Source organism: Lontra canadensis, unplaced genomic scaffold (genome assembly GCF_010015895.1).
Source record: "Lontra canadensis isolate GAN:19392208 unplaced genomic scaffold, GSC_riverotter_1.0 scaffold11, whole genome shotgun sequence".
Taxonomy (NCBI): domain Eukaryota; kingdom Metazoa; phylum Chordata; class Mammalia; order Carnivora; family Mustelidae; genus Lontra; species Lontra canadensis.
Genome location: NW_022631005.1, coordinates 17,400,964 through 17,527,189, shown reverse-complemented (window position 1 = coordinate 17,527,189; position 126,226 = coordinate 17,400,964). Strand labels below are relative to the sequence as shown.

The 126,226-nt window shown below is 35.4% G+C and overlaps 1 long non-coding RNA gene across 2 annotated transcripts; it reads right to left on the bottom strand.

The window, feature by feature from the left end:
• Positions 1 to 4,704: 4,704 nt before the first annotated feature.
• LOC116866942 lies at positions 4,705 to 72,267 on the bottom strand. 2 transcript variants are annotated; one of them, XR_004382516.1, is made up of 3 exons: positions 72,175 to 72,267; positions 14,648 to 14,719; positions 4,705 to 4,743 (listed from the first exon to the last, which is right to left on the bottom strand). It is a non-coding gene; the product is annotated as an uncharacterized LOC116866942 (long non-coding RNA). The 2 variants fall into 2 exon arrangements; XR_004382515.1 differs by lacking the exon at positions 4,705 to 4,743 and adding an exon at positions 5,786 to 5,900.
• Positions 72,268 to 126,226: the final 53,959 nt, after the last annotated feature.

Sequence of the window (126,226 nt, the reverse complement as noted above, 5' to 3'; positions counted from 1 at the left end):
AAAAGAAACAAATAAAAAAAGAAAACCAATAATGAAAAAATATAAAAAGGAAAAAATATATATATATATTAGATAAACTAGTTAAAAAACGTTAAAAAAGAAAAGGGTAAAAGTTAAAAAATCATATAGCAGAAGAAGAGAAATAAAAATTGAAAAAGAAAAAAATTAAATTAACTGCAAGGCTAAAGAATCATGGGGAGAAAGCCATGAGTTCCGTGCTTTGCTCTCTCCTCCTCTGGAATTCCGGTCCTCTCCTTGGTATTGAAACTGCACTCCTTGGTAGGTGAACTTGGTCCTGGCTGGATTTCTTGTTGATCTTCTGGGGGAGGGGCCTTTTGTAGTGATTCTCAAGTGTCTTTGCCCCAGGCGGAATTGTACAACCCTTAACAGGGGCCGGGCTGAGTAATCCACTCAGGTTTGCTTTCAGGAGCCTTTGTTCCCTGAGCGCTTTCTGTAGAGTTCCAGAGGATGGGAATGAAGATGGCGGCCTCCCAGTCTCTGGCCCGGAGGAGCCGAGAGCCCGGGGCCCCACTCCTCAGTGCGCCCTCAGAGAACAGCGCCCAATTACTCCCATCACCCTGGCCTCCGGCCACGCTCTGAGCTCACCGAGCCTGCAACCGGTTCAAGGTAACCCTGAGTTTAGAGCTCACTCCTCGGCTCTGTCTCTGTAGCCGGCTTCCCCCTTCTAATACCTGTAAGCTCTGCGACACTCAGACACCCCCGATCCTTCTGTGACCCTGCGGGACCTGAGGCCACGCTGACCCCGCGTGGGCTTCACCCCGGTTAAGCCTCTGGAGCGATGTCCCTCAGTGGAACAGACTTTTAAAAGTCCTGATTTTGTGCTCCGTTGCTCTGCCGCTTGCCGGGAGCCGGCCCTTCCCGCCGCGGTCTATCTTCCCGTTGCTTTGGATTCACTTCTCCGCCAGTCCTACCTTTCAGAAAGTGGTTGATTTTCTGTTTCTAGAATTGCTGTTCTTCTTCTCTTTGATCTCCCGTTGGATTTGTAGGTGTTTGCAATCTTTAGATAAACTATCTAGCTGATCTCCTGCTACCTGAAGTAGTCTCAGTCTGCTACTTCTCCGCCATCTGACTCCTCCCCTGCAATAGCCTTTTTTTTTTTTTAAACAACTATAATTTCTTATTGGTTCATACATGCATATCGGCAGTACAATAAGACACACTTTTTAAATGAGTAATAATTGTTTTGCAATATAAAGACTTTGATTAATCAAGGAAAGCATGCATTATCTTGAGTTTGCTCTGAGAGATTAACCAAGTAAGTGTTTCCTTTTTAAAATACATTTGTTCAGGGGCACCTGGGTAGCTCAGTGGGTTAAGCCTCTGCCTTCAGCTCTGGTCTTGATCTCAGGGTCCTAGGATCGAGCCCCACATTGGGCTCTCTGCTCAGTGGAGAGCCTGCTTCCCCCTCTCTCTCTGCCTGCCCCTCTGCCTACTTGTGATCTGTCTGTCTGTCAAATAAATAAATAAAATCTTAAAAAATAAATAAAATACATTTGTTCAACTATTGATTTATTCATTAGCCCTTTTTGAGACATCTATTCTGTGTGCATTGCAAAAGATTTTTTTTCCTAAGTGGTTAGACAGCTAAACCAGGTAACTGAATAAAAATATTTAATTATCCAAGGGAAAGCTCTTATTCTGTTGTTGTTATCTACATCACTATAAGCAAAGAGAATTTTTAGAATTCTGAATAAAAAGTTGCTTGTGTTTAATATGGAATACTTCATGTAAATTATTTTTTATGATGTTTGCATTATAGAGAACACTAATGAAGAACTTGTTGGCAAGATGGGAAGCAAAAGGGCAGTTCAGAGACTGTCAATTATTGGAAATGAAACCCAGTAGTGTTGTTTACACGTTAAAGATAATCTTACCATAAAAGGAAGCAAAAAAAAATTTTTTGAGAAGACATCCAATCATCTGTTAAACTCTAAAAAAAATAGAAATTCACAAACGACTTCTTGAGTCTAGCTTTCTGGTTTTACTGTCCACCTTTCTCCCATTCTGATGTTTATTAATCTGCTCTAGTATCAGTTCCATCTCTATTCATACACTGTACTTAACCTGGTTCTTTAGCAATCTCAAAAGCATATTTATATATTTAAAAATATACAATTAAAAGAACTTATTCTTATAAGTCTTAGGATCAGGCAGTTGGCTATACCTTACTACCTTTTCTTCTTTTACATATTATGCAAATTTTTGTAGCCTTCTTTAGGTAAAAGAATTTAATTTTCTCCTTTACCACAGTAATGTGTGAATCTTAAATTACACTCAATAACAGTATTTCTTCAAACTATAAATATTTGAATTTTTAATTAGGCAAGAATGATATAAAGTATAAAGACAAGAGATTGAAGACACTGAGAAATATTGAGGTAAAAGGAAATTTCTAAATCTTTGACTTGCAGTCTGTTCTACTAAAAAATTTTGACTCTTGTGAAGGGTGCCTAGGTGGCTCAGTTGGTTAAGCATCTGCCTTTGGCTCAGGTCATGATCTCAGGGTTCTGGGATTGGGGCCTCTCTGCTCAGCAGCGAAACTGCCTCTCTCTCTCTCTCTGTCTCCCTCCCCCACTACCCCTCCCCATGTTTTCTCTTCCTCTCGCGCACGCAAATAAATAAAACCTTCAAAAAATATTTTGACTTTTGTGTATTTCATTCACAAAAATAAGAAAGGGACTGTAGCCTATGAGAAATCTGAACAAGATTGTGGTTTGACAGCCAATTGATTATGACTGATCAGTGACTTCGTCATTAGCAATTTGATCACTGTTTTCCAGTTCCCACAATCTGCTCATCCAGCTGTCCAAGGAATGCTGTTGAAGTAGGCTGTCTCTATTCTCTCTCCCATCTGCTGTTTTTATTTTTACACTTTAATTATGAAATTTGGTCCAGAAAAATGGAAAATTTTGCAATATTTTACAACTACAGTAAATTTTTCATAATCTTAGGAAAGAGTGGACAGTGATGTGGTATAAGAACACTGGACAAGATCTCACATGACCAGAGTTCTTACTCCTCTTTTACCACCAACTAGCTGAATAGCACTGGTCAAGTATTGTATAACTCTCCTTTTCTGTGATTCCATTACTTGAAAGGACTAGGTTGTTGCAGATTATGGACAGAGCAAAATATTAATATTAAATCTTAAGAAATTACTCCCAAATAGATCTATTGCTACAAAAACAGATTTAAAAAATCTGTCTTAGGGCACCTGGGTGACTCAGTGGTTTGAGTGGCTGACTCTTGACTTGGCTCAGGTCATGGTCTCAGGGTCCTGGAATCAAGCTCTGCATCAGCTTCCACACTCAGCGGGGAGTCTGTTTCAGGATTCCCTCTCTCCCTCTCTCCTCCAACCACCTCAAATAAATAAATAAATAAATATTAAAATTAAAAAATCTGCCTAGGTTTAGATCTGGCATAATGGGGCCCCTGGGTGGCTCAGTCAGTTGAGTAGCTGCATTTGGCTTGGGTCATGATCCTGGGGTCCTGGGATCAAGCCCAGTGTCAGGTTCCCTGCTCATTGAAGAATTGCTTCTCCCTCTGCCCCCTTCACCCTGCTCGTGCTCTCTCTCTTTCAAATAAATAAGTAAAAATCTTAAAAAAAAAAAATCCAACTCAAAATAGATTAAAAATTTAAACATAAGGACTGAAATTATAAAACTCCTAGAAGGAAACCCAAGGGGAAAACTTCATGGCTTGGTTCTTGGTAATGATTTCTTGGATATGACACTAAAGGATAGGGAAAAAAAAAAGTAAAAATATATATGGACAATAGCAAACTAAAAAAGTTCTGCACAGTAAAAGAAACAATCTTTTGAGTGAAAAAGTGACTCACAAAATGGGAAAAATATTTTCAATCCACATATTGGATAAGGTTTTATTACTCAAAATATATGAGGAACTCCTAAACTTGATAGCAAACAAACCAAAGCAAGACAACGAGTAACTATTAAAAAACGAGAAAGGGACTTGAACAGACATCTACCCAAAAAAGACATATATAACAGAATATGAAAAATGATCCACATTATTAATCAAAAGGGAAATGCAAATGAAAATCACGAGATATCACCTCACATCTAGGATAGCTATTATAAAAAAAATATTGGTGTGGATTTATAAAAACTGGAACCCCTTGTACAGTGTTGGTGGAAATGTAAAATGGTGCAGGGGCTATAGAAAACAATGTGGAATTTTTTCAAAATATTAGAAACAGAGCTACTATATGATCCAACATTCTCACTTTTAGGTATTTATGCAAAAGGGTTGAAATTAAGATCTCAAAGAAGTATTTCCATCCCCATGTTTGTTACATTATTATTCACAATAGAAAAGGTGTAAAGACAATCTAAATGTCCATCAATGGATGAATAGATAAAGAAGATGTAGTATATACATATGATCAGATTTTACTGTCTTAAAAAGAAGGAAACCTTGCCATATATGACACCATGGATGAACCTTGAAAACATTATGCCAAGTGAAATAAGCCAGTCACAAAAGAACAAATACTGTATCATTCTACTTTATATGAAGTATTTACAATAGTCAAACTAAAAAAACAAAGAGTAGGGGTGCCTGGGTGGCTCAGTCGGTTAAGCGTCTGTCTTTGAAGGGCTCAGGTCATGATCTCAGGGTCCTGGGATCCAACCGCACATCTCCCTGCTCAGCAGGGAGCCTGCTTCTCCCTCTCCTTCTGCCCATTTGCTTGTGCTCACTCTGTGTCAAATAATAAATAAAATCTTAAAAAAAAAGAAAAGTAAAAAGAAGGTTGCCAGGGGCTAGGAGTAGAAAGAAACGGGAAGATGCTATTCAACGGGTATACAATTTCAGTTATACAAGATGAATAAATTTTAGAATCTGCTAAACAATATTGTGCATATAGTTAACAATATTGTATACTAGTTAATAATACTATATTATACACTTAAGATTTTGTTAAATAAATAAGTGCTAGGAATATAATGTACAACACAATGACTATAGTTACCACTGCTATACAGAATATAACATGTAGCATATATGATATATATGAACATTGTTAAGAGAGTAAATCTTAAGAGTTCGCATTAGAAGGAGAAATTTTTTCTCTCCTTTTTTTTCCTTTCTTTTTTTTTTATTTCTACATAAGATTATGTATGTTGACTAAACTTATTGTGGTAATCACTTCATAATATATATGAGTCAAACCTTTATGCTGTGCACATGAAAGTTAAATAGTGATTTATGTCCATCATGTCTCAGGAAAACTGGGGAAAAAAGGAAAAATATTTAAAAATTTGTTAGAAATCGTAATTATCTTGAAGATAATCTAGAGTCATTGAAGAGTTTTTAAAGTAAGGAGATAACGTGATTAGATTATATTTTAAAGCTATTATTTTTCTTGAAAAACATGGAAAATGGGTTGCAGAGAGCCCTAAAACTGGAAAATTAGATACTAAGAAGTTTCTATTAATTCTTGGTTTCTAAATCTTCCCTTCTAAATCCAGGCAGGAGATGATAATGGTGTAAACTGAGACAGTGGGCATGGCTATCTAGACAAATGGGAGAAAAGAGGAATTCTTAGGAAGTTTAATGGCTAAAACTTGGTGATTGGTTTATTATCCTCAGGTTCCATTTCAGAATATTTCCTCTTCTCTCATTCTTCCTTGGAACCTTAGTTCCATGATGAACATTTAAAATCACCTTGAAATTTATTATTTAAATTCACTTAAAATCACCTTGAAATTTATTACTACTACTACTACTACTACTACTACTACTACTACTAAACTTATTCTAAAATATAAATGTAAATGGATACTTAGCCTTTTGAAAACCTGGATTATCACTGACACAGAAATATTGCATTAAGGTGCTGTTCCAGGAAGTAGATTCTGCACAAAATAAAGACTTGGTATTAAATGTGAGCATGCAAAAATAAGGAAGTACTTCAGACTGCAGAAAATTTGTGATATGTAGTTTTGGCAAAATTTAACCAAAGCAGAACCAAAAAAGTAGTTTGATCGTTATGCTATGGTGATATTGGGTGGCATTTTTAAAAACTATAAATGCTGGATTCATAGTTACTATGTGACCGGGAACTAAGATTCTTGAAATATAATGAAGGTGACATTTTTGGAAGAACATCCAATATTTGCAAACAAGGTTTGCCTAGTAATTGAAAGTTGGCTGTGTATTAAAAAGACTTACCCAGTTTCACCATGAATTTTAGTAGAAGATATAAGCTGTATGTCAGAAAGTTAAAATTGAATTTATTTTCCAAAATGAAATTGTTTTAAATATCGCCTAGTGAATTTATCTCTGAAAAGCATTATCATATAATATTTACTCTTTCCGGACCAGATAATGTAAATGGCTATGTTTCCTGCCTTTGAGAATCTTTGGGCCTAAAATGGATGACAAAAACAATAAACATAGAAAAGCAGACAAATGAATCTCCACCATATAGAAATTCTGAGAGGCAATGCCTTGAAAGAAGATAAGTTGAAAGAAAATAAATTCAATAAGGAAGGGCTTATATTTTGTAAGTGACCTTATGCAGGAAATTAAATACATATAAGCAGATATGAGACAAGAATTGGAAATGTTCTTTGGGTATTCCTTTCAACATTCCCAGTGTCTGTAATGATATTCATTGTAGAGCACTTTCATATCTATTATCCCTCTTTTTAAATCCTTCAAGTATATTAAAAGTTATTTACATATTATACATATTTACAATCCAACTCCCACGAGCCAGTCTAACAAAGTTTCTACAGAAATTGAATATCAATTACTTAAACCTGAATAACTGTATGCCAAAAGTTTGTTTCCCTTTACCTTTTTTATTCTCCTGTTCTGTTCTATTAGTTAATTAATTTATTTCTGGAATGTTTGTCTCTAGGCATTTTATACATGTATATGCTACTCAGAGTATACTCGAATTATAATTAGCATATTCTTATTTTCTCCTTAAATACTTTTTCTTTGTAAGTGTAGATTATTTGTTCTTTTCTATTAAAGTAAGTAGGTCTAAAGTCTTATGTGCTACCACATTCAGAGGCAGAATTGCTTTATCCCCTCTTTCACCCACTCCCTGCAGTCTTTCTCTCAAGCTTATACATTCTCTTTAAACTCAACTTCAGCAAGATTTGAAGAAGCCTGGTTTTAGTTTTGATTTCCTTCTTCCTCTTAGTTTAGTTTTAAAGTTCCACTTCCACACATGATTCTTTCTAATCGCCACCAATATAGAAATTGTGTCCACTTCTTTCTTCCTTTAACTTTTACTTTCTCATCTTTACAAAGACAGTTTTGAAGATATGTGCTTCCTTGCATTCTGAACTTTGCCTTCAGCAGAGTGTATTATCCCCACCAGAGGCTCAACAGGAATAGCAAGAATGAGATAATTATCCTTTAGCCAATGTTATCTTCCTTTTAAATGTTGAAATAGGAAAGGTAACCAACTGTAACAGAAGTCTATTGATACTGCCTAACCTCATACCTTCAGTGTCAGGCATGCAACCCTGTCCCACCAGTGCCAGCTACACATGGCACTGATGAACCTCCGATGTCAGGCACAGAAGCTGCAGCTTGTTTGATTTTCTTCTGATGTTCCAGAAGGGAGAGTCTGAAGTACTTTGCATGAGGTTGATACTCATCATCTATAACTAATATTCAAGACAATTAATACTTGTGTGTAGGAGCCACAGGTGATACACCAGTTTTAAAAAGCTCAGTAGCTCAGCATGTTTTTCTTTTCCAAATTTATCTGGTAAACCTTTCCTAACATGTATGACAAGTATTTTTACTGCTCTGTCTTCAACTTTAATAAATCTTATGACTTCACCGAATTACTGTATCAAATTTCTGACTTTGCCTTTTCTTCTGTTGACTCTCATTCAAAATTCTCTGCATGATTTTTTAGATATTTTAAATATTTTCTCCTTTTTTTCTTAATTAGTTAGAGAATTGTCAGCACAAAAGCAGGCCTTTATCATGAACATACCTGGCTTATTACTTTCTCTTTTTCATCTTGCACTATACTGCTTTCCAGTGTGGAATGCATTTCCCCCAGAAGGAGCATTCCACCTCTAATCAGAGGAGAAGTTAAATGGCTGCTTAACTTTACTCCCTTAGTGGCTTTTATCTCTCTCCCCACCCACCCACTCAGATGCAGAACACCTTTTACACTGGCAAACATTTTTGCACCCAGGACGTCATTCAGCAAAGCTTTGTGTTTTCTTAAGAAGAACATAAATCATTCAAATATAATAAATAGCCATTCTCTGTTCCCGTTTAGAAAAAAACTTAGATTTCCCATCAATCAATTGAACAGCTCTATTTTTGTCCTTGAAAGTTGACTGCTTCTACTCTAAAAAGTTCTTTAGTGGGACAGACCAACAGTTCTGGGCATAATCAGGATTTAATGATGCTAAATGATGCCTTCTAACCTCCTGTCTTCCCTTTCTGAACCCTTGAATTTTAGCGCTTTTTCAGGTGCATGGCCAATAAGTGTGGGACCATTTTATCAGAGCCTTCGATGCCTACCTAGTGGGCATCTGGAGCTGTAAACCCTAGTAGCAAGTGTCTACACCTGGTGTCTGAAACTGTATACCCAGTCAGCCCCAACTCAAGCAAAATTTTGATATTTTCACACTTGAAAGTACTTTCCTCTTTCCAGTTTTTCTCCTGCTGAATTTCTGTACATAAAAATATTAATGTAACACTTCCTAAAAATAGGCAATGTTCTGAGTACTTTGTATGCTTTAACTCAGGAGATCCTTAGAACATCCTGTTGGGTAGATACTATTATTATTTTCATTTTACAGATAAAGAAACAATAACATAGAAAAGTATTCTAACTTGCTTGCTGCAAATAGCTAGCAGGTGACACAAGACATCTGGACACTGTATTGTAGGCTTCTTGATAATCCTTTAAAAAAAAAAAAACCTTAAATTTTAAATAAATGCAAATAACCCCAAATCTTAGGAAAGTGCATTAGAATGTGTTTGAATTTTGTACACAAATATGAGAATCTTTGTGTATTTCTTTTTGTTTAAGGTAATTTAGCATATTTGCATTGTCAAATTTATATACTTATAATATTGTTTCAATATCTTGTTTTTATTATTATTATTCTTTTTTTATATTAAGGTATAATTCTATTTTCTTTCTTCACTATTTGATAGCTATTAAAAGAAATCTTTGTCCTACTATAAATTACTTTAACCTTTTTATATAACAAACTTGAACTGTATTTCTCAGTTACTATCAGTTACATTCATATGTTATATATTGATTCTTCTCAAAGAAGAAAAATTTAGCAAGTTTGTTTTCCTTTTCTACTCATAGTTGTTTTCCAGTTTTAATATAATTTAAAAATTTTCAGTTCAGATTTACTTTATTTTTAAATTATGTGTTTCTTTGTCCAAAAATTAAGATGGTATTTGTATTCAGTTTGTTTTAACCATTCATTATGTTAACTCAGTGTTCACTGGACATCATGCTGACCATGAGATTTTTCTTATAAATGTTCTTAACTTCTTTATTTTGATTCAGCTTTCAAAGCACTGCATATTTCAAACAGGAATATGTCTGTGAAGATTTTTTCCATGTTATAAGTGTGGAAATTACACTGTTAAACCATGTGTATCTGAGAATTTTCTTCTTTTTCCTTCAAACATTACACAGTTATAGAGTTCTTTTTTGTAATATTTTCCCTCAAAACTCTCTTAATTTCAGTGTCTTCTAGAGGTAGTGATATAGAAAAAGCTTAATGTCAAACGGATATTATTTCTTTGTATGTAAACTTTATTTATTTCTGCCTGAACATCCATTGTAATTCTCTTAATCCATGCACTTCAAAAAATTCACCAGGCTCTCTAGGTATTGGTATACTTAAGTTAATAAACCCAGATTCTGACTCTCCTTCAGCCTAGGTAAGCTATCCTTTCCAGATTCTAATTATTACTTCTATTTGGTTGTCATAAATATTTAATTCTACCCTGTTGTCATATATATATATGATATAACTCTTTTTGTTTGTTTGTTTAGGTACTCTGCTTGTAAATAAAGTACATGTGTACTTTCCATAATGTTTATCTCTTCTTAGTCCTACTATCTTAGCATCTTTCTTCTAAATGTTTAGCAAACTATTCAGAATTTTCTCCTAGACTTGCTTTTATTTCTTGCAGAGATCTTTGTTTTTTTTTTTTTTTAATTTATATATTATTTGATCTTACCCATTTATTAAAAATCTCTTGAATTTGGGCACGTGGGTGGCTCAGTGGCTTAAAGCCTCTGCCTTCGGCTCAGGTCATGATCTCAGGGTCCTGGGATCGAGCCCCACATCGGGCTCTCTGCTCAGCAGGGAGCCTGCTTCCCCCCACCCCCGCCTTTCTGCCTACTTGTGATCTCTGTCTGTCAAATAAATAAATACAATCTTTAAAAAAATTGCTTGAATTTGCATCATATCTCACTTTGTTTTATAGTCCAAGATTTCTTGAATTTTATTTTAAAAGTTAAAGGAAATTTTGAAGTTACTTTATGTTTTCTCAAATAAAACTATACTCAACAATATTCTTTTCTCTGTATCCATGATGCAATACTAAGGTTCCCTATATTACAGTATTTATTCATGGTTTCCTAAGAAATTTGGTTTTGTTTTTTAATTGTTAAGTGCAGAAAATTCTAGCAAAGCCAGCTACTTTGGTATATTTCCTTTCCCCCTTCCCCTCATTTACTCATATCCTTTTAGCTCTTATGCTGACATAGAAGTTGAAGAGAAAAACCTTTAGTAAAGTCTCAGTGTTTTATAATTGCTAAAAGATGGAACTCCTATAGCAGTCCTGTGCTTATCTGACTATTATTATCACTGAATAATTTGTAGAGTTCCGGGGCACCTGGGTGGCTCAGTGGGTTAAGCCTCTGCCTTCAGCTCAGGTCATGATCCCGGATACTGGGGTCGAGCCCTGCATCAGGCTCTCTGCTCAGCAGGGAGCCTGCTTCCCTTCCTCTCTCTCTGCCTGCCTCTCTGCCTGCTTGTAATCTCTCTCTGTCAAATAAATAAATAAAAATCTTAAAAAAAAAATTTGTAGAGTTTTGTAGTTTTTATTATCAGGAAAAATACATGTAAAAGTACATCCCTTTCATACTACACCACTCTTGTGAATCTGCCAATATCTCCTAATTTCTACCACAATCTTCCCATTCTTGAATGCAAAGTGCATGGCTGCCTATTTACTTTTCTTAAAATGCATCCCATTAAGAATAACTAAATTAAAGAACCCCATTCCTGGCTGTGATGCAGTAATTGAGGCTAAACTTGCTATCCCACAATGAACAAGTAGAACACTAAAAGAAAAATGATGAAACAAATGTCTTTACACTGGTCAATAATCAGCCCATTGTTGCTATCCCTGAGAAGAGAAATACAAAATAGGTGAGCCCAATGATAACCTGGGCTATCTTCCTATAGGCACCTTCCAGATTGCAAGGAAGTTTAGGAAAAAGTATTCAATTTTATTTCTAAATAACAATTAGAAAACACAATTTAAAACATTACTAAATATTAAGGAATGAACTTAACAAAATTTGTGTATAAAATAAAATATTGCTTAAGACAATTAAAGACAACAAAATAAATGGAGCAATATGTAAGGTTTCTGAATTAAAAACTTGAATTGTTAAGATTATTCCTCCAATTTATGTATAAACTCAGTGAAATCTGATTTAACACCCAACCATCACTCTTTTACCCCCTAGAAATTGACAAGATCCTAAAATTCATATAGAAACATGAAAGACGTGACATAGTTCAACAAATTTAAAATGAAAGAACAAAGTTGAAAGACTTATGCTACCTAACTTTGTGATCATTATACAACTATAATAATGAAGACAGCATTGTATTGGCATAAGGGTATATATCAATGAAATAGAATAAAGGTTTCAGAAATAGACTTAACATGTAACTGATCAATTTAATTTTGAAAAAGGCACCAAGCTATGCAATGGGAAGAATGATAGTCTTTTTTAAAAAAATTGTACTCAAAGCCCTGATATTCCAAAAAATAAAAATAAAAACAAGTATTGAACTTTAATGCCATATGTTGAAAATAACTCAAAATTGATTCTAGATCTACAAGTAAAGATGTAAAACTATCAAACTCCTACATAGCTGAAAGTTTTCTTAGATTAAACACAAAAGCAAAAGGTATGAAAGGAGAAGACTGATAAAAATGAAAACTAAATTTTTCTCTGTGAGAGGCACTATTACAAAAAATGAAAAAACAACAACAAATGAAAGCAAGGCACAAACTGAGAGAAAATATTTGCAATATGCATATCTGATGAAAGACTTCTTTCCAGATTTTATACAGAACTCATATCTGAATAACAAAAAACAAACAAATAAAAAAGAAGTAGGCAAATGGTTTAGAAAATAATAAGCAAAGAGATATGGAGATGGCCAATTTATACAACAAAGATTTTCAGCACCACTAATCATCAGGGAAATGTAATTTGAAGCCACAATGATATACTACTATACAGAAAACAGAATGGGTATGATTAAAAAGACTATTTGTTGTTGTTAAAGTTAGCATTATCTTTTGAACAGTGAAACCTATACCTAACACAGGACCTAGCTATTACACTTCTAGGCAAGTACCTGAGAAAAATAAAAACATATATCCATCCTAAGATTTGTAAATAGGAACTTTTACACAGCAAATTCATTCATAATACCCCCAAGCTGCAAACAACCCATATGCGTATCAACAAATTAATGGATAAATAATTTGTGGTATATCCACATGAAGTAACATTTCACATGGAATACCATATGGCAATGAAAAATAATTCTGCTGCATATTACTGATGCATGTGGCAACATGGATGAATGTCCATGTACTCAATACATTGCATTGAGTAAAAATAGGTATCGGAAGTAATCCTTTGTAATTCCATTTATATGAAATTTTACAAAAAGGTGATTTACCCATAGTGAGAGAAAACAGAGAAATGAGAGAGCTTTTGGTGTGATGAAAATATTTTAAATCTTGATTGTAATGGTGGTTACACAAGTGAGTCCATTTTACTATATTGTCCTAGTAATGTCAGGAAAATTGTTCTACAAATTTCAGGACAGGCTGTTCACTTTCTGTGGAGCAGGGTGCCTGCGTTTAAGGGACTAATAGTCAGTGTGATTTAGTCTTATACAGTTTTCCTTTGACTAGTTTTCCTCTGTCTTCTTTGAAGCTTAATATGTTGCTGATAACTTATTACCAGTTTTCAAGGTTATTGAAATTTGGCATTTTTTTAACTTTCGTGCACACTTAAAAAAAAAAAAATACTGACATTGCTAACTAACAGTCATTTACACCTCTGCGTAGCCCTCTTCTCTAAAACCCAAGGGGATTTCTTTGCATTCACGTGGACAAAGACTCTCAATTCCATTGCTTCATTCTTCCGGGACCTTGAAAATAGCCAGTTCTCCTGTCTTAACTTCATTATGGCATGTAGTTAGTAAGTTTGCATAACTATGACTTTTCTGCCAAATATTTACATGCATTTCTGTTTACCTGAAGCCTTGCTGTGTTCTTATTTTTCACACATTTTGAATTTTTGAGATGCTTTTACAGTTTCGCTATGGCTGAATAATGAATTCCAATTGTTATGCTGTGTTTTGCCTGAACAGATAGGTCCTTGAGCCATTTTAAATCAAACATAAAACTACAAACACCCCAATAGAAAAATTGACAGAACAGGCAAGTTACAATAAACGTGAAAGGATTTAACTTCATAAGTAATCAAAGGAATGCAAATTAAACAGTGAGATATCATATTTACCTATTGTCAGGAAAAAATAAAAATATTCATTGTTTTAAAAGCTTCAGGGAAAGACACCGCTGGTAGGAATATCAATTGCTTTCTTAAAGTGAATTTTAAATGGATATTTTTTAAAAACCTTTAAATGTATATTCTGTTTTGCCTAGAAATTCTACATCTAATAGCTTTTTCTAAATAATCATACAAGGGCACAAATATGTAGGCACAATCACATTTACAAATTCTTTTTTAAATCTTAAAATCTCTACATTTCTAATAATGGGAGTAACTGATGGTATATCACATAAATCACATCTGTCTATCGTTTGATGGCTCAGAAACTGTTCATCTACAAAGTATTTCATATTGATGTCACAAATTTTGTTTAAAATATACATGTATGTAGAGAAAACAATCTGGAAATGGATATATTAAAATGTTAACCACCAATTTTTATGTTGTAAGATTAAAGATATATTTATTATGTTTTTCTGTTTTTTTTTTCAAAATGTCTAGGGGTGCCTGGGTGGCTCAGTCATTAGGTGTCTGCCTTTGGCTCAGGTCATGATTCCAGGGTCCTGGGATTGAGCTCTGCATTGGGCTCCCTGCTCAGTGGAAAGCGTTCTCCCTCTCCCACTCCCCCTGCTTGTGTTTCCTCTCTCACTGTGTCTCTCTCTGTCAAATAAATAAATAAAATCTTTAAAAAGAAAAAAGTCTAAAATCCACATATAGTGCTACTTTTATATTCTGAGTTTATATTCAGATTTTAGGCATATGATTAACTCTATATCCCATAGGCCCATTTCATACCTCTCAGTTTCTTTGCAGTCTGTCTGCATTTGGTCTCATTTGCATTCATCCATCCTGTTGTCTGGGATATTCCTTAAAAGGGAAAAAAAGAAAAAAAAACATTTGATTTTTCCATAGGTTTCTGGTGACTTGTTCGTTCCTAAATTCGTGTAAGTGCACAAGATCCGTAATACTTCAGCTATACTCTGTCTCTTCAGCCTCATCTTGAGTCATTGTCTCAATCCTCATTTAGTCTATATTTTGGTCTCAGAAAATTCCCCAAATCATCTTTCTTAACCTAATGCTGTACTTATATCAGACAAAATAGATTTAAGCCAAAAAGAGTAGTAAGAGACAATAAGGTTGTTATGTAATTATAAAGGGGTCAATTAAAGAAGAAGATATAACAATGATAAATATTTATTCACCCAACATAGGAATACCTAAATATATAAAGCAAATATTAACAGATCTGAAGAAAATTACAGCAATATAACTATAATACAGAACTTCAGTATCCCATTTTCAACAATGTCTAGATTATTCAGATAGAAAATCAATGAAGAAATATTGTACTTAAACTACACATTAGACCAGATGAGTTTTACAGACATTTACTGAACATCTCCAAGTGCTGATAGAACATTCTCCAGGATCGATCATATATTAGGCTACAAAACACGTGTTAATAAATTTAAGAAGATTGAAATCTTATCAAGCACCTTTTCTAACTACAATCTTATGAAACCAGATGTCAATTATAAGAAGAAAACTGGAAGATTTAAAAAAAATGTGTAGATTAAACAACATGCTACTAAACAACAAATGAGTCAAGGAAAAAAATCAAAAGAGAAAAAAAAAATATCTGCAGAGGGGCACATGGGTGGCTCAGTCAGTAAAACATCTGCCTTTTGCTCAGGTGGTGCTCTCCAGGTCCTGGGATTGACCCCTGCATCAGGCTCCTCACTCTGCAGGGAGCCTGCTTCTCCCACTTCCTCTGTCTCTCTTCCCTTCTTGTGCTCTCTCTCTCTCTTTCAAATAAATAAATAAAAATTAAAAAAAAAAAAGATCTGGAGAAAAATGAAAATGTGAAACACAACATACCAAAATTTGTGGGATGCAACAAAAGCAGTTTTAAAAGGGAAGTTTATATTGATCAATGCCTACATTAAGAAAAAAAGAGCACCTGGGTGCTCTTTTTTGGCTGGTTAAGCAGCCAACTTTTGATTTTGGCTCATGTCATGATCTCAGGGTTGTGAGACGAGCCATGCATCAGGCTCCATGCAGATGTGGAGCCTGCTTAAGATCCTTTCTCTCCCTTTCCCTCTCTCCCTCCACCCCATCTCACACACGTATTCTCTCTCTCTCTCTTTCAAAAAAAAAAAAAAAAAAAGGAAAAAGAGAGAACTCAAATAAACAACATTCAACATTACCCCTCAGGGAAAGAGAAAGGAAGAATGAAGCCTAAAGTTAGTAGAAGAAAGGAAATAAAGATTAGAGCAGAAATAAATTAGAGACTAAAAAGGACCAAACACCAAAATATAGATCAATGAAACTAATACCTAAGTTTTTGAAAACATAAGCAAAATTGATAAACAGATTCACCAAGGGAAAAAAAAAATAGAGAGGACTCAAATAAAAATTAGAAATGAAGGAGGAAAAAGTACAACTGTTACTGCACAAATACAGTGACCATAAGAGTCTACTATTAACAATTATATGCCAACAATTGGACAACCAAGAATAGACCCACTGAATCTGGATCATGATGTAGAAAGTTTGAACAGAATAATTACTACTAATAAGATTGATCCCATAATAAAAAATGTCCAACAGAGAAGAGAACAGGAATTGATGGCTTCTCTGCTGAATTCAAACATTAAAGAAGAATTAATGCCAGTTCTTCTCAAACTCTTCCAAGAAATAGAAAAGGAGGGAACACTATCAAGCTGATCTTATGATCAGCATCCTCTTATCAAAACCAAACAAGGACACTATAAGAAAAAAAATATAGGCCAACATCCATGATGAGCATGGATGCAAAAGTCCTAAACCAAATATTAGCAGACTGAATTCAATAACACATTAAAAAGATCAAGTGCGAAGTGGGAACTATTGTAGGGATACAAACAAGATTCAAGAAAAACAAATCAACGTGATGTACCACGTTAACTTAATGAAGGTTGAAAATTACATGATTATATCAAAAGATGCAAAAAATTTTTTGTCAAAAATTAAACATCTAGTCATGATATTAACTCTCAGCAAATTGGGTATAGAGGGAACTTATGTTAACACCATAATGACTATATATGACAGTCCCACAGCTAATATCATTCTCAGCGGTGAAAAGTCGAAAGCTTTTTCACTAAGAAAAAGAACAATACAACAATGTTCCTCTTGCCACTTTTATTCAACATACTATTAGAAGTCCTAACCAGGGGATGCCTGGGTGGCTAAGTTGGCTAAGTGTCCAACTCTTGATTTTGGGTCAGGTCATGATCTCAGCATTGTGAGATCAAGACTTGCATCAGCCTCCACACTCAGCAAGGAATCTGCTTGAGATTCTCCCTCTCTCTCTCTCTCTTCCTCTCAAATAATAAGCAAGTAAATCTTAAAAAAAAGAGCTCCTAACCAGAACAATTAGACAATAAAAAGAATAAAAGACCTCCAAATTAGAAAGAAGTAAAAGTGTCTCTGTCTGAGGAAGGACAATATTATCATATATTAAAAAAACCAAGAACTCCACCAAAAAGTGTAAAAGTAATAAATGAATTCAGTAAAGTTGTAGGATATAAATTCAGGTATAAAAAAATCTGTTGTGGGGTGCCTGGGTGGCTCAGTGGGTTAAAGCCTCTGCCTTCGGCTCGGTCGTGATCCCAGGGTTCTGGGATAGAGCCCCGCATCAGGCTCTCTGCTCAGCAGGGAGCCTGCTTCCCCCCTCTCTCTTTCTGCCTGCCTCTCTGCCAACTTGGGATCTCTGTCTGTCAAATAAATAAAATCTTAAAAAAAAAATCTATTGTGTTTTTAACATTAATGGTAAACTATCAAAAAAAGAAATTAAAGTAAACCCATTTATAATTTCATCAAAAAGAATAAATACCTAGGAATAAATTTAACTGAGGAGGTGAAAGATCTGTATGCTAAAAGCTCTAAGAGATCAATGACAGAAATTGAAGAAGACACAAATAAATGGAAAGATATTGCATGCTCATGGATTGGAAGAGTTAAAATGTCTATACTTCTCAAGTCAGTCTCTCAAAATTCCAATAGCACTTTTCACAGAAATGGACAAACAATTCTAAAATTTGTATGGAGCCACAAAAGACCTCAAATAGCCAAAGCAATCTTAAGAAAGAAGAAAAAACCAGAGGTGTTAAACTTTCTGATTTCAAGCTATATTGCAATGATACAGTAATCAAAACAGTATGGTATTAGCTTAAAAGTAGACCATGGATTGAATTAGTGCTACAGGATAGAGAGCACAGAAGACATGTAGATCAATGAAACAGCTCAGAAACAAACCCATTAATATATAGCAAATTAATTTATGACAAAGAAATAAGGATATACAATGGAGAAAGGATGGTCTGTTCAATGAGAGTGGGAAAACTGAACAGCCACATGCCAAAGAATGAAACAAGACCACTATCTTACACCATACACAAAATTAACTCAAAATTGATTAAAGACTTGAACAAAAGACCAAAGCCATAAAATGCTTAGAAGAAAACATAAGGGTAAGCTCCTTAACATTGGTTTTGTCAATGAATTTTTTTGGATTTGACACCACAAGCAAAAGCATCAAAAACAAAGTAAACTAGTGGGACCACATCGAACTTAAACATCAACAAAGTATTTGTACAACAAAATAAACCATCAACAAAATGAAAAGGCAACCTACAGAATGGGAGAAAATATTTGCAAATCATACGTCTGATAAGGAGTTAACCCCCAAAGTATATAAAAAGATCATAAAATTCAAGAGCAAAACAAAAACAAAAACAAAAAACCCCCAAACAAACCTAATATGATTAGAAAATGAATAGAGGATCTGAATAGCCATTTTCCTAAAGAGGACATACAAAGGGGCAATAAAAACATAAAAAGGTGTTCAGCATCACTAGCCATCAAGGAAGTACAAATCAAAACTACAATGAGATACCACTTCATACTTGTTATAAAAAAGAAGAGATAGTAAGTATTGGCAAAGATGTGGAGAAAAGGAAATCTTTGTGCACTGTTTGTAGGAATCTTAACTGGTACAGCCATTGTGGAAGACAGCATGGAAGCTCCTCAAAAATTTAAATATAGAACTACCGTATGATCCAGCAATTCCATTTATGTGTATATTTGAAAGAAACAAAATCACTATCTTGAAGCGATATCTATACTCCCGTGTTCATCAAAGCATTATTTGCAATTGCCAAGACATAGAAACAGTGTAAGTGTTCATCAGCAAATGAATAGATAAAGAAGTTTGGTTACTGTTGTTATTCAGCCATAAAAAGAAGGAAATACTGCCACTTTTGACAACATGGATGCTAAGTGAAATATGTCAGACAGAGAAACACCAATTCTGTATGATCACACTAATTTACAGAAACTGAACTCATAAAAACAGAAAACAGAGCAACAGTTGTCAGAGCCTGGGAGGGTAGCTTATGGGGGAAATGGGTGAAGGTTGTCAAAAGGTACAAACTTCCAGGTAGAAGATAAATAAGTCTTGGAAATAAAATGTACAGCATGGTGACTATAGTTACTGTGTTAATCATTTTACAATATAAACATATAGCAAATCATTATACTATACTTCATAAATAATACAATCTTATGTGTCAATTATATGTCAATAAAACTGAAAAGAGTATTAATCACATATTAGAGCTAGTAATTAGCAGGATAAAATAAAGTATTTAATGTTCCCTAGTCAGTATTCTTTTTCTTAAATTCATTTATATTTGTAAATGTGTTTTAGTGGCACTACGTATATTTAAAATCAGACAGATTTCTTTTTTTTTTTTTTTTAAGACTTATCCATTTATTTTAGAGAGAGAGCTTGGGAGGGAGGGGCAGAAAGAGAGAAAAAAAATCCCAAGCAAACTCCCTGCTGAACTCAGAGCCCAATGTGGGGCTCAATCCCACCACCCAAAGATCATGACCTGAGCCGAGTCAGGAGAAGGGTGCTTAACCAATTGAGCCACCCGGGCGCCCCAATCAGACAAATTTCTGAATGAGATTTATACACTTTAAAGCAATAAATTATCACTTTTAAAAACAAAATTGTAAAGAAATCTTTTAACTGACTTCAAGGGCAGCTGTTATCCACAACATGGTGTTATACTACATTTGGTTGATACTTATCAAGTTGTATAGGAGGGAGTTCTGTTTTAGTCCTTAAATCTCAATGATTGAAATTTCTTTCTTTTTGTTCTGAGTAAAAACCAGATAAAATATGCTGCTTGGTTTTACTGAGGAAAATATTTCCTTCTGAGCTAATGTAAAATATCCTATGATTTCCAGAAATGTATTCACTAAAACAAAATGGATCAATTTGCCAAAAATTAAATGAAGCAATATTCAATCTAACCATCTGGGCAAGATGATATTTGCCTACCTAAACTCTTCTTGACGTTTTCATTGGTTAAGGAATTACTTCTTACTTCACAACTCAAAGTTGCTTATGCTTCAGTAAAAACATCTGCTTAGTCTCTTTCCTGAAGTGACTATTCAAAATTGTAAATGGAGCAGTATTTGAAAGTATTTTGTATATTCATTTATAAATTATTTGGAAGTTTCAGTTCCAAAAGGTAGGCTTTTTATATATACTTTTGCAATTCCATATGCTATATATACAATTTCTCATCACCACAATGTTAAAAAAAATCATCAATGAAAATTTGTCATAGAAAAATCACTAATACATAAATATGGTTTTTTGGGGAAAAAAGGCTATAATCCCTTTCAATATCTGCAATCCAGTTCTTTTCCCCCAGAAATGAACACAGTTTTAGATTGATGACATCCTCCAAAAACAATTTTGTATACTGATTAAATGTAAAATCTATCCCTGTATTATAATTTCCTTAAGTATTCACATGACATGGTTTGTGTCACAATTTGATTTTCTTCAATTAATATTTTTTTAAACTGTAAATAAGAATGTATTGTAGATTTTTTAGTTATTCTTCTGTTGATAGAGATTTAGGTCATTTATTTACTTGTTGTTTCTGTCTAATACTTTTTTTTTATGTCTAACAGTTTTTGAGGCCTTACTCTGTTCCCTCACCCTATATGGTCTAAATAAATAATTTATTTTTCACAAAAATTCAATAAATAATTTCTGTTATTGTCCCTACTTTCCAGAGAAGGACCAGAGAGAGAACATAATCTCCTCCAGGTCACACTGCTGATAAGATGTGGTTTCAGGGGTTCAGCTTCAGGAAATCTTACCCCAGAACTGTGCTCTTTACTGCTATTTTGTGTATTTTGGTACTGCAGTTTCAAATGTTGGTCTTCAATTTCCAAAAGATCACCAAAAAAAAATCTGTGTAGGTTGATTAGATTGACTGAATAAGAGAGAGTATCAAGTTGACATAGTTTTAGTGATGTCCTCAAAAAGGGAATCAGCATTTTAAGGTTTGGGCATGGTAACTTTTTAAGAAAATCTTACATGGTAAAGAACTGAGTGGGATTGAGCAGAATGTATAACACTTTTGGATTGGTGGGAACAAAAAGTGAGGTACTGGAAACAATTTTGACAAGAAATGTTATTCTTGATGAGTAAGCTTATTATAATTGTTTCTTTGTCTTATCTTCTTGGAGAAAGTATTTAAGTTATTTTGCCTATTCTTGATATTGTTTAACAATGGGACAGGATGGTACATTTAACTTCTCACTAATACTGCTGCAATAAATAGAGCTTTGCATGACTCTCCATGTAGGTGCGCAATACTTTTCTATGATGGATCTGTAGAAGTGGAAATTCTGAGGCTCTATGTTTGTATATTTTTTAAGTTAATAGGTACTGTCAAACTGTGTTCCAAAATGCTATAATAATTAACATTTCCAGCAAAGGTATATGATGCTCAATTCCCCATACCCTCACTAACACTCTATATGATCTTACCACACTGGTAATTGATTTTACCAGTGTGGTAAGAGAAAAGTGCTGGTTTATTTGGCATTTTAGTTATAACTTCCTTGATTTTTTCCCTGTATTTTCTAACAAATTTGAGCATCTTCCTTTTGGTGTTCATTTATATTTTGTCTTCTGTTATGTGTTTGTTTATATCCCATGTTATCTTTTTCTACTGATTTGCAGGACTATTTTATATAATATGGATTTCTTGCTCATGTGTCTAAGGGGTGGTTTGGTCAGCTGTAATAAAGGCTGCCATTGAGTTTGGGTCCATTCCACCCATAGACATTTTGGGCTTTCGTTGAGTTGACAGCAGAAATTGGGAATATTTTCTTTTCATGGAGGAAATGGAAGTTCCCAGAGAGGTGATTAGAAATATGGAATTTCTCCTCAGGGTTAATATACCTTCACTTCAATCCATATTTTACTGCTAAACAAATCACATGGACGAGCTTCAAATAAATAAGGTGCTGAATTTACTCTTTCATAGGTATCAGGGGAAGAAAAGAGTAAGTATTTGTGAACAAAAATCCAATCTACTCAATTTTAGTCTTAGCTCACTCTAGCATAAGTCCTCCCAGAAGGTAGTCATGATGCAGAATTTGGTGAATATCTTTGCTATATATGTTTTTGGAAACATTCAACAAATATAATACATGTGTGTATGAACTATTTTATATATATTGTTGTATTCAAGATTTATCCGTGTTTACAAAAGTAATCTCTAATAAACATGAACAGATTCTCAGTCTGACTGGAAATTAGGGAATATAAATTTAAATAACAAGATATAAAATTTTTGTCTCTTTATGCAAATAAATGAGTATGATAACATCAAGTATTGGTGGGTAACTATGAAATGAAAATTTTTATTCATGATTATGAAAGTGTATGTAGGGAGATAGTGATATGGGTTTGATTCATCAGGCTGAAGTTTCACAAACCCTACAATAAAGCAAATTCCCTTGTTTTTCTGGAAAAGGCTATATAACACGGGAATTTTCTGTTCCTTCAAAGTTTTATAAAACAGCCACATAACGTTTGGGGACTAATGTATATTTTGCATAAAACATGAACTACATTTTCCCCCCTATGGTTATTATGCTATATGGATTTTTTTCTTTGATTCATGAATAAATATGGATAATTTGCATTTTTAGATATTATTAATTATATAATTAATAATTAGATATTATTAATTTTATTTAGGTACCCTATTGATATCCATATTTTCTCTGTAGATCTCTCCCTCTTTCCAGCACTGCTCTGAGTTATCCTACTTTTTAGAGCTATAGTTTCCATGGCTTGGTTTTGGGGATGTGAGATAAGCCTGTCTATCTAGGTTATCAACCTCTAGCAGGGAGACTGGATAGACAACGTGTTAATTCTATTATCTTTGTTGTGTCATGTCTTCAAAATTTCACACTAAGTATGCATACATTTTAGAAATCGAATGTTCACATTCCCAAGAAATTGTAGTAACTTCCAATAAGCTTTGTAATAGTTCTTGACCTTGATTATAGCATGGAAAGTCTCTTTGATTCCGCATCATTTTTCCTCCTTTCTTTCAGCTAGAACTTAGTAAGAAATCAAAGGTGATGATGTTATCATTTTTTCCTCCTTTTGCTCTGTAGTATACATTCCATGTTTCATTGTTTTAAGGTTCATGAAAATTCTTTACGTTCACACAACTTAGGCAATGTGGCCAATTTGCAAATTGAAATGGGGTATGAAACTTAATATTATCTGGCCAATTCAGAAAATACTTTTCTAATATTGAGATTCATATTTGGACAAACTAAAGTTACTTCATTCTGTATAACCGAAGTTTATTTGAAAATTTTTATATACATATTTTACACAGGTTTTAGTAAATATTTTTTAGGATTACTCCATGTATTATAGATATTTTATAAATGATCTAGTTTTTCCATGTACATCAAATTTTCTGGAGTTTGGAGCCTTACATTTTCTTCTAAGATAATTCCAATTGTATTTTATGACTTAAGTGAAGTTGGGAAGATAAAAAAGCTATCATATGAAAAACTTAGAAAGTTGAGCTATTCTAAATTAGAAATAACTGAGGTGTTTGAACAATTTGGAGAGTTAGCTTTTCTAGTGAATTTGCTCTTGACCCAGAACTAATAAAAATTTACCTAATTAAAAAATGTTAAGATGGAATTAGTGGCAAAATCATCATCACAACCCAACTGCAACACCCAAGCCATCCTTATTAATAACTAATAATTCATCCAAAAATCTTGCCATATTCCTTACTCTTACAGTTTTATCAAAATATATCTCTACATAAGTATGTAATATAGCTGCTATAAACACAACCTCAGCTCAAAGTTATTTGGTGAGAGGGTAACTTAATTAAAGTTCTATTTACTTTCTCACCGAACGACTTTGGGCTGAGGTTGGATTTATTCATTGAGTAGCTGCACCAGTGCCAACCAACTGGCCCATAATGAATTATTAGCCTGCTGTCTAATATATTTCAAAATTGAGATGAGACACATATTTTAATGTAACCCCAAATGTTCTTTTTAAAAATAGAACATCTCAGCTTCAAATTCACAGTTTATATATATGAGAATTAAAAGGACATAAGTGAGATTTTAACAAATTTGTACAAATTGGGAGGTTTCAAGCTGCAATTCTGTTTTAAAACTTCTTTGTATGAACAAAATTGCTATTAAAAATGATAATTGCATTTCTCAAATACTAATATAATTCCAAACATTTAAAAAATTCAACGCATTCCCACTCATTATTTGTGCTTCAGACATAGTGCTGTTCATATTCTAATTAGTCATTATCATGTAATTTCTAATTATCTCAATTTTAAACGTTAAAAATTAGAAGATCAAACTTTTAAATGATAGTAGCAATGAATTAGCCACCAAGAGTGTTGAGAGAATTGAATTCAATACAAGAAAAAAAATCTATTATTTTCAAGTGGCATTTTTTTATTAAATGAATTTTACTTTATATTACCTGAAAAACCATAACCAATAATTTTAGAAGTAAATTGAAAAACCCAATTATTGAGGGGAAAGATCAACTGATTAACAGGATGATATTTCAAAAGCTTCTTTTTCCTCTAATGATACAAAACTATAAAATATTAATATATTTTTGCTGCCGACACATCCCAGAATAATTTTCAATTTTCTAAATGACAGAGTAGTGATAATAATCTGTGAGATTTTACAGAACAAACCTCACCAAAGTGCATAATCTCTTTCTATGTCAAAGGGATGATCATAGGAGATCAAATCAAATTGAAAATTTATAAAAATACCAGTTAAAAGAACTTTAGATCTGACCAAAATGAATCCCATTTCAACAAGTGTATGAGGTCCAGTGATATAGTGATAACCTAACCAATGTTAGGTTGTGGAGGAGGGTAAGTTCAAAGTGCTTTAGGTAACATAAGTCTTGGGGGTAAAATAGTTTCTTTTTTTTCTTTTTTTTTAGATTTTATTTATTTATTTATTTGAGAGAGACAGAGAGACAGAGATAGTGAGAGAGAGGACAAGCAGGGAGGAGAGGGAGAAGCAGGCTCCCTGCTGAGCAGGGATTCCCATGAGGGGCTTGATCCCAGCATGACCTGAGCCAAAGGCAAACCCTTAAGGAACTGAGCCGCCCAGGCATCCTGGTAAAATGGTTTCTTTTGGAGTTTCAGTGTTCTAGTACAGAAAGTAAATATGTATCTCAAATTCACCTAAACAAATACTTTTCAAATATTAGCTGAAGGTTAATTTCAAATTCAGAGAATGCAAACTCAGGTTTCATGGTAGAGGAGTGGAAATAAAGAGCTAATTTAACAGATGTACAAAAATGTAAGAAAAGGAAGGAAATCTGCACAATTATAATATGAGAGGCAGTTGAAAATTGGGACAGACCAAAGGAGTCCATGGTTCAGTGTGAAATTTAAACGTGATTAATTGGAAGCGATGAGTTTAAACCATGTTTTGCCATCTAAGGCACTGGTGTTAAGTGCAAGGTTAAATGAATGAGACGTTTCCAACAAAAGATAGAGTTTTACTAAAGATTATTAAGATCGAGTCTTATTTACATGAACAATAGAGTTTTAAATATTAAGGTTATTGGTGTTGTCTTCTTAAAAATGGGGTAGAGAGTGTAAAGGATGAGTTGAAGGGCAAAACAATTCTCTAGAAAGTTGGAAGAAAGAGAGAGAGAGAAAGAAAGAAGAAAAGTGAAGATAAGAAAGGAAAAGAAAAGAATCAGATCCCAGAGTAAAATAGGTGTGTCATAGGAAAAATGTAACATAGCAAAATAATTATACTTTATTTTTCAGGGTACAGGCCCAGGCCAGAAAATTGGGAAACAAACCTGGAGTTATAGATTTCCAGGTATACAGGTATTAAATCTATTAATATGTAGGGGATTAGATCTCAGATCTAGAATAATAAAAAAAAAATTATTTTTAGAAAGCACTATGTTACTCAAGGAAATATAACCAATTGCAAAGTTGCAGAAGGTAAGAAATTTGAGGTTTTATGGAAACACACAGACCTCATTTGGATAAGTTTTGAAGAAGAAAGAGGTAATTATATTATAGTAGTGTACCACTGTCTTCATGGAGAAAGAGGGTACTGGCGTTTTTTTCTAATAATGCTTATAGAACCAGTTCAGTGGGAAAATGTATAAGAGTGATATATAATACAAGGATATAAGAAATGTTTCACTTTTCTAAATTCAAATTTCCATGAGACCTTAATTTGCCTTACTGAGCACCAAAAGGGTAGAGAAACAATGAGGCAGTGTTTTTCGAGATTTCTTTCACATCAATAAGGAAGGGAAGAGCTGGTTCATAAATTGAAAATGATAAGAATTGCAGTGGGAATTGACCCTATTATTCCATGTGTAAAACTGAAGGACATAGTCACATGCAAACTAGAGATCAACTTGTTTTCTCCTTTGTGATTCTCCAATGATAAGAACACACTTACGTTGAACAGACCTCACCTGTTAATATTCCATCTCCCCAGATAGACTTTGAACTTTTCAAAATCAGCAATAATATTTTACTCATCTTCCTTAGTGCATAGCGCAATATTTCTTGTTTGGGAATTTAATATAGTTGATTCTCATTATTCATGGACTCTGTTTACAATTTGCCTACTGACTTAAATTTATTTGTAACCCCCAAATCAATGCTCATGATACTTTTACAGTAATTTGGAGACATGCATATGTCCAGAGAGGTGAGAAATATGAATCACCCAAAATGTGCTTTCCCAGCTAAGATCAAATCAGGAGATAATTTGCCTTCTTATTTTGGTTCTCCCACTATAAACAAGCATACTTTTTGTGAGTTATTTATTGACATCTTATTTTTCATCTTTTCATATTTTAGTATTGATGTCACTGCTTAAAATGGCCACCGAGCAGAGTGTTCAATGCTGTCTACTGTTCCTAATTACAAAAGGCTGTGATGTGCCTTACTGAGACTGTGTGTGTTGGGCAAGCTTTGTTCAGGCATGAGGTATAGTGCTGTTGACTGTGGGTTCAATATTAATGAATCAAACAATATGTATTAAATAAAGTGTCTAAACAAAAAACATGTAAAACAAGGTTACATGTGGAAAATGTTGTGGCTATGTCTTGTAGGTATCTAGCACTGCTTTTTTTCAAGGAACAATGATTCAGGATTTGCTAACTCACTGTTTACAGCAACTTTACAGAACATAGCTCTAATGAATAATGAGAATCAAATGTATATATTTTCTTGAAAAAGTGTTCTTTCAAAGTTGTATTTATTATTCACAAAGCTAGTTAGATTTACTTTTTTACATAAATTCTCTTTCATATGTTTTAGTTATTATATAATTAAATAGATTCAGGTTTAGGTACCCACTAGTTGAAGTTCTTGAATTTAACTTATATCTCCACCAGTTGCATTCCAAATGACATGCTATAACTTTACATTGTCTGTAACTTCTTTGAGTTTTTGCCTTCATTTGTATAAATAATTTCCTCATGAGGCAGTTATAAAGACACAAAGGGCTAGTGTAAAACAAAACATTTTTTGTACTTTAAAAATGCTGAGCAAATAATTTTTATTCTTTGTATAGATTTGATCTATTGAGACAAATTAAACTTATTTAAGTAATTACTACTAGCATAAACATTTTACTCAGTTATTTTTTTTTTAATTGACTCAGCAGCTACTAGATATTTGGAAGGCATCATCTTTGGGGCTGTGAGCATAAGGAATATAAAAGTGTTAAGATTCCTATACTCAAAAGAGCTTGTAGTGTAGGTGGAAAAATTTAGCATTCATACATTTTAATAGCTATACAAAGTAGTAAATGATAAACACAAAAAGTCAGTTTCCATTAGGGCACTAAGAAGGGTGAAACCATAAATAAAATTTCCCACTGAGAGACAGTATAAGTGACAGTTCTTTCACATGGAAGCAGGAAGAAAAGGAAAGAAAAAGTTTATATTTTTGGCATTTTATTTTTCTGATTTTAAAAAAATTATTTAAAATCTGTGAAGAAAAGTACTCCTAAGAAACATTCCTATGCAATAATTTTTACCTAGAGAGAAGTACAGTATGTTTGATGTCAAGTTTGTTCCAAAAGGTGATTGGGAAAGTCACGTAATGCACTTTTTTTCTTGCAAAAAACATATAGGCTTATCTATGCTTGTATGCTTTAATGATGTTTACTAGTAGTGACATGATCTCTACTTAGACTAATTACTAACTGCTGTAATTATACAAATCATGCTTATACACACTAATTTAGTTAAGATGGTATTTAAGCAAACAAACAAACAAAAAAACATTTTTCTTACCTGCAGCGGGGAAGGATGAGGTGCTGAGGTGTATTAAATAAGGAGGGTCAAGAACCACAGAGGTAGCATGAGTGGGGCAAGCAAGTTGGTGGCACAATGAGGCAGGTGTTCTTTACCTGTGCTAAGAAGCTTTCTCCTTGTTTCTAAAGCACTTTCTCATCCCCTTAATCACAAGTGTGAAACCCACAAACATTGAGGATCAAATAAGAAGGAATTATCTTGCTGGGTGATGTAGCAATCCATCCCAGATGCTATTTCTTTGTAACCAGATTCTGTGGACCTATTGCAGTCTCTACTTCTCTAACACAATATTTTGAATATTGCTAAACACATCAGTAAATCAGCAGCTAGTAGCTAGAGGAGGCTCCTAAAAGCCCACTCCTTCTTCTACATATTATTTATTAAAAAGAAGACAAAGAATGTATTAAACCCTGATAGCTTATTTTACTTTCAACATTCCCCTTGATTGTCATCACAATTTTGCCTATTTTGAGATTTTGCCTATTAAAAAATAAGCTGACTTCGATGAATGGTTTTCTAAATTTATGTGGAGAACCCTGACTCTAATACCTATACCTGTTCTATTTTATGTTGTATCAACAGCACCTGTAGGACACCTGTTAGAATTATCTTAAGCCACAGGCGCACAGGCCCCGCCCTTCAGACACAGTTTGGCTGTAAAACAAGTCTGAAAGAAAAGTTATTTTCTCTATGATAAAAGCTGATTGATGTTTGTTCTATTACTTTTCTTTTGGTTCTGGATCTTGCTTGCCTGTGCCATCAATTCCCACTAGGATCTGTGTCTCTGGTTCATAGTGCTGTTGTTGTTCCCTTCTCTAATGCTATTCGTATTCAGTATGTCCTGCTTATTAGAGAGCAGAGATCAGGGTATCAGCAGTCATCTTGATAAAATCTTCTCAGCCTTAGTGTTGGAGGCAAAACGTTTGGATTTATATTACTACTCCCAAATAGTAAAATGTACTGTATCTAGAAGCCATACAGAGCTGAACAGGTTTGGTTTGGTAGTTGATATCAAAAAGGCAGAAGAATATTTTTTTAAAGGACTTGAAGTTAGAAATTGAAAAGTGAGCAAGAAGACATGGAGAACTATGGAATATGGATTCAGTTAAAAAAAAAAAATTAGCTTCTGGGACACCTGGGTGGCTCAGTCAGTTAAGTGTCTGCCTTCAGTATGGGTCATGATCCCAGGGTCCTGGGATTGAGCCCCACATCAGGCTTTCTGCTCAGCAGAGAGTCTGCTTCCCTCCCTGCCTCTGTGTGCTCTCTCCCTGTGTTCTCTTGCTTGCTCACTCTCAAATAAAAATAAATAAAATATTTTAAAAGATCAGCTGTTTATACCATTGCATTTACATATACTCTGTACTCATTTTTATTTACTTGAGTATAGTTGACATGTAATGTTACATTAGTTTCTGGTATACAACATAATGCTTCACCCTCTCTATACTTTATGCCTTGCTCACCACAAGTGTAGCTACCATCTGTCACTATGTAACTCTATTACAGTGTCCTTGGCTATTTTCCCAATGCTGGGTCTTTTATTCCATTACTTACTCATTCTGTAACCAGAAGACTGTGTCAACTAACTCACGTTTTGTATCCTCACGTTTTGCTCATCTCCTGGATCTACCACCCTCTGGCAAACACCAGTTTGTTCTCTATAATTGTAATAAAACCTTGCCTTTTGTTTCTTTGTTTATTCATTTGCTTTTTTGCTTTTTATTTATTTTTGTTTGTTTATTCCTTTGCTTTGTTTTTAGACTCTACATATAAGTGACATCATGTGGTATTTCTCTTTTGCAGCCTGAGTTATTTCACTTAGCATAATACCCTCTAGATCTTCCGTGTCATCTCATATGACATGATCTCATCGTCTTTTATGGCTGCACAGTATTCCATTGTATATGTGGATACCACACCTCCTTTACCCGTGCGTCTATCGATGGACACTATGTTATCTCCACATCTTGACTATTGAAAATAATGATGCAATAAGCATAGGAGTGCATATGCCTTCTCAAATTAGTGTTTTTGGTTTTTTTTGGTATTCTTCGGGTAAATACCTATAAGTGGAATTACTGGATCATATGGTAGTTTTATTTATTTATTTATTTAGGTAGTTTTACTTTTAATTTTTGAGTAGCCCCCATATTGTTTTGTACTGTGACTACCAATTTATACTCCCACCAATAGTGCACAAGGGTTCCTTTCTCTTTTCCTTTTTTTTTTTTTTTAAAGATTTTATTTATTTATTTAAGGGGGGAAGAGAGAGAGAGACAGAGCAGGAGTGAGTGGGAGCATAGGAGCAGGAGGAGGGAGAAGCAGATTCTCTGCTGAGCAGAGAGCCTAATGTGGGGTTCGATTCTAGGACCCTGAGATCATGACCTGAGCCAAAGGCAGATGCTTAACTTACTGAGCCACGCAGGTTCCCCAAGGCTTCCTTTTTCTCCACATCCTTGCCAACACTTGTTATTTCTTTTTTGTAACAGCCATTCTGACAGGTGTAAGGTGATATGTTGAGGTTCTAATTTGCATTTTCCTGAAAATTAATGATACTGAGCATCTTCTCATGAGAGAGAGAGAGTTGGGGGCGGGTGGCAGAGGGATAGGGAGAAGGGAAAGGGAGAAGCTAAACAGGGAGCCCAATGCAGGGCTTGATCCCAGGACTCAGACCTGAGCCGAAGACAGACATTTAACCAACTGGGCCACCCAGGCTTCCCCCTTTGCCCATTTTTTAATCAAGTTTTTTTGTATGTGTGTGTGTTGAGTTGTATGAATTTCTTACATATTTTAGATATTAACCCTTTATTGAATCTATGGCTTGCAAATATTTTCACCCATTTCGTGGATTACCTTTTTGTTTTGATGAGTATTTCCTTTGTTATATAGAAGCTTTTTAGTTTGATATAGGCCCATTTGTTGTCTTTTGCTCTTGTTTCCCTAGACTTTGGAGACAGATCCACAAATATGTTGCTAAGACTGATGTCAATGAGTTTACGACCCACGTTTTCTCTAAGACTTTTATAGTTTCAGGACTTACATTGAAATCTTTTATCCACTTTGAGTTAATTTTTGTATATGATGTAAAATTGTGGTCAAATTTTATTCTTTTGCATGTGAATGTCCACTTTTCCCAAAATTTATTTAGAAGACTGCTCTTTCTCCATTGTATGTTCTTGGCTCCCGTGTCATAGATTAATTTTTTTCATGTGTGTGAGTTAACTTCTGGGATCTCAATTCTGGGCTTTTGTCTGTGTGTCTGTTATTGTATTAATACCATCCTGTTTTGATTACTATAGCTTTTATGTATAGTTTGAAATCAGGGAGCATGATATCTCCTTCTTTGTTCTTCTTTCTCAAGATTACTTCTACTATTCAGGATCTCTTGTGGTTCTCTACAAATTTTAGAATTATTTGTTCTAGCTCTGTGAAGAATAATGCCCCTTGAATTTTGATAGGTATGAGCAATTTCATTAATTTTCTGAGTCAGCCTTTTATTTCATAAATGTGTCTGTGTATACATGTGTTATGTTATATGCATATATATATATTTATATATGAATGTACTGTGCATATACTGTACACATAGCTTATACTACATTGTTTCAAAATAGAAAAACTAATATTACATATATTTTTCTAGTGAGATACTTGTTATTAGAGTCTTAAATATCCATGAAAACACCATAAAAACTATTTACAAAATCCTATTCCATCTAAGTTGCAGCTGTAATCAAGTGTTCTATTGTTAGTTCATTTTGCCTTTTTTTTTTAAATGAAGTTTGAACAGCATGAAATGAACCTGTTACAGTAGATGAGATTTAGGTGAGCATTCCTAATTAAAAAATATATATAGTCTCTAGAATAAATAGCTTTGTAAGTTGTCACATTTTTCTCTGAATTTTGCTAGAAATAACACTAGTCTTTTGGGCTTTATTTTACATTTGTATTGGGCTAGGGGGATTGAACAGATGAAATTTTCTAGCATTCTGTTTCTTCAGGCAAGTATTCCAACTCATGAAGAAGGAAATGAAATGTAATTATCTCATATTTCACCTCTATATTGCTGGCATAGAAACCTAAGATACATAATATACTTATCAAGCACAATTCCCACTCTTTATCTGTTTCCTCATTTACGAGCTCTTTGACGAAAAAGACCAAATTTTTAATATTTTTTGTTTTTCCAGTGCCTGGCATAGTACCTGAACATAGTGGATTTTGGAGTAGTTTACTTGTAAAATTTTATATGAGAAGAGGTAGCTAGGCCAAGAACTAGTGACATTTTTTTAAAAAAGAAGAAATAATGGTGACTTCACTTCATTTGTCCCCCTCACCATGTCTATCCCTACTAGAACACCTAGCCCTTCGTTGTTAAAATACATCGGTTGCATTTCAACTAACATTAGTTAAGTCTACTTCAGGAAGAGGAAATATCGGTGTCAATATTGACTGTGGGAGTGGGTCAGTTTGTATGTTAGTTGCTAACACAGAGACCAAGAACTGTGGTCTTTTGTTTTGTTTTGTTTTGGGATATATATATATATTTTTTAAGTGTGCCTTTGAAATAATTCTTCCTGTCTTCTTTATTCCAAATCTGTGCATGGGTATTTCCTAATACGATGTTGAACCTTCTGACAGAGAGATGGTATTTTCTTTCTAGTCAACAACTGGTCTTCTCCCATATCTGGTAAAATATTAAAGATTTTAAGTATTCACATTGATAATTCATTAAGCTGACCTCTAGCAAAATGTGGATTTCTGAAGTTTAGTCTGTTTCTGTGCACAGACTTCCCCATGATTTATATGTTTTACAATGAATTCTACTTTCCAATCTTCTTGTCACCAATTTTATTCTTCCTGATCAGTCTTTTCTGTTGCTCTCTCTGGAGTCTCATTTCAGTCGGCCTCATAAAAAATATATTAGTTATCATCCTAAAAAACTCCCAGCTTCTGTTTCTGTGCCCGTCTGTCTACATGCAGACTGCTCTAACAGGCATCAACTAGCTCTGCTTGCTCAAATTTACTGGGGTCCAGGATTATTATTCAAGGTAGCTTCTCCAGGCCCCAATGAACCCCTGGCCTTGTGCTAATGGGTTTTTCTCCTGAAGATGCAAATAATGGCTGCCTAAAGTCCTGTTTTAATTGTCTCAAAATGAGGCAATCTGGCATCCTTGCAGAGTCATAAATAATCCTCTGGAACTACTTACAGAAATACTCTATCAAGATTTTTTTGAGACTTGTAGTAAAAAATGTGCAATACCAAATAGCCACCATAAACCAGATCACATCTGTAGGAGGGCATTTGCTGAAAGAAGCTTCTGAGTATCCCCTTTTACTGTAGATATAATTATAAATCATTAGTATTACTCTAGTAGTGATGTTTAGGACTCAAACATACTATCCAGAGAGCCAATGTAAAGTTAGGACTTTAGGAAAATAAAAAGTGAGGATTTCTTTGTGCCACAGTCAGATCAATCATGCTTATTTTTTTTTTAAACCATACCGGGTAAACTACATTCTATCACTATTTAAATGTATTATTTCAAAACTACCCAGAACTACACTCCAAGCACTTCGATAATTTATACCTAGGATTAAAAGAGTAAATAGAGTAAATTAGAGTAGTAAAGAGTTCTTGACAAAAAATTCAACTTCACCACTACATATTAAATATAGTGTAGCTAACCCATTATGGAAAATTAAATGCAGAGAATAAAGGTGTTAATGTTAATTATTTTTACTTATTTGTATTTATATTTATAATTGGCATTTTGTAATTATAAAAAAATTGTAATATTTATAATTGGCATTTATATTTATCATTACATACTCAAATGTAGTCTCTGAAGCATAAGAATGCAATAAATATTTATTGAACACATGAATTAATGAATAAAACTTTTAATATCATCCTTAGTTTCCTTGATAAAAACATTGCATACAGTTTCATAGGCATCCACCTCGACAGTAATTAGACATTCACCCAGGAATCTAATTTCCATAATCTTAACCCTCTGGAAAAGAGTCAAGAGTCACGCACACTGTATGTGAGAATATTACACAGCTTTTGGTGTTCACAAATGAGTAACTCTGGTACCACAGATATCAAATAGCATTGTGTTTAAGAATTAAATAGAAAAAAAAACATGCAAAACACAGCTGCTTAACATTTTAGAGTGTAGATAAACAAAGAGGTAAGTTTCAGTCATACGGAATATTCATTTTTACTGAAATTTTATATAATGCCATTCCTTGATAAATAAGTTATTTTTTTCATTAAGAGGATTTTGATGAAAAGGAGATTCTGGAGAAGAAGAAGGGTAGGAAGAATATGTGTCATGATTCATCATTCTCAAAGTGTAGATGGTGACTGGATTATTTAGTGAGCCAGGCACACAGAAGGCTAATCAGTGAAAATAGAAATTAGCTGATTAAGCATTCTTAGATGACTGAGAGAAAGCATGTTATAAAAATAGAGAAATTGGAAAAAAATCATTTATCCTGTTCAGCATTATTCTTCCAGAAAACTTTATTCAAAACATTTATGGAGGAAAAGTTTCTTCCTTATTTCTAGGGGAAAATAATATTAGAACAACTTTTCTTAGTAACCTATGTTATCTCTTAACAATCTCTATTCTCAAGAGGCACTTCCTAATATTGAATCCAAAATTTTGCCGAGTGACAAGCTGATAAATTATCCATGCAAATATTGAAATATTTACCAGTTCATTTTTCGACTTTTTATTTCTTTTCATGGTTCTCTATTTAATGTTTACAGTTTTTTGGGGAACATTTTTCTGCTTTCTTTGAATCAATTAATAAGAATTTCTGAGCCTCTTAGAACAGTACCTGAATGTATAATCTGCTAAATATGGAAACAAATCAATCAAAAGATAATTACTGATTTTAATTTTACATCTGTATGAAATAAAAAGTCTTATGTCCCTATCTCAAACCACAGGAGAATAGGATAAAATATTTGAAACCATGTTTTTCAGATATTGGGCAACAGATAGCATAGGATGGTGATCCCAAGTGACAGAAAACAGATGAAGTAAACCCTCTGATCACCTCAGCTTCCTGCCTAGAAGAAGTTTTGGGGTTGTGCAGGGAGAAAAAAAAAACTTACAAAGAATGTGGTGGTCATTAATATGAGGAAACATAGATCAAAGTTTATGGAGCCTGTGGTGCCTATAATTTGTGACTCAGTATTGGAGATCGGTTGTTGCACAGAGGAAGGGTAAAGAGATTTGAAGAAGATCCCTCAACTCTTTAGCTGAGTACAACTCAATGCATGTGATAAAAGGAAGTTACAAAGGTTGGGGAAAGAACTTCCAGAAAAGAGAAAACTGAACAATTTCCAAATCTCACACACGGTTAGAAATAGGTCATATTACCACCAGCCAAAAATAGAAAAATCTCAATAAATAAAGCATCAGACAGAATTCTCAGAAAATATCACCTTAGTAATAAAGCTCAATTAGCTCTGGATTAGACTGCTCTGCAATGACCAGCAAAGCTTAAAAGTAAACCTCAGATGTATTAAACAAATTCCAAGTAACTTAAACTACCTATGAAAAAAGTCCAACACTATTTACATGAATGCAATAATACCAAGAACTCAAAAATGTAAAATTCATACTGTTCAGCATCCAAATTTCCAAACTTGCTTGGAAGCAGGAAATTTGAGCTCATAAGGAGGATAAAACTCAATCCATGCAAACTAAAAAATTACATAGATGAAGTAATTTTTAAATTGTAAGTTCTAATTATAATTTTACTTAAAACAGATCCAGAAAAATAAAATGTGTTCCATATATTCAGAAAATTGAAGGGAAAACGCAAACCTGTTAAGAGAGTAAAGTGAATAAGAACAAACAAAATATACAAATGCAAATTCTAGAGAGAGAAAATTCAATACTGGTAGTGGAAAAAATAATGAAATTAGCGATGATTAGCTATTGAAGAAATCAATATACTTAAGGACTTAGAAACTACCAGATCATAGAAAAGAAATATAAGCAAAGCAATTAGCAGATCAGTGACCTGAGGAACATTACTATATGTACTGTAATAGTCATAATTTAATTCTCAGGAGAGGAAAGAAAAGAAAGAGAAGAAAAATCTTGGCGAAAAACTAAAAACTAAAAAATAAATGAAAAGAGGGCACCAGGGTAGCTCAGTGGGTTAAGCCTCTGCCTTCGAACTCAGGTCATGATCTCAGGGTCCTGGGTTCTCTGCTCAGCAGGGAGCTTGCTTCCTCCTCTCTCTCTCTCTGCCTGCCTCTCTGCCTACTTGTGATCTCTGTCTGTCAAATAAATAAATAAAATCTTTAAAAAAAAATAAAAGAAACTGATGGAAACTATAAAACCAAATATCCTAGAAACTCTAAGAACCCAAAGCAGAATAAGCATAAAGAAAACCACACCAAGGCACCTGGAAAAGAAACTAGTCAGAGAACAAAAGGTAAGAACAGAGAAGGATTAAAGTGATGAAGTGAAAAAAAAAAAAAAAAAAAGTAAAAAAAAAAATAAAGTGATGAAGTGATGTATTTAAAGGGCTAAAAGAAATAACTGCCAAACTCAGATCTGATAGCCAGCAAAAATAGGTTTTTAAAACATCAAAGCAAAATAAAGACATTTCGGACAAATAAAATGTGTGGAGTAGGAGACCGGCATCACAAAATATATGTTTAAAAAGTTTTTCTGGCAAAAGAAAAGTTGGGGGATATCCTAAGCAGTAATTATGCAATTAATTGCAAAAGACATTCTTATTTTTTAAATTTACTGTAAAATATGACTTCCTACTTACAGCGAAAAACGATAACAATATAGAAGTCAACATATGTAGAAGTAAAATACATGACATTTGTATTGCTGGGGGTAGGTGCTGGGAAATAATGGATAAAAAAATATCAATAATTTCATTAAATGATCTTATAACACTTATTAGAACTATGATGCAAGCCATATATGGAATTGTAAATTTTGGTGTAGGCACATTAAAAAAAGAAAAAAAAGGGTACGTGGGTGGCTCAGTGGGTCAAAGCCTCTGCCTTCAGCTTGGGTCATGATCCCAGGGTCAAGGGATCAAGCCCCGCATTGGGCTCTCTGCTCAGCAGGGAGCCTGCTTCCTTCTCTTTCTCTGCCTGCCTCTCTCCCTATTTGTGATCTCTGTCTGTCAAATAAATAAATAAAATCTTTAAAAAAAGAAAAGAAAAAAGAAACAGGTGTAACTAATTTTATATTTTGTGCAACTCAGTATACACAAAATATTATCACTTTAACATGTAACCAGTGTAAAAATTATTAATGAGTATTTTACATTTTTTGTACTAAATCTTTAAAACCCAGAGTGTAGTCTATACTTACAGCATCTCTTAGTATCAAGTGCTCATTAGCACATGTGGCTATTGGCCACCATATAGAACAGAATAGATATAAGTCATGATTGTGGTGATGATTATATGATCTAGCACATTTGTCAAAACTTACCAAATTGTGTGCTTAAATTTAATAATATACTCAGCATAAGACCACCCAAATCACAGTACAATATTTCCATCATACCTGAAAGTTACCTCATGACCTGTCCAGTCATTCCCAACTGTACCCATAAAAGTTAGCACTATTTTGACTTCTGTCACCATTAGCTTAGTTTTGCCTGTTCTTGACCTTTATATATGAAATCATATATCATTTACTCTTTTGTATCTGTCTTCTGTTATTTGACGTGACATGTTGAAGACTCGTTCATGTTGTGTATACAGTTTATTATTTTTTTACTACTACATGGTGTTCCATTGTATGAATACAATTTAGAATTCATTTTTATCTTGGCAGACATCTGGGATGCTTTCAGTCTTTAACCATTATGAATAAAGTCACTCTGACATTCTTGTACACAGCTTTTTGTGTATATAGAAATATTTTTTCATAATACCTAGTAATGGAATTGCTATGTCATAGATATTGCATTCATCATATGTGTTGTGTTTACTAGAAAATGTCAAATAGTCTTACAAAATGGTACCATTTTATATTCTCACCGGCAATGGATAAGAATTACATTTGCTTCACGTCATTGGTGATATTTAGTATGGCCAGTCTTTATAAATTTTAGTCATTTCCAAAGGTATGCCATAGTATCTCTTTGTAGTTTTAATCTTCATTTCCCTAATGAATGATAATATTGAGCATCTTTTCAAACGTGTATTGATCATTATATATCTCTTTTGGAAAGTGCCTGTTCATTTATTTTGCCCATTTTTATTTTGGGATATCTGTATTTTTATTACTGATTTATAGAAGTTCTCTATTCTTTCTCTGATCATTGAAGTATCTCTAGCCTATTACTTATCTTTATGGGAGAGCATGTCAGATTTGTTTTCCACACTACTTGCATGATTATTTAGTTTAATCTCTGCTTTCTTAACTATAATGTGGATACTAATTTATTTTATTTTATTTTCCTTAAATAAGTGTGTTTCATCCAACTTACTCCCTCAATCACATTTCTTTCTATATTAAATTATGTCATCTCACCTTCCATCTCTTATTTGATAAGATAATTAATTCAATATATTGAAAAGGAAAAAAACAGTGATTTAAAATATTTACTTCTTTAATAACAAAATACTGTTCCAAATGTTGCTTGTCTTTTTTGCCTTGTACCAAAATTATTTAGCAGAATATTTTTCAATGCCATGTACTTTCCCCCACGTTTTAGGCTGATAATACTTCTTAAAGCCCATATGGCAAATATTTATTGAATAATTTCAGTCTCCTACATTTCAGACTGTAAGCAAAAGGACACATTTAGGAAAATAACCACAGACCAAATTTTTCTGCTCTAATGATGATTCTGTTAGATCGAGGGAAAGGTTCCTATTTCCAAGGACTGATGACTGAGAATAAGTCTTTCAGGTCTTTCTTCGCTAGGCCCTGTGCTTGAAAAGCTGCCACACAGAGAGTATACTACTCCCTTGGCTTTTATGTGTATTTATTTGCAGTTTTTCTTAATGACTTCCCAACCTATAATTTTCCTCTGTTATTTTGACCCTGATATTTTTTGCATCGTTATGATATGTGGGCACCAATTTGATTTTTTAAAAAGCACAAGATGAGAGGTTATTGACTTGGCTGCCTCAGAAAGCAGATCATGGTCAATAGGTAAAGTGGCTTCTGACTGTGTACTACATCAAATGGGTTTTGTAATACTTATCATATCACATTAGAGTTAGCTTATTTTTTTTTTTTTAAGTGACTGCTGGCTGAACTCAGAGCTTATTCATAGGCTGCAATACTTACCAGAACTCTTTTTGCCAACCCTTGTATTAAGCCTTCACAAACAGTATTTCTTTTAATTCTCAAGCTAACATTTGAGGTAAGTACTATTATTACCTCTGTTTTACAGATAAGAAAACTACTGACTAAAGGTGTTAAGTTTATTGGCCAAAGTCACACAGCAAGGTGAAAATAAATGAAAAGCAAAAGTCTCAGTAGGTCTTTTAGGGGTATAAAAAGCATATTGGTGGGGTGCCTGGGTGGCTCAGTGGGTTAAGCCTCTGCCTTCTGCTCCCGTCATGATCACAGAGTCCTGGGATCGAGCCCCACATCGGGCTCTCTGCTCAGCAGGGAGCCTGCTTCCCCCTCCCTCTATCTGCCTCTCTGCTACTTGTGATCTCTGTCTCTCTCTGTCAAATAAATAAATAAAATCTTTAAAAAAAAAATTTAAAAAAAAAGCATATTGGTAGAGTCTCTCCCCTTTGTCTTCATCATTTTTTTGCAGACTCAACTCAGTATTGTTCAAGATGAGTTGCCTGAGTAACACTTTTTATGGTGATTAATTTGTATCCTTTGCTTTCCTGAGCACTGACATTCTAATGGTGACAGTAAGTCATCATGGGTAAAGAGTACACGGATGGTAACATAGACAGAACTCAAATCTCTCCTGTCCTACAGCTCCGATTTCCATTTTTAATTTGTAAAACTATTTAATAACATCACTTGTGGTGCTCTTTAAAATTCCAAAGTAATAATGTAAATTCATATGTAATTAATTATTCCTAAATACTGAAAAGCAAGAGCTAATAAAAAAAAATCTGCTTTGTGAAGTGACTCTTTTTCTACTTTTAAAATTACTCACAATATCTTAATATAAGTGAATAAAATGAACTTCTTTGTTAAAGACATTGTATAGGCAAAGTAGGGAAAACATAAACCTTTCAATCTTAGAACATTTGTACGAGTGAAATATAATCACTTTTATTAAACTAGACAGATCAACAAAGAAGTAAGTTTAAAAGAGCTGTCCTAAAATCTCAGTACCATGCAGTTCTTATCTTACCATTTTTTTATCCCCATAAAGACATGACAGGAAGGATAAAAATAAAATAATTCCAGACATATACTGGTTGAGGTGTGTGGGGTGGGCGAGATGCAATTCATTCAGCCACTCAATAGAATCCACCCCGTTTTAATGAATGCTATAATGTTCTCTAATGCTAGACATTTTACAGCTTCAAATACCTTTAAGTTCTTATTTATATTCTAGATGTGAATTTCTTGACAGTTCCTAATGATTTTTCCAAAAATCATCTGATTCTTTCAGATAACATACCCGCTAAATGGAAATATTTCAGAGTACATAAAAGGCCTACTAATAGCATACATCAGGGGTTGACAAACTTTTTCTGTACAGACCCTGATAGTAAATAGTTTAGGCTCTATGGATCATACAGATCTGTCTGACCTTCAGAAGTCCTTGCTTTGCAAGGTAAAAGACCTTCTTTTGAGAAGGTCCTGAAAACAATATGCAGAATATGAGACCGCAAAGCAATCTCAATAATTAATGGGTAAATTATGATTGCTGCATAGCCTTTAAAATTTTTGTCAAAACACCAAATATTCATAGCCAATTGTAAATGTATAAGAAATTTTTAAAAAATAGTAGAACTAATGTTTATCTAGAATACTGTGACTTCAGACATTGAAAATGTGGACAATTACATTTTTTTAAATTTATTATTCTGGTTGTGATAGTATATTATAGTTTTGGAAGATGTTTACCATTGGATAAAGGGCACATGGATTCTGTCTGATTATTTTTTAGCACTGCATGTGAATTTACAATTCTCTGAAAAGACTGAAAAAAAAAACTTAGAAGTAGTTTGAACAATATTTGCTCTCTTCTTATTGTATAACTAAATATATGGAATGAGCATTTTCTCTGTGCCTTGGTAAATTGCCATACTTCTTTCTAAGTTTGCATCAGCTGCCAATATTTTATCTTTCGCTCTTTCAATTTCAATAAAATATCTCCAAATTTTCTTTCGTTGTGAGTTTTTTGCCAACATCACTTCCTCTGAGACACCTTCATCATTTTCATCACACCCACTTTACTTACTATGTTGATAAATTCTCCTTCATCAAATTCCTCTCTAGCTCTATATCTAGAGTCTCTCTAATGACAGTAATGTTAACATTCTCACAGTCCTCTATTGCTTCTCTAGTTTTATTTATGTTATACTCAAATTTCACATCAAGCATTATTAGTTTCTATTTCTTCAAACACTTTCATCTTTTTTGGCTAAGTCTCTCTCTCTCTCTCTTGATTATCCATTTTTAAAAAAAATACCACATGAGTTTATCACTAGAAAAGTAGGTGGTAACACAACAACATACTTTCTGTCTGTGTATGAACTGAATAGTTGATGCTCAAAGATAATTTGCTGATTGGTCATTGATTATGATATGTATCTGTTATTTACACAGTGATTTGGAGACTGAAGAGCTAGCAGAAAAGTTTGTGCTTGATGGAATTACAGTTAATATAACATGGTAACTGAAACTTGAACCATGTTCTTGGGAGCTTGGTGTTATCTAAATAAACTGTGGTCACTGAAATTTGTACACAGCAGAACCATGCAAAGCAAGGCCTGCCTGTACTTAACCCTGACATTGCAGGGTGAAAGCAGCTGTGCACAATATGTAATTATATAGGCATCGTTGTGTTCCAACAAAACTTTATCTACAAAAACAGCTGGCAAGATTTATCATAGTTTGAGTCTGCTGTGTTAAGTGGCCAAAGTAGCAAGTCTTCTTGCTTTGTAATTTTTGCTATCATTTGACCTTGCTACAAAGTCCTTCTTGCACAGCCCCTCATCCAAAGCTTCTGTTAACTAAATGAGTAAGAACAATATTCCCAAGTGTGAAATATGCTGTCTCCATAACCTCAAGAAACCAAATAAGGGCAGTCCTTCTTTCTTTGTAATGGGAGATCTTAGTTGCAATAATTTATTCTTTTTTATGGATGGCATATTTTGGTATATTCCAGTTCACTGGACACATAAACACTTCACTAATATCGGTAACTCCTAAATCTCCTTAGGTTTTAAACTCCTATTTCTTGACCATGTGTTTTTTTTTTTTTTCACCAGAAGTTGCCAGCATGCTACTTCTTACTCATCATGTCCAAGTAACACAATGCCAACCATATTACTACAATTCTACAGAATATCCATTGGATCCTGGTCCCTTTGGACTATCATATTATAGAGAAAAGGAGAGTTAATATACATATCACAATACATACTTTTTTCATTCTATGTGATTGTTAGCGACCTCTGATTCACCTTCCTGATAGAGAGGGAATAAAATATTTTCTTCAAATAATGACTACTTCTCATTTACCTAAATTTACACTAATGTGCTTTAACTACTCCTACCAGGAAAACAGCAGTTGGGTCTACTTCTTAGTTGAATTTTTGATAGTCTGTTATTAAACTTCAGGATCCCTCTGGCTTTTATAGTGACTACCCTACCTACTAAATTAAATAAGAACATGATAAAGACTATCACTCCCATGTCCTTTAAGACTACAAGGGTGACACTAATCTACCATTCCTTTTAGATTTTAATTTACTGTCTTGGTCAAGTTGTTGAAGGGACAGTTCCAGGAACTTGCTATGGCCTTTCCCATTATAAAATTTACCTCATAGGATCAATGGGAAGGCATGGCAATTCTAATAACATTGCTTCAAAAATCTTTCAGACCCCTCCTATTCAGTCTCCTTTAAATCTTAGTAGTCTGACTGATTTGATCACTAGATGATGGAGTGAAAGTAAAGCTATATGTCTTTCAGGGATATGTCAGAAAAGGCCATGCACTATCCACCTATTTCCCATTGGGAAAAAACAGTTTTCATGTAAGGACTCCAAATACCCTAGAGACTCAACATATACTATTATAGATAACATCCTCACCTGAGCTCTTAAGCAACAGCCTGTATCAGATGGTATCCAAGTGAGTGAGTTATCTTGGATATCTAATTCAGTTGAGTCTTCAGATGACTACAGCCTCAGACAACATCTGACCACACCAGCATGAGAAGTCTTGAGTAAGAACTGCCCAGCCAAGTTCTTCCTGAATTCCTGATCCTCAAAACATGAGATATATAAAATGTTTATTTTAAGCCACTAAGATTTGGGATAATTTGTGATATGCAATAGTAACCAGAAGAAAGGATTCTATCAACTAACAAATATGGTGTGCATTTTGATTGTATGTTTGAGGACTTAGAAAATTACTAACTGGAGTGTCTGTGGAACAAGTGAAACCAGAGTGAAATGAACCTGAGCCAGATTCACTTATTATCCATTTATTATCTCTTTGCCATATACTGCCAGGAAATGATTATTGAGTTAATATTCAGAAATTATTTGGGGGAAGAACTAAGAGAACCATTGCACATTTCCTATGCTGTTACAGGGTGCTGGAGACCCAGCCTCTCATTCACTCTGTGAGTTCCAAGTCTATAAACTGACTTGAGTGTACAAACTGGGCAAGGCATCATGACTTTCATTAGGGCTGCTTTTCTTGATTTCCTTTTCAACCTGTATGGATAATGTTTGCTTTGCTTTGTTTTATTTTGTAAATCAAGCAATGTCACTGTTGGCTACCATATAGCTTTTTCCCAAAAGCACTTACCATAGTGATGGCTGATTCAGTCCCTGGCTTCCACTCTGACTTTGACACATATTTCAATAATTTCACTCATCTTTCTCCTGACAATTAAGTCTTGCCACCTGGCCTCTATTAATGTGGCATTCCATCACCTTTCTTTCAATCAGATAATATCATCTTTTAAAATCATTCCTAACCTACAGTGGATAGCCATCACAGATATTTACAGTATTGGTGTATCCCTCACTAACACTTTTCTTCCCACTTTGCTAAATGAGTTGCACTCAGGGTTCCCATAGGGTTTCACAGGTTTATGTATTATATGCACTCCTATTGCCCATGTTTGTGAACATTATATCTTTTCCCCACTGTTTACCAAGGTATCTCTGCATTTCTCTTTATTTAGTGAAGGCAATCACTTTTTCCAGCCTTTCACAAGCCACCCAGTAGTAACTAGCACCATCTCCCCCTGTCCTTGTCAAAGGGCTCAATTCTATGTGACAAGGAGTGTTCCTATATGAGGAAACTGTCCCTTATATAACCATATAGCTTGTTATCCTTGCTCTAGCACCCTCCGATCTAATCCCATATGATTTTTCCAGGGTCCTGTCTGTAATCTTGGCTAGGTCTTGCAGTTTCTTTGGCACTTAATGTTTTTTTTCTCCTTTAGCAGACCCAGCACTTCCTCAGCCAACTTAATCTGGCAAGGAGCAGAAGTGGAGGCATAACCTGAGAAAAGAATGTGTTGTCTTGCAAGCAGAGGTGTCCGCATCATCATTAAGTATAGATAAAAATGTAATTTTTGAACAGGGAGGAGTGAGACATTTCTGAAAGCCCAGAGAGTTTAAGGTTATCTGAAGTGTCAAGGTTCTAGGGATCATTGACCATTGATGCAGATATCAACATCCTTAATCTCAAGATTCCATTCTACCCTATCGAAGCCCATGTTCTCTAGCCTCAGAAAATATGAATATTTTGTGCATATTTCTGAAGAGGCATTGTAACTTTAATATATTGCTTTATAACAGTGATCAATCAAGAGTCTTTCTTTGTCTTTTTCCAGTACATTGATAGTACCCCATGAGAGACACTGAATTCCTACATTATAATGACTACTTATTTTTTATTTCTTAAATGCTTGAGATATTGTATTACCTAATGCAGTTATTTTCACTTATTCACTACTGGTGAATTGCATTGCTCTAGCATACCAGGGCTTATCAGTACCCCCTGGACTATCAGTAATAGGAATCACCATGGTTGGCAGCCAGTGGGTCACCTAGCTCTAATATCCCATTTTATAGTTCACTATTTAGAAGTGCTCTTGACACCAATTGGCTTAGATCACAGTCTTCAAAAACAGTATCTAGAATAGGAATTTGTGTGCAGAAACTGTACTAGGGAAGACATACTGGAACAACAGCTGTAGGAAAGTGAAGGGAATAGGACAGGACAGAGGAAGAAGTTGAATTGTAATGCAGATGCAACAGAAGTCAGCCAGCCCCATGGGCATCTATGGAATGAATTGTCCCCTCAGAATTTTCCCAAGTTAGTAACAAGGCCAAGACTTCACAGATATGCATGTACCAGTCACTGACACCAGCAATGGCCATGACTTTGGGAGAGGCAGCTTCCTCAGGCTGAGGGCAGTTTCCAAAATGAACTAATTAGAAGCCATCTGCAGCCAATGCTCATTAGTATTGGAGGAAAGAATGTCTTCATCCTGAAAAAGGATCTGAGAGGTATACAGCAAAATGCACTACAGTTGCTAAGTATGTAAAGAATGTCATTCAGTGGTAATACACATATTCACTGGAGAATCTTGTTTTCAGCAAGGAACTCTAAGTTACAAATGACTGTGTCAAATATCCCTTCACCAGAAGATACCTTATGGTGATGGTGGCAGAGTGAAAATATGGAGGAAGTAGAGTACAGATAGCATGTTTAACTAAACTAGAGTTAGATCACAGTAACTGTGGCCATTCCCATAAATAAGTAAAGAAAAAACAACTAACATTTTGAAGTTTGTTATACAAAGCAAAACTTCTGTACTTAAAGAATGTTATTGTGAACAAATGCAAAATATAACAACCAAAAGTTGTCTTTAAGTAGTAATACGTCTTGTACATGACAGGATAAAAACAGTATGGAAACCAGAGATGAAATAATAGACTCGAGCAATTCAAAGAGAAAAGGTAGCCCAACCAAAGCTTTAAAGAAATGCAACCCTTAGACTTGCTGCCCATTTAGAGCTCTCACCATATACTTTGTGAAAGAGAAATCAGAAGAACCTCACTGAAGGATATAACCAAAGGGAAATGGTTACAGTCCTCTTCCACCCATAGCGTTTGGACAGATATAATTATCATCATATATCCATACTGAACAATCTTCAACTTAATGAATGACTATAGAATACCTATATTTAGCAACCCTGCTAAGCCAACTCTGCCTGGTTGTGGCAACCAGTATTCTGTAGTCCAGATAGACAAAATCAGTAGCTTCTATGTACAGCTATAGCTTTCCAAGCGAGTCTTACACTTAATTCTGTCTAGATTAACTGCCTGCAAAAACCATTGCCCCAGTGACAAGAATTTTGATAGAATTCAGCTGTTAACAAGATTAAAAAGTCAATTTGTAATGAAATTTTAAAAAATAAGCTACATTGAGAGAATCAAAAATACTTTATTAATATAAAAATTTATGAAACATTTTAATTGGCAAGAAATAGGAGAGAGAAAACATTAGGCTCTTTCAGTTTATCTAGATTATAAGCAATTTGGGGATAAGAAATGACTGTATCATGTTCATTCTTACAGTCCCATTAATTATCAGGTTTGATACTCATTGATACTTCTTTAGTGAAATGAAAATATACCTCAACAATATTTCAATTTAATTGTTTATGGGCCTCTAAAGACTTGTGCCTCTGCCTTTTTTAGTTTTTTTGTTTGTTTGTTTTTAATTCTAAAAATTGTTTTGCTTTGACATTTGGCTTTAGGTTTGTCATACCCCTCTTTCCCTTTTTGTGGCCTGTCTTATCCAGCTCTGGACATTTAATGTCATTTCCTACCTCCTAATGCCTGAGATACGTCTTCCTTCAGTGTTCTTCTTCTGTCCTAAATTCAGTTAAATCTTTTTACCATACAATGTTGACCTTCAAATCCATGCAGTAGAGCCCTTTTTCTTCTTACTGACTAAAGGCAGAAGGAAAAGCATTTCCACCCTGCCAGCTCTTTGCTCTCCTTCATGGATTTCCATTGTTTATAACTTTAGCTGTCCAAATTTAAAGTCACACTTTCAACTCCAAAAATCAAAAAGTGTAAATGAATAGTCAGGGTCATTTAACTAGTAAAACAGTTTATTAAGAAATATCAACTTTTGATGATATAAACAAGTAACAGTTTTATGTATCCAAATACTACTATGCAGTGAGTCCATTAATGTCTTAGGATTTTCAATAAACTTAGTCATTTCTCAGTAATTAGAAGAGCTTCATTTCAGTATTTAGTATGCTGTCCCATTATTTAATAAGCATTCACATTAAATTAGAATCAAACTTTTATTCTTCTTCCCACCATCCCAGGCAAAGTCTCTTATGACTTCAGTGTTTTGAAAGAGGAGTAGGAAGAGGGAAAATCTGACAGGATCACTATTTACACACTCCACTCCTTCCCTTTCTAGGGCTAGTTAGAAGGAGGAATAGAGAGAGAGAAATGGGAGTGTTCCTTGTACTTAACCGGGATTGATGGCAATTTGGCTAGGTTGATTGTAGTTGTTTCTCTAGATAAATGAAATTGCTTATTCTTGCTTTTTATATAGCAGTTACTTAAATACTTGCTTTCTTGAAAGGACACCTATTCGATGTTAAGATTCCCTTCCAAACTGGTGTTAAATAGCACAGTTTCTTGATATCAGAAATAAGGCTCTGGTTAGACCTATTCCAATGCCACTCATTTCCCACCAGCATCAATCTACCCCAGATCTCTTACTGATGAAGTTCCTTCTGTCTGTTTACAACAGACATTGACAACTGGTGAAGGATAAGGAGCTCCATTCAGCTCCCTCTTTCTTAGCTCTAGCATATATTTCTAATTCTCTCTTTCTGCCTCTCTCATACCGTGGCAAGTTAACTGCCTAAGCAGACAGCCATTGGGGGACAAAACTCTATCCCTTTATTCTGGGCACCCATTCTTAAGTGGGTGATCCCTTGGCTTTGGAAAGGAGAATAATTTTCTCTATAATATTCACAGCATTCCCTAAGGGTTTGTCTCATTTTAGTTCTTTATTATACAATCTCCTCTGATTGGGTCTCACTTTTGGAGGATAAGGAAAATCCTACTTAGCCTCATTTGACATTAATAAGAAGTACAGCCAGCACTAAAAGTTTCCACTCCTTCGTCCTTCAAGGGAAGCACAGAGGGGAGGTCCCACCAGGCATAGTTCAGGAGAATTTGAGTGGTGAAGCCGACAGATCTTTTCAAATCAGGCAAGCCAAGAGGATTGGCTGAGATCTAAAGTCTGGCCAGAAAGCAGTCAAAGCAAGAAGAGATAGTGGGAGATAACTGCTGTCAAAGTTTGGATCAGAGTACGGTGATTTAATGTGAGATGTCAAAAGGAACTTCATTACTTAGAAGAACCATATATAATACATAATATAAAACATATAGATGGCAATTTATATAACCATATATGCTACTGAGGAAAACTATATAATATGTATATAATATATATAACAATTTTATAAACTCATGAATTTATGTTTTGAATAAATCTGGATACTCATATATTAAAAAAAGGATTTCTTGGGCCACAACAAATTAAGTGTGATATAATCGGAGTAAAAGCGACCAGTAAACAATAAACTCAAGAGCATGAATAAAGTTGAAACTTTCTAACATGTTCTTAACTTGGAATCTTTACATGTAGGCCTTTCTAAGTCTTTCAGAGTTATATGTAGAAAAAGTGCTGTGAAGATTTTTGTATGAGATCAGAACAGCAGTATTGGGTTTTTACCATTTGCAATTATTTTTAGGTGCCACATTTTGCTACGGCTGCCTCTGCTGCAAACCTCATGTACCATAGGCAGTGGCATGAATGCAGCGCTGGTCTGTCCTGATTTCTAGGCACATTTTCTGCCATTGTACATATAAATATTTTGCATTTCCTTTGTAACCATTGCTACAATGTACTTTTCTATGTTTGATCGTAAAAGCAGCAATGCTTTGTGCCCTTTGTTTTACTCAGAAGACTTAGCTATACAGTACTTTAAATATCTCAGCCTCCTTCATTGCAGATTTCTTTGCCTTGATCTAAAGGTGCTGATGTGGGAGAAAAAAATAGTGTCTGTGGATAGGTGATGCTGAGATTGTCTTCATACACATCCCACTTTAGACTCCCTGTCCTTTCTGATATGCTGCTCGGAGTGTGAAGAGTGACCTAATAATGAAGCAGGTTAGCCATCTTAGTCTTGGTGACATTGTAATAGGGATCTACTTAGCTGCCATGCATCATCTAAAAATGATCCTAGTTGGGGCGCCTGGGTGGCTCAGTGGGTTAAAGCCTCTGCCTTCGGCTCGGGTCATGATCCCAGGGTCCTGGGCTCGAGCTCCGCATCGGGCTTTCTGCTCCGCGGAGGGCCTGCTTCCTCCTCTCTCTCTGCCTGCCTCCCTGCCTACTTGTGATCTCTCTCTCTGTCAAATGAATAAATAAAATCTTTTAAAAAATATATTTAAAATAAATAAATAAATAAATAAAAATGATCTTAGTTGATCTGACCCTACAAACCATATGAGTTCATCAGACTTTGCAACCCAGAAAGCTTTCACTCTGAGCTCTGTTTCTCACATATGTCCAGTTTCTTTAAAGTAAGGTACATATACACACACTTTAAAAAGCAATAGAGTGTATTTCAAAGGCCAAGAACATACTCAGTAAGGAAAGAATCTAAAAATAAAAACGAAATAAGGTTCTGAAAAAGAACAACTAGGCCAGCATATTTCAAACATACTTTGCCTTATAAAGTGTGCTGTCAAAATAATTCCCAGCTGATGTTACAACTTGAAAGCTTTTTTCCCATTATTTTTCATATTTTTTCTAATAAATCAAAAAATCATTTGGTTTTATTCATTTCTAAAGTCAGTCTTGTCCAATTAACACAAAAGTTTTCTAATTAATTATTGTCAGCTGAGAATTATTCTCTCAAATGAATTAAGATCATGGAAAATGGTTCCTAATCATTTGGTGTCATAAAAAATGCATTCTTTCCAAGACATTTTTTAAAATATATTCCTCTAAAAGAATTTGCTGATTTATTAAAGAATGTGGTTCCTACACTTATTTCATTTACATCATTTCCTGATGTGACTTAGTAAGCAACCTTAGACTATAGCTTCTGATCAGGGTGAAAGAACTTGGAAATCAGTTTTGTGAATAAAATGCCTATTGAAAAACAAAGAGGGCAATGGTAGGAGAGAAAGTCATCCTGTCTGTGTTTCAACACAAAGCTTTACTCTTCCTCTTCCCATTCCATTTTCTGATTCATCTTGAAAAGTTCAGTCTACCAACCCATGGGACTAAAGACAATAAAAGTCCATGCCAGGGGTGGGGGCACAGTGCTCAGTGTGGGTGTTATAATCAGTGTGAATAAAGTGGATTTTCCAAGAGGAGATGGTCCAATGAGGAGGATCAAAACCCAAACCTCTTTAGGAATTCCCACTAAGAGGCAGCTTGACCTGGGATGTGAGAGCCAAAACATGGTGAGAAGCATGTCCCCATGAACATATGGCTGATTTTTTAGGATTTCTGATATAAGTAGTGTAGAAGGATGTTCATGTGGTGGGTAGAGGCCGGCCCTATGCTGGATGTTGAATCTCAAAATTAATGAGGTGAATTTCAAACAGGGCAGAGGGTGGTGGGGAGTCTTCAGGGCTCAAGCAAGGTAAGAAAAGCACGTGTAAAGGAGGGAGTTACAGCATGGCCTGGCATGGGTGTTGGAGCCTGAGGGGCATGTGAAGGGGTTAATCTAGTTCAGTGTCAATGTTTGAGTGACCTAAGGAGGACATTCCAGCTTGTGTAGGAGGAAAGAATCTTGGCATGAAGGATCAGATTATGAATAGTCTGAAGATGTCATCTCCAGGGTTATCTCTTCACTAGGTGTGCAAGTCCAAGTGGGTTGAGAAGGGCATCTGTGTGGAATGACTATCCAACAGAGTTATCATCACTGTAGCCAGGAGAGAGTATTTCTACCTGGAAGACCATATCATCAGGAGGTATTGGACCCTAAGTGGGGTAAGGAGGATGGAGTGAGAATATTTTCTGTATAATAGGGAAATCCTGTCCAGGAAATTGGAGCAAAGTGTGGAGAGAAGGGTATTCATATGTCGTGGGGAAGAGTGCAGCCTGGTGCAAAATGTTGGAGCCAAAGTGGAATGAGAGAGGAATCTGTGCATAAAGAAGATGGCAGCAGTATTAGGAGATCAATTACACAGAGGACGATTGATCACATAAATAAATATATCAGGTAGGGATAATAAGAACTGGATTTTTCACCATCAGAGATGGAAATTACAAATATGGAAATAGGGGAAGCTAACAAGAACTTAGCAGTATTATATTGAAATTAAAGACATTAGTGCAAACCTGTGATTTTCAGTATAGAAATAAATATAGGAATAAATAGAGATGTAAATGTGTATGTCTTTATATATGTTCTTTTCTAGTATTTTTTTTTTTTTTCCATGTGGAAAGTCTGGAAACAAGGGCATCGCAATCTTAATAAGCACATTCTGAGCCCAGATGTTGTTTCTAAATTCTGTTCTTCCCCAAAATAACTAGGAATCCTTGCAGAAAATCTCATCCCAGAGGTAGGCCAGAAAAGGACAACATGAGTCTAGAACACCATATGCTAGCAATAATAAAGGTCTCAAACAATGAAAGGGCATAAACAAAAGAACATAGAAGGCAGCTTGAAGGACTTCCACTGGACAATTGTGGGACAACTGAATATCAAAATAAATAATGATGTTAGTGGATTATAGCCCACTGAATAAAATAGGGAACCATGGCTCATAGTGATACACAAAAATAATGAATAAACTGAAAGTTTGTGTAGTGGAGAAGCACGGTAGATATCACTTTCACCAAGTGATCAAAATTAACATTACCAGTAATAAGGCAAATTGAAACCTTGTTCAATCTAATAAGATGCAATGGAAACAATATTACTTCTGTGGTATTCCTAAAATGCACAGTCTGAAACTAGTTTTTTTTTAAAGATTTTATTTATTTATTTGACAGAGAGAGATCACAAGTAGACACAGAGGCAGGCAGAGAGAGAGAGGGAAGCAGGCTCCCTACTGAGCAGAGAGCCCGATGCGGGACTTGATCCCAGGACCCTGAGATCATGACCTGAGCCAAAGGCAGCAGCTTAACCCACTGAGCCACCCAGGCACCCTGAAACTAGTTTTGAGGAAACATCAGATAAACTCAAATTGAGGTATGGTCTATGAAATTTCTGGCCTGTATCTGTGAAGATGCAGTGTGATAAAGGCCAATGAAAGATTGATAAAAAGTTTCATATTGAAGAGGAAGATTAAATACAAACACCACCCCCCAGCAGTTTTCTGAATTGCATTCTTTTGCAGTTAAGAACATTTCTGGAACACTTTATAAGACTCAGATGGCAGCTTGAATTCAACTTTGTTGAGTAAATGGTAGTGATGTGTCAATGTTAATTTCTCTATTTTGATGATTCTGTTGTGCTCCGTAGAAAATATGTTCTTGTTTTATTTATCTATTTTAAAGATTTTACTTATTTATTTGACAGAGAGAGTAAGAGCACAAGAAGGGGGAGCAGGAGGCAGAGGGAAAAACAGAACAAGGAGCCTGATGTGGGGCGATCCAAGAACCCTGAGGTCATGACCTGAGCTAAAGGAAGACGCTTAACGGACTGAGCCACCCAGGTGCCCCAGTGTTCTTGTTTTAAAACTACACATGTGGGGATCATTGTAAATAACTCTTTCAAATGATAAAGGGCAAATTATTTGTTTATTCTCTTGCAATTTTTTGTACCTTTGAGTTTGTTTCAAAATTAAAGATTTGAAGTTTGCAAAAATAAAGGCAAGGCATTTTCAACATACACCGATATGAGAAAAAGAAAAAGAAATTTGATGTTCTTTCCACTCTACATATGACAGTGTAATGCAAAGAAGGATGTAAAATTTTAAATATCCTGAATTTGGACCAGATAGCTTCAGGAACTACTCCAAATCTTACCATGTTGAACTTGGAACAAGTCTACTTCAGGTCTCGTGTTTCTTCATGTAGTATGTGATATTAGTGCTTACATTATTTACATCAGTTCTTTTATTTGAGCTAGGAGGCTCAAAGGAGTTGTTTATGAAGACATTTTATAGACAGTAAAGCAGCATGGAAGAGTCAGCTCTTGGTAACTAAGAGCTGTGCGATTGAGCTGTGCTCAGCGTATAGCCTTAGCGTGTATTGCACTCTAAGTCCAAGTTCAAAGTCCACCAATTCAATTCTGATTCCATTGTCCCTTCTGTTGGTCTGACACAGATCACACTCTACAGCTGTGGCATCTGGTCAAGGGGGGCTGTAAGTTTGAGGCTATGGTATTCCTTGCAGTTCTGTTCAGCACAGTACACTGAAGCTGCCTCACTCTTACTGTCGGATGTTGGTGCGCGAACTCAGCCAAGCAAAGCTTTTTTTCTGCAAGTATTTGCTTTCAGATCGGTGAGCTGGCTAAGGTCAAAACTTTTTACTGGAAAATCCATCTTAACTTTGAAATTAAGAACACTTATATTTAAAGTCAATAAAGGTCAGGCAAAATATATATATTTTTAAATTCCACAGTGTAGTAACCCCCTAAGATTAGCAAGGTGGGAGTTTTTGTTTGTATTTCTTGTTTGTTTGCATAGTACTATTTCTAACCATTGAAAAGATTAAGATCCAGAAGACAACTGGTTTCCTTAAGGAAACTCAGAGTCAGACAAGTCTGTATCCTCTCAGGTATTTGTTTGGATTGGCCAACTATAACCTGACCATGAAGGTGGACTTCAGTGTGGCATTTGTTTCCAACTTGTTGCTGCGGGGGGCAGGGGCAGGGGATGAGCTAAAGGAAGCGGCAACTCTCCCAGCTAAGTAACAAGTATACATTTTAAATGGGTATACAACTAAAGGGTGTTGACATAGTTTTTTGTTTCTGTTTTCTTTTTTTTTTTTTTTTGGTCAAATCATAACTTTTAATCAGAACAAGTGAATGCATCATTCTGAGACATATTAAGGACTGAGGAAAAAGAAAAAAAAATGAGTATGATTACTGAGATTTTGGGTGCCTCTTTAAATTTTGTGCTGAGACAAGTAACATCATTGTATCACCCTAATCCTAGCCTTGAGCCCTTGAAAAAGTTTGGCTACAAAACAAATTGTGTGTGTTATTATTGTTATTCCATGAAATCTAGATTTTCAAAACCGTATCATGAGACCTGACTGCACCATGACGTCATTATCTCCATGGCTGCTGAAACCTATGCAGGCATCAGCATGCTTTTGTGTGTGGATTCCTCTGAAGAAACTGAAGGAACTGTAAGAAAATGTTTCCATTCTCACCCAATCATAAGAGAGATGAAACTGAATGCAAAGAGCCTGAGAAAGCCTTCCCCATAAGAATCCATCTTTTCCTGTTAAATTGCAATAATCACCCACTAATCCAGTGGTGCTCATTCCTCAAAGGAATTCAAGGACATTTGTACCAATGTACTGGCTTAGATTTGTGATCTAACTTCCTCTCAATTTCTGTGTCCTTTTTCCTTGCTTTAAGCCTTAGAGAACGCAATTAAGACATCCATCTTCTCATTCATTCAGCAAGTGTTCCCTGAGGACCTACAGAGCTCATGGAAGAAACTTGGGGAAGACTTTTAAGAAGTGACATTTGAGGAGAATGTTTGGAAACAAGTATGTGGTCCTGGATTGCATAAGAACAGGAAAATCATTTAATGCATTTAATGCAGAAGAAGTGAACACATGAAACTATAAATTAGTTTTCCTGAATATTCTAGTTGTATAAAAAATCTAGAGAATAGTGTATGTTGTTGTGGCAAAATATGACTCTGGAGAGGAAGTCAGAGGTCAATGTATGAATGGATGTACAGAAAATGAGAAGGAATTAACAACATTCTTCTTGTCACATGGATCATGAACAGTTTAAGCAATTGATTATGATGCATCTTGGATTGGTTTCCTTCATGTTTCTTCACCTGGATTTCCACGAGCTTTTTGAATATGTAGGTTTGTAGCTTCATCAAATTTAGAAAGACTTTGACCATTGTTTCTTCAAATATTTTTTCCTGCCTCTGCCAGCTCTTTCTCCTCTGCTGGGACCCTAATTCATAAATATAGGCTGCTTGATTCTGTCCCTCTGCTCACTATTTTCCATTCAATTTTTTAAATGCAATATGCAGTTTAGAATGATTCTCAATTTACAGAAAAGTTGTGAAGATAGTACAGAGAGTTCTTCTATACCCCACAACCAGCTTTCCCTATTATTAACATCTTACATTATTAGTATGGTACATTTGTAAGTTATGTTTTCTGTATGTTTTTCATCTTGTATAGTTTATTTTCATGTGTATTTAATTTCCTTTATCTTTTCTTTGCAGAATACAATCTACTATAATCCTATCCAACGCATTTTTCATTTCAGATGTTATTTTTTATAACTGGAAATTAATTTTGGCCATTTTTATATCTTACCTGCCCCTCCTTTTTATATTCATGCTTCTTTCTTTATCTTTCTGCATAAATGGAACATATTTATAATAGTAGCTTTATTTTCCTTATCTACTATTTGTGTCTCTCTCCTTCTTTTGTTCTGTTTCTGTTGGTTACATTTTCTTCTCATTATGAATTATATTTGCTTGACCTCTTCATATACCTGGTAATTTATTCTTTCCCTCCCTTACTCCCTCCCTTCCTTTCTTCCTTTCTTCCTTCCTTCTCTTTCTTATGCCAGTTATGGATTTCATGATTGGGGTGCTATAATTTTTCTGTGCCTTTATGTATCTTAAAATCTTATTCTGTGTGCAGTTAAGTTAGTTGGAAGCAATTTGATTCTTTTGAAGTTCGCTATGCTAGGTGGATCTAGAATGATGTTGTTTTAATATGGCCTTATTAATGAAACAACAATTTTCTAAGATTCTACTCCAAGGTCTTTCTAGTGAGACTAAACTATTATCTAATGAAAACAAACTGTTTATATCCATGTGTAAACTCTGAGAATGTTCTGTTAAGTTCTTTTCCTAGCATGTGTTGATTATATTCAGGTGAAGCCTCAAGGGAAAACTGTATTTCTCTAGATCTCTCTCCCTCTCCCTTGCCCTCCATCTTTAGCTCTGTCCTCTATGATACTCTGTCGTGCAGTTCTACTTGCCTTGGCCTTCTTGAAATCCAAACTGTGTCTCTCAACTCACATTTCTAAATATGCTGTCTACATAGTATCCCAGAGCTATCAAAGAGATCACTTCTTTTTGTTTTCCTTCTCTCCAAGATTATCATCCTGCTATGCCTGTGGTCTGGTGTTCGTCATTTTATAGATTTTTTTTTAAATTCTTTAAAGTAGAAAAGTAAATCTTGTTTCTGTTATTCTGTTGTGTCCCTAAGAAAATATATATAGAGAGATTTTAGTTCTTCTTTTAGTTCTTTTCATACTAATACAAAGAAAAAATTTAGATGTGTTTGACCACTAATCCATTTCTTTCACTTTTCTTTTCAATCAGTTGATGTCTATACTTTCTTTCAGACACATAAAATAAGAGAGGGACCCACTGTGATTTTTTCTTAAACTAGAATCTTAAGAGAAAGCAGCTGATGTAATAGGGTGGCTAGGAATGTGTAGATATTGTCGATGTGGGAGAAGAGTAGAAAGATACAACTCTGGTTTGTTTTGGATGGTTTTGAATCGACTTCTTCATGCATCACTATCTCTATCTGTATTACTTAAGAATGTTTGATTGAAAGTGAGTGATTTTATATCTATGAACTCTGGTCCTTGGTGAATTAGAAAACAATCCACATTCCTCTCTGATTTTAATGCTGGACTCTTCTATTTTTAATTTACAATCATGAGTGGGAATTTATGCCACTGGACTACCATAAGTATAATAATTCTTCGACATGTGAAACAGTTGACTCATATTGTTTTTTCTCAAATTAGCTCTATATATAATCTGAATATATTTTCTGATGCATTTGAAATACAGTCAATAATCAAATTGTTGTGTGATGCTGTGTAATATTAAGGCTGAGACTCTATTTTGATAAACAATAAAGAACTCACATTTAAAGATAAATATGGAAAGTAACCTCATATTTATAAAGTGATTCTAGAAATAAAATAATATAATTATTTTGAGAAACTCAACTCTATTTTCTTACCATACAATATTTTCCAATTTGCTTTATGAGTTATTATTAAATGATCAATCTGGTGGGTGGTTATATATATTTTTCCACAGAAGATAAACCTAATATTGCCTTCTAGTTTTATTGACTAACTTCTATAGCAGTTTCAATTTGTCAGCAATGATAGGGATGCAATTACCTTTGTCTCAAAAATGTTTATATCATTCAAAATGTGAGAAAGGAAGGATATTTCAGGAATCTGACCTTGTAAAGCTAAATGGATTATTAATTAGTCTGCCAAGTTTAATTTTTGATCAAGAAAGAAAGGTAACACATGAGCACATTTTAATTAGCCATAATTTAAATTTTTTCCATCATTGCCATTGGAGATCTGCAAGTAGAAGAGATTCAAGAATTTATTCTCATCTCTCCAGAGATATGGTCATTTAGATGATTGTGGTGGATAGCATAATATATACAGAAGGCATTTGTAAAGAAAGACTATTTTTTTTATCTCTGATCTTTGATTTGCTGGTGTCTGTATTAAGAATGGCACACTGCATCCCACTTACCCTAAAATCTGTGCTGTCACTTGAAATATTTCAGAGAGTTTTCTTCTTCTGTTATGCCATCCAGCAAAGTTTTACAAAACAGCATGCTTTCATTCACAGTGTTTTCCAAAATATATCTTACAAATGCCAACAACTGAGCACAACCTGAAACATCTGTGGATTTGTCCATTTATGGGGCAAAGTAATCACTTTTCATACTCTTTAAAACCAGCTGTTCACAGGCATTAATTGCCATGTCACTTACATGCTTTAGAACAGCAGCATTTGACAATGGTGCACGTGTTAATTTGTTTACCACATCTGGTTCTTTTTCAGTGAATACCGTCTTGATGGCAGATGGCAATAGAAGAGTTGTTGCAATTATGTCGTTTAAGAGGGCTCTGAGTTGTATGGATACAGTATGCATTTAAGTGACTACATTTTTATATTAAAATGCATATGTAAATGCCTTCAAACTTCTGGCTAAGGACTTCTATAACCTAGGTTTTGTTTTATTTTTAGAAATATACATGTTTTCTGTAAAATGACAGAATGCAGAATGGTTTTAAAGACTTACTACTTTTATATATCAGATCTTCAAAATATATAACACTTCTGTCGTAAAAGAGATATACATGTTGGCATCTTCTTCAGGTGATCCAAGAGTATTAAAGCTCACTTACAGAGAGAAAGATTAAACATGGCCAGTCTCAAGCACTAAGGTTCCTTTTTCTCTTTCTTCTTCAGTTTATGTACAGGTACACACACCACACCCTGAAGATCAAAGTGGCCTGGGAGAAGAGATTGATATAAGAATTCTACCAAATACTTACTTTCATGAAATCCCCCTGGAATTCATATAAATCTCTCATAGCTTCTATCCCTTGGCCCTGTCTTGGTTTGACTTCCTAAACTATTCTGCATTCTTCTTCCTTTTTTTTTTTTTAACTATTATATATTCCAGATGCTTGGTTTTGGCAGTCTTCTGTCTTACTCTGTGTAGTGGCTGATGAATTCTCAGATTTTGTTTAATTCTTCTTATTCTACCCTTTAAGTATCAGTGCTTTCAGCAACAATATCAAAAGACAAACACTAACATTAATATTTGCAGAATTGATGACAAATGAGTAAGTCTAAATATATCTTTTCCATCAGCCATGCTGTAACATCTTTCATGTCAAACAAGCAAACAAACAAAAAAACCCTTCTATAACCTCACAGCTCTTATGCTATTATCAGAGCATTTCTCTTCCTGCCATTAGAGTAAATGTGTAGTTGCCTATTTTGCAGTCACCAGTTCTTTTCTGTCATTTTTTTTGTCCATAGCACTCCACCATTCAGCTCTCACCAAAAGGTGGTCAACGCCTTCTCTCTTGCTAAATCTAATGAGATTTTGAAGTCTTTATTATTTGTAACTTATGAGCAGCCTTTGACATAGTTACTCACTCTTCTTTCTTTAAAGACTGTCCTCACTTCGCTCCTAGGATAGCACTTTCTGCAGGTTCTCCTCTTCCCATGTGACCCCCCACCTCCACCCCACGTTCCCTTTTCTGGATTGTCTTCAACTCTAAGATTTCTCATGTTTGGTGTGTCCTAGAGCTCAGTCCTCAGGTGTCTTCTTTCTTGTGGACCTGCTCTTCCTCATTCCATCACCACTCAGGTAATAGCATACTGTTTGTATGCTGAAGACTTAATGAGTTACATTGGTGGTCAACAGTTCTCAATTTCATATTTGCACATAAAATTGCCTATTTGAAATCTTCACTTGAAGCCTAAGTGACATCTCAAACTTAAATGGATGTTTCAATAAAGAAGTAAATTTAAAAGCTAAAATATGTATTAAATTGAATGTAAAATCCCACTCTATCCCCAAATTTGCACCTGTAATGTTCCCCATTTCAGTAATTTTAGGAATTTTGTTATCCTATTTGCCTTGGTCAAAAGCCTTGCAGATACTATTGTGTCCTCTCTTTATCTGATGTTTCACAGACAACTTAACAGCAGATTAGGTTAATTCTGCCTTTAAAATACACTTAGAAGCTCACTACTTCTGTCTCTTTCACTTTTCACTTTCACCATCATCTTGGGCATGGGGGTGGCAATTGTCTCTTAATTGGTTTTCGTGCTTTGCTCTTCCTATCCACCTTCCAGTACAATCTATCCTAAACACAGGAGACAGAGAGGTCCTCTGAAAACAGAAGTCAGATCACATCTCTCCTTTTCTCAAAGCCCTTCTGTGACTTCCTGTCTTTCTAAGGGTAAAACCCCAAGTTTTCTTTTTTAAAAAATGTTTTATTTACTTGAGAGAGAGAGAGAGAGCAACAGAGAATAGGGTCAGTGGCAGAGGGATGGAAAGAGAGAAAGTCTAAGCTAAGCATGGAGCTGTGCTAAGCATGGAGCCTGACTCAGGGGTCTATCTCAGGACCCTGAGACCATGACCTAAGCTGAAACCAAAAGTCAGACCCCTAAAAGGCTGTGCTACTCAGATGCCCCAAAAGCCAAAGTATTTTTTTGGGGGGTATACAATATATATTTTTTTTCTTTTTACCTATGGATCTCAATTCTGGCTATACAATAAAATTTTTTAGGAAGCTTTCAAAATATATATGAATTTTAGAGCCCTCATCCACAGATTCGGATTTAATTTGTATGAGATGAAGCTTAGATTTTTTTTTTTTTTTTAAGATTATGCACCCTAAGGTGAAAACAACTGTCCCATGGCCCAGTCCATAGCCACCACTCTGGCTGCCTTTTCAGCCACTCTTCCCCTTGCTTGTTCCACTATGGTATGTTGGCCTCTTGGCTATTCCTCTGACATGCCAACCACATTTTCCTCCTTAGAGCCATTTTACTTGCTGATGCTCTTCCTATAATCTCCCAGTTACCTGCCTGGCTCTTACTGCCTCACTTCCTTCAAGTGTCTGCTCAAATATTGCAAAATAGATGAAGGCTTATCTCACCACCTTATATAGAACAACAACTCCATCACCATTACCTCTGACCTTCTTTATGTTCTTCTTCCATATGATATGTTTATTTATTTACTGTCTGTCCCCTTTCCCCCATTAAATGTAAGTTCACGTTTGCTGGATTGTTCATACATAGTCTATAGAGCTCAGAACAAAGCCTGACTAAAGTAAGTGGAGAATAAATATTTCTGTAATAAATCAATGAATACAGAGTTATTTTTTTAAAATGAGGGAAAAAAAGGTGAATTTTTGAAAATTGAAGGAATGTCCGCGAAGCTGTCTCAGGCAAGGTAATTAAAACATTCAAGATGTCACAATAATAAAGAGGGTTTTTTAAAAAGATTATATTTATTTATTAGAGAGCACAGGCAGGGGAAGCAGCAGGCAGAGGGAGAAGTAGGCTTCTTGCTGAGTGGGGAGCCCAATGTGGGGCTCAATCTTATGATCCTAGGATCATGACCTGAGCTGAAGGCAGACAATTAACAAACTGAGCCACTCAGGCAACCCACAAAGAGGGTTTTGTTATGAGGTATAGGTGTAGGGGGAAAACATGACAAAGGTGCAGACCCCCAGGTTTAGTAAAATTTCAGTTAGTCCCTATCCCAGGCTCTAAGGATTGAGACCAGGAATAATAGTTACCAGAACCTGGATGGACAGAGAGTTAGTTGTGAGAACTCCATTGCCCTCAAAAAAGGGCAACCTTCAGTCCAGGGGCACAGTTGACTTAAGGTGCCTCATGGTAGGGAAAGAGATTACCAGGGAATAAATACTGGACTTTACCCTCCTTCCTTCCTATTCTTTTGAGATCCTGATTAGCTCAATTCAGTGAGAAGCTAGAGAATATGAGATCTCTGAGGAGTCCAGATGAAAACCAGAATCCATTATATCATCTTTCAGGCCCAAAATGGGCACTTATAAAGTCTTCCCCTGGCTCTCATGGGGAGAAGCCATTCACCTCATACCAGACTTTGTACACAACCGGTTACATTGCAACCTCTGGAGGGAATTACAGTAAAGGACTTACTCCTCCTTGCCAACTCCCATGGGTCAGCCATCCATGCTCTCATGTATATCTGCATTCCTGGCTCAGGTGCCTGCATTTGGAGACCTCTGAAGCTGGCAAAGGCCTTAAGACATTTTTATCTGTGCTTACTCAGTGCCCAGTACTTCTCCACTCCTAACATTTTCCCCTTGCCCCAGGTCTATAGAATGACAGGAACCTTTTGGGTTGGAGGTTCCCTTGGCAATGAGATGATCCCTCCATCTGCATTGATTCACCTGACCTTCCCCTCATTGCCATTCTGTGGGGGAGAAATGGAACTCTGGGGGAGCCAGCAACTTCTTTATGGTCTCTTAAACTATCTCAGTAAGTAAATAAAGACTCGGCTGATACTTTCAGTTTTGTTTATTATCCTAAGAGACCACTTGAAAACCTAGCAGCTCTCTCACTATATCTCTGACCATTCCTTTGATGTAATCCATATTTGTTATCATCTCTGGACAGACAGCAAAGTAGGAAAGATGAACCATGTATCTGGAGAATAAAACAAAAGATCTTCAGTAAATTTCAGTCATTTTGCCTCTTAATTATCACTCCTTTCTTACACTTCATGCTCCATTCTTGTCCTTCATCCAAGTAAACTTTGTGTCCCTAACATGGGGAATGCATGAAGTCCCATTAATTGCAATATTGCAATATCACTTTTTTTTTTTGTAATTTTATTTTATTTTTTTTCAGTGTTCCAAGGTTCATTGTTTATGCACCACACCCAGTGCTCCATGCAATGCATGCCCTCCTTAATACCCACCACCAGGCTCACCCAACCACCCACCTCCCTCCCCTCCAAGAAACCCTCAGTTTCTTCCTCAAAGTCCACAGTCTCTAATGGGGGGGTCTCGGCCTCCAATTTCCCTCAACTCACTTCTCTCCATCTAGCAGTGTCCTCCGTGTTATTCCTTATGATCCACAAGTAAGTGAAACCATATGATAATTGACCCTCAATGCTTGACTTATTTCACTCAGCATAATCTCCTCTAGTCCTGTTCATGTTGATAAAAAAGTTGGGTATTCATCCTTTCTGATGGAGGCTTAATACTCCATTTTATATATATATATATATATATATATATATATATATATATATATATATACATATTTTCTTTACCCATTCGTCTATTGAAGGGCATCTTGGCTCTTTCCACAGTTTGGCGACCGTGGCCATTGTTGCTATGAACATTGGGGTACAGATGTCCCTTCTTTTCACTACATCTGTATCTTTGGGGTAAATTCCCAGTAGTGCAATTGCAGGGTCATAGGGAAGCTCTATTTCTAATTTCCTAAGGAATCTCCACACTGCTTTCCAAACTGGCTGCACCAACTTGCATTCCCACCAGCAGTGTAAGAGGGTTCCCCTTTAAAGTGTTGCCAGTCTAGTCATATTCTAAAACCTAAATAAAGCAAAGGATTAAAAAAGGGAGAATATAAACAATTTAACCCCATAAAACACGATTTATACAGAAACTGTTTCTGTAGTTGATCATAAGATTTATGTTAAATAACGTAGCTGATTTCTTCAACTCATTCCAGGTCATCTTATCCTCTGTCCCCAGTTTATCTAAATGGTTTCTCTACCTGATTGTGTGACTCAAATATTTACTCTTATAAGATCTGAATCTTTGGGGCCCCTGGGTGGCTCAGAGGGTTAAGCCTTTGCCTTCGGCTCAGGTCATGATCTCAGGGTCCTGGAATCAAGGCTGGGATTGGACTCTCTGCTCAGTGGGGAGCCTGCTACCCCGCTCTCTCTGCCTGCCTCTCTGCCTATTGTGATCTTTCTCTCTGTTAAATAAATAAATAAAATCTTAAAAAAAGAATCTGAATCCCTGATGATTTTATCTCTATTGAATTGCTGCAGATTTCCAGTGATCAGAACTATTTATCAAGGGACTATCAAGATGTACTCCAAATAAATTCCTTGAGTTTCAGACATAGTCCTCTTACAAAAGTTTATAGCAGCAACTCATTGACCTTTAATAATTGGGATCAACCCTCTTAGCCAGTAAAATACTTCTCTTCCTAGTTGTTCAGTTTTGTGAAAGGTTATATCATCTGAAGATGGTCTCAAATTCCAATTTATGGAAAACATGGACATGTCCACTCACAGAAACATTACTTCCTTGGGCATAAGAACTGCCAAATTCATTGAATCAAAACTCATAAGGAAAGGGGAACAAATTCTTCTGGTAAGCCATTATTACCTCTACCATTTGCTTCTTGGTCCTTACATCTGGGTTTTAAGGGAAAAGCACAAAATATTGAGTAATTGTTTGAGATATATACTCCACTCTCTAGGATTTCACCCCAAACTTGCTGAGTTGGGTCATCTAACTAAGTCTTCAGCAGCCCAATCAAACTTTCTACCAGGCCAGTTGCATGTGGATGATGGGACGTATCATAAGGCCCACATAGTACATAGGACTGAGCCATTGCCACATGCTCTTCTCTCTCTCTCTCTCTCTTTCACACACACACATACACATACACATTTCCTTTGGCTGGATGTAGTGTTGTATGGAATACTGTGTGAAATCCATAGTTAGCAGAAGTTTTTTGAGAAAAGAGCCAATCTGTATTGAAAATACCTGATTCAGGTATTTATAAAAAGGTTAATAAAATCTGCCTTTACTAACATGGAATGAATTTTGTGACAAAATGATAAAAATAAGTTGCAGAACAGGTAGTAAAGTATGCTTCTATGGAAGTAAACAAAAGTATATGTAAGTTATCCAGCTATTACTAGAAAATTTTATAAAATTCAGCCATGATCTAATTCTGTTATCTGAGACATAAATGTCCTCTCCACTTTATCTATTTCTCGTGCTTTTTTTTCCCCCTATCTCTGCCCAAGCATGAAGATAGATTTGAAGCACAAACACACACACACATTGTGAAGTTTTTGTTTTGTTTTGTTTATTTTAAACTATGAAAGTTTGAAAGGAGGTAAAAAAGAAACGTTAAGTCCAGGGTTCCAGAAATTTTGGCCATCATCCTTGTTTCCATCTCAACTTCTTTAACTTCTTATTTCCTCAGAGACAAACACAAATTATTCCTCTTCTTCACTGAAACTCCTTCTTCAGTTTGCTCATACTTCAGTTCTTTCAGTCTCTTAGGGGCTCTTACCTTCCGTGGTGAGTTGTCAAGTGAAAGATATTTTCCAGACAAAAAATCATGATCTACCTGAAACTCTGGTAAATGCTATTTTCTCTTTACTTATTGAAACTATGCGTTTGCATGTTCTTAAAATACATATTCAGAGATATTTACAGAATAGTTGACGGTGGCTATCTATAAGACTAGTTTGGGTAGTGCACAGTAGAACATTTATTATTTTTCCAACAAATATGTGTCGCTTTTATGAATTAAAAAAAAACTTTTAATAAACGTATTGGAATACCCCAGAAATAGTCCTAGTTCACATCTCCTTCTCTTTGTTTTCCTTTTGTCATCACATTCTATCCAAAGGTTTTACTTACTTTCTGGCAATGGTGGCAATGATTATAAATCCATATTTCCATTTAGATATTTTTTTTCGAGCCACAAATATCTCTGTGGCTTGAAAAAGGAGATTCATCCTTTCATGGAGATTTTTGAATTACATGCCTACTACATGCTGGGTGCCATGATAACTGACAGGCACAGAGTGGCTAAAGTGGAGTGACATAGCCCCTGCATTCATGCAGCTGGAAATCTTTGGAAGTGCTAATACAATAAACAATCAAACAAATAAATAAATGTACTTAACATGTTCTAAGCAATGCCTTTCAGAAAAATAAATACAATGCTATAATAACAAAATTAGTTTTCAATTAAAGAAAAAACTGGGTAACCAAGGAAGTTCTTTCTGAGGAGATAATATTTAAGGTGAGGCCAGATGGAGAATTGTCCAGGCTTGTGAAGAGTAGCTTCAAGGCTTAAGGATAGCAAGTGGGAAATTTTGAGTTGGGAGAGTGCTTGCTGTGTTTTCCAAATTGAAAGAGAGCTGTGTGATTTAGATATAAGAAATTCAGGAGGGATGAGGCATAAAATAATCCAAGAGATATAAGCACAGGAACTCAGTCATGACAATCCTAGACCAAATGGAAATTTTGGACTTTATCTTAAAAGCAATGGGATTCATTGGAGCGATTTAAACAGATTAGTGATGTGCTTTGGTTTATATTTTTAAAAATTCTCTTTGTTCTATTATTTATGCTGTAAAAGGAGGTCAGAGAGGAAGGAAAGAAGCAGATCATTAAGAACCTGTAAGGTATTTAGATTTTCCCTATTAGCATTTTCCATTTTCCATTTCAGAAATCTGGATACGTTTGACTTCTCTATTCCCTTCATTTGTTCTACCATCTCTGATCAAAATTTGGCAATTTTAGATTCTTAACAACTCCCACAGGTATAATTTTTTTCTTTTTCTCAACCTTTACTTCCTTAAATTGGTGCTTCATAATCTTTTATCTGGATCATTACAATACTATAGTCTTCTCAACATATTTCTGTGCCTACTATCATGCAAACTAATGCCTTAGTTATCTTAATAAAATAAAAACTTAAGTATGGTATTCTAATACTTATATCATCATTGGATGTCCATAATTAATTGCATGTATTTATTTATATAGGAAATGCCCTTTATTGAACACTTATGTGGGCAAGGTTAATATATCACATATTTATAGCAGCCTCATTTATTAGGTTTTGTTATTGTTCTTGCTTTATATATGAAGAAACTGAGTCTTGGGGAGAGTAAATGACAGTGAAAGTGAGTTATTTCATCCATTGCAGAGTAAAGCCACTCTTAGAAACTACTTGATTGGTAGATTCCAAATAACATTGAGTTATTTTGAGGGGAGCTCTGCTGCTTAAATTTATACATAAAATGCATCATCTTTAAGACTTTGAACTGTTTTAGATTCTTTGGTGTGGATCATCTTGCCAGCAACTTGGTATGTTGTTATTGGGAATTTAAGACTTTAGAAAATTATAACAATTCCTGATTAAAATTAGTAAAATATTATTTGTGGTGGTTTGGCGCAGTGTCTTATTTGGGTTTTTTTATTGGCATTGAAGTTTTTGACCTACATACTCATAGGAAATTTCCCAAATGTTGCCTTTTATAATTCATTTACTCAAATAATTCAATATAAAAATTTCAAATGATTGATTTTTAAGATGAGTAGAAATATATCTCATTTTCTTTACATGGGGATAATCTCTATACAATAAGGGGTATAAATTTCTGTCAACTTCTGAGTCATTAGAATTGAAGCTCACTTTATCTTCCAGTCAAAGACCCTGAGCCTGGTACACTCAATATCTGTACTTTATTGTTCTCCCTCCTCTCTCCACTATACCATCATCCCTCTAGAATCAGCTTCATTTCCTAGAGAAGGTTACCACCCAGTCCAACCAATATTGGTCCCAGCAGGCTTTAATAAAGCAAGCTTTAATAAAGAAGATAACATAAAGTGACAACTATAGAATTACACAGAGAGCTAGTCTGTTATCAAAACACACATCAGTCTCTCCCACCCCCCACCCTTTAATGCTTTCCTTTTCCTCTGATAGTTAAGAGAAAAAACTGAAAGTGATTTGTAACTTTTGGTTCAGGGTTTTCTTTTCAATATGAGGATTTTATTTCTATACAATCATTGAGGCAATAATCTCATAATCTTTATGAAGATTTTTGGTTATTCTGAGATTCCATCCAAACCTAACCCGTGGGATGAAGAACATTAATATTAACAATAGATCTCTTTTGTCCAATTCTGAGTATCAGACAATTTTTTATTGACATCCCACAAACTCATACCTTACACATATCTCATGCATGTAAACAGTGGTTAATATATCTCATAATACATAAATATACTTTCCCTGCATTCAGAAATACTTGTGGAATTAGTTTGTCTAGTAACTTCTATGTACATGACATTTAGGACAGAACATCCTGGGTCCTGGGTGATTCTTCTCTTTCGTTATTCTGGTCAAAGTGTGGGTTTCTACCATTGTCTAATCAGCTCATATTCAGAAGTTTTGGTATGTCCAGATGAAGCATGCAATCATCATTCCACATATATGCAAACATCAGATTCTCATAAAAATAATGAGACTGCTTATACACCTCAATAAAATGGATGAGTCTATTTCCACACATACAAATCTGTTTTGAATTGTATTACTTCTTTGAAAGAATTAAATTCAATTTTTTTTTTGTTGATTATTCTTTCAAGTAAGCATAAGGATCCTGACAGGATCCTTGGAGGTGGAGAGGGAGTATTATAGGAGACATATAAACAGGATTTAGAAAAGAGAGGTGTGAGACAATTATGAAGCTTTGCCTATTCTATGGGATTTATTAGACCACTCCTGATCTTAAGCCATATATTCCCTGATTTTATTCATTCATAATATGATTTATTTTTAACATCACATGGCAATACTTTAAATTTTTTTCAAGACCCCTCTGATAATCAGCATAAGGCTGAAATATTATGTAAGAGAACAATTGAAGAGGTAATTTAACCACGGTAAACTTTAACACATCTTTGTCAGACTTTCTACTTCTTCCTCACAGTCTATTTTTACCATTTTGCCCTGAAGTCCAATGTTAGGGACACACAAGAAATGCCACATCCTCTAATCCCTCTTTCCCAAAGGTTATGCTGTCAACTTGGACCTCATTTGCTTTTTCTATTTTAAATCAAATTTTCCCAACAAAATGAAACATTATTTAAGTTTCTCCAGTGCCCAGTTTAAAAATCAAAGGAAGATGAAAATTTGACTTGGCAGTGATTTGTGAATGACAGTAATGAGTGTGGGGGAGATGAAGAACATGAACTTTTCAGAGTGCCTTAAAAATGACATTGTTATTTAATGTGCTGATCACTTTGTGATTTAAAAAAAAAAAAAGTGATTTTCTTGCTTCACCAAGAGAAGATTAAGCTGTGCTTTTCATTGCACTTTGCTCCAAAGCACTGGAATTATTCTCTTTGTTTAGTCCTTGCCCAGCTGCTGCCCTAGTAAGCCCCATAAACTTGGCTTCACAGCTGTGCTGGCTGTTCCAGATTTTGGAGTCAGAATTTTCCTCTCAGTAGTCTTGGTGATGTTGTCCCAGATTTCAGGTGAACATTGTGATAATCCACTGAAAAGCAATTTTTGTGAAAATCACAAAGTGATTTTGTTATTTTATTTTATTTTTTGTTTTGTCTGTAGGGTTCTTTTGGCATTTTTATTTGTTTGCTTTGTTTTTTGCTCTGCTTTACTCAGTGTTGTTGGAAATATTTAAATAAATTTACCAACTTCTTAATGAAAGCTCAGTATATGTAAAGGTGTTCAACATCACTAATCACCAGGGAAATATTAATCAAACCACAATGACATATCACCTCACATCTGTTAAGATGACAATTACTTAAAAAAAACCAAGTAATAATTGTCAAAGATGTGGATAAACTGGAACCCTTATATACTGTTGGTGGTAATGTAAGATGTTACGACTACTATGGAAACAGTATGGAGGTAAAAAGTTAAAAATATAATAACCATATGATCCAGCAATTCCATTGCTGGATATATGCAAAATAATTAAAATCAGGATTTCAAAGAGACATTTGCACTCCCATGTTCATCGCAGCATTATTGACAATAGCCAAGATGTAGAAACAATCAAACTTTACAAATGAATGGATAAAGAAAATGTGGCATATACAGATAATATAAACTATCATTGTCTCAAAAAAAGAAATCCTTCCATATGCAACAACACGAATGAACTGGAGGACATTATGCTAAGAGAAATATACCAGGTCATAGAAGGACAAATACCACATGATTCCTCAAATATGAGGTATCTAAAATTATCAAACTCCTAGAAGCAGAGAGTATAATGGTGGTTGCCAATAGCTGAGGGAAGAGGGAAATGAGTTGTTTCCCAACAAGCATAAAGTTGTAGGGGTCTGCTATATTGGACAGTACCTGTGGTCAACAATACTCTATAGTGCACTTAAAATTTTGTTACGAGTGTAGATCCCATGTTAAGTGTTCTTAGCACACAAAGATATGCACACACACAATGAGGCATAAGGAAACTTTTAGAGATGATTGATATGTTTATTACCTTAATTAAGGTGATGAGTTCATGAGTATATGTCCCAAATCATTAAATATGAACAGTTTTCTGTGTATCAATTATACTTTGATAAAGCTATTTAAAAAAAAAAGGCTTGGGAATGTGAAGCTAAATGGTCTGACATTTCTAGTGACCAAGTGAAGCTGAACACCTGAGTGATTTTAAGAACTCTACTCCAGCTCTCAAGTATCTCCAAATGACTTTGACAGTAGCCAAGGACACATATGCATCAGTCTCTATCTTGGGCATATCATCCTGGATTCCAAGGTTTTATCCAGTCTCACTGACATCTCTTCTTTTACCCCTTTCCTTCATTGAGCTTCCACTCAAGCAGAAGAGTCTGGTGTATTATTTTCTTTCTAATTTCTGTTTTTATCCTCTCAGAAAACACCTTCTGCTTTGAGTCCTTGCCCACCCTCACCTAGAAAGCAAAATATAATTATCTTTTGTTTTATCCCATAAATAGTCTATTTAGTAAAAGGCCAAGTAACCTATAAATATATTTAATATACTATGATATTGATGCATGATAGATTATGACATTTATTCTCTCTGTATTAAAGTTATGTTTGTGCTCTTTTGTCATTTACCAGATTGTGAGTTTCTTGAGGGCAAAATTATGTCTTACTTATTTTTCTGTCACTGAAATTAAGCAACTGGTTTCTTGGTAAATGTAAATTCTAACCTGAATTGAACATCTGAACTTCACTGGGGCTTGTACTATCCTAAACCAAACTTTAGTATTAAAATAACAATTAAAAGTAAATTTAAAAACTAGAATTATGAATAGTAACAACTTTAGCCACTTCTCTGCCTTCTAAGAAGGAAAAATATTTTGTTGCTTAGGACCCCAAATTTTATTTTGTTGTTAAGTTGACCAGGTTGAGTAGAGCCTAACTGAAAATACCTCAAATGGGCTAAATTGATTTTTACTGGTAAGATCTGAGAGCTACTAACAGATAAGAGCTAATTATGGGATCTGGAGTATAGGCTTACTATGCTCAGCAAATTCAGATTTTTGAAGAGGTTTTATGTGGAGTTTAAAAGATTAAAAATGATAATAACAGCAATGACAAACCAGAGTGGAATCCTTCTCAGTATTTGTGAGATTTAAGTCAAGAATTACATTCTCTTCAAGGTTCCGTGTATGTGTGTGAGTGTGTTCCAATAAATTTTATTCATAAGAAACAGAAGGTGGACCAGATTTGGCCCAAGGACAATAGTGTGCCAACTTATGGTCTAGAGGGAATCAAACACTTATTAGAAAGTTTACTAGGTAATCTATCAAATTACTTCTAGTTCAAATGTTTTATGAATGTTGTGGTTAAGATGTATTAGGACAATATGGATAGATCTTAAAGGAATTATGTGAGACAAGTTATATAAAGACAAATACTACATAATATCACTAAAATGTGAAATCTGAAAAAGCTGAATTCGTAGAAACAGAGAAAAGAATGGTGCTTACCAGAGGCTGGGATGAGGGAGGAGGTACTGAGGAGATTTTATTAAAGGGTAGACACTTGTAAGTGAAAGATGAATGAGTTCTTGAGTTTATTTTTACTGTCTGTGTTCCTTTTGTATGCTGTCTCATGCAGGAAACAGACTTAAAGAAAAAACATGTTATGTGGTAACTCAACTTCTATGTATGGCAAGGCCAATGGCAATGGTGGGAATGAGGAAGTGGTGGTTTTATGACCCTCAGATCATACCACATAAATGACCATGTAAACCTGGTTTAACTCACCCTAAAAGCCTTCTGAGATATTTTAAGCATTTCGTAAGAAATAATTCAGTTCAAAGATATTCATTGCATGAACCAAATATTTATAATTTCTACATTTATTAAACAGATATTTCATCTGAGTATCATATTTTGCTAAATTACAAGTTTTATGTTTTATTATTTTTCTTTTATACAAATGATACACACACATATATGTATATACACTATTTTTTTTTAAATGATATAGGGTGTGGTCTCATAGAAAGGTATTTGGTCTTTGTCTCTGGTTCCTGGCATCTCCTAAAACCTCTGGAGTTTCCTTGGTGATAAGGCTGATAGAATCTGGGGCACATGGGTGGCTCAGTCAGTTAAGCATCTGCCTTCAGAACAGGTCATGATCTGAGAGTCCTGGGATCCAGCCCCACATGGGGCTCCCTGCTCAGCTCCCTGCTCAGAGGGAGTCTGCTTCTCCCTCTTCTCCTGCTTATCCTCTCTCTCTCTCTCTCTCTCACACACACACACACACACACTCCCTGTACATTTCTCTCTCAAATAAATAAATAAAATCTTTATTTTAAAAAAAAGGTAATAAGATCTTTTGTTCTGATGAGGTTCCTTTGGTTACTACTATAGCTTGAGGGTGGTGGCTGATGTCCAGAAAGACCAAATCTTGCTTGATTATAAGTTTGAAACTTTCAGCCTCAGTCTTCAATAAAGAGAGAGAAACTGGAGATTGAGTAGTCACCAATTGCTGATAATTTAATTAATCACACTATATAATGAAACCTTTATAAAAACCCCTAATGCTGGGATTCAGAGAGTTTGTCAAATTCATTCAAATGTCAGGAGCATGGCACACCCCAACTTCAGAACAATAAAAATTCCTGTGCTTGGGATCCTTTCAGACTTCGGCCTATATACCCCTTCATTTGGCTCTTCAGTTGTATCCTTTACAATAAACCAGTAAATGTGAGTAAAGTACTTTTTGTCATCAAATCCTAGGAGGTAGTTGTGAAAGCCTCCAAATGATAGCCAGTCAGAAGTATCGTGTCTGTACTTCCAGCATCTCAGGCAGGATGCAGTTTTGTGGGATGGAGCCCTTAAACTTAGGAAGTCTGGGTGTCTAATTCCATTTAGTTAGTGTCAGAATTGAATTGTAGGACATTCAGTTGTTATTAGAATCAGTGTTGGTGTCAGGAGGAAAAAGAAACCTCTCAGAGAGTCAAAAAATAAGAAAATGGAAACACAATCCTTCTCACACCCCAGATAGTTAAGATACATAGATTGAAATATAGATATACATATGTGTACTTAGCTCTTTTTTCAAACACCTTTACACACACAAATAGTTTGAGATTATAGCATACAGACTTTTTCATTGTCAATGCATAGTTTTCTTTAATGGACTAAGATGTCATTTTATTAATACATATAAACTACCTAATGTCAATTATTATATTTCAAGATATTATGAAGAGTCATTTTAGTGTCTTATAAGTGTAACATCTTGGACAAACTATACTGAGAAAATATCTCACTCCAAGTTGTAGCAAAAAGTAGTAGATTATGACTGTCCATAACACTTTTTATTTTCTTTCCAGCTAAAATGAGACCTGAGATAATGATAATTTCTATAAAATACATCTAATAATATGAAAAAGCAGTTATTATCTAAAATCAGGAGTTTCTGTGCTCCAAACTAGCTTTTAAAGGTTCTTTTATTTATTAAACCAAGTTTCATTGAAACAAAACTTTCAATTTATTTGAAATGGAATACACAGGAGGATTTTGGATGACTGAATCTTTGGATAAGCTGAGATAGTGTATTAATCAAAAGAGACAAAAGGAGCATAAATCAAATTCCTCATATAAACTAAAATCAATAGGATTCTGTCAGGCTGAATTAAGGAATATTGTGTTATTAACTTCAAATATTTTCTTGTATGGTTAAATGATTTTATTTATTTTTATCTGAGTTCATTTTTTCTTGTACATAAGAAACTGAAGTCATATAATTGTTGAGCACAGAGAGACACCCAAACAATACATGGGTTGGAGTGCAAACTCATTTGGAATAAATACTGCATTTTCTTCATCTTCAGCTCAATACAGTACTTGCACAAGTGCACCTAATTTTTTAAATTTAATTGAATTAAAAATAAGGAAACTATGTCCCAACAAGTTAAACAACTTATCCAGTGACTAATAGAGACTTAGGCGTACTTGGGCGTTAGAGTTTATTTTTTAATCCTAAACAATAGTAGTAGTAGTATGCCATACTTCCTCTCTCAACATGAATTTCTTTAATTATTGAAATGTATTGGATATGGCAGTTTTTGTCTAGAAAAATTTTATAGTGGTATGGGTTTATTTATATTTGGGTTTCCTTACAGAAATGCCCATGAAGAATAGGACAAATAAAGTGAGATAATATGTCCAGAATTGGGTGTCTGATATACACTAAGTAAATGGAAGTAACTATGATAAATTGAACAACTTAAGTCCTCTCTAAATAAGGTTTCTGCCTCTCAATTTCAGGAAATCTTAGATATCTGTTTATCAGTATTAGAGGTGGGTCAAGAAATTATATATTGCTCAATAGTCAAAACAGAACCAAGGCAGAGTTTGGGTGTCATTACAGGAAAGACTCAGGGATACCCAAGACAAAACCCCACCCCCAAGACCCAGGAACACAAAATCTGTCTAAGATGATGAAAGAGTCAAGAGAGTAGAGAAGCCCTCCCTTGAACACAGATGTTTATAGCATTTTTATTCACAATTGCCAAAACTTGGAAGCAACCAAGATGCCCTTTAGTAAATGAATGAATAAACTGTGGTACATCCAGACAATGGAGTGTTATTCAGCACTAAAAAGAAATAAGCAATCAAATCATGAAAAAACATGGATAAACCTTAAATGCATATTACAAAATGAAAGGAGCCAATATGAAAAGTCTGTATATTATATGATTCTAATATGTGACTTCCTGGAGAAAGCAAAACTTTGGAGACAGTAAAATGATCTGTAGTTGCCAGGGAGGAGGTAGAGGAGGGAGGGATGAATAGGCAGAGCAGAGAGGATTTTTAGTGCAGTGACAATACTCTATGATATATAATGATGAATACATGTCTCTAAAAATTTGTCTAAATCCATAATATGGATTCACCAAGAGGGAACAATAACACAGACTATTGCCTTTGGCTGACTATGTGTCAAAGGAGGTTCATCAGCTATAATTAATGTAACACTCTAGTAGGGGATGTTGATAATGAGGGAGGCTATGCATGTGTGACGGCAGGTTTATGTGCAGAATCTCTGTACCTTTCCCTCAATTTTGCTGTGGGAATATATGTGGGAAGTAATAAGGATTTTTAAAACTAAAAAAAAAAAAAAAAAAAGAAATTAGTAAGAGAAGCTCATCAGTCAGAAGTATTATCAAGGAAGCTAATTAGATGTATAGAAAGAAATGAGCAGAGCTAGAAAAAGAAAAATACATAAATAATTATAATCAATATATTCTTTAAATATACTATAAATAATTGATAAGCTACACAAATACTATAAATATGTATTATGGGATTTATACACATGTAAAAATAAAAGGTATGCCAACAACAGTACCAGGAATGGATGGCTCTAAAATTCTTATACTGTATGGAAATAATAGAGTATTATTCAAAATTGCACTGTAATAACCTCAGAACAGTTTTTCTCAGATGAATATGATTACTCCTCCTCCTCCTGACACACCCACATACACACTCACACAAACGTACACAGGGTACATTCAGCAATGTCTGAAGACATTTTTGGTCATTGAAATTGAGATGTGCTATTGTGTCTACTGGATACAGTCCAGGGATGTCTTATACATCTCAGAGTGCAGAAGATGGACCTCTACAACAAAGTGAATTGTCAGACTCAAAAATGTTGTTGGTAATAAGGTGACAAATGCTGTCCAAGAATTATCATCCAAAAATTTTTTTTCAAGTAACATATATGGAAAACTGATAGTGGTGATAAAATGGAATATGAAAAGTTATGTCCAATAAATCCAGAAAGAAGACAGAAAAAGAGAACAAGAGGAATAGAGAATGGATAGGAAAAACAGAAAACACTTTATAAAGTGGCAGATTCAAATCCAAATATAATTGCATTATGATGCAATTTAATTGACATTAAATTTGAATGCTCTAAACACCATCTATTTAAATACAGTGATTTTCAGATTGCAAAAGAGAGCAAGACCTAAATCTGTACTACATGAAACTCAATTGAAATGTTAATAGAGATTGGTTAATTTTTTTTAATGTGAAATATGTCCCATGTAATTATTAATTAAAAACAAAGTGGCCTGGTTATAATAATAAGAAAAGTAAAATTACAATAAAAAATATTATCAGGTATAGAGAGGGGCATTATATGATATAAAATTTAATTAACTTAGAATACCTGGGATCATAAATGTGTATCAGACACAGTTTCAAAATATTAGAAGCAAAAATGGTAAAGCAAAATCAGAAATAGGCAAATCGGGGCGCCTGGGTGGCTCAGTGGGTTAAGCCTCTGCCTTCGGCTCAGGTCATGATCCCAGGGTGCTAGGATCGAGTCCCACATCGGGCTCTCTGCTCAGCGGGGAGCCTGCTTCCTCCTCTCTCTCTGCCTGCCTCTCTGCCTGCTTGTGGTGTCTCTGTCCAATAGATAAGTAAAATCTTAAAAAAAAATCAGAAATAGACAAATCAATGATTACAGTTGGCTAAGTCAGTAGCCCACTCATTAATTGATTGCAAAAGCATATGAAAATTTAGTAAAATATAGATAACTTGAATAATACTATCAACCAATGTCATCTAACTGGTATTTATACTTCCCACCAAGAACTGGATATGCATTCTTTTTAACTGCACATGCAACATTCACCATGATATGCAGAATTCTAGGACATTAAAAAAATCAACAAATTCAAAAAGATATAAATCATACAGTCAACTGATGGTATTCAAATAAAAATAAATAAAAACCACTTCTACATAATGCATGTATCAAATAATATATCACAAGGAAAATTAGAAAATAATGTAAATGAAAATAAAATAAAACATTAATATTTGAGGGACTAAGCTAAATTTTGAGAGAAAATTTGTAGCACTAAATGCTTATATTAGAAAACAAAAAGGTCTTATATCAGTAATCTAAGCTTCTGCATTAGGAAAGTAGAAAAACAAGGGCAAACTAAACCCAAAACAAGCAGAACAAATAAAACAATTAAGATAGGACAAAAAGCAATGAGATTATCAAGAAACCGTAAAGAAAGTCAGGAAACAAAACTCAGGTTATTTGTAAAACAACAAAATTGATGAGCCTCTGACTAGACTAGACCATAAAGGGAAAAAAAAAAAAAAGAGAGAGAGAGCGATAGAATACCAATAATATGAATGTTGGGGGTGGGGAGGGAATGTCACTACAGATTACATAGACATTTATGAGACAAATAGTTTTTTATGTAAGAAAAAAAATGTCAAAAAATGTGATGACTTAGATGATAGACATTTTTGGAAAGTCACAAACTACCAAAGATTACACAAGAAGAAATAGATACCCCGAGTTACTTCTGTTTTTAAGTAAATTCCATTTTTCCTTAAACATTTATGATTTCTGTCCCCCAAAACAATAACAACTCCATGCCAAACGGCTTTACTGATGAATTCAACCAAACATATAAGGAAGAAATCATATCAATTAAATGGAAGCATCTCTTCATTATATATTTACTACAAAGGAAAAAAATAAAAAACTTCACAGCCGAGGAACCCAACTGACATCATTTTAACCAAGGGACTGATTAAAGTTAACTTTATCAGTAATAGGACAAATCCACACAAAGCGCATCTTCATGTGATGCACCAAGAAGAAAGTATTACTTCTTTACTATTCCTGAAAAACTATTACTATTCCTGTAACAGAATTAAGTCATATTGTACAAGATAATTATTGTGTTCTCTACAAAATTATCAATGTCATGAAACACAAAGAAAAACTGAAGAAATCAATACCTCAATTCAGCATGCCTGGAATGAAATCGACTATTTCTCACCAAACATGTTATTACATCTGATTTTTAAAATTATAAATAGTGGCAATGCCACGCACCACAGTTCCATAGAAGATCAGAGGATGACATTTTATTGACCGTCTTATTCATCAACATCTAAGTTTATGAATTACTAAATTCTGCCAATTTTACCTCTGAAATATTATTCAAATCCACTCTGCATATTTTTATTTATTTTTATTTTTTTAATTTAAATTCAATTAATTAACATATAGTGTATTAGTTTCAGAGGTAGAGTTCGGTGATTCATCAGTCTTATATAACACCTAGTGATCGTTATATCACATGCCCTCCTTAATGTCCCTCACCCAGTTACCCTATCCCCCTACCCCACACGCCTCCAGCAACCCTCAGTTTGTTTCCTCTGTTTAAGTCTCTTGCAGCTTGTCTCCCTATCTGATTTTGTCTTGTTTTATTTTTCCCTCCCTTCCCCCATGATCCTCTGTTTTGTTTCTTAAATTCCACATATGAGTGAAATCATATGGTAATTGTCTTTCTCTGACTGACTTATTTCACTTAGCATAATACCCTCTAGCTCCATCTACGTCATTGCAAATGTCAAGATTTCATTTTTTTAATGGCTGACTAAATATATATACATATGTATATATATTTAGTCAGCCATTAAAAAATGTATATATATATGTATATACATATATGTGTATATATATGCATGTATGTATCACGTCTTCTTTATCTGTTCATTCATTAGTAGACATCTGGGCTCTTTCCATAGTTTGGCTATTGTGGACATTGCTGCTATAAACATCGGGACACAGATGCCCCTTTGCATCACTATGTTTGTTTGTATCTTTGGGGTAAAAACCTAGTAAAGCAATTGTGGGGTCTAGGGTAGCTCTATTTTCAACTCTCTGAGGAAACTCTAATAATTTTCCAGAGTGGCTATACCAGCTTGCATTTCCACCAGCAGTGTAGGAAGGTTCCCATTTTCTCAGCATCCTGGCCAAACCTGTTGTTTCCTGACTGGTTAATTTTAGCATTCTGACTTGTGTGAGGTGGTAGGTATCTCGCTGTGGTTTTGATTTGTATTTCCCTGATGTCGAGAACTTTTTTTTTTTTTTAAAGATTTTTTTTTTAATTTATTTATTTGAGAGACAGATCACAAGTAGGCAGAGAGTCAGGAAGAAAGAGAGGAGGAAGCAGGATCCCTGCTGAGCAGAGAGCCCGATGCGGGGCTAGATCCCAGGACCCTGGGATCATTACCTGAGCCGAAGGCAGAGGCTTTAACCCATTGAGCCACCCAGGCACCCCTGTTGAGCACTTTTTGATGTGTCTGTTGGCCATTTGGATGTCTTCTTTGCAGAAATGTCTATTCATGTCTTCTGCCCATTTCTTTATTGGATTATTTATTCTTGGGTGTTGAGTTTGTTAAGTTCTTTATTGATTTTGGATACTAGCCCTTTATCTGATATGTCATTTGCAAATATCTTCTCCCATTCTAACAGTTGTCTTTCGGTTTTGTTAACTGTTTCCTTTGCTGTGCCAAAGCTTTTGATCCTGGTGAAGTCCCAATAGTTCATTTTTGCCCTTGCTTCCCTTGCCTTTGGCATTGTTTCTAGGAAGCAGTTGCTGTGGCTGATGTTGAAGAGGTTGCTGCCTGTGTTCTCCTCATGGATTTTGATGGATTCCTGTATCACATTGAAGTCTTTCATCCATTTTGAGTCTATTTTTGTGTGTGGTATAAGGAAATGCAAGTGGCTGTCCAATTTTCCCAACACCATTAGTTGAAGAGACTGTCTTTTTTCCATAGGACATTCTTTCCTGCTTTGTCAAAGATTACTTGACCATAGAGTTGAGGGTCCATTCCTGGGTTCTCTGTTCTGTTCCATTGACCTATGTGTCTACTTTTGTGCAAATACCATACTGTCTTGATGATGACAGCTTTGTAATAGAGCTTGAAGTCAGAATCATGATGACATCAGTTTTGGTTTTCTCTTTCGACATTCCTTTGGCTATTCGGTTCTGTTCTGTTTCCTAACAAATTTTAGGATTATTTGTTCCAGCTCTCTGAAAAAAGCTGATGGTATTTTTAAAGGGATTGCATTGATTGTATAGGTTGCTCTAAACAGTATAGACATTTTTACAATATTTGTTCTTCCAGTCCGTGAGCATGGAATGTTTTTCCATTTCTTTGTGTCTTCCTCAGTTTCTTTCATGAGTGTTCTATAGTGTTCAGAATAAAGATCCTTCACATCTGGTTAGGTATTTCCTAGGTATCTTATGGTGTTTGGTGCAGTGTAAATGGGTTTGACTCCTTAATTTCTCTTTCTTCTGTTTCAGTTAGTGTTAGTGTATAGAAATGCAACTGATTTCTGTGCATTGATTTTATATCCTGCCACTTTGCTGAATTCCTGTATGAGTTCTAGCAATTTGGGAGTGGAGTCTTCTGGGTTTTCCATATAGAGTATCATGCCATCTGCAAAGAGTGAGAGTTTGACTTCTTCTTTGTCAATTTGGATGTCTTTTATTTGTTTTTGTGTCTGATTGCTGAGGCTAGGACTTCTTACTACTAAGTTGAACAACAGGGGTGATAGTGGACATCCTTTCCATGTTCCTGACCTTAGAGGAAAATCTCTGTTTTTCCCAATGAGAATTATATTCACTGTTGGCTTTTTATATATGGTTTTTATGATATTAAGGTATGTTCTCTCTATCCCTTCACTGTGAAGAGTTGTGATCAAGAATGGATGCTGTACTTTGTCAGATGCTTTTTCTGCATCTATTGAGAGGACCTTATGGTTCTTATCCTTTCTTTTATTAATGTAGTGTATCACATTGATTGATATGCAGATGCTGAATAAGCTTGCAGCCCAGGAATAAATCCCACTTGGTTGTGAGGAATAATTCTTTTAATGGACTATTGGGCCCTTTTGGTTAGTAACTTGGTAAGAATTTTGGCATCCATGTTCATCAGGGATATTGGTCTATAATTCTGATTTTTGCTGGGGTCTTTGTCTGGTTTTGGGATCAAAATAATGCTGGCCTCATTAAAAGAGTTTGGAAGTTTTCCTTCCATTTCTATTTTTTGAAGCAGCTTTTGAAGAAAAGATATTAATTTTTCTTTAAATGTTTTGTAGAATTCTCCTGGGAAGCCATCCAGCCTTGGGCTCTTGTTTGATGGGAGATTTTTAATTACTGCTTCAATTTCCTTGCTAGTTATGGGTCTGTTGAGGTTTTTCTATTTCTTCCTGTTTCAGTTTTGGTAGTTTACATGTTTCTAGGAATGGTAGTTTACATGTTTTCTAGTTTACATGTTTCCATTTCTTCCAGGTTGCCTAATTTGTGGGCATATAAGTTGCTCATAGCGTGTTCTTATATTTGTTTGTATTTCTTCAATGTGGGCTGTGATCTCTCCTCTTTCATTCATGATTTTCTTTATCTGGGTCCTTTCTCTTTTCTTTTTGATAAGTTTGGCCAGGATTTTATTGATCTTATTAATTTTTTTTAAAGAGACAGTTTCTAGTTTTGTTGATCTGTTCTACTGTTCTTTGGGTTTCTATTTCATTGATTTCTCCTCTAATCTTTATTAATTCTCCTCTTCTGCTGGGTTTGGGCTTTATTTGTTGTCTTTTCTCCATATTCTTTGGGGGTAAGGTTAGGTTGTGTATTTGAGACCTTTCCTGTTTAGCCAGTGATCTATTCTTAGCCTCTAACTAGTTGTTTATAAGAATTTGTGAGTATTTTAAATGTGTTCAACTCATAATTTTCCTTCCCCTTGAATTCCCAATATGAATTTCCCAATATGCCTTTATCTGGAAAGCAAATGTTGATGAGAAAAATTTGATTTGACTCTATAAAATTATATTTATTTTCTTCACTTCATTCATTTTGGCCTATACTTTTTCTCATTATATGCCCCAATTTTCTGGTATCTCTCATCCACACTAAAACAATTAGCTGTAGCTGATTTGTTGGGCTATATTATTTCCTTTCTTTGCCTTATTATTTTTGAAGAAACTTTCTCTTCTTCCTCCTACTCATCTTCACCATTTTATCAACATATATCAATAGCAATAATAAAATGATAATAATAATATATCATTATTAAGTACCTTTTATGGGTCAGAACTCATTTTAGGTGTTTTACAATGTTCTTCTGTCACTAAACTATTACTACAATGAATCGTATGATGAAATGAATATTATCAAATTCAATTTATCAATAAGAAATTGAGAACCAGAGAGATTAGATAATTTATCCAAGGTTTTATTGTTAATAAATGGAGAAACCTGTATATGTGGAAAGAAAAGACTGACTTCAAACCACATTTTATAGTTTCGTATTTCCAGAATATATTTCCAGAATAGATTTAATTAAAAACAAACAAACAAGTTCATGCATATTGAGGATTTTCAAGTGAACATTTTCTTATAAAATGGTATAGAATTTTAGAAGGCTGAGTCCAAAATTACAAAAGCAGAATGTAAGGAAAGAAACAATTTATTAAACTATATAGAATCTAAATTTGAGTCTCTGTCCATGACAATACTATCTAGCCTTACACTTCTCTTATTCAGTGGATCTCTCTGGGGCTCAGATTTTTTCCTCTTTCAAAACCGAAAACATTGTTTACCTGCATGAGTTTTGTAAAGATGATAGTTGTTACTGTTATTTCAACACCAAATTTTAAACCAAGAAAGTACTGGAAGATGTTAGTAAACCATGTGAACTTAAAAAAAAAAAAAAATATATATATATATATATATATATATATATATGGTTTAAAACAGGGTCAAAGTTAAAATTTCTTAATTTACTTCCCAAAAAAGTCATTCAACTAGTTTTTCACAAGGTGATTTTTCTGAAATATTATATATCAATACATACTAAGAAATCAATTAAGAGACTTCTAATCTGGACAAGATGGTGTACAGTTGTTTTTCCCTGCATCTCTCCTCTAAAGACAACTTTACACCCTGGAAATGATATGAGACAGAACCAATGAACTCTGAAGAATGGTAAGAAGGACACTGGGATTGGGGGAAAAACACAGCAGCAGCAAGGCATCTTGGTTCCCCACCCAACAGAAGAAGGCCACCCAGACCCAGCATTTCCTAAATCTAAACTGGCAACAGAAGGAAAGTCATTTCTCCCCAAACAGAATTCCTTCTGACAAAAGCAGGGAAGCATGATACTACTAGAAAGATGGCCAGTTGGAAGCCCTACCCCAAATAAATAGCGAGGAGAGGTTTCTCATTTCCCACTAGGCCTGAAACTCCCCTTATCCACCAAGAAGTAACCAACTGGGCAGGCAGAGTTGGAAGGAGAGCCAACATACTGCAGGTGGTCTGGTTCAGGAAGCCTTATTGTACCTGCTGTACCCACACTCACCTTCTCTGCCCAGCAAAGGGGAATGGGCAACTGGAACTGGGAAAATGGATGTAGCCACAGTAAGTGGCCTTCCTTCAGGAAGTCTTTTTGCTTCAGTGGAACCCAGATTCTTCCTCTCTGCAAGAGTCACTGGGTTGGGCTAGTGGGGTAAAGAACCCAGCTACACCAAGGGCTCAGTGTGAGAAGCACCTATATCCCTGCAGGCACAAGACTTTCCTCCTCCATCCAGAAATACCCTGGAGCAGAGGAATCCCCGTAGGACAGTCTCACTATACCTTCCCTGCTGAGAGATACCTGGCAGCCAGGACTAAGGAAATTTCTTCCCCTGCTGAGGCAGCACCAACAGGAAACAGCTTGGAGACACTGTAGCAACAGCTGAACCAGATTGATCAAAATAATACCCAAAGGCTCTGATAATTAAACTGACATTGGTACCAAAGCCCACAAATATGGACCAAGCCCCATGTGCTAAATCTGTCCCCTAAAATTAAAAAAAAAATAATGTCAAATAGACCCCAGATTCTCCTAACATAAGAGACAAAAGGTCTAGGATACAATTAAAAAAAAAAAATCACCCATCATAGCAAGAACCAAGAAAAAGCACCTTGAATAAAAAAAGGCAATCAATCCAACACCAAAATATGTCATATGTTGGAATTAGCTGACAAAACTTTAAAGGCAACTGTCATATAAAAATATTTCAACAGACTATTATAAAAACTTGAAACAAATTTAAAAAAATAGGAAATCTCAACAAAGAAATAGAAGCCATAAAAATAAACCAAACTGAAATTATAAAACTGAAAAATATAATGAATAAAAAATCTTGGATGGGCTCAATTGTAGAGTGGAGATGATAGACAATAGCATGAGTGAACAATATAATTGATGCAATCTGAAAAATAGAGAATAAATAGAAACAACAGAAACAAAAACATGAACAGAGACTCAGGGACCTGTGAAACATAATGAAAGGTTTAATATTTGTAACACTGAAATCCTAGAAGAATAGGAGAAAGAAATTTGGACTGAAAGAGCATTTTAAAAAATGATGGCTGAAAACTCCTCAAATTTGGTAAAAGACAAACCTACAAATAAGAAGCTGAACAAATTTTATACAGGCAAACCCAAAGAAATCATGTCAGGACACATCATAATTAAACATTTAAAAACTAAAGAAAAAGAATTGAAAACAGCCAAGATGGATGGCATATTACCCATAGGGAATACCAGTTTGAATTGGAGTGGATTTCTCATCTGAACATGTGGAGTCCAGAAGAAAGTGCCACAATATTTTCTAAGTACCGAAAGAAGATGACTGTGGTTACTAATCTTATAATACCTGGTAAAACTATCATTTAGGAATAAAGAGGAAATAAAAACATTCTAAAAAGAAGAGTAAATTTGTCACTAGTAGACAGACAGATTGGCCAAATGAAGTCCTTCAAACAGTAAGGAAACTATAGAAGGAATCATGGAACATCAGGAAGAAGGGACAGTGGGAAGAGAGAAAATAGGGGTACATACAATAAGCCATTCTTTTTTTCCCGAGTTTTATAAATCATATATGATGATTGAAACAAAAATTATAATACCATCTCATATTCAAAATAATGATATTTAAAAGTGGGACCTAAATGGAAGTGAGATTTCCACACTTCACTTGAACTGGTGAAATGTTGATGCCCGTAGCCTGCTGTAAGTCACATATATGTATTTTAATACTCAGAGTAACCACTATGGAAACTATACCAAGGGATACTCTCAAACACATTTTAAATAAATCAAGATGGAATCTTAAAAAATATCTCTGCAACCCCACAGTAAAGCAAGAAGAGAGTAACCAGGTATGAGAACCAAGAGCAACAATTAGAAAGCAAATAAAGTAGCAGATTGAAACTCTGACATATCAATAATTATCTTAAATGTAAATGCTCTAAATACAACAATCAAAAGACAGATTGGCAGAATGCACACGAAAGGATGACTTGAACTATATACATGGTTTTTTCAGCAAAGGACTAACAGCAGGTTTGAGGTGGTTATCCTTAAAAGAACCAGCTTTTAAGACTGGCCCCTACCTGATGTCTGGAAACTTGGTTTTCTCTAATAAAAATGTCCCTCTGTGCTCAAACTATGTAAACAATATGGTCTGTACCAAACACCTGCTTTTTTGAGGGGTGGGAGGAGACTAGAATTTTGGTACATGCCCAGCAAAAGATGCCTGCATGACCAGTTGCCAATAAGAAAACTCTGGGTGCTGAGTTTCTAAGGAGGTTTCCTGCTGGAAAACTTCCCACACTTGTTACCATAACACTTTGTCTGAGGAACTAACCACTCAGTGTGTTATTCCACTGGGAGAGGACTTTTTTTCAAGAGCTGCACCTGATTTTTTTCCGGATTTTACTCTGTGACTTTCCCTTGGATGAATAAACCCTTTGCTCTAATGTATCATAGCTGTGAATCTGACTATATGCTGAATCTTGTGAATACTGCTAACAAATCATCACATAAGGGTATAGTGTTGAGAAACCCGGACACATGCTGCTTATGAGAAATGACCTCAAATTCAGCAACAGAAATAATTTGAAAGTACAGATCTCTATCTCTCTCTCCATATATATATATACATACACACACACACACACACACACACACACACACACACACCTCATGCAAACATTAAGCAAGAATAGCAGGAATGGGTATATTAACATATAATAAAGTAGATTTCAGAGCAAAAAAATATGAGAGACAAAGAGGGTCATTACGTATTGATGAAAGAATTAAAATACCAGGAAGTCATATGAACCTAAATATAGACACATCTACCATTGGGAGAAACTGGGCAAAATATTCAAGAAATCTCTCTGTATATTTCTTGTAACTGCATGCAGATACACAATTATCTCAATAAAAGTTTTAATTAAAACTAGAATATAAAAGTCAGTCCAGAAGGCTTGTCATGAAAAATATTTTGGGTTGGAAATCCTTGCTCAGTTAATGCTACAAAGAAATAACTTCATTCATTTTCTTTTATGTTTTTTTCATTTTCTTATAAGAATAATGCTGGGTTCACCTGCAGTGAGTTTGTCCCCCCACCCCACCCCAAAATTTTAGGATTTCCTATGTATCTAAGTTTTGATAATTTTTCATTCACTGTGTTTGATTCGGGCCTCTGTAATGTGAAAGTATTTAACTCAGAGAAATTTTCTTGTATCAATATTATTGTTATTATTAATAACTTTCTCTGACCTTTCTAATAGTTGAAATTTTTTTATCTTTTATCTTTTATGTGATATTTCTACTTAAATTTATTTTTATGTCTTATATTTAGGGAAATTTCTTCAAATATATTTTTTAGTCTTTTTATATTTTGCTTTTAGTTTCCAGGAAACTTATTTTGTGACTATTTCTTTTTCATAGTACCTTTCTTAATGGATGCAATACACACATATATATGTATATGTGTATATGCAAATATATATTCTCTCACTCTATCTGAAGATTTTAATTAGAATTTTGGTTTGTGTTATTTAGTTTTATTTATTTTTTTCTGTTTCCTAATTTTTATCTCCTTCAGAATTGGTTTTCTTTTGTTTATCTTGGTCTTTGTCTTTCATGTTAGGGTCTTATGACAGTTAATTATTCATATTTAAGTGAGCCAAATAAAGGTTGATTTACAGATATGTATACTTGTGTGAGTTTTGTCATCTGGAGAATCTATCTTCTGGTTGAGGGTAAGGCACAAGGTTATTTTGCTAGGGAACACTTAAGTGCAAGAATAGGAATGGAGGTACTAATACCCATTATTTCTGCCCAAGTAAGTCATCCCCAATGTAGTTTTATTTAAAGCAATGAAACCTAATTTTAGATTGTCCCAGTTGTGTGGTGGAACTGTAGAGAGGCAGGGACAACCGTTCCTATGACCTTGTAATCAAAACTACTTTACACTCCTGCCTTTGTAGCCTGGCAAGGCAGTTCAGCTAGCTCATCAGTTACAACCCCTTTTGCTTGTCAACTAAACTATGGCTTTCTCATATCATCAGTCAATACTATGTCTACTGTTTTCTGTCTTCTAGAAATTTACTAACATTTCTCATTTTTTCATGGCCTCCGTTTGGTATTTTTATTGTAGTGGTTTATACTAGTTAGTATTTTACCATTATTTTAATGATGTGTCCAGATAAAGAGGAAATATGCATTTGTGTTGTCTGCAATTTTCAAACATTGGTCACCATTAAAGTAGTCTTAACATAAAAAATATAACTGTTGTACATTTTGCCAATGGTAATTTAAAAATCAATAAAAATTTCTCTTTACCCACAGAAATATAATCAAAAACTAAAGCCATAATTAGATTTTGCCAAGCTAACAAATAATTGAATCATGGATTTCTTCTGCTTTACAATTCATGTTTCATGTGATTTTTAGCTACTAGCTTTTTGTGATTAAAATAAGTAAATTCATTTTCTTCCAAAGTGTTTTAAAATCCTAACTAGAAAGAGTTTTGTTTATTTATAGAAAAGTGCTTTCCTATATTGTATTTTACTAAGTCAATGCTAGGCATGCAGTATTCAATCAATTAATACTTCTTTGTAGAAAAGCACAACTGTGATTTTTAATGTGCGGTGATGTGCAGTTTTGTGTTCTGTGAATCTCAGTTGGTTTTCTAACATCATCCCTCCCACCCCAAAATCAATCTCCCTTCCAACCTTGTCATAAGTTTCACTGACAGTAAAGTCACTCATCTCATTGGAGCAGGAAAGTAAAAGCAGAATCATTGTTTGGAACTACTGGCACATTGTACATTTATTTCATTTAGCTCAAGAACCAAAACATCTAAGTCATCTTAACCATGCCCATAATAGCAAAATATCTTCTGAACCCTTCAATCTCTTAACAGCTCCAAAACTTCAATTATGTACTTTTTTTCCCCCTTCATCCTGACATCCTATTTCTCACTGAGGCCATTTTGCATAACTGTGTTCCTGATTAGAAGATGGGAACAAAGGCAATGATGAGAATAATAACCGAGGAGTATACTTAAAAATACACTCTTAATTTAACCACTTTTCGTGAAGGCTTATGGTAGCGTATAAATTTATTTATCATTTGGAGAGCTACTATTAACATTTAATTAGCAGTGAAAGAAGAGGAGAACAGAAACTTTGTGTTAAGGCAGCTTGACTTTGAGTAACTAAACACTGACATGGTGGCTTTCTCTTATTTCTCTTCATAGTTACAAAAAAAAAGGAAGAAAAAAAGTGAGGTTTCTCAAAAAAAAAAAAAAAACCTAAGGCAAAGCAGTAAGTTAATATAATCTTGTAGTTATAAAATCACTGTGAAGATCTAACTCTAAGTCAGGCTTAAACCAGGGAATGGCTTATTTCCCATGGTGTGGATTATAGAAAAATAAAATCCTAATTTAATTTTATCTTGCCAGTAGACCTTATAGTTTGGTGGAATCCGGGTGGGGTAGGAAAAGTGTCTAGGTTGTTCTAATATTTCTCAAGATTATTCTTTTTTAAAAAGATTTATTTATTTATTTTAGAGAGAGAGAAAGAGTGTGGGGGGGCACAGGTAGCGGGAGAGGGAGAGAATCTCAAGCAACACCCATCTGAGCACATAGCCCAATGTAGGGCTCAGCCTCACAAACCTAGGATTGTGACCTGAACCAAAACAAGATTCAGGTGCCTAACTGACAGTGTGGCCTGGTGCCCCAGGGCTTTTATTCTTATTTCTTAACTACAACAACTGAATGAATAGTTGTTATTTTTGGCATTATCTCTGTTTTTATATCTAGAAATTTTATTTCTTGCTCAGGTAATAATTATGCTAAAGCCTCTTGTTTTCGTATAAACTCTGTTTTATTCAGAGGGGCCAGCTACTATAATAAACAATCCTAAAGTATCCAGGGCTTAATATAATAAGAATTTCTTTCTAGCTAATATCACAGTCCTGATCATGGGGCTTTGCTCCATGGTGTTATTCAGGGGATCCATTTTTCATCTGGGTTTTGTTTTGTTTTTATTTTTATAAATACATCTTTGAAAGTGGTTGAGGGGAAGAAGGGAAGTAGCTGTTTTGATCATTAACATCATTCTTAAAATGGTTTATTGCTTATTTCAATCTGATAATCAGGAGAGCCAAAAATCTAGCTCTGTAACAAAATGCTATAATTCTAAATATGCCTTTTTTTTTTTTTCCTCAGCTATATTTTCAGTGTCAGGCCATGGTCAGCAGGATTATGAACTTTCTCCCTTTATTCATTAAAGAAGGGAAGGGAAGGGATAAGAAGGGACGGGAAGGGAGAAGGAAGGAAGGAAGGAAGGGAGGAAGGAAAAAGAAAAGAAAAGAAAAAGAAGGAAAGAAATAAGAAAAAAAGGAAGGGAGGGTGGAAAAGAAGAAAAGAAAAGAAAGAAAAGAGAAGAAACCAGTCTAGTCCAGCTTCATGGGCTTACAACCTATGTAGATGGAGAAGCCTCCCCAGTCAAAAAGGTACTGTGCTCAGTTCTGCTTTTGACATCCTGAAATTTTTAAACATTTTGTCTTTGAACTGGTGTCATATAAGGTAAGTCAAAGGGCAGGTGGAGCAAGTGCCCAGACAGAACTTTAATGTACCATATGTGTGCCTCTTCCTTTTCCCAGCAGCTCCTTTCCATTCACACGTTGTTCATAGTGCCCAGGGAACACAGAATTCCTGTTAGCCTTCCCAGCTTAGTGGACCCAGCATTTCTTGGGACCTCTGCATCCTTACTGGATCCTCTAATTCTTGGTAGCAGATGATAAGAGAGAAACATAAGAATTGGGAAATTTTTAATTTAATTTAATTATTTTGTTTTAGGGTGCATCCCCTAAAGCAGCATATATCATCTTTGTCAATGTCATTGGGCAGGCCTTGGTCCTATAGTCTCAACAGGACCATCTACATAATTTGGGAGCCCAGTAGAAAATGAAACTGTGAGGCCTCTTGGTCAAACATTATTGAGAATTTCATGAACTATAACAACAGAGCATTAAGCCAAGCACATGCCCTTCTTAAGTGCAGATCATCTGGGACTGTATAGTCCACATTCTCTTGTAGATGGCCCTAAGTATCACTTAAATTCCAGGGAATCTGAGAAATGTGGTTCAACTGTTGTAACCTAGCGATGGAGTTTGGTAAGCATATTACCAAAGGATGCTACAACAAATTGTCACAAACATAGTGGCTTCAATAATACAGATTTATTATTTTATAGTTCTGAAAGACAGAAGTATGGGCTAAAATCAAGCAGTTGGAAGAACTGTGTTTCTTCCTGGAGTTTCTAGGGAAAATCTATTTGCCTTTTCCAACTTCTAGAGACCAGCACATTCCTTGGCTCATAGGCTATTCTTCCATCTTCCAAGTTTGCATCTTTCTGGTGATCCTTCCTCAGTCATATCTCTTTCTGACCATAGCTGGGAAAGATTATAAGGACCCATGTGATTCTATTTGCCTACCTGGATAATCCAGAACAACTCTTCACTTTAAGGTCTTTAGTTTGATCACATTTGCATGGCTCTTTTGCCAAGTAAAGTAACATATTTACAGGTCCAGGAGATGAGGGCATGTATCACGTGGAGAGCCAATATTCTGCCACCACAACAAGCTTATGGCATTGTTTCCATTACAGCTTGCTAGCTCATGAGAGTTAGTATAAATTATTTCTTTAATGAATGCTACCCAAAGAAGTTGAGTTTCTGAAAGTGATTACTTCTATTTAAGACAGTATTTCATCATGGAAACTATGGCTCCTCTGATGGTTCTGGTGCTGTCTTTCCTTTGTACATTCTCCCTAAAATGTTTTCCTTTTCAAAATCAGATGACTGCTATTTTTTTTTAAGAATGCCTGTGAAATCACTCAGTCCTAGATCTATTTCTCTACTTTTGTTGTGCCTAATCTTATTTCTGAAATAAATAAAAAGCAAACAAACAAACAAACAAAAAACCCACAAAACTCCAGCTATCTGAATTACACGGAAGATCGAATTACTGAAGTTGAATCAGGATGGGAGAAAAAGATGGAAAAATGTGTGTGTATATCCTAAGTCCAAGAGTTAAATCTTGTACCCTTAAGTATTTTCTTAAAATTATCTCTTTTCTTTATGTTAAATGCAGTTGTTTTGAATTCTGATAAAATGTAGCCTGCCAACTTATGCAAAGATTTTTTTAAAGCAATTCATTTGGTGCCCCCCAAAAGCAATAAAAATTCTAGTAACTTTCTTCTCATTTTCTGATTAGTAGCAGCAAAATTTGTGAGATGTTTAAGGGCATGTGCAGACAATGTAGTGGGGTTACAGTGAGAGGAATACCACATTTTTATTCTTCCTTGGGCAACTTCGATTTAGTTCAACTACTTCTGAAAGAATGAAAGTCCTGCTTGAATGCCTTCTTCTTGATTTCTACTATGCTTCATCTCTTATTTCTTTATTAATGGGAGAATTTAGAGAAAGGATGAGGATTCACATTTAAAAAGGAAGAGATAAATTAGAGGAGCAGTTCTAGACATTTTATTTTTCCCTCATTTCACCTCACCTGTGTCAGAAATAACAATGGGCACTCTGTAGGATGAGCTCACCAAATACAGTCTCTGGTAATGGCTAAAATGTACCTGTAGGAAAAGGAAGAAAGATGACCCTCAGGTGCAAGTGACCTCAAAGACCATGTTTGCTTATCAAGAAATTTTCATAGCATCAGATTAAAAAAAAGGAAAACTTTAATTTGCATAGATGTGTATTAGGATAAGTCACATATATACTTTAGTATTAGACAACTTTCACCAAATTTTGCAATGATGATAACTAACCCTAACATCTTTTTTTTTTTTTAAGATTTTATTTATTTATTTGACAGACATAGGTCACAAGTAGGCAGAGAGGCAGGCAGAGAGAGAGGGGGGAAGCAGTCTCCCTGCTGAGCAGAGAGCCTGATGTGGAGCTCGATCCCAGGACCCCAAGATCATGACCTGAGCACAAGGCAGAGGCTTTAACCCACTGAGCCACCCAGGATCCCCTAGCCCTAACATCTTAATAGCATATAATAACATTAGTTTGGTTCTTGCTTGATATGTCTATGGCTGTCATCTACTTAACCTCTACTTTATATGCCATCACCTTTCAGAGCAGAGTCTTTTAACTAGAGAGCCCCATCAGAAACATGCTATTTTCATGGCAAAAGGGAAAGAGAAAGATAGATTTTTTTAAAAAATGATTTTATTTATTTATTTTATTTTAAAGAGAGAGAGAGAGTGTGTGCAAGCAGGGGGAGGGGCAGAAGGAGAGGGAGAGAATCTCAAGTAGACTCCATGCCGAGCATGAAGACCAAATTAGGGCCCTGAGATCGTGACCTGAGACAAAACCGAGAGTCAGAGGCTTAACTAATTGGCCACCCCAGAACCCCAAGAACAAGATAGTTTGTGGAAACAGACAACAGCACATAAAGCTTCCTCTAAGAATAGACTTGTGTGATGTCTAGCTCATTTTATTGGCTGAAGTAAGCCACATGGACACACTTAACACTGAAGAAAGAAAATACATTTTACTGGGTGCCTGGGTGGCTCGGTGGGTTGGGCCTCTGTCTTCGGCTGGGGTCATGATCTCAGAGTCCTGGGATCGAGTCCCACATCAGGCTCTCTGCTTAACAGGAAGTCTGCTCGCCCCCCCCTCCCCTGCCTCTCTGCCTACTTGTGATCTCTCTCTGCATGTCAAATAAATAAATAAAATCTTAAAAAAAAATACATTTTACCTACAGTTAGCTAATGCAAGACATATAGTAAGGTGCCAAGATATGTAAACCTCTAAGACAAAAGGAGAAAGAGATGCAAATGATTTGGAATCACAATGCAGTCAACCACACAAGTAGTAGAAAGGAAGCTATTTTCTTTTTCTTAAACTACTGAGTTCCTTCAATTATATCTCCTGTTATTTATAACATATTTATAACAGAAATTACTATAGAAATTAGAGTAGAAACATTTGTTAATTTTTTATTAATTATTTTTATTAACATGTAATGTATTATTTGCCCCAGGGGTACAGGTCTGTGAATCGTCAGCCTTACACATTTCACAGCACTCACCATAACACATACCCTCCCCATTGTAGATAACCCAACCACCCTCTCCATACCCCTCTCTCCCCAGCAACCCTCAGTTTGTTTTGTGAGATTAAAGTCTCTTATGGTTTGTCTCCCTCCCAATCCCATCTTCTTTCATTTTTTCCTTCACTAACCCCAGCTTCCCCCACCCTGTCTCTCAAATTACTCATATCAGGGAGATTATATGATAATTATCTTTCTCTGATTTACCTATTTCACTTAGCATAATACCCCCTAGTTCCATCCACGTCATTGTAAAGTCAAGATTTTATTTCTTTTGATGACTGCGTAGTATTCCATTGTGTGTGTGTGTGTGTGTGTGTGTGTGTGTGTGTACACATATACCACATCTTCTTTATCCATTCATCTGTTGATGGACATCTAGGTATTTAGGTTCTTTCCACAGTTTGGCTATTATGGGCATTGCTGCTCTAAACATTTGGGTGCACATGACCCTTCGGATCACTGCATTTCTATCTTCGGGATAAATACCCAGTAGTGTGATTGCTGGCTCATAGAGTAGCTCTATTTTCAACTTTTTGAAGAACCTCCATGCTGTTTTCCAGAGTGGTTGCACCAGCTTGTATTCCCACCAACATTGTATGAGGGTTCCCTGTTCTTTGGATCCTTGCCAACATCTGTCGTTTCCTGACTTGTTAATTTTAGCCATTCTGACTGGTGTGAGGTGGTATCTCATTGTGGTTTTGTTGTATTTCCCTGATGCCGAGTGATGTGGAGCACTTTTTCATGTATCTGTTGGCCATTTGAATGTCTTCTTTGCAGAAATGTCTGTTCATGTCCTCTGCCCATTTCTTGATTGGATTATTTGTTCTTTGGGTGTTGAATTTGATAAGATCTTTATAGATTTGGATACTAGCCCTTTACCTGATATGTCGTTTGCAAATATCTTCTCCTATTCTGTCAGTTGTATTTTGGTTTTGTTCACTGTTTCCTTTGCTGTGCAGAAGCTTTTGATCTTGATGAAGTCCCAATAGCTCATTTCTGCCCTTGCTTCCCTTTCTTTTGGCGATGTTCCTAGGAAGAAGTTGCTGCAGCTGAGGTTGAAGAGGTTGCTACCTGTGTTCTCCTCAAGGATTTTGATGGATTCCTTTCTCTCATTGAGGTCCTTCATCCATTTGGAGTCTATTTTTGTGTGTGGTGTAAGGAAATGGTCCAGTTTCATTTTTCTGCATGTGGCTGTCCAAGTTTCCCAACACCATTTGTTGAAGAAACTGTCCTTTTTCCATTGGACATTCTTTCCTGCTTTGTCAAAGATTAGTTGACTATAGAGTTGCAGGTCTATTTCTATTCCATTCCATTGATCTATGTGTCTGTTTTGTTGCCAGTACCATACTGTCTTGATGATCACAGCTTTGTAATAGAGCTTGAAGTCCAGAATTGTTATGCCACCAACTTTGACTTTCTTTTTCAATATTCCTTTGGCTATTCAAGGTCTTTTCTGGTTTCATACAAATTTTAGGATTATTTGTTCCATTTCTTTGAAAGAAATGGATGGGATTTTGATAGGGATTGCATTAAATGTGTAGATTGCTTTAGGTAGCATAGACATTTTCACAATATTTGTTCTTCCCATCCATGAGCATGGAACATTTTTCCATTTCTTTGTGTCTTCCTCTATTTCTTTCATGAGGACTTTATAGTTTTCTGAGTATGGATTCTTTTCCTCTTTGGTTAGGTTTATTCCTAGGTATCTTATAGTTTTGTATCCAATTATAATTGGGATTGACTCCTTAATTTCTTTTTCTTCTGTCTCGTTGATGTAAAGAAATGCAACTGATTTCTGTGCACTGATTTTATATCCTGACACTTTGCTGAATTCCTGTACAAGTTTTAGCAGATTTGGAGTGGAGTCTTTTGGGTTTTCCACATGAAGTATCATATCATCTTCACAGAGTGATAGTTTGACTTCTTTGCTGATTTGGATACCTTTAATTTCTTTTTGTTGTCTGATTAATGAGGCTAGGACTTCTAGTACTATGTTGAATAGCAATGGTGATAGTGGACATCCCTGCTGTGTTTCTGACCTTAGCAGAAAAGCTCTCAGTTTTTCTCCATTGAGAATGACATCTGCTGTGGGTTTTTCTTAGATGCCTTTGATGATATTGAGGTATGTACCTTCTATCTCTACACTTTGTAGAGTTTTGATCAAGAAAAGATGCTGTGCTTTTCAAATGCTTTTTAGCATCTGTTGAGAGTATCATATGGTTCTTGTACTTTCTTTTAGTAATGTATCATATCACATTGATTGATTTGTGGATGTTGAACCAATCTTGCAGCCAAGGAATAAATCCCACTTGGTCATGGTGAATAATCCTTTTAATGTACTATTGGATCCTATTGGCTAGTATTTTGGTGAGAATTTTTGCATCCATGTTCATCAAGGATATTGGTCTGTAATTCTCATTTTTGATGGGGTCTTTGTCGGGTTTGGGGATCAATGTAATGCTGGCCTCATAAAATAAGCTTGGAAGTTTTCCTTCCATTTCTATTTTTTGGAACAGTTTCAGGAGAATAGGTATTAATTCTTCTTTAAACATTTGGTAGAAATCCCCTGGAAAGCCATCTGGCCCTGGGCTCTTATTTGTAGAGAGATTTTTGATGACGCTTCAATCTCCTTACTGGTGATGGGTCTGTTCAGGTTTTCTATTTCTTCCTGGTTCAGTTGTGGTAGTTCATATGCCTCTAGGAATGCATCCATTTCTTCCAGATTGTCAAATTTGCTGGCGTATAGTTGTTCATAGTATGTTCTTATAATTGTTTGTATTTCTTTGGTATTGGTTGTTATCTCTCCTCTTTCATTCATGATTTTATTTATTTGGGTCCTTTCTCTTTTCTTTGGGATAAGTCTGGGCAGGGGCTTATCAATCTTACTAATTTTTTCAAAGAACCAGCTCCTAGTTTTGTTGATTTGTTCTATGTTCTTTTGGTTTCTATTTCATTGATTTCTGCTCTGATCATTATGATTTCTCTTCTCCTGCTGGGTTTAGGCTTTCTTTGTTGTTCTTTCTCCAGGTCATTTAGGTGTAGGATCAGGTTGTGACCTGAGACCTTTCTTGTTTCTTGAGAAAGCTTGTATCACTATATACTTTCCTTTCAGGATTGCTTTTGTTGTGTCCCATAGATTTTGAACAGTTGTGTTTTCATTATCATTTGTTTCCATGCATTTTTTCAATTTCTTTAATTTCCTGGCTGACCCATTCATTTTTTAGTAGGATGCTCTTTAGCTTCCATGTATTTAAGTTCTTTCCAACTTTCCTCTTATGATTGAGTTCTAGCTTCAGAGCATTGTGGTCTGAAAGAATGCAGGGAATGATCCCAGTCTTTTGGTACTGGTTGAGACCTGATTTGTGACACAGGATGTGATCTATTCTGGCAAATGTTCCATGTGCACTAGAGATGAATGTGTATTCTTTTGTTTTGGGATAGAGGGTTCTGAATATATATATGTGAGGTCCATCTGGTCCAGTGTCTCATTTAAGACCTTTATTTTCTTGTTGATCTTTTCCTTGGATAATCTGTCCATTTCAGTGACAGGGATGTTAAAGTCCCCTACTATTATTGTATTATTGTTGATGCATTTCTTTGATTTTGTTATTAATTGGTTTCTATAATTTGCTGCTCCTACGTTAGGGGCATAGATAGTTAAAATTGTTAGATCTTCTTGTTGGACAGACCCTTTATGTATGATATAGTGTCCTTCCTTATCTCTTATTATAGTCCTTGGCTTAAAATCTAATTGATCTGATAGAAGGATTGCCACCCCAGCTTTCTTTTGATGTCCTTTAGCATGGTAAATTTTTTACCACCCACTCACTTTAAATCTGGAGGTGTCTTTGGGTCTAAAATGAGTTTCTTATAGACAGCATATTAATGGATCTTGGTTTTTTTATTCATTCTGATACCCTGTGTCTTTTGATTGGGGCATTTAGCCCATTTACATTCAGGGTAACTATTGAAATACATGACCTTAGTGCCATCGTATTGCCTGTAAGGTCAATGTTACCGTGTATTGACTCTCTTCCTTTCTGATCTACTATTTTTAGGCTCTCATAGTTTAGAGGGTCCCTTTCAATATTTCCTGTAGGGTTGGTTTGGTATTTGTAAATTCTTTCAGTTTTGTTTGTCCTGGAAGCTTTTTAATCTCTCCTTCTATTTTCAATGATAGCCTGGAGGGATATAGTATTCTTGGCTTTATATTTTTCTTATTTGGTGCTCTGAATATATCAGGCCAGTTCTTTCTGGCCTGCCAGGTCTCCGTAGATAAGTCTGCTGCCAGTCTAATATTTCTACCATTGCATGTCACGGACTTCTTGACCCGGGCTGTTTTCAGAATTTTCTTTTTGTCACTAAGATTTGTGAGTTTTCCAATTAGATGATGGGGTGTGGACCTATTTTGATTGATTTTGGGGAGGGTTCTCTGTGCCTCCTGGATTTTGATGCTTGCTTCCTTAGCCATATTAGGGAAATTCTCTACTATAATTTGCTCCATTATACCTTCTGCCCCTCTCTGTTTTTCTTCTTCTTCTGGAATCCCAATTATTCTAATATTGTTTCATCTTATGGTATCACTTATCTATTGAATTATCCCCTCATGGTCAGTAGTGGTTTGTCTCTCTTTTGCTTAGCTTCTTTATTCTCCCTCATTTGGTCTTCTATATCACTAATTCTCTCTTCTGCCTCATTTATCCTAGCAGTAAGAGCCTTCATTTTTTTATTGTACCTCATTAATTCCTTTTTTGATTTCATCTTCATTAGATTTTATTTCTTTTATTTCTCCAGAAAGGGATTTTATTTCTCAGAAATGGTTTCTCTAACATCCATGCATTTTTCGAGCCCAGCTAGCACCTTGAGAATCATCATTCTGAACTCTAGTTCTGACATGTGATTGTCCATATTGATTAGGTCTCTAGCTGTTGGTACTGCCTCTTATTTTTTAATATTTATTTATTTATTTTTTGTGGTGAGTTTTTCTGCTTTGTCATTTTATCCAGATAAGAATATATGAATGGGAGAACAAAATAGTAAATAGGTGGCAAAGTCTCCAGAAAAATGTACACTAACCAAATTAGAAGAGACCCAAAATCTGGGGGAAAAGAAAGGGGGAGAAATGGGAAATACACACACACACACACACACACACACACACACACATATATATATATGTGTATATATATATATATATATATATATATATATATACACATATATATATATATGTATGTATTAGACTGGTGAATAGAAAGAGCCATCCACTTGATTTTGGCTGTATTCTGGTCTTTTAGAAGAAACTACCTCCCAAAATTTTAAAGAAATAAAACTTTATATATATACAAAAATAAGGGCAAACATGATGAAGGAATGGAATATGACTGTAAAGCTGAAAATTTTTTAAAAAGTTGAAAAAAGGGATTGATAATATTTGTTGGAGAAAAAAAAAGAGGAGAGAATGTGCTCAGGCTGGAGACTAGAACAAAACCATGTGCTAGATTTAGGGCATATTTTGATCTATTAGAAGAAATTGTATCCCAAAATTTTAAAGAAAAAAAAACCCTATATGTATACAAAAAATAAGGTTAAATACAATGAAGAGATAAAATATGACTATAACAATGAAGGTTTAAAATTTTGTTAGGATAAACTACTTAAAAAAAACATTAAATGAGGAAAGAAGAAAAGTTATAAAATAGAATAAGAAAAAACATAACATTTAAAAAAATTTAACTTTGCAAGACTAAAGGATCATGGGGAAAAAGCCATGAATTCTATACTTCGCTTTCCCCTAGCTCTGGAGTTCCACTGTTCTCCTTGATCTGTGAGCTTGGTCTTGGCTGGATGTTCTTGCTCATCTTCTGAGGGAAGGGCCTGTTGCAGTGAGTATCAAATGTCTTTGCCCGAAGCGGAATTGCACCGCCCTTGCCAGGGGCCAGGCTAAGTATCTGCTTGGGTTCACTCTCAGGAGCTTTTGTTCCCTGAATGCTTTCTGTAGAGCTCTGGAAGACAGTAATGAGAATGGCGGCCTCCCAATCTCTGGCCTGGAGGAGCCAAAAGCTCGGGGCCCCACTCTTCAGTGCACCCTCAGAGAAAAGCTATCAATCCCTCCCATCTCCCAGGTCTCCAGCCACACACTGTGCTCACCTGGCCTATGAACACGCATTTCTATCTCTGGCACACAGTCTCATTTGGAGTCTCTAAACCCAGTATATTCTTGCTGCACATTCCTATTCTGCTCCTCCTGGAGGAGGAAGGAAGGAATCTCTCTGGATCTGCCACTTATGGGGTCCCTGCTCAAAGAGTAGTGGCCTGAATGTGCCATGGTATATAGTAACCCCTATTTGAAAGCTCACTCCTTGGCTCCGTCTCTGTAGCCAGCTTCCCCACTCCAATACTTGGGAGATCTGCCACACTGAAACACCCCTGATCTATCTGTGACCCCACAGAACCTGAGACCACACTGTCCCTGCGAGAGCTCCACCCCCGCTTAGCCTCTGGAGTGATGTTGCTCAGTGGAGCAGACTTCTAAAAGTTCTGATTTTGTGCTCTGCTGCTCCACTGCTTGCCGGGACTTGCCCCTCCCCACCATGGTCTATCTTCCTGTCCTTTTGGATTCACTTCTCCACACCTCCTGCCTTTCAGAAATTGGTTGATTTTCTGTTCCTAGAATTGCTGTTCTTCTTCTTTCCTATCTCCCATTGAGTTTGTAGGTGTTTGGAATGGTTTGGTAACTATCTAGCTGAACTCCTGGGACCTGATGTCATTTCAGTCTGCTACTTCTCTGCCATGTTGCTTCTCCTCCAGAGTAGACACATTTTGATATGTTTAGGGTAATTATAAATTTAAAAAGCTAGTGTAAAAATATTCTAGCTAGAGAAAGCTAGAATATTCATTGCAATACTACTGTTTCTCCCCCTAGGGAGAAAAATATCTTAATACTTGCTCAAATACTTGCTCTTTTTAGGAATGAATTACTAGTTTATTGCTTGGCTGTGAGCCCATAGAAGCAACTACATTTCTCAGACTTCATTGCAATTAAGGTGGCCCATAGGTATAAGTGGGAGGTGACAGATGGCACTTCTGAGAAAATTCCTTGAGGATGGGACAGAGGGTTAATGTGCACCTTTTTGCCACCACTGCCTTGAATTTCCTTCTTCCTATCTAGAACTAAGACCTGGTGGTGAAAATCTGTAGTTATTTTGGGCTTTGACTTTGAGAATGGAAGCTGAGTGCTAAATTCTTGGGGCTAAATATTAAAGGTGTGTTCATCTTTGCTGGCAATATATAGCCTTCCTATTAGTCCTGGAGGGCTTACCTCTCTGTACTTCTTTTATGACAGGGCAATATAAACTTCAATTTTATTTGATTTACTGTGATTTTCGATTTTTCTTACTAGCAGCTGGGCACAATTACTATATGTTACAAGACTTAACTAAAGAATATTGATTAAAAATTGAGAGGAGCTCACTGCAGCTTTTCTCACAGAGACCTGTATGTATGGCTTAACTGGGAAATAAAATGATGCAGAATAAGAGGCCAAGGAGAACAAAGCAAGAGTATAATGTCCAAGACCAGGAAAAAGATTGAAACAGTGCTATTGTTGAGCCCAATGAGTAAAACTGAGGAAATGGTATTGTAGTAAGTAAGATTATGTCTGTGTGAATCTTAAACATTTAGCTGTAATGATAGACATAGATATAGTCTTTTGTTTTATATGGATACATACAAATTCAATATGTAAATAAATAAAAATCTCTTATTCTTTACGGATAGGGTCAAATCAAAAAGACTCCTCAGACACATACAGTGGGACACTATAGAACTATGAGTCATTAGTTAAGCAGATTGATATAATGTTCTGTCTTTGGGCCACTTGGCACCACTGTCAGCCATTTGTTTTGCTTCTACAGACTTCTCAACAATAGCTTCTCCCAAACAATGGGCACTGTTCAAATGGGTCTATTGGTAATGAGATTGGGGTTCATGAACACATGAGTGCCAGTTTTTTGTTTTTTTTTTCTAAGATTTTTATTTGTTTATTTGACAGATCACAAGTAGGCAGAGAGGCAGGCAGAGAGAGAGAGAGAGAGGAGGAGGTAGGCTCCCTGCTGAGCAGAGAGAGCCCGATGCAGGGCTCAATCCCAGGACCCTGGGATCATGACTGAGCTGAAGGCAGAGGCTTTAACCACTGAGCCACCCAGGTGCCCCAAGTGCCAGTTTTTTAAAAAATCTATTATTCCAGCATTTTTTTCCTCTGTTAGTTCCTATTAGATATAAAATCAGAAAAAAAAAAAAAAAAAAAAAAAAAAAAGAACTTCTCATTCCATTCTGCAGAATCTCAGTTCTAAGTATCCAGGATTCTTTCGAAACAGTGGGCTAAGTGGGCCCATCTCAGTATTTCTTAACTCCTATGATGTGCTGTCTTTGTCTACGCCCTGATTTTGTCCTCTCTCATTTATTCATCATTAGTTGAAGAAAGCAAATCTAAGAGGCCTCTTAGTTGCTAAAAATTTTAACTGTTTAAATCCACCAGAGCATGTATCTGAATTTAATATAGATTGAGAAAAAGAGCAAGGAAAAATATTCTCAAATGTCATGTCAGGAAATATAATACACAAGCATGATTTAATCTAAAGCAGGTGTAATCAGCGCACATAAAGTGATAGGTCCACACAGGATGTTGACAACCAGTTATACAATTTTAAAAAAGATTTTAATTAATTTTAATTTCAGGCAGAGAGGATTCATGGTAAATCCCTGTTTTAGTTTTTCATAATCAGAGAAATATTTCAATGTGTCCATGGAGGAATTGGAAATATTTGATTGGTTGAAGTAAAGAAAGTATCATAAGTGTGGGGGGTTGGAACATGAAGAAACGAGAAGCAGCAGGAGCAAAAGGAGGTAGAAGAGGAGGAGAAAGAAGAGTGTGTGAAGTTGTGTTTTAAGCAAGTGAGAGGGTGAAATGAACAAATGTTGGAGGTGAGCAAGTGAAAGTTGGCTGAAGACCATAGGATAATAAAGGAGCTGGACTTAAGCAGCTGGCTAAGGCCAATAAATCAGTGTGTTTTGGCTACTTGAATATTTGCATTAGTTTCTAGTGACTGGAGTTAGAAATTCACTTAAATATTTCAAAGAGGTTGTGAACTAACACAGGGTTTGGCTGGTATTAACATCCTGGTTATGTGGAGATGTTTAGGTAACATCTTGGTTTTGTAGTGTGCTTTGGTGTTTTTATTTTAATGACTAAATATACAATACTTTTGTATAATTGCCAAATAGTGGTAGATTAAAAATATTAAATAATTCTTAAAATGAATCTCTTGTCAGTCAATTAAATATTTTAAATCTTTTTAATATAAAGAAGCCAATGTTTTATTTGTTCTTATATTCCTTTTTCTCCTGGGGAAAGAGGAGTAATTATATATTTTTCCTACTTCAGAATCTGCCTCTTAGAAGTGTATCAGTTGCATTCAATTTCTTGAAGCTAAATGTGTCCATTTAAAGTTATTTTCTGTATTTACGTTGCTGATGCTACTTAAAGCAGAATAGCTAGGTATCTTGTTGAAATAGAAATGTCCACACCAGACTCTTTTTTCCTTTCAGAAGTGATTTCAAGCCTGATAAAGAAAGAAATAGATAAAGGCAGCAAAGCACTTGTCATTTTTTTGTAAGTGCTGCACTTGTTTCTTTCAGGCATTTGGGAAAACACTGAATATATATTATTTGATTTATTTTACTGTCTCTCGAAGTACATTTGGTTTTGTGTATTTTAAACAGAGAGACAGAAATGACTTGATAAACAATATCCATCAAAACAACTTGGAAACCACTTAAGACGTTGGTCTTTGTAAGAAGTCAAGATAGCTTTTCCATCCAAGTGGCTCTGAGTGCTTCTGTTAAAAGTATCTAGCAGGAAGGAGATGAGGATGGCGGTAAATCAAAGCAGAAAGATTTAAGTTGGAAATGGGATTTTAAATACTGTTAGTGTCTTTTAAAAGATACTCCAACCAGTAAGCTCCTTCTTGATAGCAATGGATTGTCAGTGTTTGGTCTGAAGTTAAAGCACTGTTGAAAAGCTCACTAGCTAAATATGAAATTCTATTTAAAATAACAAACTTTCAGATGTTGTAGTTGATTCAAAGTGTCTTGCTCAAGGAAGATACTCAATTTATGAGACTGACGCGCTGCCTACTGCGCTAAGAAGGCACTTCAATTTATGTACATGAGATTGCTTTACTGCTTTTCAGAAGACTAACAAGGACTTTCCACGTTGGAATATATGAATCAGCTTTGAAATACACCATGGCAAATATTTAACAGAAACAACACTGATTAATATAGGAAAAAAAGAATGGATACTGCTTCAGTAAAATAATGGAGTTTTAGGAATTTTGTAAAGAATGATCCAACTTGAAATTTGGCCAGAAAACAGTGCCTGACATACACCCACACCCTTCTTTGGCAATATGTTCTCTGCTATTTTAAATGGCCACGAACAGCTGTAACATTAGTTTTGTAGCTAAGTGATGAGAAAAGGATTGAAAACCAGTGCCCTGAATTCTAATCCCAAGCTTCCTATTTATTTTGTTTATGGGGTTATATAAGTTCTTGACATTAGTCTATTTTGTGGAGGTCTGAGGGGCTTAATTGGGGTAATATAATTATTAAATTTTCTGCCAAGTCCCAGTAAATTAAGATGACTAATCCGTATGTAGTGATGATCATGTCTGATAAGAATAACACGCATGATCAAGAGTAGATGGATAAAGAAGTGAAAGGAAACTCAGTCCTTTATCCTACAATCAGGGTAGAATTCAAAGGCAAACCCCTCTACTATCTCTGGAACCATCACAAAAAGCAGTACTGCCCCCCACAAAAGTCCTATTTTCAGTTGCTACAGTTCATCTCAGTGTGTTCTCTTCCCTAAATCATCTGCCCTATTGGGCGCAGTAATTCTCCAAATTTTCATGCTAAATCCCCAAGGAACTTTTGACCACGAGCAGCATGCTAGACAGCAAAGAAGCATGATGGCCCCCCTCAACCACCCACCTGAGGGACAGCATGATTTTCTTTGCAAGAGTAAGTGTGGCTCATTTTTGCAAACTGAGAAAATCATATTTTAAATGCCTCGTCTATGGGCTGTTTGCAGCTAATTTGAGGCAGAGCACTTCTCTAAGGCTTGACTTAAGTAAACCTTAAGGTTATCCGGCTGACTTAGAGCACTCATAGATTCTGCCTTGTGCAAGCCAGTGGTCTACACCCTTTATCATATTCTTTTATTCTACCCACCTCTACTTCATGTCTCTTAATAAACAAAACACTCAAAGAAAAAAAAATAGAGAAAGAGACAGTGAGGGAGGGCAGGAATAACAAAGTTACTCCAGCAGTTTATAAAAAAAAAAAAATACCTGTTATCTCTAGGTTAATATTTTCAGTGGTTATTTTAAAGTCTATTTCCTAATTTGAACTCACAGTAGCATTAGGTACTATTAATCCTTCTCTCTTTCTCTCGAAATTCCCTTGGCTTTCATGAACAATATACTCTTCCAATCTACCACACCTCCTACCTTTCTCACCCATCCGTGTTAATCTTTACTACTCTCTTCTCCTATTTTTGTAATTTTTTTTAAGATTTTATTTATTTATTTGAGATAAGACACTCAAGCATGAGCGGTGGGGTGTGGCACAGGGAGGGAGAGGGAGAACCAGATTCCCTGCTGAAGCAAGGAGCCCTATGCGGGACTTGATCCCAGCACACTGAGATCATGACCTGAGCCAAAGGCAGACGCTTAACTGACTGAGCCACCCAGGCACTCTTCTTCTCCTTTTTTTTTTTAGATTTTTAGATATTAGAAGGCCCTAACATTTGGTCCTCTTTCTCATCTTTTTATTGTATTCTTTCTTCCTTGGCAATCCCATTGACAACCGTGGTTTTGCTTTTTAATTTCTTTATCTCAGAGATCATTTCTGAGTTCTAGACCCATATTACCCTCTTTCTGTAGAGCAACTGAATTTGAATATTTCAAAGGCAACTCCATTTCATTATATCCAAAGTTGAACTCAGTTTTTCTTTAAATATCATGCCCTCCTCTGACATTCTGTATTTTAATAAATGTGGCCATGCTTTATCAAACTAAGCAAATTAGAAATTCAGAGGTTCTAATTCTTCCTCTTTTTTAACTCTCCCTACCAAATCTATTTCCCTGTTCTGTATTTATATTTTCTAAATATGTGCTCCATCCTAACACCACAACTTGGTTAAAGGCTCTTACCTCACCTGGACTACTAAAATAGATGCCATCTCATCTTCCCCCTTCCCTTCTGGACCACCTTGAATCTGTTCTTCCATGGAAGCCACAGTGATATATTTTAAATATAAACTTATTTGTGTTATTTTCTACTAAAACTCTTCAAAAAATGGCCCATTATTCTTGTGACAAATATGCATTCAAAATTCAACTCCTGACTACCTTTGAAGGTAATTTTAGACCATTCTTCCTCTCTCTTTCTATATTTCATCTATAAAAAAATCTTTAAATCTAAAAATTCCACTTTGATCTTTCTGTTCATGCCACTGCACCAGCTCCAACCTAGCAACCACTATAAGCAAGTTACTCATCTTCTCAGATCCAACATCTTTCCCAGGTGAGCCTAGCCCCTAGCACCTTATATAGCTCCATTCTAGCCTCTCATGATTCACAGTCATTTACTCTTTGTCACATTTATTATAACTTATAATTATACATGCATCCAAAATTAGAAAATGAGCTCCATAAAGTAATATTTATATCTACTTGTATTCACCTGAATGATAACCCAGTGCCTGAAATACACATATTAGATGCTGAAGATTTTTTTTTTTTTTTGAATGTCCAAAGGAACAACCTGGTTTATTTTGTATATCATCAAGATGAATTGCATCAATACATTTGTTCCGTGTTCCCTCTGTTCCCCTACTTTTCCACATGGTAACTTTACTTTAATAGCATCTTTCTTCCCATGCTGCCTCAGTGTCTTCAATGATCTATGAGGGAGCATAACACAAGGTTAAGAATATGTTCTCTGAAGAGGGATGTGTAGTTCAAATGACTTGTCTCCTTTCTTAGCTTTGAGAAACTTAGTAAGCTACTTAGCTGCTCTGTTTTGAGTTCATCTGTAAAAACAGGGATTAATACTGACTTATAAGATTATGTGAAAGTTAAATAAAACTATATTTAAAGCCCTTGGAAAACTACATGATATATGTTCAATAAATATTATCAAATGTTTTCAATCATATTTTTCATGTATTGGAAACTCTGAAGGGATATACAGGGCAATATTGGGGGCAGATACTCTATTTTTGAGGAACTGGTTGGTACAAGCAGTTTCATAGTAGAAATTTGGAATCTGTTCAAAACACTAATTTCACAAAATTATTTTTTTTCTCAGTAACAATACAGTTTTCATAAACATTAAGGGGAATACAGGAAAAAGACTATCCTAGATCTTTAGGCCCTACTAAGGAGAAAAATGACAAAATACTGGTCAGCAATTCATCTTTTGTATAAATGCTTGAAGTTTATGCAGATATTTTAAGTTGTAGCCTTGACTTGGGTATCAGACTTACAGGAAAAATTGCTTAATTGGTTTCTATAAAGAACATGCTTATTCTAGACTTGATTTTTAAATAGAATATTCATTTTGATGAGGATTATTACAGTTGCAGAATTTTCTAGCTTACTTCAATATGTTTCTGAAAAAAATTATTACAAAGTCTAGAAATAACCAGAATAAGAGGCGATTTATGTAACAGTTGAATTATAATAAAACATGGTAGGTATTTTGCATCTTTTCTCTGATAACACTGAAAATTATTTACTCACAATTATCTTGTGGGTTTTCTGGGGTATATTTTGAATTGGTTATTATAGTTAGTTTGTTCTTGCAAAGAATTTTGCACTGCAGACCAATAATATAGATATATAGGAAAATACTTAATACTTCCCTTGTTCTAAATTTAAATAGCACCCAAATCTACTACAGTCATCATTTGGTTGTACAATTTTCCTTTACCTTTTATAGCAAGATTATAGCTTGAAGCCAGCTTCAAGTGTCTTTCCCAGAGATAGAGATGATATAAAAAATAAGAGTATATGACACTCACTGACTCCACTGAGATTTTTGTCTTGTCTCAAATATATACTGCAAGGTATCAAAAAGTTATAGTTTTAAACAAAGCTATAGGCAAGAATAAAAACAATGTCAACTATGGAAATATTCTGAATGTTAAAATATTTTGGTTAATTTACATATATCCATATTAATAATTACTAATAAATTTATACGACCAATTAACATATAAAAAGATAGTCAACTTCATTACTAAAACCATGTTTACAAATTTAAAAAGTAATATAATTTTAACCTAGCATGTGAAAATATGTAACAAGATCATAATATACTGAGTAGAGGTTTATATGTACTTACAAACTCAGTTCATGTACATAGTACAACCTACTAAAGGACAATTTAAAAATACATATTCAAGGAGTGCTTGGGTGGCAGCTTAGTTGGTTAATCGGCTGACTTCGGCTCAGGTCATGATCTCAGGGTCCTGGGATCAAGTCTCATATTGGGCTCCCTGCCCAGAGGGGAGTCTGCTTCTTCCTCTCCCTCTGCCTCTCCACCTCCATCCACCTGTTCATGCTCACTGTCTCTCAAATAAATAAAATCTTTTATATATATATGTATGTATATGCATATAAACATATATATATATTCACATGCACACATAAAGTATTTCAAATGTGAATGCTCTCACCCTCATTTTTTATTCTTAGAAATTTTTAGTGAGTATTTTTAGTAGTAGGAAATATTTATATAAGAAAGTTACAAAGATAGAGTTCCCATATATCTCCCACCCATTTTCCCCTATTATAACATCTTCCTTGGTGTGGTACATATGTTAAAATTAATATCATATTGTAATTAATATTGCACTTAATGTTGGCATTTAATATTGTAATTAATATTGGTGCATTGTGGTTAACTAAAGTCCATATTTTATTCAGATATGTTTGGTTCTTTTTTTAAGATTTTGTGTATTAATTTATTTGAGAGTGAGCAAGAGAGAGAGAAGGAGTAGTGGGGAAGGGTAGAGGGAGAGAGAGAAGCAAACTCCCTACTGAGCAGGGAGCCCAATGTGGCCTAATCCCAGGACCTTAACTAAGATCATGACCTGAGCTGAAGGCAGACGCTTAACTGCTTAACCAACTGAGCTATCCAGGCACACCCAGATATCCTTGTTTTTTATCTAATCTCTCCTTTCTTTTCCAAAATCCCTTCCATGTTATCATATTACACTTCATCATCATGTCTCTTTAGGCTGTGTCTCTTGGCTGTGAGTTTCTCAGACTTTTCTTATTTTTCATGACCTTGATAGTTTTGAGGGGTACTGTTAAGGTATTTTGTAGAATGTTCCTCAATTAAGATTTGTTTGATTGTTTTTTTTCCACGATTAGACAGGAGTTATTTTTTTTTGAGAGGAAAACCACAGAGGGAAAGTCCATTTTCATTACAAATATATGTACCATCAGCACAACTTATCACTATATGTTAAACTTACAGTGGATGATTACCTGGATGAGGCAGTATTGGTCAGTTTTCTTTACTATAAAGTGACTCTTTTTCTTCTCCCCATATTGGACTCTTTGGAAGGAAGTCACTGTGTACAACTCACCTCCTTGAAGACAGAGCATTTACATAAATTATTTGAAATCTTCCTGCATGGAAGATTTGTCTGTTCTCTCCCATTTATTTTTTTTTCAATAATTTATTTACATTAGTATGGAGTCATGAAAATTTCATTCTAATATCATTTATAATAACACAATTTTGAAAATATTTTAAATGTCCATCATTAGTGATTGCTTAAATAAAGTATGAAATTTTAGGCAATGGAGTAATATATAGCATGTTATATCAACATATATATTGACATGGAAAGATATTATAATAAGATACTTATTCTTAGGAAAGTTACACTTTTACCAAAAGACAAATAAAATAAAGTATATGAATGAGTATATGTATATGTGAGTATATTTTTAAAGATCTGAGATGAAAGAAAAATGTTGAAAGTTATTATATCTAGATGTTGGGATTATGGAAATACTTTTAACTTTCTGTATTATATAATTTTAAATATTTTTGTTTGGATAATTTTCATACTGAATACATCATTTTTGTCTTTAATTTTTTTCCACATTGAATTCTGTTTTAAATGCCTATTACTATTCACCTTTGCACAGTTTTACTTTCTTCTTGCATTCTATATAGTGACAAATAATTGGCTTACTCCTGTTCTATTTAAATAAATCTATCTACCCATGGAATAGAAAGATCTGCTATTTGCTGTGTGTACTAAGTGACATGTCCTTTGCATGCATCCTCGGACTTCATGATGCAAATACCTGTGTGTCATTAACATCATTATCATCATCACAGAAATGAAATTCCTGAGACTAAAACTTGTGATGAGTCCCACAGTTAGTAAAAGGAAAAGTAGTCAAGTTTTGAACAAGGACATGTTTAAATCCAAAGTTCATGTTCTTAGTCATTACATGCAGGAACACTTGCTCCTATACAAGACTGCACCCACTCACTTATTTAATGCCACCTGCTCTCTCTACCTTGTCTTTACACCTTATGTCAAAATACTCTCCTTGAATCCCTACTCATTTAATAACTCATCCAAATGAGTCATCATTGTGTTTTCCCTTAAATTTCAAATGTATTCATGAAGAGGTACTGCCCTCTGATTCCACACACCTATAGTTATGAGTTGGATGATATTGCTAACAAATTGGGGCAGTATCAGACCCATGTTATTACAAGTCACATTCATAAAAGCACAGTCTGCTGTATTGGTATGCTCTATTTGTGATGCACGTAGTTTTTCATTAGCTGTTAATATTAATTCCAAAGAAAGAGAAAATATAACCCTTACCCCTTTGAGAAGGACAAACATAATTTTTAAAAATGAATTACCCCTTCAAGAAAGAATTCTGTTTTAATTAAAGGCTAAGTATGAAGTAATCACTCATTCTTTTTGTTTGGCCAGGTTTAATAAATTGTCTGTGGACCTGAATATTTTAAATACATTATGATCACAGACCTTGACATCTGGTGCAGTTGGGTCATGAGCAAAAGTCTTAACTGAGGTTGCATTATATAATACTCTACCATACTTCAGCGAGTTTTGCATGTAGTTTTTTCCTGACACCAGAGGCCCTAGGAGACATGTCTCTCACTCATATTTAAGGACTCTGTATTCCTCTTACCCCTTTGTAAATATAAGTTTTAAATTTAAGTTTTAATGTTCTTCAGTTGTTGTTAACATGTTTTAGGTTAATTGCATGAAGTCATAAAACATGGCCAGTATAGGAGATAGTTAAATTTCAAAAAATGAAAACTGCTGTTAATTACTCAAAATGTAAATTCATAGGGAAATAGCTCGCTAGCTTTCTTTTTATTTTTAAAGTTTTCTTCCCCTTTTGGCTCCCCCCCCCAACACAATATCTTGATGTTACATAATTCACAAGTCACATAATAAAAAACTCAATGTTATATCTAATTTTGAGGTATTTATTCATTTTCCTAGCAGTGGAGGTGATAATCTTGTATTATTGAAAATGCTACTGATCACAACAGGTTTGCTCTCATTTTATGGGAGAGTGGGGGTGTTATTAGGTAATATTTTATATTGTCAATTTACCATTGATAATAAATATGGTTGTTCCTCTCAACCAGTCACCCTCCTTAGATTATGTTTTTGGTGTAGACATATGATATTCATCAATACTTTGTGGAAATGGTCTTTGAAAAGTGCTTAATTGTTGTGAACAATAAAAGAATAATAATTAGACAAGGTTCAGCCCTTGTCCACTTGAGTCCACTTAAAGTTTCTGTCAGTTGAGGAAATCTAAATGTGTATTAAATTTGTTATTGGAATATTTATGAATTATGCTCAACTTAGTAAAGAAGTTTAACAACACAAAAACAAAACAAAACAGAAACCCCAACAAGCTATGAAGTTCTGTAGGACTAACGCATAATAACACTGAAATTATAGCAATTATCCCTTCAAATTGTGCCCCAAAAATGGCAGAATACAGTCTTCCATGTGGAGGCAAGAAACAGGAGAGTTGCATATTTAACATTATGCCGAAAATATGTTAATAAGTAAGTTGCAACATGGCATGAGTAGCAGATGAGAAGGCATTTAATCAACCAGTGTCAAACAATATGCTGTTGTGGTTCAGAGCCAGGAATTTTGAAGTTCGTCTCATTTAATACTCATGACAATTAAGGGAAGTAACTACTATTACCTTTATTTTACAAATGAGAAAGCTGAAGCCAAAGGTCATTCTGTGTAAAAAAATGGGTCAAAGTGTTAAGGAAACAGATCTAGGCAGAGGACATCAAGAAGGAAAAGGACCTCTTGGAGATTTCTAAACTTCTAGAGAAAAAAGTGTCTTTTTTATTTTTATTTTTTTGTTAAACTAAGAGACTTGATCCTCAGAAACTTACATATGTAGAAATCAGCAATTACTAGATAAAAACAATTCTTCCAAGAGCTAAAAATCACAAGCCTCTATGAAGTTTCCTTAAAAGTTGCTTAAGTGATTCTGCTTCCCGTCTTAAGACCATGTGGCCACAGGACATTTAAAAACAAATGAATCACATCATTGAGTAAGAAGTCTCATTGATTACAATATTTTTAATGCTCCAAAGCATGTCACTTTGGGCCCCTTCCTCTATACCCACTGTCACATAATTACTCTACTGAAGTTTTTCTATTTGTGCTGTTACTTCAGGGAATGAAAATAAATGAAGTGGAAATGCATTGATGGCTCTGGTTAGTGAAGAGGTCAAATGAACTCCTGGCTCTGCACTTTGCAGCCACAGAAGGCAGTGGCTTCCACAGCAAATAGTCCTATTTAAAAGATCTGTGGCACAGGAAGTGGATAGTTGGTCCTTTGGGGGTTCCAGGAGCAGAAAGAAATATTAAATCGTTTTCATCATTTCTGTACAAATGATCTTCTTACTGTTAATTAAGCAGGAGAGCTACAGAGGCAATGATAGATTTGGCTAAAATAAACATTTGCTTTAAAAATGTATGTAGTTTTAAAAGAATCACCATGTTTAGGATTGCCAGATTTAACAAATAAAACTACAAGATACCCCGCTAAATTAGAATTTCATATAAACAATGAAAGATTGTTTAAGTATAAGTATGCCAAAAATATTTAATAGTACATACTTATATTTTTGAAAATTATTTATTGTTTATCTGAAATTCAGATCATCTAAGGATTCTATATTTTATAGGTCAATGCTACTAGAAAATGTATTGACTAGAAGACATTTGGGGAATATGGAAAATAAGATGATAGCTCAATAACACTTCAGAAACAAGAATGGATATATCAAAATAAAAATCAAATATATTAGCCTATGAGTTACCATTTTTCAAGGCCAAAGCCTATTAGGCATGAAGGAAATGTCAGTTCTCTGAAATAAAGGTGAGGTGGCTTCTCTCTTCCCAGTTTTGTACAGGTAAATGCTGTACTTTCCATAAATGATGTTGCTTTACTGTTGAAGATACTAAGGCTCACATATCATGTCCATTACATCTCCTGGGTTTTCTAATCTTTATTACTAAGAGGCATTGGCTGATATTTATTTAGTTTTGACTTCAGACTTAATTTTGGTCAGTGTTTTTATGTATGCATAAGGTTTGTTTTGAAGGACTTGTCAAACTTAGAAATTAAATGGGATTCCTGATTTTTTTGTGTATGGCTGTGCCATTTACATTTTGTAATTTTGGCAGATGAAAAAATGAACAAAAAAGGCAAATTTTCAAAAAACTCAATGAACCTTGTAGCTTTAGACACTTAATAAGAATGGGGTTCAAAATATCAGCCTAGCTAGAGATGAAATGACAAGGGCTGTCCACTCTTATGCTTATGAACATACACTTACTTGCTAAATTTAAGAGGAACACCTTGCCCACACCCTCATTTTCTCATTGGCAAACTGATAGACAATATAGAAAGAATGTCAAAGCTGGGTATATTCCATGACATTCACGGGTTTCTCTGAAACATTCACAAGCACATGGCAGGACACAAAGGTGGCTTGTTACAACAATCTACATAGAAGACCAGGACTTCATGCCTCAGAGATTGACAAAGCATTCAGCTACTGGTCTGGAGAATGAGGTTCGAAACCAGAACTAAGTTTCCCTGAATCCCTAGCCGTACGTATTAATTAACTATGTCCCCCTCTAGCAAGAGTCTCAGAAGTTTTCTATCCTTCAGTTTGAGATTTTCACAATTAAATCATCTTCTTCCCTGTTTTTAGGCTATACTTTTATTTATAAATGGTATTCATGCTTGGGTATTGTGTTAAAAGCTACACAAAAACACCAGGCCAATTTTCTCTCATTCATCATAAGCAAAAGCTGTTATATCTTGTGAATATTTTTTGCCCTCGTAGACCTCATGTAGAGAGACATGTAAATGGTTACACACATAAAACTCCGAATTTTATATATGCATGTTTAGTATAATTACATATATAAAAATATATAAAAATATTTATTTTCAAATGATTTTTCTGAATTCCTAAGATGATGCAGACAATAACTTCATCTTGGAAATATACGCTTGTTTAGAAGATTGAGAGTACACATTTGCAAATTTGTCACACTTTGGTCACATTCTTGTTTGCCTCAATTGGTTGGTGTTTGCCTAGTAAGTTGCAAGTCTCCAGCAAGAGCATGAGGCTTTCCTTGGGCAACTGTAGGTGCTCAATGAATAATTAATCACCAAATGAAGCTGCAGCAATTACCAGGAGGTTAGCCACCAGGCATCTGCTACTATCGTGTGCTAGCATGAGAGGAAAATAACTGACTGACATGAATTTGGGTAATTTCCAATGAAATTAGGACCATCCTTAAAAAAAAAAAAAAAAAAAAGTCTGCTGCTGGAATCATTCAATAATAATAATAATAGTAAAAGGAATAAGAGAAAAATAATCAGCATGTTTCCCAACTTTTCTGCAAGTGAGTTGATAAAAAGCCATCTGCTATCATTCATAAATGCATTTCCAGACTTTATCATTTTCTCAACTTCCCCCATGCTTTTTTGGCAGTTTTATTTTCCCCTCAACACCCCCCATCCATTGTAGCCCCTTACTATACTGTAACAGTTTTGAGTTACTGTGTCTTCCTTAAACATTGATAATTTCCACCTCACACATTGTAGTGCTTGCAACTAGGAAGGGAAAATTGTGATGTGTCATCATCTTGTCTTTAAGAGATTTCATTTGCAGAATTCTCTTAGTGCATACCTTACTATTATACTAAGTTAGACAACTGGAATACCACATTATAACCTGGCAAAACCTAACATATTCTAAATTACTAGCAAGAAGATCAAATAAAGGATACATAAGTTTGCTAATCTGTGGATAAGTGGGGGAAGAGGGAGAAGGCTGCAAATACAGAGAAATGATAGACGTTAGAAATTGTGTTCCTTGAACAAAATTGGCATAACTGTTGAAACATTAAAATGCACTGGAGATACAAAAAGTCCAGACAAAGGAACACTGGAATCAGATAAATCTCTTTATCACATAACCAGAAAATGTGAAAGAACTGATGCTGAGGTATGTCAAAAGTATATTGAAGAGTTGTCTGAAACTTTTTATCACCCCCAATCCTATGATTCCTTTGAGTTCTCTGGTCATCATGTGGTCCGGTGTATAGGTCACATTATGTCACCTGATCTTCTGTCTTCTGATAGAGTAGATTTAATTTCTAATCAGGATAAAATCTGTATGAATTGCTCAAAATTGTCTTCTTTGAGACTTCTTCTTGATCACTGCCTTCCAATATGCTTTCCTGGACATTTTTCTTTTCCATGTTTACTGGTCTGAGGCATCCTTTCTATGGGAAACCCAAAGGCAAGACCCTGACTTCAGGATCTTTGACCCTCTGAGTGTGTGGCTCAATTCTCTGTAAACCCTGGATCTCAATAAAAATTTTCTTTGTCTTTTATTCTTTGTTCACAGTCCAGGCTAATATACATAAAAATGCTTCATTATGAGGTTTCACATTGAATTTTTAAGTTAAACTCAAAATTTTGCCAGTCATTTGAAAATTGGTTCTTCATTATCCCTCATAACGCAAAGCATTAACCAAACCAGAGAGGTAGGTAAGGAAGTGGTGAGGTGTGCAAGGATTTTTCCATAGAAGTGATTTGTAAGAGCATTGCTCTCTCTCTCTTTCAAGAGAAATCTATCTTTAGAGAAACTTAAAAGTTTTCTCTTTTCTCTTTAAGTTTCTCTTTTAAGTTTCATATCTATCTTTAGAGAAATGTAAAAGTCACACATTATTTTCCTTGAGCAAATGCTAGAAAATATTATTATTAAATTTAGAGTATATTCATATCTTTAATTATAAAATAAACATCTTACTGAAGCGAGATTTTAGAAAAGATGACTCCAGGGGCACCTGAGTGCCTTGGTCCCTTAAGTGTCTGCCTTTGGCTCAAGTCAAGATCTCAGTCAGGGTCCTGGGATAGAGCCCCACTTCATGCTCCCTGTTTGCAGGGAGTCTGCTTCTCCATCTACCTCTGTCCCTCTGCCCCACTCATGCTCACTAGCCCTCTCTCATATAAATACAATCTTAGGAAAAAAAAAAAAAAAGAGAGTTGACGCCAACTTCTCTCAACTTTGTTGAAGTACCATCTACCATAAAATTCACACATTTAAAGTGCACAACTCAAAGATTTTTAATATATTTAGAGCTGTATAACCATCATCACAATCAATCTAGAATATTTCATTAACCCAAAAAGAAACTCAAACTCTTTAGCTATCATGTTTCAACTCTGCCTACTTCTACCTTTACCCCTAGGTGACCACTAATCTACTTTCTGACCAAATTTGCCTTATTCTGGGCATTTCAAATTTTTGTGATTGTCCAAGCCATCTTTTTTCTTACTGGCTCCCAGTGTTGAGGGTGCGCCAATACCTGTTAGTGTCCCATGGGGGAGGATCACAGTCAACACCTGGAAGCAAGCTGATAGATTACTTCATCTCCTCCCTCTGCACTGGGTCTGGGTGTATCATCTAGAGGGTGGAATAAATGAATAAATAGCCTTTTTTTTGTTTGCTGCAGTCCTATGAGACTTGAAAAAGCAAGCTCCATTGACTATTAGAGCCAGATGACCTAGAAACCTAGAAGCCTGTCCCTTAAGTGGCAGCCACAAAAGCTGGGTTGTTGGACATGTGTACAAGGTCCTCCTAGGGAGACATTGGCTATTTGGAGTGGGCTTGAATGAGAGGTAAAAATGGTGTCTGCTGGCTTTCTTGGTCCCCAGAGACCAAGCTATCTGTGATCACAGATAGCTCCCAGATGTGTGCTAAATTAGAAGCTTGACCCTCCCGCAGCAGCTTTTAAAGTATGCAAATAGTCCTTTTTCAGGAAAAGACTAGGAAATGGGATTTTGCTTGCTCTCTCTGTGCTGAACCCTTGGAGCATAGCCACAGTAATCTAGGCTAGTCCGAAGAAAGGTAGGCGGGGACAGGGGGCTCTCAACCTAAGAGGAAACCATCCTTAAAAGGATTTTACAGTACCCTGTGAGGAGCCCTCCACTCTTTCCCCTGTGATAGGTAGATGACAAAAACCTGGTTGGATGACAGGCACAGGGAGGGTTAATCAGATTAGAAGAGCCCATCAACAAATCCATAAAACCCCCTAGACTTAGAAACTCCTGTGGCAACCTTCTCGGGTCCCCTCCCTCTTCGGGAGCTTTGTACTATTGCCCAATAAGCTTTACTGTCGCTCAATAAACTTTGCTTTGCTGCCCACCACTCTTCATCTGGTCTACTTCCTCATTCTTCCTAGCAGCATGACCAAGAATCACAGGCACTGAAGGAGAAGAAACCTTGCAACAATGTATCCTTGCAAGTCCATTAAGAGCAATGTTTTCTGGGATACCTGGGTGGTTCAGGGGGTTAAGTGGCTGCCTTCAGCTCAGGTCATGATCCCACGGTCCTGGGATTGTGTCTGGCATTGGGCTCCCTGCTCAACCGGGAGCCTGCTTCCCCTTTGGCCTGCTGCTCTCCCTGCTTGTGCCCGTTCTCTCTTTCTCTGACAAATAAACAAATAAAATCTTACAAAAAAAAAAAAAAAAAAAAAAAGAATGATGTTTTCTGTCATCTGTGGGTATCTGGATGCAAGTTCTGTTGGCTTTAAGAGCTAGATGTTTTGGGGGCACATTTCCTAGGTGGGAATTTTAAAAGTTGGAACTTTAGATGTGGGGTCCAAACCCATCATTCTTCAGAGAGAAGCTGGGAATTGTGAGTTCCTTCCTGAATGAGAAGTGAAGGGTTTGGACGTGGTCTTTCAATATAACCCCTAATTATGAAGTACTGTGGTCATATACGCTCCAGTTATGCACATCTCATTTATGCTATTTTGTGGAATTAAAAATAATTTAATTGAGGGCTCCTGGCTAGCTCAGTCAGTAAAGCTTGTGATTCTTGATCTTGGAGTCATGAGTTTAAGCCTCTTGTAGGCTGTAGAGATTACTTAAACAAATAAAATTTTTATTCGATAATACAAAATGCAAATATAAAAATCTCTGTTTGAAATTCATATATCAAGGCATTACTGAAAAAAATAAAATCACAGACTGGAAAACTGAAGTGTGTGCTTGAAAGAAAAAAAAAATCCCAAATCAAAGGAGTTAAGTGAAGTATTAAAATTGGTAGAAATTAAAATGATGAATAAAGTGTCAAAATTTCACTTCCAATTAGAATGGAAAGCATGGACATTGACTTTTGAGGAGGTGGATGAAGGTTAAGCTTCACTGGTGTCAAATACAGGTGTAAGTAGTCTGAGAGTACTAAATGAGTGTTTTTGCAGTATCAGAAATTTTAAGGACATTTTTCTCTCATGCAAACTATAAGGAAAAGCTTCTTTATTGGACTGCCAGCCTTGAAGATTACTATGTATATTTCCTGGATTACTCAAAAAGCATTCCTACCTAGCAGGGACCTGATGCTGGTGTCAAATCCATCCTAATGTCTGTTTTTGTAAACAAAGTTTTGTTGGAACAAAGCCACTCCCGTTTTTTGACAACAGTCTGTGGATGCTTTCACCCTGTGTGGCAGAGTTGAGTAGTTGTGACAGAGACCCTATAGCCCACAAAGCCAATCTTGATTTTCTGGCCTTTTACAGAAGGTTTGTCAATGTCTGTTGCACAGTAAATTTTTTTAAAGTTAGTGCATGGGAAGCCTGGGTGGCTCCGTCATTAAGCCTCTGCCTTTAGCTCAGGTCATGATCTCACGGTCCAGGGGACTGAGCTCTGAGTCAGGTTCCCTGCTCAGTGGGGAGCCTGCTTCTCTTGTGTGCGCACTCGCTCTCTCTCTCTCTCTTGCTGTCTCTATCAAATCAATCAATCAAATCTTTAAAAAAAGAAAAAAATAAAGTTCATATCACTTTTAAAATTGGATAACTAGGTTTTGTCATCTCAATAAATTTAATTGTATGTATGTTAGTATAGAAATGATAAAGGTAAGGAAGGAAAAGAAATAAAACCTTTATTGCTTTGGGACACTGCTGCTAATGACCAATTTCATGTTTACAATTACAAATCTCTGCGACACTCCACCAGACACAGTCTGCATTGAAATAAGGATGCTGCAGTTAGATCAGTCTGGAATTATTTTCCCTGAAAATTTAGTATTTGGCCCTAGAAGTGAGTTTGATGAGACCAAGGGCTAAGCCTAGACAAATTGTTTATATTTAATGCCATATCAGACACCCACGGTTAGAGTTTTGGACATTCTCCCTCCCTCCCTCTCTCTCTTTCTCTGCCTTTTGGTCTCTGAGTCAGTCCCTCTCTTCTTTTTTGTCTTTCTCTTCCTGCAGCTGGTTCTCCCAGTCTCTTTGCCTCCTCTCTCTTCCTCTACTTTTTGCCATCCTCTTCTGGACTCCCTAATTCACAAAAGCCACACAAATTCAATCACTGCGGCTTTGTTTCTACACCGTAACTTTCAATATTTTATTAGAAACCCCAATTGAAAGCTGCCTAATGATCCCAGGAGAAGCCTTTCCCAGTTTCACATAACCTCTAAACAACATTCCAGAGGCAATCTCAGAGGGCCCCAGTGGAGCGGGCACTGCAAAGCCACCAGTGCAGGAGCAGTTGAAAGTAATATGCATTTTGGTTCCTCCTCTTTGCTTTTAGCACAGCCATGGGGTCCTACAGACGTTTGCTCCTGGTACTGCTGGCTTCTCACTTTCATTTTTATTAAAAAACTAACAAGGAGCATTAAGCAGCTCCCTGTTTAATTTCCCATAGAAAAGCAATAGTTTCGAGCAGCCCACTGGTGGAGGGATATTTAAATGCAAAATGCACAGCTGTGCCAATGTATGCGCCCGAGCAAAAAGGGTTTTTTAATATGACAGGTTAATACCATGGATTTTTATTTCATTTGCCACTGAAACAGCTAATCAGAGAAAATTGGACCAGTGGAAGCAGAGGTGAAATTGGGTAGTTGTTAAGAGACAAAAGATATTGCTTGTCAACCTTCTACGGTTTTAGTATTATGCTCGTGAAGTGCTGCAGAATGGACCAAAAGTTATCCCACTGAGGAGATGTCCTCTGACCTACCTTCACTTAGCTGAGCCTCTTGAAGCTTCCTCCACAGAGACACTAAGTGAAAACCCCATTTTCACCCAGCCACGTGCTTAGGCCCTGCATCTGTCCTAACCAACGGGGGAAATTTTATATAAAAGCAAAAGCTAGAAAAGATCACACAGAGGAAATCTTTAAATCTTCCTATCAGTGTGAACACTTGGCTTCCCTTTGGCTCTGGGTAAACATACACATAGTAATGTGAATGATTGTAGAAAAGAGAATGCCCCTAGGCACATGAAATCTGTGCCTAGGGGCACAGAAATTAAATGAAATTAAATGAAATCATAAGCCAGGCATCATGTCAGATGACCAGCTTAGTCCAGCCCAGCTTTACAGGAGAACAATCCTTTAATTACATTTTTAACAGATGTCCCTCTTAAGCCACCCCGCTTCCTTAGGCCAGGTTTCCATAATGACCTTTCTTTTTCTTTAGTTCGTACTATTCACATCCTGGTGAAAAGCCTTATAATGAATAATAATGCTTCCTGATAGGAAGCTTGGCGAGACCTCTCAGTGGTATTTAAGATCTTAGGTAAAGATTCAATTATGATGTTCACACCCATTAGGTCTGTTTTTCCTCCTAAAGAACAAGGTTTTGTCAACAGATAGGTCAAAAAATATCTTTCAGTGTCAAAATGAACATTGACAAGTATGCTCTGAATTGTCTCTTTTAGAGTTTTTGCTTTTACTTGAAATGAATCCCGGCTTGGCCCCGGGGCACTTTCTCTGACATCACTATTCAAGTTCTAGCATTCAGTTCCTGAAGTCCAGACCCACTGCCGCCTAGATCCCATTAGAATACAATTATAAAGTTTTGACACTTGTGTTCTATTTTTCAAATAGTAGAAAGGTCAAGTGATTAGGGTTTAAAAGAGGCCACAATTCACACATCTGAGGGGAACACGCGGTGTTAGAAGTTCCTAAGCAGTAGACAGATTGCTACTGAGTAAAGGAAGGAAATGTTTTCCATGAATTTGTTGACTTATGGCTCAGGGAACAGTTTCCTTGCTTTCAAATTGAATCATTTCTACTCTGCTACTCTTGACAAGCATCATGAAGGAAACATCTGAGGATCTGGGTGATGTTTTTCAACAATAAATGGAAAATGGCCACTTACAAATGACTGCTTTCATACAGGTCCTTCTTCTGTTAGCTAAGACAAAAGAAGTTAGCTTCCTAACATGGTGAGCAGAAAGAGAGAGAGAAAGAAGGGAAAAAGGAAAGGTAAAAGGAAAATGTATCTGTAGAAATTAACGACGGAAGGATTTATCTAGGGGAAAGGCTGTTATATTTCCAGAGGAGGAAGCAAATAGATCCCTGTAGTTTTATTAAGTAGACACCTGATATATGGATAACTCTGAAATGACATTGCCATCTCTTGTGGTTAAATGGTGCTATGCGTGTATAATGCAACTTCTGAAAGCTAAGCCCAGAATACACATGGATAGCAATATTTGCTGCCATTTGCCAAGTGGTTATTGCATGTCACATTATGTGTTGTGTAAAAAAATGAAATTCATGATCTTGTTTAGTGTTTAAGGTGACATAGGTCAGCATGAGAACAGCTGAAGAATGATACTTGGGTATTAAGCCTTATATCTAGAATCCGATTACTATAAAGTCATACTTCTTCCTACTTACACTTTCTTCTCTCTTAGTCCATGCTCTTGTCCCTTTGGTATGAACTCTTCTTCCCTCCCCTCATTCCTAACAACACATAATCTGTACGCTGATTCAATAGCCCTTGGTCCAACTCCAAATCAGCACAATTGAGTTTTCTCCCCAGCTTTACTGGGATATAACTGACAGATAAATTGAAAAATTATTTTCATCTCTGAGTACAACAATAAAAGTTTACAAATCAACATATCCCCATGTCTCCTTTCACCTTCTACTTTCCCCCCTTCCTCCCTTTTTGTCAGTAAATGTAAACAAGCCGTTCCTGCCAATTTACATGCCTTAAGCATTCATTTTTTTTTCTGCTGGAGAGCTACACCAATGAACTTTTCCAAAGCTCAGCTTGTGTCCTTAGTTTAAATAATAATGCTAGGAAGTAAATCCCATCCTGATCCACCTGAATGAAAAATGGCTCCAACAGCACAGAGGTCTGTTTGGCCAGTCTCTAAGTTCCTCTCCAGGTCTGGAATACACTTAGGCTGTGAGAATAGCTCAGTCCCCTTGAACACAGTAAAAGAATGTTCACAATTAAGCCCTACAATTTATTTACTTATAATTATGCTTGTATCTGCAGATTGCCTTTTCCTTAGCTTTTCAATGCCTGACTCTAAAGGCATTGTATACTTTTATAGGCCAAAGTATCTTTTTAAAATTTTTTTAAAAGTAGGCTTACTTGTTCTACTAACAAGAACGTACTCACCCAGAGAAAGTGAATAAGACAGGAGTTACTGAACTATTAGAACTCTAGGTGATAACAGCAATGAAGTTCTAATTTGGTGAAGTCAAAGTGGGGAGTTTCCATCACCGTATAATCTACATTTTTGATATTTTATTTCTTCAGCTTTACCCCTTTTTATAAAATGCCTATAGGAAGAAAGGAACATCTAAGAAGTAAAAGCATTTATAATAATCTAAAACGATTTATTTATTCTTTAGAGAAAAAAATCATTATTTATTTGAAATTATTGGAATTATAATTATAATTATTGGAATTATAATTATTGGAATTATAATTATTGGAAATTGTTGGAAGTGACATCAATAATGCATGACAAAGGAGGCATGTTGCACATATTTTGTCCTCATAGAGGGGACAAAAATGGAACCTTTGAAAGCTAAACAGAAGCAAAAGCTTTATTCCATTTTTCTTCTTAATATACATTATCTTTTTGACAAATTCACAATATCATAATCTAAACTCCACTTCAAAAGTATGGTTTGATTTGGGGTATACCCATGTTTCATGTTGCCCATCTGACACTCTTCTTCTCCTTGTCCTCTTTTTCTCCTTCCCCGTCTTCCTCTTTTCCTTCCTCTTTTTGTTTTCTTCCAAGAATCAGAGTCTGTCTGTAAGGATGCACATCTGTGTGTTTGTGTATAAGGGAAAGAGCATGACTCTTCAGACATCAGCCTTTGGGAACTTCAGGATCTGGGATCAGGTCAGAACCTGGAATTAGTCGGAAAAGACAAAAGAAATTTTTTGGCCGATAAACAACATTTGAGAACCATGGAACGTATGATTCTGCCAAGCATCAAAGAACCTATGCTAAACTTGATGGACAACTGTTGTTCAGTTCACTGTGCAAAAGAATCAAAGCGTGTAGATCGACTGGTTAAACTTGTGAAAGCCTTCTCAGCCATGAGTTGTTAAGGGCAAACAGGAGAGAACAAGACAACAGGGGCTGAATAATACTGAGGCTCATTTCCTTTTCATCAGAAAGTGTTCACCTTCAGGACCTAAGAAAGCAGTCAAACTGACCATTTGAGATAGGGATTGTCTATGATAACAACCAACATCAACCCCTTGGTGTTTGTTTTTATTTATGTTTTTATCTTGTTCTTGCCTTCATCATTCCTAATTTTAACATTCTCTTTTTTTTTTTCTATAATGAAAGTGCTGTGTATTTCTCATACAAATGTAGAAAACACCTATGAGAAAACAAAACAAAACAAAACAAAACAAAAAAAAGAAAAGAAAACAGATACAAATTGCTACCACAGGAAGACAGCCACTTTTAAAAAAATGTTAATTGATGTTTTGACTTGCTTCTTGGTATGTTCTGGATATTTCTTCCCCAAAACATTGACATCATCTCAGGTAGAGACTTCATCTTACATACATTTCAAAAATAAAATGAGAGAGATGCAAAGGGCAGGAATTTCTGTATCCTTCCATCAACATCACATAATACAGAAATAACTAGAGAAGCTCTAAGTAGAACCAATGAAGGTTTGAAGATTTATTTAGCAGGGAAGAATAAGAGAACTAAAAAGCAATGAAGATATTCTGATTCAGAAGGAATGTGGTTACCCATCCAGCTCTCCATGTTGCTTGCAGCTATGCTCAGCCTAATCACATGGAAGACATAGAAGCTAATAGTCAACTGCACCTCCAAAGCGTAAATCTTTTTAGCTCCAGAGACAAAATATCTCAATAGTGTATGTGAAGAAGATGAGAATAATAACTCTATTCAATACCTACAGAGTATCTGTGCACCCACGTCTACCCTGGCAAACAAAACAACAGTCATGAAATAATGGTTGGTCCTAGGTTTGTGGGAGATTGGCATGGAAGAGGTCATAGGTGAGATGGTGTGATAGCTGCATTAGAGTAGCATGTGCAGTGTATCATAACATGAACATAACATGAACATGAACATAAAATGTGTTGATTTGAGGCTTCAAATACTCATTTATATTTAGTGCATTCTGTCTTAAGGATGTCTAGTTCATTCTCAGCATTCGTAAGGTCTCTGCCTTAAATGCCATCTCCTTAGAGAATTATTTTCTGAATTTTATATTTTCAGTAGGCCACCACCACATAGCCGTTTACTGTCATTTGATCTTAATTTCTTCATAGCTGTTATCATCTGAAATTATCTTATTTGGCAAATTGTTCATTTGTTTATCTCTTATCTTTCCCCCAAAGAATATAAACCGGATGTCATCAAGGCAGTTGTTTATGTTCTTGATCATTGTATTATTAGATATAGAGCTTAAAATATTGCCTAGAACACAGCAGGTGTTTGACAAATACTTATAAAAAAAACTTCAGTAAAGGGGCGCCTGGGTGGCTCAGTGGGTTAAAGCCTCTGCCTTCGGCTCAGGTCATGATCCCAAGGTCCAGGGATTGAGCCCCGCATCAGGGCTCTCTGCTCAGCAGGGCGCCTGCTTCCCTTCCTCTCTCTGCCTGCCTCTCTGTCTACTTATAATCTCTGTCTGTCAAATAAATAAATAAGGTCTTTAAAAAAAAAATCTTAAGTAAAACAAAACCAAAAAACAAAACAAATTGGATGAATGTAAGAGTCATAGTTTCACTGATTATTTTGTCTTCTTTTTTTCTATTCTGAAAGCCATGTGTTAAAATTCCCCACTGTTATTGTGGATTTTTCTTTCCAAGCTATACTTTTTTTTTGTTTGTTTAAAAATTAAAGAGATTTTATTATATGCATATGAATTAAGAATTGGGAAGTGGAGAAGGGTATCAGAGACAAAACAGCCAACAAGTACTCAGAAAACATTTGACCTTGAACCAGTTTACCATCTTTAAGTTCTCTTTTATGTCTGTGTCACGTTTCCCACCTCTTCCTTCTTACCTGATATGCAAAGAGTCAGGGCTCAAACGTACTCAGAGAACACCTATTCTAGACTTTCGTAACACTCATGTATAACGAGGAGAACAAAACAAAGACTTCATACACATTTCAGCTTATCAAATGCAGAGTTAAGCAGGGGGAAAAAAGCATGAAAATTG